Source organism: Cornus florida, unplaced genomic scaffold, assembly GCF_030987335.1.
Source record: "Cornus florida cultivar Cherokee Brave unplaced genomic scaffold, ASM3098733v1 CherokeeBrave_3.0.0_Hap2_Chr11, whole genome shotgun sequence".
In the NCBI taxonomy this organism is placed as follows: domain Eukaryota; kingdom Viridiplantae; phylum Streptophyta; class Magnoliopsida; order Cornales; family Cornaceae; genus Cornus; species Cornus florida.
The window spans coordinates 48822235-48966413 of record NW_026775581.1 but is presented as its reverse complement, the minus strand read 5'-3'; the positions used below and the strand labels follow the sequence as shown (position 1 = coordinate 48966413).

At 35.4% G+C, this 144179-nt stretch overlaps 1 protein-coding gene across 1 annotated transcript; it reads right to left on the bottom strand.

Annotated features, from left to right (window-relative positions):
- Nucleotides 1-12754: 12754 nt before the first annotated feature.
- LOC132286521 (mini zinc finger protein 1) lies at nt 12755-13550 on the bottom strand. The gene has a single exon (XM_059788874.1). It carries the CDS (start codon nt 13300-13302, stop codon nt 13039-13041), a length of 264 nt encoding a protein of 87 aa, XP_059644857.1. The 5' UTR covers nt 13303-13550; the 3' UTR covers nt 12755-13038.
- Between the last annotated feature and the right edge of the window lie 130629 nt (nt 13551-144179).

The following is a 144179-nucleotide window of genomic DNA, read 5'->3' as shown; positions in this document are numbered from 1 at the left end:
TATCAAGTTACATGTTCATTTCATACAATATACGACCATGTGATTTAAGTCCAATACAAAGGAAATAAGAGAATATAAGTTTCAATACTTATCCAGTTATTCTCAAACTGATACACGTCAAGGAATTTGTCAAGAAAATCATGAATACTAAGTTAAAGACTTAAACATACTCATAGAACTATTGAATAAATTTTAATTAATTCATTTAATTAAAATCTCTAGATTTTGAAATTCATCCAAATGATCTCAATTTAATATATGTTATATAACATGTCAAGACTTGATTTAAAAGCATGATACAAGTGAATTCCATATAATGTACGGCCATGAGTATTAAACTTTAATACTAGAAAAATAATAATTGAAAGGTTTCAAAATCTAATCAAATATTCTAGATTTAATATATGTGAAACTATTTGACATGCATATCAAAAATATCAAGTCGGAATTCAAATGGAATGAATAGTACGCATGGAATAAATTAATTAATCAATTAATTAAATATTCTCTAGATTTTAAAACACCTCCGATTACTCTCAAATTCACCTAGGGCCTAATATAATATAGTAACACACACTGATTTCAAGCTAGTTAAGGCCATATGAATTAATCTTTTACTTAAGATAAATATTAAATAAAAACTTCATTACTTGTCCAAAAGCTCTCAATTTAATATATGTCAATGATCATGTTAAGGGGTAATATTTTATCATGCCACATGTTTAAACCAAGTTATGAGCAACCGGGAAAATCAAATCTCATACAAGAAAATAATTAAATAAAATCTCTAGATTTGATATCCAAGCAAGTAAATAAGTTGTATAAGCATCACAAACATGCTATATAACAAGAAAATAAATTATAACATCCCCTACCTCAATTTGAGATGAAATCTCAAAAGCCCACTAAAATAAAAGTGCTCCGAATCCAACGATACCAAAGGGTTTTGTCGGGGACAACACGATGAACAAGAATCTAAAGGAAGCCCTATGAAAATCACAACTTCACTTCAAACCCGAACTCAAGAAATGGTCAAAAATGGGTTCTAATAAGGGTGAAAGATGCGCGTCGTCAAGACAAGAATTAAACACGAAGGCACTACTATGTTTTACACGAGGGAAGTGGCCGGAAAAGAAGAAAGAAAGGCGGTAGCCATGGCTGCCATGGAGGACCGGCCAAGAGAGGGAGGAAGATGAGAAAAATCTGACTTTTTCTCTTTAAGTCCCCTATTTATAGAAAATCTCAAAAAGTGTCCCGAAAGGGCCTCGCCAGGTATGGAAAAGTAGAATTTGAGTAGACGTGCTCAAATGACAAAACTCTATGAACAAAAAAGATTCAAAATGAGAAAATATGAATAACAGAAGAAACAGCGTTGAAAATTGAGTCACGAGCAGAGAGATATGCCCTAAACAAGTTCGGCGGCAACCGGGGTCAGAAACTCTTAAACTGGAGAAAAACGATCAGAACGGAATTCTAAGAGTATACAACTCGATGAAATGTGAAAATGAATCTCGGACAAGGATCCAGGCTCTAGACGAGATATTTTTGCAATAACTTTTGTTAATTGCACAATGGCCCTTACAAAAAGGGTTAACTATACTAATGCCCTAGAATGAAAATATCTTCCAAAAATATTTTCTTAAAAACCCTTAAAATAAAATATCTTCAAAAGATATTTATGAAAAACACCCCAAGCAAAGATAAAGATTCTAAAGAACTGTGCATCCATGCCCCTATGGACACCGGGAGCAACTAGAGTACTTTCTTACAAAAGTAAAGATACGTATTTCGTGGAAACCACTTGGAATGAAGATATGTGAAGTCAGAAACCAACTCTAAGCACGATAAGTGAGGCTATGCCAACAAAGTGGCAAACGGGAAAAAGACAACATAAGGAAAAGGACGAAATAGGGAAAATGACAAAAAGTTAATAGTGTCAGAAAAGTGAAAATATGGAAATGACTCGGTCCTTAAAGGAAGTTGTCAATCCAAACGAAAGAGTCTCGAAAACCATTTCCAAGCACTCGAGATGACACTAAGCGACGAAAAATAGAACTCAGAAAAGAAAATTAAACGGAAAAAAAATTCATCAGTAAAATTTCAGGAAAATGAAAGGGAGGAAAATGACCAGGTCATTACACTATCGGGTTTTCATCCCTCAGGATTTGTTGAAACTTGATTGTATCAAAGTACTGTGGTAGTTCTTCAACCTCTTTTCAGTATGCACACACTCTGTTCTCTCTGGAGGTGTACTCTCCTGTCACCTGTCTAGTGATGAGCTGTGAGTCACTATGAGCTTTGAGATGCTTTACTTAGAGTTCTTTAGCTAATCTGAGCCCTACCAATAGTGCCTCGTATTCTACTTCATTGTTTATGACCGAAAATTCTCGTCGGATTGATTACTGGAGTTTGGTCCCCTCGGGAGTTCTTATGTCTAACCTTGCTCCGGATCTATTTTGGCTCGAGGAACCATTGACATAAAACTCCCACCAAGGGTTTTCTGTGACTTGCTGCTCTTTTCCTAGATCAGTGTCCAAGAGAAAATCTGCAACCACTTGCCCCTTCTTCGCAGTACGTGATTCGTACCGAATGTCAAAGGAGCTTAACTCAATTGCCCATTTGGTGATCCGACCTGAAATATCTGGTTTATTGAGAATCGCTTTGATCTGGTGTGTCGTAGGGACTATTATCCGATAAGCCTCAAAGTAATGCCAAAGTTTCCTTTTGGCCTGAACTAGAGCAAGGATGATTTTTTCTGCCATTGAGTACCTGTTTTCTGCGTCGGTCATGGCCTTACTGGAGTAGAAGACTAGGTATTATTTTTTTCCCACTTCTCTTACTATAGCCAAACTGGTTGCAAACCAAGACACTGCTAGGTAGAGGTACAATGGTTCTTCGGGCTCTGGGGCAGATAAAATTGGGGGGTTTTTCATGTACTCTTTAAGTTTTGTGAGAGCTTCTCGTTGCTCCACCCCCCAGATATCTCCTTTTCTTGCTTTGACTGCATCGAAGAATGGTTTGCATTTGTCTGATAACCTGGATATAAAATGGCTGAGAGCTGCTACTCTTCCGGTGAGGATTTGGACTTCCTTCATGGTTCGGGGCTCCTTACTTTGTAGCAACTTTGCCAACTGGGTGTGACTTGCCTCTATTCCCCTCTTGTTCACTAAGTGACCGAGGAACTGGCCTGAGGATACTCCGAACGAACACTTTGCTGGATTTAACATCATTTTATGTTTTCTCATAGTATCAAATACATCTTATAGATGTTGCCGATGATCTTTCCTATCCTTGTTTTTTACAACCATATCAACTATGTAAGCTTCAACTGTTCGGCCGATTTGCTTTTTGAACATTTTATTGATCAGCCTTTGATAAGTTGCCCCTGCATTTTTTTAATCCGAAGGGTATTACTTTGTAACAGTACGTCCCGCGTTCGGTGATGAAAGAAGTCTTATCTTCATCTGAAGGGTTCATCGGGATCTGGTTGTAACCTGAATAAGCATCAAGGAAAGTTAGTTTCTTAAACCCGATTGTAACATCTACCATCTGATCAATTTTGGGAAGCGAAAAACTATTTTTCGGGCAAGCTTTGTTCAGGTTGGTGAAATCGATGCATACTCTCCATTTGCCATTCTTTTTTTGGACAACTACTACGTTCGACAACCATTGAGGGTACTGGACTTCTCTGATGAATCATGCTTCTAAAAGTTGATTGACCTCCTCATTAATGATTTTGTTCCTTTCGGAGGCAAACCTTCTCTGCTTTTACTTCACTGGATGGTGGCTAGGGTCTACGTTTAGGCTATGACAGGCAATTCGTGGGTCAATTCCTGGCATATCCCAGTGATTCTAAGTAAAGATATTGGCATTCTGTCTTAAGATTTTTGTCAACTCCTCCTTTTCTTGGGTTGACTAGGGTGTCCCTATGTAGGTTAGTTTGTGCTCGTCCCCTACGACTATCTGCACGGCCTCTAGGGGTTCCTCGGTTGGATGCTCATCTTCTGGCTTCTCTCTCTTCTTAGGAGAGGAAGAGCTCGATAATTGCTATTTCAACAATTTCTTGCCTTTATCAGTTGGATAAACTATTGTGTGGTAACATTCCTTTGCTGTCACTTAATCTCCCCAAATATCGATGACCTCTTAACCATTTGGGCTAACACACCTTATGACTTGATGTAAAGTCGATGGGACTCCTTCCATGCAATAGATCCACCCTCGGCCTATTAACAAATTATATGTTGGATGAATATCCACAATCACAAAGTTCTCTTTTAGAGATCTTTTAGCAGTAGTGACTGATAGTGTGATTATGCCTATGGGCTCCACTCTTCTTCTATCGACCCCTACCAAGGGGCTTCTGGTGGGGCGAATTTGATCTATGGCCAAATTTAGCTGATCGAAAGTCTATTTTTTATGATATTGGCACTACTGTAGGGGTCAATTAGTACTCGTCTGACCAAGAAATTGGCCACTAGTAGGCTGACTACTAATGTGTCTTCATGTGAGTGTTGTACCCATTTGAGATCTCCTTTATGAAAAGAAACCTGCGTAGGATTGGGTTTGCAATAAATAACGTTGATTTTGCCAATCCTTCACAACTTATGGGCTTGTTTAAGCTGAATCCTGTAAGAATTTTCTGGTTGCTCGTCCTTCTTCGGACGGCCATGAATTGAATTGAATACTCGAACATGATGGTTTTCTGCCAGAGTCTTTGGAGTTGTCCGGGTTCACTCGTGTTGCCTTTGTTGCCTCGGGTTAATCAGGTAGTCTGCTAACTTGCCTTTGGCTAGTAGTGCCTCCACTTGCCTTCTCAAGCTCCTGCAATCATTGGTTAAGTGGCCAAAATCACTACAGAATGCACAGTGCTTACTTTGGTCCCTCTGTTCCATTGGTTATCTAATTAGTGGTGGGATCTAAAAGATATTCCTAGCCTTAGTCTTTTGATACAGTCTGGCTAGCGTCACTTTAAGTGGAATGACCTTATTAGCCGTTCGAGATTTCTTCTCAAGGGTTCTTCGATGCTCGGGGGTTCACGCTGGACCCTTGATGTGCTTGGTCGCTCTTCTGGTCGGCTCTCCACAGTGACCAGAGTTGCTATTTACTGCCTAGTTACCTCGTTCTCTTCGAGTCTGATATAGTTTTGCACTCATGAATTCAATTCTGACACGTTAGTCAGAGTTTTCTTCACCAGATAAAAATGAAAACGTGAACCTTACACTATAGCTATCTTGAATGCTTCTATGGTTGTATCCAGATTGTAGTCTGAAATGCTAGAGGATTCCATGTTGAACCAAGTGAGGAAGGCTTACAGGCCCTCTCCTTTCATCTGCTAGATCGTGAAAAGACTGGTAATGATTTTTTTTTCTGCTTCTTGTTTCCACAATACTGGGCAAGAAATGCAATGCATAATGATTCAAAGTTTGGGTTGACTTACATGGGCGATTTTTGAACCACTCAAGGGCCACCCTAGTCAGACTGGATGGGAATATTTTGCACATGAACAGATCGTTGTGTGCCTCCAGTGTCATTTCATGAGTGTAATGGTTTAGGTGCTGGAGAAGATCTCCGGTTCCATTGAATTTGATGAATTTTGGCATTGTGAATTTCTTGGGTCTCGCCACCTATTCTATCTTATCTGTGAAATGAGTCTTCACTATTGATATAGTGAATTCCCTTACCATGTCTTCGGGTGTTTAGGTCTTTAGCCTTTTGATTCGCTAGTCCATTTCCTTTCGGAGCCTAGCGATGAAGTCATTCCTTAAAGACGGTTGATCAGCTCCTGGGATCCACACTTCCCTTCTACCTGAATCAGCATCCTAGTGGAGTTTCCTAAGATACGGGATTGACTAGTTGTATCGTTGGCATCGTCCCGTGTTCTGTTGAGCTATTGCCGTGGAACCCTCTACTGGAGAGGAGGGTTGTCGGGTCCTGGCTCCAAAGGAGGATTTTCGTTCTGAAGTTCGGACTGAGGGTCGTTTGGTGGATCGTTACGCTGAGCGTCAGAACAAAGTCTTTTATTTTCTTCATGTAGAGTGTTGATTTGCACCACGTTGGCTTCTTGAGTTTGTCTCAACGCGTTGAACTGTTCAATACTGGCTTCATTGGCTTGTCAAAGGACGTCAAGTTGTACTTGCATCTCTTCACGTATTTTCTACATGGTTTCTTGTTGTCGTGGTTGTGCAGCGTCTGATCCTATTGCTATACCAGAGCAATGTCGTATGCAAGTGGTAGAGAACGGATTTTTTTATTGAATTCCCATAGACGGTGCCAAAGTGTAAGTGCAATTTCTCACACCCGAACACTTAAAGAAATAAATCAAAGGAAATACACAAAATATAGATGGAGCAATAAACAATTTTTGAAGAAAGGAACAATTATGGGAATTCAATGATCCTTTTCATTCTCATTCATGCTCTATTTATAGGCTTTGTTCAAAGAATTACATGGAGCCGTTTTATGGCTTTATTCCCAGACATGGGTATTTGTGCTTGCCAATCGTGTGTATATTTCTTTTATTTCAAGCATTATGGACTTATGGGCCTGCCGAGATTAGGTTATTCATCGGCTCTTATGCCAAGCGAAGCTTCTTTTGTTTAATTGGGCTGAATTGACATGTGTGTTTGGTTTCTATTGTTGGGCCTCCAACTGATGGTGGGCTTCTGGGTACTTTTCTTTGGTTTAGTAATGGACTGCTTTTTGCTACCACGTGGTGTATTATGATTGGTGGGTACTTTTCCCTCCACACATGCCATTTAAGGGTAAAATTTTAAAATGTTGGTATCATGCTTGCTTTTGTGGTCCACGTCATCTTGTTTGTAAAAATACTTTGAGGATTGATTCTAGAGTACTACATTTGCACATGCGCATACTAGCATTCAATTTGTTAGGTATATGCTTAGTTGATCATTGCTTTGGTTATATCCTATTTAAGCTAGTAAGCTTTGAAGAGACATCATTCTTGACAAAATGACCTTGCATGCTAAATAACAACCCTTCTTAACCGAGTAACCGGGATTCTTACCTCATTAAGCATTGAATTCTCGCGTAAAAAAGTGAAGAGTTGTGTAATGAAAAGTGATAGTTGTTTTGATTTGTAACCTAGTTGGCTTAACCTTTTAAGTCCTTAGGGGTGTCTTAACACCTAATGCCCTAAAACTATCATGTTTGGGTGTTATTGAACCAACGCTCGTTATACAGGTCTTCTAGAGAGCTTAAGATATATTTATGTTGCATCATGCTCTCATCTTCGATCCCATTGGAAAAATAAAATAAAATAAAATAAAAGATTGAATAAAAGATTCATTTGTAGTCTTAACGATTGGTATTTGGGATATTTACTTGTTTAAGGCCGGTTTATGATCCTTACATTGATTTTGCTAAGATAACAACATATTTTGATACCGATTTACTAAAAAATGATGCAATAATTGATTTTGATTTACATGATTGGCTTACTTGATGTGTGGGGACTATATTTGCTTGCATGATGTTGAGATTTTGAGAATAACTTAGAAATGGCTGAAAATTGCATACTTGAGGTAGTCTTCTCTCGACACTTACTTGAAATGTGTTTAATGCTTCTTAAGTGAGAAAGAGCCTTTGATGTTTATGGGTATTATTTCTAAAAACCCTCACGAGACTTCACTCATCCACTAGGGGTAACCTAGGAGTTTAAAATGCTTATTGCATATGTTAAATGCAACCGTGATCCCTAGGAAAATGGCGTTATCTTTTTATTCCTTTATAGATTCTAGTTGTATAGTTGCTTCCTTTTATTTACTTCGTTGTTCATTACTAAGGGATTAGCAATATCTAAGTTTGGGGGTGTGATAAGTGCTGAAATATGCATATTTTAGCCTTTATTCTTATGATTGTTAGCACTTTAGCCCTATATTTATTCATTGCTTAGTACTTATTTGTGTTATTATCAATTTCAAGTTGTTGCACCAGAAAAGGGTTTATTCTAGTACATTAAAATCTTTTTGGAGTCAAGCAAAATACAGCGAAGGAATAAAGCTCTGGAAATAGCCAAAGTGAGAAATCACGATCGATCCTGTAAATCAATTCTGGTCAAGTCACGAACAGTTATAACTGGCATGGATCACAATCGATCCTGGTAAATATACAATTGATCGTTGGAATTCATGATCAATTGTGCATCGGGAAGAATCATTTTAGCGCTCGTTTCGAGCCCTAATTTCGAGACGCCAGGGTTTACGAGATTGCCTGACTTGAATATACGGGTCTGACTCATTTTAACCTCCAAGAGTCATCTATAAATACATAATTGAACCATTTTTATAAAGATTGGACATTGGGAATTGAAAAGCTAAGGAGAAATTCTAGATCTACTCTCTCTTTCTAGGGTTTCTACTAAGGAAGAAGAAGATGATGATGAACCCAAGCTTGGAGATGGATTGTGAGACCACCATGATGACATCTACCTTCTCTATGAGTGGCTAGTTCTTCACTTAAGGCTTGGATGAGCCCTAAGCTTGTGTAATTAAACTTTTGTCTTTCAATTTTGGGGATTATGTATTGTACTTAGTGCTTGGCCTTATGAATTCAAACTTGGTTGTACCAAGTTTATATTGATAATTCTTTCCATTGATTCTTTATATTGGTTGCATGTTGTCTTATGTGTGATTAATTGAGGGTTAATCTCTACATTGAATGCTCTTTGTAATTGTGCTCAGTGATAGCCACGCATGATTCTTATTGAATACAATTGCTAGTAGTTTGATGGATTATGCTTAGTCTTGATGGGTTGTACTGCACCTTAGAGTAATTGTAGTTAGGTAGATAATTCATACTTGATTTTGATAGTTCATGCTTATTCATTACAATTTGTAATATCTTCTTGATTATTGATGTGTATTTGTAGTCACATTTTCATTACAAAGTATTCTCCCCATTAATTGAAGGCATTTGAATTAGTTGCTTGAGTTTAGTGGTGTATTCCATACCCTAAGCGTCTCTCCTTATCACTTAACCCAAGTTTACTTTAGTTTTATTTCATTTGCATGCTCTACATAGTTAAATCACCATTAGCATAATCAACTAACAATCATCTTTTCAATTTCACACTCATTGATGTCAAGTTAAACTCCAAGCTAATAATCCCTATGGACGATCCATTCTCACTATATTAATGTATAAGTGTTTAAGTGGTTTTATAAATATAAAAGTTGATGCACATTTAACACATACAAAATATCTACATTTTTTTAGGAACACTCAAGAGAGCATCATCCATATTTGATGTTTTCGTTGAATGTGTTCCACAAAACGCATTGGCAGAGTTTGTTTCTTGATTTGATGCTTTAATCAATGTGTTCTATTTTGAAAGTACTATTTTACCATTTTCTTTTAATTAGAACGATCGGGTGCTATGCACCTCCGATCGTGATGAACCTTAGGTGTATCCCTAGATTTTTGGACATTCTAAAAATGATAGCAATGTCGGATTTACAATCCGACGGTCAGATTTTATTGGAGACCAACCGGAGAGTGGGGCAAAATGCAGTGTCTACGCATAACTATATGAATTATGAACAAATAAAAAAATGTTAACATTGTTTGTCATATACCCAATCAATCCCCTTAGCTCAATTATTGGGAAACACACAATCAATGATAGAGAAGAGTTTGAGTACAATGTAGAGAATCCCTGGAGGGATATAAGATATACAAATCTAAACTCACAACTCTAGAGTACTTGATGAAGCAAGTTATAAAAGCTCAACACTAGACCAAAATATTTGAAAGCTTAAATGATCTTCAAGAGAATGTTCAAATATACTAAAGCTTTTTTATGAATGAGCAAGGAAACTTGTATTTATAACCATTTAAGGAACCATAACCTTTTCGCCATTTAATGCACATGTGGAGGAAATCTTAATTAAAAGGGATTATTACATATAAATGGCGCTAATGACTTATATTCACCATTTGATAGAGTCAAAGTCTCATAGTTTCAATGAAATGAAAATATGAAAAAATATTATTTACCCTCACTGAGGTACCCACTTTTAGGTACATAGGTACCACTTTTTGTTCATGCATGTACCGACCACTTTTGTACCTGATGCATAAAAAAAAGTACCTATGTGCACAAAAAGTGGTACCTATGTTATAAAAGTAGTACCTCTATGCTCAAAACAAAAGTGGTACTTGATGCACAAAAAATGGTACCTCCGTGCACAAAAAGTGGTACCTGTGTGTCTAAAAGTGCTACTTTAGTGAGGCTAAATAGTTTTTTTCCACGTCCACGTCAGCATTTTGGTCAACTTCATTTTTATGAAACTTTGAGACTTTGACTTCATTAAATGGTAAAATATAGGTCATTAGCTAATTAAAAAGCAACTTTAAATTTTCGCATCAGGGTGTAGTATAACCCTAGCTGAAAGTTGGAGGACATATTTACAATAATTAATATTTGAGAGGTGTATTTTGCAGCAAGTCAAGAGTGTTTAGTTTACTCTTGCCTTAAAAAGAAAAAATGGGTGCATATATACATATCCTCTAGATGGCCATGCAGGTAAATTAATATATATGGTCCTCCTTGTGCGAATATGATGTGTACTTTCTTTGTTACAAAAAGGGAAATGCATGTGATGGCATGTTGCATGTTCTCTCTCTCCTTTCCGATTCAAGTGTGTGCCAGCTCCATTAGAATGTTCGATTGACATATACCTCCAGGCCTTTCACTTTCTCTCCAAAGTAGATGCATTTTCTGCATTACAATATCTAGCTTTGCAGGCATTCCACAAAAATCTACCATGCATGGCCAAATCTTTGGTATTTTAAGTATCCACTCCATCACAAGTGGATGCATTTTCTGCATTCCTTTGTAGTACTGCTCAATCCTGGATTTGGCTTAAACTGATTTATATGTATCATTATTGCTAGCAACTTGTGCAACTGATCAGATTGATAAAGTAGTGACTGCTAATTATATTGCAAAGTGAATGGCCAAAATGATTTGATTTTTCTGAAAATTATAGATTAAATATTATATATAGATGGCAAAACTAATGTTACTTGATTTACCTTTCCCCCTCCAAAAAAAATTACTTGATTCTTTCACTTTGAGGAACAAGAATTGAAAAATGGAATAATAATAATAATGACAACAATGATGATGTGCTAGGAACATGTAAAGTCACCACGGGGCTATTAGCCTAGGTGGTATAACTTCACTGGAGAGATGATGGTTCAAGCCCCAAAGTGGGAAGCCTCGGATCCCGTGTAGTAACAACATAGTGCTATAGCACGGCACTGGACGGTTGTAATTATTCATATGTATGGAGCGTTCACACATAAGAGTGATCACTACCGACCCTGTAATTCAACACCTATGTACATGTAGAGATATCTGGACTCATTGTATCTCAAAATTGTAAGAATCATTCAATAAAAGCTTAAATAGTAGCAAGTTCTTTGCAATGGAAAACTAGTTCCATGTAGGGTATTAAAATGAAATATCCATGCATCAATCCAATAACTATTGTTCCAAGTGTTTGCTACAATTGTAAGGCAATATTATATACTTGAAAAATTCTAGATATTCAATCCATTAGGGAGGACGAATATAAAGTACTGTTTCCACTATCAAATATTTCTAAAACTATATCTATATTCTTTCTGGTCATCTAACTTTTGCCTTGTATGTATAGATATATATATATATACATATGTCTTTATGTACGTATATACTAGTCAGTTCCACTGATGATCCCAAACAGGTGAGGTTTATTTTTCTACGACCTTAATTTATTTCCCGTTTAATTAACTTTAGTCACCTCCAGATCATGGCTAGAAAACATGATTAATATGTGGGCCTCTTATATATACTTTATAAAAATGATTCTAATAATAAAAAATTAATGTCTCTTTTGCACTAGTTAGTCCAACTGGTTTGCCAAGAAAGCTGAGCAATAGAAAATATGTCAAAAATATGTATCTCCGTGCTCTCTGTCGTGTGGTTTACTAGTATGCAGAAAGCTCCAAATAAATTAGGGCTTAAAATATTATTTGGCTTCACTGGCTTGAATGAGTGCAGCAGACCAAAACAGCTAGACAGATATGAAGTTGTGAAGTTGGATCATTTGATCTATCAGTTTGAGTCTCACTTCTATATATTAATTGCAAAGCATATATATATATAGAGCATGTTTCCTTCAATGGAAAAGACAATCCTATTAACACTTATCACCTTTAAATAAAAAAATAAAAAAAAAATCTTATTAATCAATATCAAAACAATTGGGATGTTGTATACTGCAAGTTTATACTACTACTTTTTCCATACCCTCCTTTCTATATGTTCTTTGTCTCAAGTTCAATGTTTAATCAAATGCTTAAGTTTCATATGTAATTCTTTATAAATTAGCACTCCATGACTTAGATTTGAAGGAAAAATGATTACAATTCTTGAATATTATGGGTTTTTTGCTTAGTTAATTCCTACAATCTATTATGTTTATATAATGGTCACTCATATTTGAAAAAAAAAATCCAAAATCAATACTTAGTTTAGTACTTATGTAGCCAGAAACAATTTGAGCTATATATATATAAATTTCATACACACCATATAATCCTAAACCAATTATATTAACTAAAAGCAATATGAGTTCATTTTGTTGGGTCATCTTTCAATTAAGCTTCCCAAAACCTCTTTTACAAGTACGATGCCAATTGCTCAAAATTAGAATCATATATATGGCATAAGAAAAAAACTACTAGCTAGAGAAAGAAACAAGAGGGTCAAAACAATTGATTAATTATTCTTGCATGCTTTGACCACACTCAATTTAGTTTCTTGATATATATATATCTCAACTAAAATTACAGGATTCAATTTGTCAATGTGAAAATCAATTATTTTTGTACAATTATACCAACCACAATTAAACACAAACCAAAACCAGATGGTATTGGCAAATTACCATACACACAACCCTCCTCCTCTCTCTCTATGCTTTTACACTAGACACCACCATTAGAAGAAGAAGAAGCAGAAGAAGAAGGCTAAGAAGACTCACCAACTACCTCAGTGTCCACTTCCCTTCTGTGGAAGTTCCTGTGGCAGCCACAAGCGGCACAAGTAAGCGCACCAGGCGTCCCCTCCTCTCCGCTGGCCATGAATTCCCGGCACCCATCAACGGCATACCCTCCTATGTTCGCCGCGTGGTTCTTCTGGCACTCTGCATATCTCACACTCCTCACCATGGAAGAAGTACTAGATGTTCTTCCAGATCCACCCCTTTTAACAACCACTTGACGCTTCTTCATGATGTTTCAGCTCTAAGCCTCTAACCCTAATTTCTCTATCTTTTCTTAGAATTCTTCTAGATGGGGCACCCTCTGACCAGTTTACTGATCCAAAGCACCAGAAGCTGTATATATTATATATATGTGTGTGTGTGTGTTGTGAAGAGAGCTTCAAGAAAAAGTTAGCCTTGAGTGGGTTGATGTACCTTACCCTAATCCCAACATCTATATATGTTGGTGTGTGTGTGTGTGTATATATATATATATAAAATATAATAGTGACTTACCACTAGCCTTATTCAATCATTTTCTTCATTTCCTAGCTTTGGGTTAATTTATTAATAGGGCAAATATTCTATCCAGTGCCCTACTGTCCGGTCCAACTACTCTAACCCGGTCTCCAATCACAGCATGCCACACCACATAATTGTGGCATTTCTGTCATTTTGGCCAATAAAAAATGAAGACTATATATGCTACAAGATTACCTTCATATTTTGACAAAAAAATGGATGAATAAATTAGTCCTCTTCTGGCCTCTTTGGCTTAGTCGTTGGCTTGTTTGGTCATCACTTAGGTCAGGAGTTCCAGAATTAATAGGGTATCCCCAATTGTCTTGTAAGAATGTGAAAAAGATGGGTAGGAAAAGACTGGCTCTTATCCTCACACAGACCATAGGAAAAAAGAAAAAAGAAAAAAAAGAAAAGTTAAAAGAATTAATATTGGTCACTAGAAATGATATTCCAACCGCCTTGGAAGACTTTAAAACCCAACGCTGGCTGTTTTAGCACAATTAGGGCAACAATAGTAGCTAGCTAATTTGATGGGAAAGCTTTGCTTTATGGACAACACTGACTACTGATTGTTAATGCAAAATGATATGTGGGTCCAAAAATGATATTTTAGAGACAGGTTGCTGTGGCCCTTAAAACTGTGTCAACAACCCTTGTCTAAATTACCCAAGATTCTCCAATAACTAAGAGCCCATTGGCCACACTATGTGTACAAAGAAATCAACCTGACTCATCTTCATGACACGACCACAATACATAATTTCATAAGAATTTATATATATATATATATATATATATAACAAAGTTTTTGTGGATGTCTAGTATCTGCGGAAGCACAAGAGAATAGGCGTCCGAAAAAACAATATACACAGAATGCGTAAAATCTAAAAACTAGAACACGCTTAAAACTTAATTTAGAAGAATTGAGTAACTTAAATTTTCTATATATCGACTGAAAACAAAATATCATTAATTAGTGGGACATGATGAAAATGCACAAGTGTCAAAATCACAAGCAATGGTGGACATGGAAAGTGAAATGGAAAATATATAAAATCAAAACCTCATTTTGATTCAAAGGCTGTCACTATATATATATATATCTAACAAAGTTTTTGTGGGTGTTTAGTACTTGTGGGAGCATAAGCAAGAGCCGTACGAGACCGGAATGTGAAAGAAATAAAATTTATATTATACAGAGAAACGAGAATATGTGCGAATTCTAAAAAGTAAAAATTGTGCAAAAAGTCAGAGCAATTAATTTAGAAAAATTGAGTAATTTAGGTTTAGTAGTTATATATTTTAGTAGTTATATATGAAGGACATGAAAACAAAATATCACATGTGGGACATGATGAAAATGCACAAGTGTCAAAATCACAAGCAATATATGGTGGACATGGAAAATGAAATGAAAACTTCAGTTTATAGCACTTCGTTTTTTTTCTTTTCTTTTTTTGAAAAAATAAAAAATCTCAATTCATTTAGTAATTGGATTGCGTGTAGAGTTTATTCAACTGGTTAATGAGTAATGGATGTACCAAATCGTCATCCGAAACCTCCACCAATTGAAGTGAAGACATATGAGTGGGACAAAAGCACACGATTCAATTGTCAATCGCAAAAATGTGAGACAAAGACTTGTGGTGGCTAATCAGGAACGTGTTTGATTGCCATATAATCAATATATAAGATCTACCAGAATCACCTTTAAGTAAATATGCAGCTTAATTATTTTTATTAAATCAGAATCTTAGGTACATGTCAAATTGTGAAGCATCTATACATATAAATCTACACACACTATATGTATATGTAGGTGCAATAAGTCCACTTGACTAAGGAATAACTTATAAGTGAGCTTGCATGCACCATGCAATGAGTTTGCTCTCAAGGCCTATATACACACAACAACAACAACAAAACACACACACACACACATATAAGTATTGCTGCAGGGATATTGCATGCAGTTACATGTTTAATTATCCTTTTCTGGCCCAGCAGTAACCTGTAGCTAAAGCCATTTCAAGGGGAGAAAGAATAATTAACTGTACTAGTGACAGGCTTTGAATCAAAATGGTAGACTTACTATAAAATTTTGGAGGAGCAAAAGAGCACTAGCATTCTTCCCTATAATAGTTGTGTAAGACCAACATTTGTTTCTTCCAGAAAAATTTTAAATTTTAGCTCTATACGTATTAGTTCTTAATTAATTTGTTCAGACATATAATTTTAAATTTTAGCTCTATATATACATATTAGTTCTTAATTAATTTGCTCAGACATATAATTTTACCTCATGTTTATGAATGACTTTCATGCTATTTTTTAGTAAATTATCATTTGAAATCGGGTTCTTACATATATATTTGAAATTAAACTCCAAATTTTTTTTTTTTTTTTTTAGTTAAAAGGATAAGCTTGTATATAGAAAGGGAAGAATGTACATTGTGCCCTAAATAGAGAAGAATGAAAAACTTTAGCAACAAACATCTAAATCCAACATGAGAACAACTACTACAACAACACTTCAACCATGTACACACATCAACACACATCAACAACAACATTCATCAACCATAGCGGCAAGATGGGAGCCACACCAGCAACTGCATCCTTTAGAAGTATTCAATCTGACTACCCTCCCTCCAATTCTTTTAGGATAATAGCCACGACTGTCCACAAGCTGTGGAATTACCCTACAGGAAGAGTAACTGCAGCTATGACATAGAGGAGATTTGCTTCAATTCTGAATTACTTCTAAGCTTGATTATTACAAGTTTGGCTCTAACACAGCTCTTGACTTGAGCTATAATGTGGTGTGATGAGGTTGACTACTCCTAAATGCTCCTGTATTTCTTTCCATCCAAATAAAATATATCGCTGCAGCCCATAACAATTTGTGAACCAAAAAGTTTGGTGAACTCCAATGTGATGAGCACCACTGAATCAACTCTGACCAGCAATTTGGCATAATGTAAAATCCAGCTACCTCTTGGATAAACCTCCATATGTGGGAAGTGAATTCACATTTGAAGAAGAGATGGTCAATAGATTCCCAATCCGAATTACAGAGATAACAACTGTTTGTATAGTGTTTGCGAAAAACTAGTTTAGCATCTAAAGTGTATAATCTACCCCTAACAGCTAGCCATAGGATAAGACTATGTTTTGGTATATGATGCTTGAACCACACTATTTTATGCCAAGGGAAAATTGGGGAGGGAGGGTTGAAGTAGCTTAGGGTATGCGACATTGTGAACACTTTGGTAGGGCTAGGAAACCATTCAGTGAAATCTTGATTGGATGATAGTGAAGGTAGCTGTATTGAGCCTGGTTGGACCCATTGGTCGTTAAAAATTAGGCTATCAACTAAGATGTTGTTATCTAGTTGAAGAATTTCCATACCAGTGAGTCCAAGTTGCTGCACAATTGGACCATTAGGAAGCCAGTAATCCAACCACAGACTAGTATCCTTCCCTGCCCCCACCCTATGCCTTAAGAGCCCTCTTGTCATTGACCTCAACCCAAGCAGCTTCCTCCAAAAACCTGAGCTAAGGGCAGAAGGTTTAACTATCCAAAAGCTATTTACCTTTATGAGATAGCTAAGGGACCAAGCCACCCAAAGACTATCCTTCTTTAAGCAAACCTTCCAAATCTGTTTCAGATTTATAATTCTGTTAGCCAACTCCAAATCAGGGAAACAAAAACCTACATTAGCTCTTGATCTGCAAATGGCTTGCCAAGCAACCTTAGCTCCCTTGTTCTTTAAATCCACCCAAGTCTAGAAAAAACTTCTTAGTACTTGGTTAATCTGCTCCATAACCTTGTTTGGAAGCACAAATGCCTGTGACCAATAAGCTTGAATAGAACAAAGGACAAATTTAATAAGAATAACCCTCCCACATAAGATAGAAATTTTGATGTCCAACATCCCACTCTGGCAGTAATCTTTTTCACAAGAGTTTAACAGTCCCTTGCCTTGATTGAAGTAGATGATAGAGGTAGACCTAAGTACATAACAGGAAGTGAACCAACTTCAAATTTGAGTAGAGCTAAAATGACAGCCTTTAAAGCATTGTCAACCTTTAAAAAGAACACTTTGCACTTTGCTTTATTAAGATGTAGAACACAATTATTGAAAAATTGGTTTAAAGCTTCCATCAACACCTGGACTAAGGACAAGTTAGCATAGAAGAACATCATAATGTCATCTGCAAATGTGAGATGGGTGATTAACAGCTTCTTGCATCTCCAATGGAACTTGAACATAGGATTACTCTCAATGTGGCTATTAACACATAATGTCAACACCTCTATTGCAATGACAAACAACATAGGAGATAAGGGATCACCTTGTCTAATACCTCTCTTTCCTTTGAAAAATCCAAACAGCTCCACATTGAGAGAGATGGAAAATGATGGGGTAGTTATACACTATTGAATCAAAAGCCTTCATTAAATCAATCTTGAGTGCACAATTTGAGGGATGGTTAGCCCTATGATAACCATTCAATAATTCATGAGTTAAGATGATGTTATCTGAAATATGTCTACCTTTTATAAAATCATTTTGAGTATGGATGATAAGAAGGGAAAGTACAGGTCCTAGTTTAATGGCAATAAGTTTAGATATGGTTTTATAGATAAGGTTACAACAAGATATAGGCCTTAAGTCATTTACTGATGAAGGGTTTGGGGTTTTGGGCACCAAAGCAATGTATGAACAATTAATTTCAGTCAACATTCTCTCGGAGATGAAGAAATCCCTAACAGCAGCTATGACATCTTGCCTAATAATTGGCCAAAAGTGTTTGAAAAAATATGAGTTGAATCCATCAGGTCCATGACTTTTATAGAGATGAAATGAGAGTATGTAAAATTGAATTTCTAAGTCTGTGGGAATAGCTGTGAGTGAAGGAAGAAGATGGGTAGGAACAGACTTAGAAATGACTAAGGAGAAAGAATTCATACCTGATCGAGTAGTTGCTGCTGCATTGACCAAGGATGGAGTGGAAGTGGTTGACTAATTCTCTCTATAGGTCCTGCCCTTATAGCTGATTCCCATCAGTATCTGTAATGGACTGAACCGTCCTCTTATTAGCCTTTGAGCTGAAATTCTTCATGAAGAAAGAGGCGTTTTGGTCACCCTCTTTGGGCTAATGCCCTTGAGATTTCTACTTAAAGAACATTTCTTCTGCCAAAAAGAGCTTAAAAAACTTATGTGATAGTTTTTTCTCATTGAGGTTGGTTGAATCATCAGCTGGGTTTAAGTCTAAACTCTTCTAGCAAAGGAAAAGGTCACCCCTACAAGTTGTAACCCTCTCTAAGATAGCATTAAACTCCCTTTTATTCAATAACTTAAAGAGGCTGCTTAAGAGCCCTCAACTTCTGCACCAATCTGAACATCCTTGAACCATAGACCTCCATTTGCCAAACTTGTGATACAATGGCTAGAAAACTGGGGTTAAGGGCCCAAAAGTTAAAAAGTCTGAATGGTAGGTTTCTCTTAGAAGCAATTGTGCCAAAATTAACCACCATTGGGGAGTGGTTTGAAATTTCATGGGGTAGGGATTTACATTCAGCTTGTGGAAACAAAGTTATCCAAGGTTGGTTAATAAGGACTCTATTTAGTTTTCTTGAGATGTTTGCACACCCATAACTCTCATTGGACTAAGTGTGAAAAATTCCATTGAATCTCAGATCCTCCCATCCATTATTATTCAAAAAATCCCTGAACTCTGCCATTCCAGATGTCCACCTAAGTGCTCCACCATAAGAGTCATTAATATATAATAGGACATTAAAATCACCAAGTAGTATCTAAGGTTCATTGGATGAAAATTCAGGTTCCTCTATAATGTCTTCCTATCTAATGCAGTGTTTGTAGCATACACAAAAGATGCTCTACACTTCACTTTCAGGTCCATGAGATATATAGAACAATTAACTGCTTAACTACATTCATTGGAGGATGCGATAACAATTCTAAAAGGATCCATAAAATCCATACCCTTCCCAAAACAGATGTTAGATAGTTACATCTAATTTTCCAATGAGGAACAATAAACCTGTGTATTGAGATTACATTTGCACTACAAACTTTTGTTTAAAAAATTTCTATAAAACTCAAACCAGAATCACTAATGAGAAATTTTACCTTTTCTTGCTTGAGGGTAGAGTTCAGCCCTCTTATATTCCAAGCCCCCCAAATCATTGAGATGATGACTTTAGGTTGCACATACTTCGAAACCCTTTAAGGGTAGTCAAATCTTTAGCTTTCTTTGTTGTCTTGTCAATCTTAGGGTGCTTTGAGTGGAATGGATTTCTTGGTTTAAGAATTCTCCCCACTGCAGGTGAGAATGTTGGATCATTACTGCTTGAAAATGCTTCCTCATCTAAAGATGAGGCTAACTCAACTAAGTATTCATTATCCTCCAGCAAATTTTCCGTTGGACATCAAAATAGTTCGAAATTGTTGTTGAAGCAGGGGATGTTGACCTTCTCTTATTTGCTTTTAGACTTAAAGGAGTGAGATCAATTACAAAGTTAATAGCTTTTGTATTAGCTGTTATGGCATTTGGAGGCTCATGACTATCAAAAGGGCAAAACCAAGCAATGGAAGTAATGATAGATGGTTTGTGGCATTGGAAAGGGTGGTTATATCATCCTTATGAATTTTAGGTTCTGAAGCCCTATTTAAACACACTTGAGCATTTGATGTTGATGTAACTTCCTTTTGTTAGGTACTACTAGATGAGAATGGGTCAGGTATAAGGTGACAAAAGGATCTTCCTTTGCTTCTAGTTACCATTTGCCAAGAATTTGTATCAGTGGGCATATTCTATGGCTTTTCTTTCACCCCTATGACCTGCAGTACACCTTTCTCTATTGTGGCCAAATGATGAGCAGGCATTACACCTTTGTGGAATCCATGGGTATTGGAATCTTACAGTTTCAATCCTTTCTCCTAATCTCACTTTAAAAGAGACAGGAAGTGGTGAGTCAAGGGTAATTTCAACACAAAGCTTAACAAAATCAATTTTACTCCTGTCTCTGGTATTCTAATATGCAAATAAAGGCTTCCCAAATGCGCTTGCCAAGTAACTCAGTCCCTCAGGAGACCAGTATACAAAAGAAACATTATAAGGCTTAATCCAAATTGAAATTGAAGCAGGTGAGTCATAGGAATATGGAACTTCTTACTCCCACAATCTAAGGAACACTGGTTTTCCGGCTAGAAACCATTGACCCCTGGCAAGGACCCCCTACAACTATCCATGCTATTAAATCTAAAGAAAAACATACCTTTAGAGTTGGCCACCACATACTTGAGTCTCTTGTTGTCCCACAACTTATATGCAGAGATACATACGGATTTAAATGGCATTCTTCTTTGGAATGAACCGAGAAGTCAACTTTGCCAGAACTGAACTCCTTCATTCTTTGCATCCTCAGGTAGATCCACAAGTACCGTGTCATCCTTCAAAGAGGACTCGAAATATTGAAAGTCCCAGGTTGGAGGAGGAGATTGGGCAATTGAGGACCAGCTAGCAGCTTGGTGATTCACTTCAAGACAGGTTTGATCCTTGGGATGAAGATTACCAATGTTGGCAATGGGTTCTTCATGTGAGCCCAATAAAGAATGAGGAATTGGAAGTACAGGTGCTCGATTTTGCTGTAAGGTTGGGGGTGGTTTGTGAGGGAGAGTGTGGGGTGGTTCTTGTTGGACAGTTGGAGTACTCTAGTCAGGTGTAATTGGCTTTGGATTTGGGTAGTTAGGATGGAATAAGAATGACTTAGTTGAGGGTTGACAAGACACCTTCTGGTTTCAAGCAATGTGAAAAGTTTACGATGGAAGTGGGCTAGCGTGTGGGGTTGGTAAGTGCAAGGTTATCTCCCCATGGCCTGTCTCTATCACATTCCTTCTCAATTTTGAATTTGAATCTAGCCTCTACATGTTTGATGGTAGCATGTGAACCACACCCCTAGGCTTGTGGACAAGTTTCGGATATGTGATGGCCATCGTCGTCACCGGAGAAGAAAAGGAGGGCATTAACACTTTGATCTATTCCATGGCAGATCCCAATTCATCCTCCTTGGCCTTTAGCAATGCTTTGAGCATTGTCACCTCGTTGATGAGGTCAAACTTTAAAGCATCCAATATTGCTACATCAACCGTACCCCATCTGGGAGGTAATCCACCTCTTTGATGATCTTATTATTAGGATTACACACTTTGTCAGCTTTAAGAGAGGACTTGATCTTTTCTGTTGGTGAAGTAATCAGTTTCTTGCCATTTGGCTGGATAGGATGGAACGTACTATTTGAGTGGTGTGTGCCTCTTCTTAGACATTGAGGAGGTAGTTTAAGTGGATGAAATGGTGGTTTCTTAGTGGTGGTGGCTTGCTTAGGTGCTATGTGGTGGTTTTGAAGTTGGGATTTGCTTCAAGATTGTTGCTTTGTTTCAATTTCCTTTAAAATGGTATATTTTGAAAAAATAAATAAATAATAAATAAATAAAATTCTAGCACTATATAATAATTATGACTAAGACACATTCTGAAAAGAGTAATGATTGGGAGTACGATAGTCAGGATAAATTCGATTAATTTTATGTGAGTATTGACTGATGTTATCACAATGCTATGAATATTAATAATGACGCCATGACAACATCAGTTCTTATGCACATAAATTAGTTAGAATTGCCCAACTTTTGGACTCCAAATCATTATTTTATAGGTCTACAATTTGTAGATTTAATAAGAATTTCACCAGAATTGCAATGGTTGCCTTTGCACTATTTTAGGTTGTACCCTAGGTGCTCACATTTTATCATCATAATTAATGTTTTTAGACACATTTTAGTTAATTTTGAAAATTTATTAAAATTATTGTCCTTGCATTCAACTTCCTTGCATTTAGTTGAAATTATGCCAAATTTTGAAAATAGCCTACTACATCTTCAAAAATTACAGTTTAAAAAGGGCTTTCAGATATATACTTTTTGGTATTTTTAAATTTCATCTCACTTATTAAAAATTCAATTTTATAATTCTCACAAAACCTCAAAATCATATCTCAAATGCGAATTTTGGCAGAATTGTCATTTGTCGTTGTAGTTGCATTATTTCACAATCTTAGTCAATTAATTGGGGTGTGATTTTGATCACATTCTTAGTCATTTTCAAGAATATTTAAGTTCGGGTCATGTCATTAAATCATTGTCATTAGGTCCTTATAACATAAACTTAGGACAATATTCTATCAAAATTTTCAAAAAAAACTACTTAAATAATTGAAAATTCTTGAAACCTTGATAATGATTCATAAATAATTTTGACATCCAAACGCCATTCTATTCAAATACATTAACAAACGTCTTTTTCTTCAGAAACAAAATTATGTCAGAATTACGATAGAGTCCTATGGTCATTACAACATTACTATTTCTGGACCATGTTTGACTTGATTTATTGCTTAACACCAACCTTAATCTACAATTATAGACGTATAGGTATGAGGTTAGGTCTTCCTAATACTTTTAATCTTATTTCCAAAGGGCTTCAGTATTAAAGAATCTCATAAAGTTATACATTCACTCTATCCACACATGCATTTAGCAAATTATGTGAAATAAATTAGCAACCATGCATAAGCATGGACAAATGTATTACCTTACATCTTTCCTATCTATAATAGACATTCGAATTCAGTGACCTAACACACCGCATCTTACTGCTAGGTGACAGATTAACTCCATACTCTTCACGCACACCACAACTAATTTTTTCCTATATTGTCTTCAGTCTTGATCGTTAATTCATTAACGCGAAATTAAGTTGGAAAAGAATTTAGTGAGGTTATGTTCAGCGGTATGGAATTAAAGTTTTGAAATTGAAAAAAAGTTTAGTTTAAAATTGTAGAAAATGGAACTTAAATTTTTTATAATCTCAGCAATTCTAGTTCTAATTCTAAGACGGAGCATATCTCAAGAAAAATTAAAATTAGTTAGGCAAAAGCAAATAATGATGGAACCTTGAGGGCCAAAATTAATTGAGCTTAATTTTCCATCAAGGAGTTGATAATGTTGAAGATTGAAAAAGACACGAAAACACAAATGATTGTGAATTGGGAAGGGATTATGGTAGATGATACATTTTGTTTCTCACCAACCGTACCCAACTTGTGAGGCCTACAAAGTTCTACAGTATTATATGTAATATAACCTATGCAAGATCTCATGACTTCAAATCTCCTTTTGGATTTGACAAAAAGGAAAATTTTCAGTGAGCAAACATAGAATTGATTGATTTTACTTTGCCAAGATAATGAAATAGAATTGATCAAGTCCCACTTGTGTGCTCTTTCTTTTTTTCTTTTTTAATAAAATCAAAGATAATTAATTAATAATGAGAAAAGAAAAGAAAAGATAAAAAATTTTCTTGAGAAAAACGAGCTAGCTTTCCCAATAGTAGTACTTGGAATTATTTGGTTAGTGCACCAAATCTCTTATGCCTACATATTTGTAGAACACTTTTTAAACTTTGATAATTGAGATATAGGCAACAATTTTAACAAAGTCAACATAGTCTCATTCATGCAACGTAGGCCACATAGTTATTATGTATAGAAAATATAAATAGATGTAAAGTCACAAAAATAACAATTACACGCACTGATATTATTGCATTCTAAGTTAAAAAATTATGAAACATTCTTTAATAACTTTGGTTTCAAGAGAAGCATGTATCTATTGTCAAATAAAAGTTAGGTATGTCAATCTATGACCAAAGCAACATCCTTCAATAAGTATGTCAAAAAGAATCTGTAAGCAGTTGTACATTCACAATGATACATCAATTACATATTATGTCCAAGTGGACACCAATGCAAAAAAATAAAAATAAAATAAATAAATAAATAGAAGAAGAAGGAAGAAGTAGAAGAAGAAGAAGAAGAGACTAATGCTATGTTTGGTGTGCAGAAATAGAATGTAATGCAAGTGATAATGGAATGAGAATGAAAATGAAAATAGAATGGAATGGCCATCTCATTCTATTATTTCGTTGTAAATATGAAATTTGTAAGAATAGAATGATAATCATTCTAGCATTTGGTTGGACCAATTTAAAATTTAGAATGAAATAAATTTCAAATTGAGTTATCCAAAATATCCCTCTTAGTAACAAATAAATTTAATTAAAAAAATGACATTCTTCTATAATTTTTTAAAAATAAATGGTGACAGTGGATGGTGGTGGAGGTGGAAAGTGATAGTGGTGTTGGAAGGCAGTGACGGTAGTAATAGTGGAAGGCAACGGCGGCAATGGTGGAAGGCGGCGGCGGCGGCGGCAGTGGTGGTGGAAGGCGGCAGTGGGGGTGGTGGCAGTAGTGTGGTGATGGTGATAGAAGGAGATAGTGGTAGTGGTGGTGGTGGAAGCCAATGGATGTGACTATGGTGGTGGTGGAAGGTAGTGGCGGCGATGGCAGTGGTGTGAAAGGTGGCGGCGGCAATGGTGTAAGGCGGTAACGGTGGAAGACAGTGGCGGTGGTAAAAGGCGATAGCGAGGGTGAAAGGCTGTGGCAGTGGTAGAAGGCGGTGGCGGCAATGGTGGTGGAAGGTGGAGGATGTGGTGAAAGGTGGTGGCGGTGGTGAAAGGTGATGGCAGTGGGAGTGGAATGTTGTGGCGGTGGAAGGTAGTAACGGTGGTGAAAGGTGATGACGGCAGTGGTGGAGGTTGCGGCAAAGAAAGGCGGTGTTGGCAATGAAAGGTAGTGGTGATGGTTGAAAGCGGTGGGCGGTGGTCAAATTCAGTGGCGACAGTGGTGGTAGGAGGCGGTGGTGGTGATGGTGGCCGATTGATCGGTTATCAATTAAACATCAACCTTTAGAATAGCACAAATCATTGTAAAATAGGGCTATTGGTTGGGTAAGTCGAACCACTAGGACTACTAGTTTGTGGCAACCAAGGTCTTTGAATTCACTTTTAGCTTGAAGAAAGGTGTAGAGTTTTGTTTAGTTTGTCACTTGAAATTAAAATGTGCTTAAAGCAATAATTTGCAAGAAACTTAGAAGAAAGAGATCTAAGTAGAGAAGACTAGGGAAGTGAATCCACTACCTACCCTATAAACATGCTAGTTGAGGTAAACTTAGGGGAAATAACATAAATACTTGACTATGAAATGCTACAACATAAAATTGCTACATTCCTTTAAGAAATTCATGAAATCAATGGCAAGAATAACCTATCAAAGTTACACATGCTTGAACTACCTAAACTAGTGTGTAGTCTTAGACATGTTTGCTAAGCTAGAGATTATCAAGCCTTCAATCACATGGAAAGAGCATATGAAGTCAAGAGTCAAGAATAGTCCATCAAAGGTGGTCCTAAGCTATGGAGTATCAAGATTCTCATACAACATGCTAAGAAACCCATTTCACAATCTCATATCCATTGTCACTATGAAAATGCAAGCCATACAATCATGAGAAAATAAGATCTAAGACAAGATTATACATTCATCATAATCATTTATAAGAAATTAGATTCATTACATCAAATGTAACCTCTAAATTGTGAAGTAGTCACATATATACATCATTTTCCCTAATATAAACCGAAAGCTAGAGCATGCTTATAATGTAGGGCTTCATCACCTCCCTAGAAAGGGAGTTAATTACCCATAGGAGCAATGGATGAAGGAGAAGGAGAGATTTTCGCTTTCATTTTCGTGCTTCAGGGCTCTAAGGCTCCAAACCCAAGCTTACAATCTTTCTCTCTCTAGAAACTTTACAAAAATGTGAAATATCGAAAAATACAAGCTTTCCCCCTCTTATCTAGCCAAAATTCTCCTCTAACCACTCAATCTCGAGCTCCAACTACCCTAGGAGGAAGGAGGACCACAGAAAATCACTAGGGAACCAAATGCAGCAAGAAATCAGGAGCAAGTAATCTGCTCTCTGCATGCGCCCGTTGCCCATTTTGGCCGGCGCCTACGTCTCTCTTGCGGGCGCCCGCCGTTGCTTGTCAGCTCTGCGTACCTTTAGTAAAAAGGCCATAACTCTCCCCTCCAAACTCCAAATGATGAACCGTTTGATGATTTGGAAAGCTAACTCAGAGATCTAAGTACATCATGTTTTCATAGGAGTCCAATTCTCAAGTGTGATGGGTCAAAAATGAAGAACAAAGTCGAACTTCACTGCTGCCAGGCTGCTCTGCACACCTTTCGTAAAAAGGCCATAACTCTCTGCTCCGAACTCCAAATGATCAAATATTTGATGATTTGGAAATATAACTTAGAGATCTAAGTATGTCATGCTTTCATAGAAGTGTAATTCGCAAGTTTGGTGGGCCTAAAATGAAGAACAAAGTCAAACTTCACTGCTGCCAAGCTGTAAATTTCAGCATTGCACACTTGGCGTAAAAATGACATAACTCTTTGGATACAAATCCAATTGAGGAAAACTTTATGTCTATGGAAAGCTGACTCATAGACCTTCATATTTCATGTTTTATTGAAGACCAAATTCGCACATGCAAAGGGTCAAAATTGGAGGCCAAAGTCTGATGGAATATTAACCGGCGCCTGCGTTGTTACAGCCTTGCACCAATTTGCTACTTGCAACCTGAAATGATTTGGCTCGGCCCGAAGACGCAGTAATTCTTCCTAGAACTTTTTTCATAGAGCATCATGAGTCCCGTGGATCATTAATCTTGGCCAAAATGAAGGTCCCTGGCAATGACATGCTTTGATTCTTTAAGAACTCGTCAAAGCATCTCTTTTAACTCTCTTTGGGGGAACCAACCTGAAAATAAACAAAAGCATGCAAATGAAACTAGAATATACAATATGATAAAATAATGGACTTAACTAATACAAATAAGGGCGCTTGAATATGCAATATTCGGTGCTTATCACTCCCCCAAACTTACATTATGCTAGTCCCTTAACAAAACAAAACTGAACACACAATGAAATAACAAAATGACTCTTCTTTTGTGAGAGTGACGGTTGCATTTAGCATATGCAACAAGCCTTTTAAACCCCTAGGCATCCCTAGAGGACGAGTAAAGTCTCATGAGGGTTAAATAAGAATGTTACCCACAAACATCAAACATGGTGCAAGAGGATGCACAAAGCTCATTTGCAACTTGGAACATAGAAAACATTGGAGATGGAATCATTATGAAGACTACTTTGTGTATATGAAGCATTGATAGAACAAAATGGCTAATCATCTTTCAACTCTCATGTATTAACATCATAGTCTATATAAATACTTCAATTGTCATATCTATAATAGAAATCATCTCAAGCTTCATTTAAAGTGAACCGGATTCCCAATATGCAGCTTTTACCTTCTTTTTCCAATTTAAAAAACACAAGTCTTCAAATCCTTGAATTTCTCTTTTAAATGAGGTCTCTAAGACATGATTTTATTCAAAATACAACTTCTTTTTCTTTTTCTTTTTCTTTTTCTTCTTTTCTTTTTTTTATTATTTATTTTTATATACATATTATGGTCGTGCAATGCCAAAGTCCCTTAAACTTTCTAACCAACCCATGTAGCAAGCGTTAGGCCAGCAATTCCCAAACCAAATGGCTTTAGGGTGCTAAGTGTAAGGACACTCTAAGGGCTTAATAACTCGAGTTGGCAAGGCTACGAACTCCAACGATCCATTTTTATTTATTTTTATTTTTGTGAATGACCTTGCAATGCCTAAGTCCCTTAAACTTTCTAACTAACCCATGTAGCAAGCGTTAGGCCAGCAATTCCCAAACCAGATGGCTTTAGGGTGCTAAGTGTAAGGACACTCCAATGGCTTAATGACTCGAGTTAGCAGAACTATGAACTTAAACTAGTCATTATCCTTATTCAATTTTTTTTTTTTTTTAGGATCAATGCCAAAGATATCCATTCATTAGGGTCACCAATTCAAATCAACTGAGTCAAGGTCAAGGTCAATCAGGTTGCATGCCTCACAATTGAGTTTCCGGTGTGCATCTGTGCAGTGTGAAGTCTAGAAGAGTATGAAATCCGACGAAAATCTAAATAAAGCATTTATACAAACCGATATGAATCAACATGATCATTTCAGATTTTTTTTTAATTTTCAAAACTATCATTTGCCTCTATACATAAAGTATTAAATACATGCTTCAATCTCCAACAAGTTCCAAGATCACAAGATTATTGCATCTATATTTTTTTAAAAAAATTTCAATTTTTAAACCAATCTTTTTGAATAAAATAGCAAATGCAAACATTATACAATACACAATACCCCCAAACTTGAATGACACATTGTCCTCAATGTATGAAGACAAAAATGTAGAAATAAAGAGTGTATGGAGTAAAAAGAACAATAATACCAAGTGAGTGAGGCAACTCTGGCATTAGAGCAGCATGCAATCCCATGAAGAGATGCCAAAATGATCTTCCCCCAAACTTGGACATGAAGACCTGTCAAAACACAACTAATATACACATGTAAAAGCATAGGTCTCTTAAGAAAAACTAAAACAGAATTAATAACACAAACATGAATTTTATTGAAAGATAAAAATCCACATAAAACACAAATCCGCACACAACGAAATCAGCCACAAGTTTAAAACGGATAACAAAATAATGCCAAAAGTGGCCTATTTAGAGAGATGAAATTGGCTTAGGCAATTCGTCGAACACCTGGTGTGCAAGACAAAAAGAAAGAGGGCCAAAGGTTGATTAGAAACTTGAAAACCCAAAAATTTTGGCCCTGCAATTGCAATACATAACCCCAAACAAATACTACACCTCCACATTATCAATCCCATCCTCCATTAAGTCGAAAATTGAAAGAAACAGAGAGAGTAGAAGAAGCTTACCCAAAAACGAATAACTAAAAGCTCCCCTTAACGCAAAATGGGATGATTAGGGAGATGGTTGAGGGAGAGGAAAAAGTTATGAAGAATGAGAGGAGAGGAAGAGTGGTTTGGGAAAGAGAGAGTGAGATTTGGCTGGGGCTAAGAGAGAGAGGGAGAATATTTGAAATGAGCTAAGAAGTGGGTTTTAATGAGAAACCCGAACATGGGCGGGCGCCCGTGGGAGATTTAAGTCTACTGCCTATCTTGGCGAACGCCCGCAGATGCATGGCGGGCGCTCGCAACTTGCCAAGCTTGGCCCGGGGCTTGCAGTAGACACACGGCGGGGGCCCGCGAGCCTCGGCGGGGCCCCGCAGCATTGCGAACTCCACTGCTTGTTTTGGCGGGCGCCCACCAAGCTTCTGGGCAGAACCTCCTAGAAATGATTTTTGGCCTAACGGAGGTCGGGCCAGGATTGAAAAAAATCCCAAATTTGAAATTTGAGCTCCTATTGACCCTAGACACCTTGTAAAACCTCCAGAACGGGATTCGGAGCTCAATTGCAAAAGCGATATTTTAGAGGCCTGCATTTCTCGTGATTTTTGGATTAGTCGAGAAAATTACCGAAATGACCTTGAAAAATTCCGAAAAAGGTACCGAGACCTTAAAATGACTAAAAAAGCTGAATGGGACTTTTGGAACGCAATTCGAGACAATTCTATATGAGGTCACATTTTGGCTATACTTAGCTAATTTCTGGAATATTCTTGGCTAAGACAACTTGGAAGAGGGAAGCTTGGAAGTTGAAAGAATTGCTTCCCAAGAGTGCTAAATTTAACGTTGATAGCTGGATGAACCACGAATCTCAAAGTAGGGTTTACCCTACACCAAGTCTCTCTAGAGAGTTACACTTCCCCAAATAAGAAAGTTCTTTTAAAAGCGGAGGAAAAAGAGCTTGAAGATAAAATTTGAAAAGAGGTAACGGAAAGACTGCAACCCACTCTTCTTCCTCAATGAAGAACTTTGGATTATAGGGCTGTTTTGGATTATGGACAAGAGGATCAAGTGAGATCACATCTAGCAAAGGCTTGTGAAGGATTATATTTGGCACGGGAATGTCCGGAAAAATATCCTTCACACTTTCAACATCCTCCTCACACTTATCTGGTGGTTCGGGCTCAACAGTTTAAGATAACTCAAGTAAGGGAATAGAAGGAGATGCAAGCTCCCAAGAGAGGGATACATTTGATGCTTCCCAATGAAGAGAGTGAATGGGGGAAGGAATATCAAGTAAAGAATTTATCTCCCAAATAGAATTGTCAACATCAAAATCCTCACAATTGAAATGAGCCAAGCAAGCTTTTAGAGGATCCTCCATTAAAGGAGATGTATCAAGCAAAGCATTCTTTAAAGGCTGTTTTGGATTAGGGGAGACAATCTCTTCATCATTATTTTCCTCATTTTGAACCACCATTTCTTCATTTTCACATGTGGTAACCATTTGATCATTCTCATGATGAAAATTACTAGGAGTAATTTCAATGGGAAATTCTTCTTCCTTTTCATGATTTAGAGCATTAACCATTTGTTGAATTTAGGCTATTTGGTCATCTAACTCAACTCAAGATTGGGAATGAGAATAGGTGGTGGATTGCTTGCTAACAGTGTCATCCAACATTTGTTTGTTAGAATCCATCATTTGCGTGCTGATAGACTCCATCATTTGTTTGTTGGTAGTAATAAACTCATCTAATTGAGATGGTGGAAAAAGAGAAGAGGGCTGGAAATCATGATCATTGGGTTGAAAATTGGCTTGAAAATGTTGCCCATGAGATTGTGGGGCTGAATTTCCCATGTCATGCCACAAGAAGTTTTGATGATCTCTCCAACCCGAGTCATAACCATTGAAATATGGATCATTACCCGGTTCAAAGAAATTTTCAGTTGGTTGCTCTAGATAAAAATCTGAGAATTGTCCCGGTGGAGGACAATCTCTTGAATGATGTGTATAACTAAAGCAAAATGCACAAAACTCATGTGGTGTGAAGAATTGAGTTAGAAGATAGTTACCCTCCATCTAGGACTAATTAAGCCACTTGTTTAGATACAAAAATAAATAAATAAATAAAATAAAAAATTCGCGTAAAATATATACAAATAGAGCATAGAGTGCAAATAAATTCAATTTTGAAAACTTATAAATGGTCCAAAATTTCTAGAATTTCCAGAATTTTCCTTTCAAGCAACGCAGCCCCTTGCACTTACAAATGCACTCAAATACTTCAAAACAAGTTAAAAACAGAATATATACAAAATCCTAAACTAAAAATCAAACCAAATTTAATCTTTAAATCTTAATCACAAAGCTGTTTGCATTCCCCGGCAACGGCGCCAAAAATTGATCGTTTGTCAATTATACATCAACCTTTGCAATAGCACAAATCATTGTAAAATAGGGCTATTGGTCAGGTAAGTCGAACCACTGGGACTGGTAATTTGTGGCAACCAAGGTCTTTGAATTCACTTTTAGCTTGAAGAAAGGTGTAGAGTTTTGTTTGGTTTGTCACTTGAAATTAAAATATGCTTAAAGCAATAATTTGCAAGAAACTTAGAAGAATGAGATCTAAGTAGAGAAGACTAGGGAAGTGAATCCACTACCTACCCTATAAACATGCTAGTTGAGGTAAACTTAGGGGAAATAACATAAATATGTGACCATGAAATGCTACAACATAAAATTGCTACATTCCTTCAAGAAATTCATGAAATCAATGGCAAGAATAACCTATCAAAGTTACACATGCTTGAACTACCTAAACTAGTGTGTAGTCTTAGACATGTTTGCTAAGTTAGAGATTATAAAGCCTTCAATCACATGGACAGAGCATATGAAGTCAAGAGTCAAGAATAGTCCATCAAAGGTGGTCCTAAGCTATGGAGTATCAAGATTCTCATACAACATGCCAAGAAACCCATTTCACAATCTCATTTCCATTGTCACTATGAAAATGCAAGCCATACAATCATGAGAAAATAAGATCTAAGACAAGATTATACATTCATCATAATCATTTATAAGAAATTAGATTCATTACATCAAATGTAACCTCTAGATTGTGAAGTAGTCACATAAATACATCATTTTCCCCAAAATAAACTAAAAGCTAGAGCATGCTTACAATGTAAGGCTTCATCACCTTCCTAGAAAGGGAGTTAGTTACCCATAGGAGCAATGGATGAAGGAGAAGGAGAGATTTTCCCTTTCATTTTCGCGTTTAAGTTCCAAGGCTCCAAACCCAAGCTTACAATCTTTCTCTCTCTAGAAACTTTACAAAAATGTGAGATATCGAAAAATACAAGCTTTCCCCCTCTTATCTAGCCAAAATCCTCCTCTAACCACTCAATCCCGAGCTCCAACTACCCTAAGAGGAAGGAGGACCACAGAAAATCACTAGGGAACCAACTACAGCAAGAAATTAGGAGCAGATAATCTGCTCTCTGCAGATCGGTGGGCGCCCGCGGGCGCACGAGCCCGCTGCCCATTTTGGCGGGCACCCGCGGTTGCTTGTTAGCTCTACGCACCTTTGGTAAAAAGGCCATAACTCTCTGCTCTAAACTCCAAATGACAAACCATCTGATGATTTGGAAATCTAGCTCAGAGATCTAAGTACATCATGTTTTCATGGGAGTCCAATTCTCAAGTGTGGTGGGTCGAAAATGAAGAACAAAGTCAAACTTCACTGTTGCCAGGCTACTCTGCACACCTTTGGTAAAAAGGCCATTACTCTCTGCTCCAAACTCCAAATGACAAAATGTTTAATGATTTGGAAAGCTAGATCAGAGATCTAAGTACATCATGTTTTCATGGAGTCCAATTCTTAAGTTTGTTAGCCCGAAAATGAAGAACAAAATCAAACTTCACTGCTGCCAGGCTGTAAATTTTAGAATTGCACACCTGGGGTAAAAATGACATAACTCTTTGGATACAAATCCAATGGAGGCAAAATTAATGTCTATGGAAAGCTGACTCATAGAACTTCATATTTCATGTTTTACTAAAGACCAAATTCGCACATGACAAGGGTCAAAATTGGAGGCCAAAGTCTGATGGAATATCAACCGGCGCCCGCGCTATTACAGCCTTACACCAATTTGCTACTTGCAACCTGAAATGATTTGGCTCGGCCCGAAGATGCGGTAATTCTTCCTAAAACTTTTTGCATAGAGCGTCATGAGTCCCGTGGATCATTAATCTTGGCCAAAACGAAGGTCCCTGGCAACGGCGTGCTTTGATTCTTTAAGAACTCGTCAAAGCATCTCTTTTAACTCTCTTTGGGGGAACCAACCTGATAATAAATAAAAACATGCAAATAAAGCTAGAATATGCAATATGATAAAATAATGGACTTAACTAATGCAAATTAGGGCGCTTGAATATGCAATATTCTGCGTTTATCACCGGTGGTGGTGAAAGGTGGAAGTGGTTTTGGTGAAAGGTAATGGTGGTTTTTGAACTTGGAACATGAGAGTTTTTTGGGAAGTTGATTTAAAAAAAATAAAATAAAATAAAATAAAAAATAAATAAAAATTATTTGGGAATGGAATGGTCATTCTATAGGTTTAGTTGTGGAATGGATTTTTCATTCCAATGGAATGATTATTTCCACTTTAAATTGCATATCAAACAAAGGAATGGTTGGAATGGGCATTCCATTCTATTCCATTCCATTCCTCCACACCAAACGCAGCATGAGGGTAAATTATGTAAGAAAATATATGCTTCAAATTTCATTTAAGATATAACTAATCTTATACTAATATTTTATGAGATAATTAATAATATACTAAAAAATAATTAATTAAATATTTAACTATATTTAATTAAACATGCAAATTAAAATAATAAAATAATAATAATAAATAAAAAACCTGGACCGAGGTTAGTATTGAATATTATATTCTTAAGACCATACATTACATGGTGGTGACGGATTTTGTAGCGCTTATCTCCCAGGATACAATAGTCTACATCCACTAGTAGCAGCACTAAAAACTCATAGATTCGGCGAACCACCTCTATATATCAATAAAATTAGATTAGGGTCTAAGTGGCTCAGACCACTTGAGCTATGGTTTGAACCTACTTGGGTTTGGTTCAAGTCTAGAGAGGGGGAGAGAAGAAAATGAATTGAACCAATTGCAAATGGCAGCCCAATGGGGTATTTATAGAAAAAGAAGTGTCTTTTCAGATTGGGAGTGTCTCTTTAATATTGGACACAACCATTTATACTTCATCACGGGACATAACCATTTATATGTGTCTATACATCACTCGACATGTGATGTTTCTCATTTTCTTTCATTTTTCCATCTTTTAGCATTTTTTAAAATTTCTGAATTTATTTATTTCTATGCCTCAGTTAGCGTATCATGAGGGTTCCGAGAGTGATTTTGAGTATTTATTTGAGTTTAGAACTCTTAGAAATACATTTTGGGTCATTTTTAAATTTTTGGTTCGGGAGGTCCCGTGTAGGTCCCATGTCCAGATTATTGTGTTCTAGAATTATTTTCTAGACTTATTTAAATGTTTCACCTAGTATTTGCCTTATATGTAACGGTGTATTTGGTTTTTTGCATGGCAATGGCATAGTTATGGTTTAGTGATTAAGGAGGGGCAAAATAGTCATTTTGCTTGGTTAAACTTTGACCAAGCATATAAAGGACATTATATGTCCTCATTTCTGCTAACTTTCTTTTTAGTTCTGGATTCTTCTTCCTCCTTTTTCTTCTTTCTTCTTTCTTCTTATTCTTTCATCATTTCCACCATTAAAGCGTCGTTTATAGCTTAGATTTGGGCATCTTCTTGTGAGTTTTTGGCTATGGCATAGAAAGGAAAGTTGTTCCACATGACTAGAGCTTTCAATTGATGTCAAGAATAGCCCATTCATCCACTTCCAGATTTTTGAAATCCTCCTTGAAGGTAGGATTTTGTTGAAGTTTCAAGAGGAAAATGTGTTCCTCTTGTCCTCCTCTCTTCATTAGTGTGCTTAGGCATTCAATTGGTGGACATTAGCTCTTGTTGGAGGATAGAGTTTGAACTTCTAAAGGCAAAATTGTTTAACTTGCATAGTCCTTTAAATGGGTAGTTGAATTTATATTTTTTCCCAGAATATTACATGACAATTTGATGTAATTCTTTTGGCAGTATGTTAAGTGTTATGCGCGTGAAGGACTTTACCAAATTTCTTGTTGCTATATGATAATTTGTGACATTTATGAGTTGAATAGCAATCCTAGTATGTGACTAATTTTGATTGAACATAATATTTTGAGACAAATTGATATTTTAAGTGTATATAACATGTCATGTGCCTAAGTGTTATGACATTGATGACGGGAGTGCTTTATTGTTCAATTTATTCTATTATTTGATGTTTACATACAAGCTTGTATATAGCAGCAGGGTAGTAAAGCATGCTATAAATAGTAAACTTGACATGGCATTATCATAAACATTAGGGGTATTATGAGAAGGATTTGAAAATGTGAGATGAAAAAGTTTTAAAGAAATGTTGTTGAGGAAAAGTTTTCTTAAACTCGGTAGTTGGAGGGGTACCCTTTTGCCGACGGTGCTAGCTAGTTAGTAGGGACATAGGGGGGTACCCATGAGTAATCTAGCTAACTCGAGCCCTAAATAGTAGTTAGGAGTCACCCTCTTCCAGGGACGACTAGCAGATTCTCCCTAGGGACGGCAGGGGTACCAAGTCCGGCTATTTAGTACGTTTTCATGGTGTTTGTGGATATAAAAGGATGTGTGTGCGTGGTATGCTTTACATAAGACATTACATGCATTCTATTCAATTTAAAGGATTAATGGAAGGTTATTTGTTAACTGTCAATGATGTGTAATCCTGGTATGATCCCTATTCTCTTACACTATTCATTGATGTCTCTAAACACGTATTCGTCTACTCGATTTAAGGAGATGCCATTTAGGCAATCTTTACTAAGCCGTTGTGCTCTATATTTTTCATGTCACGAGAAAGAGGTGGTGGATGACGTTTCCCAATAGGCATAGACAGGACTATAAAGAAGCTTCTTTTGTTAAACTTTCTATTGTATATCTGCTTTGTAAAGCGCCGAGCTTGCTATGTATCTTTTGTAACTCTAAGTATTCATGGATTATAACCGGATCTAATGTATTATGTAAATGTATCTTTGGTTTCCTTTATGTTATATGATTATAGTACTACCGTAAAAATATAGATGTTGTGATTGCCTGGGACAGGTTTAGGCCATACATAGGCTTGCAAATTAGCTCGGATGTGTATAGGACATTAGAAACCATTAACCTGTTTACCTTTCTACTTCTATGGCCTGTCGTAATGTACTCATCAACCTTTCCACATAATGATTCTTTGGCGCACTATAAGGCATAGTATGATGTATTAAGCTTTATCGTTCCACATTGGAAATGATAGTAAGACCCTTAGATGACCTCGGGTTCAAGTAAGGACCCGAATAACAGTTCGGACCCCGGGTTCGGGTTGTTATCAAAACTTTGGGTTAAAAACCATTAGGACAACGACTAGAGGCTTACCAAAAGTAGGATGAAAGTTTATGTGCGTGGTTATACGTGCTTATATGTTAAAGTGTTTCTTGATTTATAAAACATGATTATTTACTAATGTGACTAAGTGTTTAATTGCCTCATGCCACCATGACCTAGACCAAAAGGAGATGTTGGGGAAAGTTATAACTTCAATCCCGTAGAGCAAGTTAATGAGGAGAAAATTTTTAGGGACTTAGTTCCTCCAAAAGGTGTTCCCGCTGGAAGGGCGAATGTGGAGACACCCGTTGAAGATGGTGAAGGTGCGGTTAGGCAGACCCTAACCACATTATTGTAAGATGTTTTGCGAGCTACAGTTGCTACTGTTCCTCAACTGACACCACAACCGGTAGTTCAACAGGGAGAAACAGAGATGGAAAACGTCTCGAGCTAATTTCTAGATTTATGAAGTTGATACCTACTATGTTTGAGAGTGGTCCAGACCCTATGGTAGCGGATGATTGGTTTAATCAGGTGGAGAAACACTTGTCGACTATACGTGTGTTGAATGAGCACTTGAAGATTGTCTTAGCCACATATAACTTCTCTAAAGATGCGAAGCTTTGGTGGAAGTTGGTTACTAACCAGTATGAGGTTGAGACTATAGGTTGGTGTGATACCCTTCAATTCCAAAGCCACGGGTGATCAAATCCAAGCACAGATCTGAGGGATATCAAAGAATTAAAGTATTTAATCGAACAAAATGAAATATAAATAAATAAATGGAAAGAAATTAAATAATAAATTCTTAAATTAATAATTAAATAATACAATGAAATATCCAAAACCTCCAATATTAGTACAACTCGGGAATCCAACTAGTATACCCCTAATAAGAATCCCAACTGAAAAACTGAAAAGAAATATAATCCAAAACTAAAACATAAAGAGAATCCTACGTAGAATCGGAAGAGTGATGTGGATTGTCTCAGCTCAGCACGAACAAGCTCTATGTATGAAACTGGCGAACAACTGAAAAATAATGATGAGTCAGGCCCACGAACAAGTTCTTTCTATGATAACCCAAACAGAGACCGGAGAAACTACGTATCTATAGTTAATCTATGCAATAATTACATAGTCCATAAATACATATACACACTAAAGGAACCTCATTAGACTATAGGGTTGCCTCAACCTGAATAGTAGGCAACAAGCAAAACGCACATATAGTGGGCATGAGCACCTAGACCTACCAGGGCACACAACTACGCTATATCTAGCTACACGTTCCTGGCAATATACGCACCCTAACCACTGATCCTGAGGCTCAAGCTCATATCATGGTATATATATATATATATATATATATATATATATATATATATATAATATCCTATCCACTACAAAACTAATCCACTATGTATCATCCAACTTATTCAGTTGACCTAACACGAATATAAGTAGGACTTAACATTTTAATTAATCTGTTCACTTATACAAAAATAAGTAGGACTTAACTGATAAGTTATTCCGTCCTTAGAATGCCACCATTTCATACAGGTGCATTACAACTATACAATCCAATAGTTGATGTAACAAATAAAATAATACATCAAATAATCCAGAATAAACATAATAACAGAATATCATGCTATCACAGAATATGAATGACTTATAATTTATTTAAGCTTCCTACATCATATATCCTACACAAACTGAATCTTAAACATGTTGATATTTTATTATACAGTCAAGTAAGCATTTTCCAAATACAATTCATACTAAACATTTAAGTTCAATTGTTAAAACAAATTTAAAAGATTAAATCCATTCATTCCTTAAAGAACTCAAATAGCATACATTGTTACAATTAAGTCTGTTTAGAATTTATTTAAACTCATACCTAGTCTTTATTTACTGTTCAGGACCTTTCAAAATCAATTAAGATTAATTTCACGATGTTTACAAAAATTTCCCAGGTAAGGCTCGAGCTTTCATCCTAATAGCTCGAGCTTTCCATCCATGGCTCGAGCTTTCTGTCCATGGCTCGAGCTTTACATCAATGGCTCGAGCTTTGCATACAAGGTTCGAGTTTTTCACCTATGGCTCGAGCTTTTCTTTCAAGGCTCGAGCTTTACCTCCATGGCTCGAGCTTTGCCTCCAAGGCTCAAGCACTGCAACAACGAATCCCACACTGTTTACATGATTCAACCCAGAACTTCTACTGTGAATTCATTCTTTATTGTTTAAGGATTCTAAGGCATGTTTCTAGGTTTCATCAATAAACAGATATGAAATTACATCATTTACAACATGTAAAAATCCATAAAGAAACTAGATCAAACCCAGGAATTTATTAATTCATACAACAAGAACAATTATGAACCAAATTCATAAAACCTATGTTTAGATCAATTAAATTATAGATTTTAGTTTTAATTGTTCTTTAAACAAATTCTAAGATTATATTACAGATATATAATTCACAGATCAAAGGAGAAGTGTAGAACAAGAACTTACCTTTAGGGATTTGATAAAAACCCTAGCCTCCTTCTTCCTCTTTCTCTTCCTTCCTTCTCTCTCTCTCTCTCTCTAAAATATATTACGTGATATATTTCTAGTCCCCTTTTTCAACTCTATAGTTATATATTTATAGGCTAAATAATAACCCTACTCTTTTTCCCAATCCAAGTCATATTGATAAAGAAAACAATAAAATTAAAATACTAAAAAGGTAACTAAAATATATGTTATGTATAATCTATGTATATTCATTTTATATATAATATATAAATATACATCAGATTATTACTAAAGGACTTTCCTTATATATATATATATATATATATAGAGAGAGAGAGAGAGAGAGAGGGAGCTATCCATGGGTAATTATCCGTACCCATTAAACCCCTTATCTAAATAGTCCATGGAACCCAATTAGTTGGCCCATTACTACTAACCATAAAATAAAATAAAACAAAAGAAATATTTAATCTACAATTAATTACAAATAAACAACACATTAATTAAACCAACTAATTCAAAAGATTCAAACACATAATCAGTTAATTCAAATAACACATTTAAACAAATAAAATATGTAATTAAACAATTCAATTAAACATGTAAGCAAATAACCACATAATCAAATAACCATGTAATCAAATAATCGCATAAACAAATAAATAAATAAAATGCAACTAAAATATTTAAAAATAATACCGAGACTATCTTTTTTTAAAATTAGGGGTATTACAGTTGGGATATCAAAAAAGAGTTGTTCTGTGATAAGTACTTCCCTATGACCAAGAGATGGGAGCTACTGAGGGAATTTGATCTCCTTATTCAGGGTAACATGGCAGTGATAGAATATGAGAACAAGTTCACCTCTCTTTCTCTCTTTCACTCCTAACTTGGTGAGGGATATGGCAGACAAGACTCGAAAGTTTGTATTTGGTCTTCATTACCAGATAAGCTCAGTATTGACAACACAACATCTTAAGGTATACATAGAGGTAGTGGAGAAAGCCTGGATGGTAGAGGCAAAGACTAAGGATAGGAATCAAACTAGGGAACAATGGAAGCAAAAGAGGAATGTGGGGCCATTTTCAGAGGGCAAGCTAGGGAAGAAGCACAGGGGTGGTTCTCAGTTTCAAGGACAGTAGCCTGCACGATCCGTTCCTACTTCTCTTATGCCAGCTAGGTTAATTAGGAGTGGAGTTGTTATTTTTAGTGCTAGCAGCCAGGACATTATAAGTCCAGTTGACTTATGAAATCTTCTACAGTTTCTACGGCATTGAGAACTTGTTATAGATGTGGCCAGCAGGGTCATATGATTCCGGACTGTCCACATTAGGATGGAGGCACAAGTAGTAGTAGGGGGTCGCAGCAAAGGCCGGTACAATCGGCTACAGTTGAGTCAGGTTTTAGACTGTTATGTCTACTCAGAGTTCGCGGCCTGTTAGAAAGGGTACTCCTACTATGACTGCACAGTAATCAGGTGTTCAAAGTGGTAGTCCAAAGGCACAAACATCACAAGGTCGCATATATGCAGTTGTTCTAGCTGAGACATGTTCTGGTCTATCAGTTGTTAGAGTTATTTTTCTAGTGTTTGGTTCTTAGGCCCATGTATTGTTTGATTCTGGTGCATCCCATTCTTTCATCCAATCCTCATTTGCACTTACATCGGCTTTAGAGATCAGTCGGTGATTCATTATCTTTAAGCAGAGTTATGAGGGATTGCACTATCATTATAACTAGACAGACACTTGTGTTTGACCTTATCCTTCTTGAGATGACTAGATTCGATGTCATTCTCAAAATAGACTGGTTAACTATGTTTCGGGCTACGATTACCTGTTTTAGAGGTAGAGTCACAGTTTATATTCACGAGGGAGATTGTTTCTTTTTCAAGGGAGATGGGAGTGATTACCACACTTCGACATTTTATGGGATGCGTAGGTGAGATAATTGTTTTTACTTCTTGCCTAGTCTCTTAGCCGAAGAACATGATGTTGTGGAGAAGTCTTATCCAACAGTTGTTTGTGACTTCTTAAATGTTTTTTCAAAAAACTTGACGAAATTACCTCCTAGAAGAGAGGTTGAGTTTGCCATTGATTTGATGCCTGGTATTGTGTCGATTTCTATGGCACCGGCAGAATTAGAAGAATTGAAAAAATAACTTGATGATTTGAAGATGAAAGGTTTCATCCGACCTAGTGTTTCACTATGTGAAGCACCAGTTTTGTTTGCTAAGAAAAAAGACGGTTCTTTGAGGTTATACATTGATTATCGAAAATTAAATCATGCCACCATCAAGAGTATCTTATTTGATCGGTTGAGGAAAGCTTGTTGTTTTTCCAGGATTGACTTATGGTCGGGATATTATCAGTTGTGGGTTAGAGATGAGGATATTTCAAAGACAGCTTTCCGTACACGGTATGAACATTATGAGTTCCTTGTTATGCCTTTTGGTTTGACTAATGCACCAGCGGCATTCATAGACTTATGAACCGTGTCTTTTAGGATTAACTTAACCAGTTTGTGGTAGTGTTTGTAGATGACATTCTTGTGTATTCACGATCTCGGGAGGACCATGAGATTCATTTAGGGACTGTTTTGCAGATTTTAAGAGAACAGCAATTGTATGCCAAATACCAGAAGTGTGAGTTTTGGCTACAAGACGTGAAATTTCTAGGGCATATTATTTCAGGAGACGGTGTATCAATTGATCCTTTAAAGATCGAAGCATTTTTGAATTGGGAGCATCCCAAGAATGTGTTTGAGATACACAGTTTTCTTGGCTTTGTGGGTTGTTATCGAAGATTTGTTAAAGATTTTTCCCGCTTAGCAGCCCCTATAACTCAATTGACCCGAAAAGGAATCAAGTTTGTATGGAATAAAGCCTAGAGGTCATCCTTTTAAGAATTGAAGATGAGGTTGACTACGGCTCTAGTGTTGGTGATACCTAAGAGTATGGCTTAGGTTATGTTATCGTTTGTGATGTTTCTCGTGATGGTTCAGGATGTGTTCTAATGCAGGATTGTAGAGTAATGGCTTACGGGTCTAGATAGTTGAAGATTCACGAGCTTAACTACCTTACTCATGATTTGAAGTTGGCCGCAGTTTTTTTTGCCTTGAAATGTTAGAGACATTACTTGTATAGGGAGAAATTCAAGGTATTCTCGTATCACAAAAGTCTTAAGTACCTTTTCTCATAGAAGGGCTTGAATAAAAGGCAGAGGTGATGGGTTGAGTTCTTGGAAGACTATAATTTTGATTTGTAATATCATTCGGGCAAAGCAAATGTTGTAATTGATGTCCTAAGATAGAAATCTCGTGGGACTTTGGCTAGTTTAGCCATTTGGAAATGGAAGATGTTTGAGGATTTAGCTGAAATGGGAATACATTGTTATGATGACGATGATGGTAGTGAGTCAGCATTTCTATTTAATCTTGTGGCTCAGCCTATTCTTGTTGGCCGAGTGATTAAGTTATAGAGACAGGATCCAGATTTGGATGTCATTCACACATTGATTTCTAGTGGTGAGACAGTGAAGGATTGGACCTTACATGTAGATGGAGGTATACAGTTTAAAAGTTTAATGGTTGTTCTCATAGTTTGTTATGAGGATGTTTTATGAGAGTTCCATAGTTCCCATTTTGCAGTTCATACAGGTGGTACCAAGATATATCACAATTTGAGGCGCCAATATTGGTGGAGCGGAATGAAGAAAATGTAACAAAGTTTGTAGTTAGATAACTTACTTGTCAGCAAGTGAAGACCGAGCACCAAAGACCCGTTAGTTTGTTGCAACTATTGTCGGTAGCGCAGTGGAAATGGGGGTTTATTGCCATGGCTTTTGTGACGGGGCTTCCTAGGTCATAAAGAGGGAATGAGGCTGTAAGGGTCATTATTGATAGATTGACCAAAACAACTCACTTTTTGCCTTTTAAGATGACAAATGACGCAGAGGCACTTAGTAGGCTGTACGTGAAGGAGATAGTGAGATTGTATGAGGTTCCAGTGTCTATTGTTTTGGACAGGGATGCCAAGTTCACATCAAAGTTCTGGGAAGGACTTTATGCAATGTTTGGCTCACTATTGCATTTTAGTATGTCATTTCATTAATAGATGGATGGCAATCGGAGCATACTATCCAAATCTTGGAGGACATGCATCAGCCAATGTACTTAACTTAGGTGGTAGTTGAGAGGATCACCTACCGCTTGTTGAGTTTGCCTACAACAACATTTATCAGTCGAGCATTGAAATGGCTCCATTTAACGCTCTGTATAGTAGGCCTTGTCACTCTCCTGTTTGTGAAACTGAAGTGGGTAAGACAGCTGCCTTAAGACCCAATATTGTGTTTGAGACTACAGCGAAGATTAAGCTGATCAGATAAAGATTACTTATAGCTCAGAGCAGACAAAAGAGTTACGTGGATAGACAAAGATAACCTTTATCTTTTGAGCTGAGGACCACGTCTTTTTGAGGGTTACTCCGTGGAAGGAATTGATGAGATTCAGAAAGAGTAGCAAGTTATCACCATGATTCATAGGGCCATTTGAGATTATAGAGCTCATAAGTGATGTTGCCTATAGACTCATATTGCCACCACAGATGGACAGAGTCCATAATGCATTTCATGTGTTAATGTTATGGAAGTATAAGCCAAATCCGTCTCACGTCTTGAGTTGGGTTGATGTAAATATTGACGAGGACGTTTCATACGAGAAGGGACCAGTTCAGATCCTTGACACTCGAGAGAAAGTTTTACGAGGCAAAATGATACCCCTAGTGAAAGTTCTATGCAGACATCATGGTGTTGAGGCGGCTACTTGGGAGCGAGAATAGGAAATCTGTTTCAAATATCCAGAGTTATTTTCTTTCCTAGGTATATCTTGATTTCGGGGACAAAATCTCTTTAAGTTGGGGTGATTGTGATGTTTCTCATTTTCTTGTATTTTTCAAATTTTCTGAATTTATTTATTTTTATGCCTCGTTTTGCATGTCATGCATCAGTTAATGTGTCACGAGGGTTTCAATAGTGATTTTGAGTATTTCTTTAAGTTTAGGACTCTTAGAAATACATTTTTGGTCATTTTGACATTTTTCAAATTTTTGGTCCGGGAGGTCCCGTGTGGGTCCCACGTCCAGATTTTTGTGTTCTGAAATTATTTTCTAGACTTATTTAAAAATGTTTCACCTAGTATTTGCATTACACATAAGGGTGTTTTGGGTATTTTGCATGACGAATGCATAGTTATGGTTTAATAGTTAAGGAGGGGCAAAATAGTCATTTTAATTGGTCAAACTTTGACCAAGCATGTGTAGGACATCACATGTCCTCATTTCTACTTTCTTTTTAGTTCCAGATTCTTCTTCCTCCTTCTTCTTCTTTCTTCTTTCTTCTTCTTCTTCTATCATTTCCACCACTAAATCTTCCTTTATAGCTTAGATTTAGACATCTTCTTGTGAGTTTTTGGCTATGGCATAGAAAGGAAAATTGTTCCACATGATGAGAGCTTTCTATTGATGTCAAGAACAGCCTATTAATCCAATTTTAGATTTTTAAAATCCTCCTTGAAGGTAGAATTTTTTGAAGTTTCAAGAGGGAAACTTGTTCCTCTTGCCCTCCTCTCTTCGTTGGTGTGCTTAGGCATTCAATTAGTGGGCATTAGCTCTTGTTGGAGGTTAGAGTTTGAGCTTTTAAAAGTTATAATTGTTTAACTTGCATAGTCCTTTAAATGGGTAGTTGAATTTATGTTTTTTGCCAAAATATTACATGACAATTTGATGTAATTCTTTTGGCAGCATGTTAAGTGTTATGTACGTGAAAGACTTTGCCAAATTTCTTGTTGCTATATGATAATTTGTGACATTTACGAGTTGAATTACAATCCTAGTATATGACTAATTTTGATTCAACATGATATTTTGAGACAAATTGATATTTTAAGTGTATATAACATGCCATGTGCCTAAGTATAGTGACATCGATGACAGGAGTGCTCTATCGTTCAATTTATACTATTATTTAATGTTTACAAACAAGCTTATATATGGAAGCAAGGTTAGTAAATCATGTTTTAAACAGTAAGCTTGATATAATATTGTCATAAGCATTGGGGGTATTGTGAGAAGGATTTGAAAATGTGAAATGGAAAAGTTTTAAAGAAATGTTGTTGAGGAAAAGTTTTCTTAAACCCGGTAGTTAGAGGGGTAATCCTTTGTCGGCGGTGCTAGCTAGTTAGTAGGGACACAGGGGTACCCGTGACTATTCTAGCTAACTCGGGCCCCAAATGGTAGTTAGGAGTCACCCTTTGCCAGGGAGGACTAGTAGATTCTCCCTAGGGACTGCCGGGTTACCAAAGTCTAGCTATTTAGTACGCTTTTGTGGTGTTTGTGGATATGAGAGGATGTGTGTACATGGTATGCATTGTATAAGACATTACATACATTGCATTCATTACAAATGATTAATGGAAGGTTATTTGTTAACTATCAATGATGTTTAATCCCGGCATGATCCCTATTCTCTTACACTATTCATTAATGTGTCTAAACATGTATTTGTCTACTTAATTTTAGGAGATGCCATTTAGGCAATATCTACTTGGCCGTTGTGCTCTTTCCTCTATATTTTTTAGGTCACAAGAAAGAGGTGGTCGATGACGTTTCCACACAAGAATAGATAGGACTAAAACGAACATTCTTTTGTTAAACTTTTTGTTGTATATCTATTTTGTAAAGCGTCGAGCTTGCTATGTGTCTTTTGTGACTCTAAGTATTCACATATTATAACCGAACATAATTTATTATGTAAATATATCTTTGGTTTCCTTTATGTTATATAATTATAGTACTAGCGTTATATATGGATGTTGTGACTGTTTGGGATAGGTTTAGGCTATACATAGGCTCACAAATGAGCTCGGATGTGTACAGGATATTAGAAACCTTGAACCTGCTTACCTTTTAGCTTTTATGGCCTGTCCTAATGTACTCATCACCCTTTCCACATAATGATTCTTTGGCGCACTATAAGGTATAGTACGATGTATTAAGCTATTTTGTTCGATATTGGAAATGAAAATAAGACCCTTAGATGACCTCGGAAATAATAGTAAGACCTTTAGATAACCTCGGGTTCGACTAAGGACTAGTGTAACGGTTCAGATCTCGAGTTTGGGTTTTTACAAGACACACCCACTACAATGTGTTGCAATGGTTTATATTGAATAAGTTATGTTTGTTGGTTTTGAATTGCATCTTTTCATCCCATAACCAACTAGGGATCTCACCTATTTTGTCAACGGCATCTATTGATGACTGATAAAATAATTTTCATTCAAAATTTCGAATAATCCCCCACATGAATGAATTTGGCTGCTTAAATGCAAAAGATGATCATGCAGACACTAGAGAAAGCATAGTCAAAATGCTACTGCATCTGAATAGGTAGCTTTTGGCCTTGAACCTTCCCTTGTATATTATTATCGAATTTACGCTAACCAGTGAACGTGATGTCTTGAACTGTTCAGCCGCTGATGTAAACCAAATCAATAGCAGACGCACAGTTCCTTTCCTCACAGAGTTGGTTCTCATTGTTTTGTTCATTTTAGCCCTAAATAACTCCTGGTATTCAATGAGTGCTCCAAAAAACTTAGCCTTTATAGTTCGCATAGAAGCAGCTCCACTTCACACTCATATAAGTGACTTCTTATTAAGAGTATCCTACCATACCCCACTTAAATTTTTAAGGTATAAGAGTCATTAAAAATGTAGTTTATCCTAATCCTCATTGTAGGTAGCACTGTCTCATCATAAAAATGTGTAGAAGATTTATATCTTCCCAGTGCTTCTGTGAGCCATCGATCATACGTACACATGTATTGAGAAATAGTTATTTTTGAGCTACTAACCCGTAGGGAACTAACGAAGTGGCCACTATATGTTGGGGAGCTCATGCTCACTTGTAATGACCCGGTCATTTTCCTTCCTTTCCTTTTCTCAGATTTTCACGGATATTTTTTTTCTGTTGATCTTTTCCTTTCTGAGTTCAGTTTCTCGGCACTTAGTGTTATCTTGAGTACTCGGGAATGGTTTCTGAGACTCTTTTCGGTGGATTGACGACTTCCTTTGAGGACCGAGTCATTTTCACATTTTCACTTTTGTGACACTATTCACTTTCGTCTTTTTCTCGGTTGTCACTTTGTTGGCATAACCTCACTTTTCGTGTTCGGATTTTATTCCGGTTTTGCATGCTTCCACGATATTTAAATTCCATACTATGTGTATTTTCACTTTTGTTGAAAAGCATGCTAAGTGCTTACTTTTCTTGTAAAGGGTATAGATGCATGACTATTTTGTAATTTTCTAAACTTTAGGGGTTTTTATGTAATTACTGTAAAGTAATTATTTTTCGTCTTAGGGACCATTTTGCAATTTAATTTGGAAGATATTTTCAAAAAGGATTTTTTTGCAATTTTTAGAAAGTGTGACAAGTGTCACACTCTCATTGGTCCACTTGTTAACATATGTGTGGAAACACTTTGAGGCCTTGGATGAGGACATGTGGAGGGTGGAGATTTAACCACTTGTTAGCCTAGGATTGGTGCACTTGTTGGCTTGGATGGTTGACAAGTGTAGGCTTGAGATTTAACCTAGGATGGAGCCTTGGATTTGTGACAAGTGTAGGCTCACAATTTGATCTTGCATTAATGTGTGTGAGAGAGGTAGTGTAAGAGCACATAGTGAGTGGAGGATCTCTATCCCCTCCACTCACATTTCATCTTCATCATTTTTTCATTTCCTCCCTCTTTTGTAAAGAAAACCCTAGCCTCCATGGATGGAGCCTAAAGCCTTAAGCTTTGACCTTGATTTTTGAGAGCCTTCCATTGATTTCCAAGCTTGAACTTGGGAATACATTTTGTTCCCCTCATCTTCCTCTTCATAACCCTAGAAGGGTTTGCCATTTTGTGTTGATTTTGCCTTGGATTCTAGAGAGACATTTCTCTAGTGAGGTAGGGAATGTTATAGGGTTATATGTTTGTTGTCTTGCATGTTTTTGATGCTTATACAACTTGTATGCTTAATTTGAGAAATTATAATTAATGGTAGTTTGCTTATAACTCATTTTAGACTTGGTAAATGGCATGGCCATGAGTTGATCTTTGATATATATTAATTTGGGTTGATTTAGATGAGTTTTCAAATCTAGAAATTAAATGGATTTAATTTGGTTTAAATTCTAGTAAATTGTGTTTTGTGTGTAATCTATCTTAGACTTGATATATGGTATGACCATGACTTAGTGCTTGATATAAATTAATTTGAGATCATTTGGACAACTTTTGAAATCTAGAGATTTAATTGATTTAAATTAATTAAATTCTATTTGATGATATCTTGCTTATCTTGCACTTTTGATTTGATATATGTAAAGACCATGATATGTTGCTTAACATATATTAATTTGACGTTATTTGAAATCTAGAGAATTTAATCACCTTGTTTAATTAAATTCTATCTAATGGCTCCATGGATCTATTGATATTTTAGAAGTTGTTTCTATATTCAAATCATGGACTTGAACTTGTTATGTATTCACTTGATTGTGTTTTGAGCATTGGACAACTTTGTTGTTATATTTATATTCATGAGAACATGTTTTCTTTATATAATATATTGATGCCATGTGTAGTGAATTGCACACTTTATAATTGACATTATGTATGTCATTTTAGAATTGAAACTCTAAGGCATGGATTGTGTGGTTTCAACCTACTTGTGCATGGAAGGTGTTTTCATGCATTATATAAGTTATGTATAAGTTGTGAACTTATTTGGTTTAATTTTGGAATCTTGGAACATTGTTGAGTTGAGATGGCTAGGGTTTGGCTCTAGTATGGGGACGTGAGTCCTCTAAGTCATTGAGATAGTGCGCACTTAGGGTGGTCTTCCCTGCGGGTTAGTGCCCGGAATAACCTTTGAGGTCTCGGCAGAATTCCGAGCTTAGATGTCCAAGTCTTCCACTATTTGTTTTCGCATTCAATTCCAAGTTAACAATAATGTTTATATTGTAACTTTTGGTTTTGGTTATTGGCGATTTTGATGTTATTAAGTACATCTATGTTTATGATTTTAATGAATCATTTTGATGTTGTTAAGTACATCCATACTAAATTGATATATTTAGTTGATTTCACACTCTTAGATTTCTAGTTGATAACCTAGAGAACCTATGTCTTGATGTGTGGTATTAGATATTCTAATTATGCTAAATTGTTATATTTAGTTGATGTTGCGTTTTAGACTTCAAGTTGATTACCTTGAGAATCTATATGTTGTTGCTTTGTGTAAGCATGCTCCTATGTTGTTGCTTTGTGTAAGCATGACCCTATGTTGCTAAAATTGCATGAATGAGGTGATTGATGCTAGAAATGATCCTAGGTAGCTAGGATGCTCCTTGAGTCTCACCTTTGACATAGACGTTAGGTGGAATGAACCACAATAATTAAATCATGCAAACTTGTAAAACGTAGGTCGATGCATGCTCATTTCCTACGAGTAGCTTTATGTTACTCACCCCTACGATACTGGGGCAAATTTCGAGTGCTCGAAGTCCTTGTTCGAGCGCTCGAAGTACTGTTCACAGGTGTGTGTGTCTTGGTTCAGCACTACACCTCCGACTTCAAATCATCATAACTTCTTCGTTTTAACTCCGAATTGGTCCGTTCTTGAGTCTAAATTGATCGCGTCGAAATAATCTTTCCAATGGTACTAATTAGAGCTTCAGATTCTTCTTGTACCTCAAGTTATTCAAGTTTTAGTAAGGTAGTGTCTGTTTTTGGTTCGAACCGGGATAGGGTATTCCTTCCTTCGACTTCAGAACTTGATATCTTTGCCGTCCGGACTCCGAATCAAGTGATTCTTGAGTCTATCTTCATTAATTTTTCGTTGTCTTTCCAATGGTGTGCACGGTGGCACCCATTTCAGTGTGAAATGACCATTTTGCCCTTAGGTTCATTCTTTTCCGTTTTTGAAACGTTGCTTCCGCATTTTCTTCCTTTGGGTTTCGTGACCTCATTGAGGGTCACATTGGTGTCTTAGAGGAGTGTTGTATCCCTAGAGACCATTGTTCTATCTTTTGTTTCCGCATTTTGGATCCGTTTTGGGTCATCACAGGACACACTGGGTTGAAAAATTCAGGGTCGTCACATCACTCGTGAGAGTCAAACCCTCACATCTCAAGTAACATTTGTTCCAAGTATCTCCCCAAAAATCAACAACCATATCCATAATGTATCACATACATTTAAACTAGGAAATGCACTTTACAAGTACACTTAAGTTCCAATACTCATACACCTCATGTCCTATTTCCTCCAATGCTACTAAGACATAAATTTCAATGCAATAACTTTATTAATCATTTTGTAATACCAAGGTTAAAAGGAAAATTAAAGTATGCTAATATTTCATTAACAAAATGTACTGGCAACTTAATTATCCATCAATCCATCTTCTCAAATATTATCCAATGGTCTACACACTAATTCCACAATGTAATGAATATACATATTATATAACAATTCATGCATAAGTGGCTATATGATAGTATATGCATTCAAAGGTTGTAGTAAACTAAAGTAACCACAAAATCATAATACATAGATAATTTAAACCATTTGCAAACATTTCTCATGCTTAAGAACAATAGGCAAGTCTAGGTTATGAATTAAAGTATGCTAAAAACTCTCTTAACTCACACAATACAAGCACAACATACCCTATACTTCAATACACAAATAAAAGACAAGTTTAGAGTTATACTACACCCTCTACCTCTCTAGGGAAGCAAACCCTAGCAAATCCAAGATGAAAGCACTACAGTGACAAATCCAAGGAAAGGGTTTTGATGGCCTTTGAGTCCCTAAGTTTTTTCCCTTCTATAGCTAGCCTAAAAGGTGAGTGGAAAGTGAAGAAAATGAGGTCTAAAGTGGAGCTTCAATGGAGTTTGTGCAAGAAAGTGGGGAAGACGAAGAAGATTAGGAGAAAAGGTGTAAGTATAGATGATATATATCAAACTGTAATACCCTAATATTTTAAAGGATTTATTAATTGGAAGTAATTACTATAATTACTTTTTTTTTTTTGATTTGTTTAATTTAAGTGCTGTTATTATTTTTTTTTAATGATTCATTTTATTTAATTAAGTGTGTAAATAAATTGTGATTTGTTTTATTTAATTAAGTGTGTAGATATACTGTCTTGTTTTAATTGAATTTTTTTTTGTAATTTTATTTGTTAAATTTGTATGGTGTTTGATTTGCGAAATGCTAATGAGTGAATTGTTTATTTGATTTGTGTGCATTTAAGCTTGTGTGTATTATTTATTTAATTATTTTATGTATTTAAATTATTTGGATTGGGTTTAAGAAAAGTTGGACCAACAGATGTGGTATTGGGCTTGAAGGAAGCCTTGTTGGGTTAGTTATTAAAGGTCTATGGTTGTGAAGATATTTAATCATTATCTTTGCAAATTTATATATATATATATATATATATATATATATATATATATATATAATTATATGTATATAAATTTAATTAATTAATAATCATGTGGAGGGGTATATATGTCTATATGTATATAAATTTAATTAATTAATAATCATGTGGAGGGGTATATATGTCAATATATATATATATATATATATTGACATATAGGAATATATAATTTATTTAACTAATAATTATATATGGAAGGTAATATACATATTTATATTAAAATATATGTGTATATATATTACTTAGAAGATAAATATTATTTATTTTATATGTTAATCATAATGGGAAAAGGATTTAGTTTTGATGTGTATAAATAGACACATAAGACTTTAGGATTAGGAGTTTTTTTTCACGTTAGAAAAATAAGGGAGTCAGAGAGAGAGGAAAAAAGGGCTAACAAAGTAGAAGGCAGATCAGAGAAAGAGGAGGCGGATTTAGAAGAGACAGACGAGTTCTTCTCTACTTCTCCTCTTAGAACTCATAAACTTCTCACATTGATTATCGAAATAATAATTGTATTTTATTGAATTAAATTATTAATTGGATTAGATGAGCATGTTTATTCTTTAAAAAAAAAATTATAGATTTAAACATGTGAATATATGTATGAATTGTTCGGATAATTTAAAAATTATCTGTGAGGGTAGGTTAATTAAATTTTATTTCTGAAATTTTCTTATAGTTTGTTTTCACTTTATGTAGCATGATTAATTAAATTAAATGGACCAAAATATAATTACATATATTTATTTATGGCCAAAATTAGTAAATTAAGCTTGTGGATTTTTCCTAGAATTTTTTGGACTGATTTGATATTTTTAGAAAAAATTTTGGATTTTTAGAATTATATATATATAATTATATATGTGTAAATTAATTATATATATATATACTGTATATGTTTACGCACGGGTGGTAGCTTAGAAGGGCGATATTCCAGTGTAGTGCAGCCTATGCTAAAAGTGTGTGCATGTGAATCTGGGGCATTGAATTTTGAAATACATAATAGATTGATTCAATGCATTAGGGTGTATAATATGTTGATGGGTACGCTGATCTAGACTGTCGGATGAGGTGGATGATGGTGGATTGATTCGGTGCAGCGCACCTGCAGGGACGCGGTACAACTAACCAATAGGAGCGCGCCGCGTCAGCAAGAGAAACAGCCAGCGCGCGTGGCAGCACGTGGCCGCGCGTGTGGCAGCGCGTTTGAGCGTGTGCTCACTCTCCAGCGCGTGTGAGGGCGCGTGTGAGAGCGTGTGCGCATGGAAAGATGTATGGAAGCGCGTGCAAGGTGCTTCAGAGAGTGTAGAGGCGCGTAGTAAGGTGTTTGGTGTCTCGAAAAGTTCCGGTGAAGTCCGGAGAGGTTCTAGAATAAGTTTCGAGGTGTTTTAGTTTTTTCTAAAGGTTGTAGAGTGTTACTAAGATATGTAGTAGCCTTTAGCTTGTGTAACATAATAAATTAATGATTATTATAGAAGGGAATGAATATATATATATATTTATAATCGTATATGAGTATATATGGTTTATTTAACTTGCGATTAGGATGGAAGGAAGTAGTTATATATATATACATATGTATATGTATATATATTATGGAAGATATTATATACGTATATATTACATAATATATGTGTATATGGAGATCATTTAAGATAATTATTATTATTAGTCTTATTTGGTATATCTGGATAGGTTGGTTATTAATTATTGACATGCTTATTATATGCATAAGATGTGTATATGTGATTTAGTTTATTAGTTAAGTTTAAGGTTGGTACATGGTTGAATTGTAGGCATGGATGTGTTGCCAAAGGCTTAAATATATTGCCTTATTAGTCGTATAGATAAAATACATACGTGGAAAGCATGGATCAATTGCAAATTAAAAGTATAAATATATATACTTGAGGTGGCATGGTTGAGTTGCCAATATATAGATAAATATAATCATAATAGCTTGGTTGAATTGCTATAGCATAATTAAATTGCTATGTATGTTAGATGATTAAATTCATCTATGTGTACGGTAGGTATGAGTTGGATTTAAGTTAGATATTCTTGAATTAGAATGATCTAGTGGTTACATATTAGTGTATTACTTGGTATATATTAATAAAATATTGTTGGTGGAGACATGAATGATTTGTGAAAGTTTAAATTTCTGAACATGTAATTTAAACAATCAAAAGTATTACTGGGTTTTGGATTTTAGTGGATTATTCATTTAATTGTAATTTATGGCTCAAATGGTTAAATTACTAGTTAGGTTGGAATTAAGGTGAGTGGAGTTTATTTTATAGGAAAATTATAAATGATGGTTTTGGTCTAGGTCTGATTATTAATTAATCGTTGGTAAATGGATTTAACGATTTAACTGCACCTATTAATAGATAGGATTATTATATTGTATAAAAGTATTTATATATATTTGTAGCATTGTATATTAAAGTTTAAATTTTTTTAGGGTTTGTTTTGGTATAGATGATTTGTTTATTGGCTTTCAGAGGTTTGGTAGAGGGAACTTGCTCGTAGAGTTTAACCCGCGATTTATTTTTCAGGTTGTTAGAAGGTCAAGTCTCAAGGTTGAGGATCCGCAGCTGGAGGACTTATCCATTCTTTCTGTTTATTTAAAAGTAGGATATTATTATTGTTTTAGTTGATATTAGTATTTATTTGGTTGGAATTCTAAATTGTAACTTTTGGTTAAGGGGTCCTTGAGTTACGGGATTCCCGAGTTGTAACCATTTGGAAGTTATTAATGGATTTACTATTAATTAGATTTCTTCAACGTTTTATTTTATTCTTTATTTCATTTTGTAATCTGTGCTTGTTTAAATACTTTAATTGTTTTGATATTTCCCTAATTTTGTGCACAGACCTGATTAACCCGTGTTTCGAAATTAGGGGGTTATCACAGTTGGTATCAGAGCACTCCAGGTTCAAGTGTCCCTAGGGTGTCTTTCGTTGTGTGAATTCCGCGTTGTGTACTCTTTTATTTAGAGCTTAAGTTTAGGATTCATTGTATTCCTTTTCGGTCCGTTATAATCGTTCTAATGTCTGTCATTCTATGTAAACAGAATGGTTAATGGTAGAAGAGGACGAGACATGCAAGGTAACAGGCAGCAAAAGAGAACGGCACGTAGGCAACGATATTTCCTACGGCGTCAACAAATGGAGGAAGAGCAACAATTGCCAAGGTTTCAAGACAATGGTGGTCAGTTGCATGTGGAACAGGAGGCAGTTCTGTAGACTCAGGATCAGGTCGGGATCCAGAGTATCCTCCTCATATCAATGACCTCATTTCTCGAACTATAGAAGCAGGGGTAACAGCTGCACTTCGGAATCAGCCTCAGGTACAGCCGGCACCATTACCAGCACCAGTTGTTCAGACTGATACTTGGGAGAACGCTAGGAGTTCTTTCACAAAGTGGAGCCCACCTGAGTTCACAGGCTCCACTGATGCGAGAGCAACTCATCAGTGGAAGAAGGATATTGAGCGACATCTTCGGTTGGTTCAATGCACGGAGGTTTAGAAGCAGATACTTGCTACCTTCAAGCTAGTTGGAGATGCACTACAGTGGTGGGAGTCAGTTACCACCACAGAGGAGAGGATGACATTGACTTATGATCAGTTCAGTACTGACTTTGATGAGAAGTATTTTCCTTATGCAGTTAGGGCAGCTATGAAGACTGAGTTTCTAAATCTACAGCAGGGGAATATGACAGTGGCAAGGTATGAGCAGCAGTTCACGCGCTTATCTCTTTTTGCTCCTGAGGAGGTGGATACAGAGGAGAAAAAAACGTACCAGTTTTGTTAAGGGATTTATGTGATCTATTAAGTGATCTATTATAGGTAGTCCAGCCTACACTACTTATGCTCAAGTGGTGGACGCTGCTTTGCAGCTTTATCAGCTGAATGAGGAATTCAAACAGACTAGAGGTGAGAAGCGGGGTGGCAGAGATTCTGCTAATCAGCCAGCTGAGAAAGTGAATGATACTGGGAATCCACAAAATGACAAGGGCAGATTCCAGGGCCAACAGCCTTGGAAGAAGCATAAGGGTAATTCAGAAGTTCAAAAAGAGGAAGTTCCCACTCAGCAGAATGGAGCACCTCAGACTAGACAAGGACAGCTACAGGGTAATCACCAGGAGGGGCAGTCAAATATATTTAGAGGTCATTGCTATAAGTGTGGAGATTATGGGCATTCGGCCAAACGGTGTCCTGGGTTGGCTCAGAAACAACATGGGCAACAGGGACAGTGGCAACCATTACCTACTCTATAGATTTCATGGGTGCAGGCTCAGACATTTCCAGCCTTACCAGCACCACCGCCACCGCAGGGACAGCCTATCCAGCAATTGCATCTGGGCATGGTGTACAATGCCACACCTTGTAATGCGTGGGCACCTCAGAAGAATTGAGGGTATGTTTCTATTTGAGATATACAAAGACATGATTTATTAGATACAACTGCATTATGTTCATTCGTATCTGGATTGTTTTGATTTAGGATGGTGATATATATAATGATATATATATATAAAGTTTGGGGCACATTACTATCAATATTTGCATATTGTTTATCTAAGATTGTAAACGTTTCGGATAGAATAAAATGAAAATTTGGGATAAATAACCAGAGTTTCTTTTCATGGATTCGTGAATTCCGAGGACGGAATTCCTTTTGTTAGGGGGGAAGAATGTAATACCCCAATATTTTAAAGGATTTATTAATTGGAAGTAATTACTATTATTATTATTATTTTTTTGATTTGTTTAATTTAAGTGTTGTTATTTTTATTTATTTATTTTTTTAATGATTCGTTTTATTTAATTAAGTGTGTAGATAAATTATGGTTTGTTTTATTTAATTAAGTGTGTAGATATACTGTCTTGTTTTAATTGAATTATATTTTTGTAATTTTATTTGTTAAATTTGTATGGTGTTTGGTTTGCGAAATGCTAATGAGAGAATTGTTTATTTGGTTTGTGTGCGTTTAAACTTATGTGTATTATTTATTTAATTATTTTATGTATTTAAATTATTTAGATTGGGTTTAAGAAAAGTTGGACCAATGGATATGGTTTTGGGCTTGAAGGAAGCCTCGTTGGGTTAGTTATTAAAGACCTATGGTTGTGAAGATATTTAATCATTATCTTTTCAAATTTATATATATATATATAATTATATGTATATAAATTTAATTAATTAATTATCATGTGCAGGGGTATATATGTCAATATATATATATATATATATATTGGTATATAGGAATATATAATTTATTTAACTAATGATTATATATGGAAGGTAATATACATATTTATATTAAAATATATGTGTATATATATTATTTAGAAGATAAATATTATTTATTTTATATGTTAATCATAATGAGAAAAGGATTTAGTTTTGATGTGTATAAATAGACACATAAGACTTTAGGATTAGGAGTTTTTTTTCACGTTAGAAAAATAAGGGAGTCAGAGAAAGAGGAAAAAAGGGCTAACAAAGTGGAAGGCAGATCAGAGAAAGAGGAGGCCGGATTTAGAAGAGACAGGCGAGTTCTTCTCTACTTCTCCTCTTATAACTCATAAACTTATCACCTTGATTATCGAAATAATAATTGTATTTTATTGAATTAAATTATTAATCGGATTAGATGAGCATGTTCGGATTAAATGAGCATGTTTATTCTTTAAAAAAAAAAATATTATAGATTTAAACATGTGAATAAATGTATGAATTGTTCGGATAATTTAAATATTGTATGTGAGGGTAGGTTAATTAAATTTTATTTCTGAAATTTTATTATAGTTTGTTTTAACTTTATATCGCATGATTAATTAAATTAAATGGACCAAAATATAATTACATATATTTATTTATGGCCAAAATTAATAAATTAAGCTTGTGGATTTTTCCTAGAATTTTCTGGACTGATTTGATATTTTTAGAAAAAAATTCGGATTTTTAGAATTATATATATATAATTATATATGTGTAAATTAATTATATATATATATATATATATACGGTATATTTTTACGCACTGGTGGTAGCTTAGAAGGGCGATATTCCAGTGTGGTGCAGCCTATGCTAAAAGTGTGTGCATGTGAATCTGGGGCATTGAATTTTGAAATACATAATAGATTGATTCAGTGCATTAGGGTGTATAATATGTTGATGGGTACGCTGATCTAGACCGTCGAATGAGGTGGATGATGGTGGATTGATTCGGTGCAGCGCACCTACAGGGACGCGGTACAACTAACCAATAGGAGCGCGCCGCGTCAACAAGAGAAACAGCCAACGCGCGTGGCAGCACGTGGCCGCACGTGTGGCAACGCGTTTGAGCGTGTGCTCACTCTCCAGCACGTGTGAGGGCGCGTGTGAGCGCGTGTGCGCGTGGAAAGATGTATGGAAGCACGTGCAAGGTGCTTCGGAGAGTGTAGAGGCGCGTAGTAAGGTGTTTGGTGTCTCGAAAAGTTCCGGTGAAGTCCGGAGAGGTTCTAGAATAAGTTTCGAGGTGTTTTAGTTTTTTCTAAAGGTTGTAGAGTGTTACTAAGATATGTAGTAGCCTTTAGCTTGTGTAACATAATAAATTAATGATTATTATAGAAGGGAATGAATATATATATATATATATATATATGTATATTTATAATCGTATATGAGTATATATGGTTTATTTAACTTGCGATTAGGATGGAAGGAAGTAGTTATATATATATATATGTATATGTATATGTATATATATATATATGTATATGTATATATATTATGGAAGATAATATATATGTATATATTACATAATATATGTGTATATGGATATCATTTAAGATAATTATTATTATTAGTCTTATTTGGTATATCTGGATAGGTTGGTTATTAATTATTGACATGTTTATTATATGCATAAGATGTGTATATGTGATTTAGCTTATTAGTTAAGTTTAAGGTTGGTACATGGTTGAATTGTCGGCATGGATGAGTTGCCAAAGGCTTAAATATATTGCCTTATTAGTCATATCGATAAAATACATACGTGGAAAGTATGAATGAATTGCTAATTAAAAGTATAAATATATATACTTGAGGTGGCATGGTTGAGTTGCCAATATATAGATAAATATATTCATAATAGCATGGTTGAATTGCTATAGCATAATTAAATTGCATGTATGTTAGATGATTAAATTCATCTATGTGTACGGTAGGTATGAGTTGGATTTAAGTTAGATATTCTTGAATTAGAATGATCTAGTGGTTACATATTAGTGTATTACTTGGTATATATTAATAAAATATTGTTGGTGGAGACATGAATGATTTGTGAAAGTTTAAATTTCTGAACATGTAATTTAAACAATCAAAAGTATTACTGGGTTTTGGATTTTAGTGGATTATTCATTTAATTGTAATTTATGGCTCAAATGGTTAAATTACTAGTTAGGTTGGAATTAAGGTGAGTGGAGTTTATTTTATAGGAAAATTATAAATGATGGTTTTGGTCTAGGTCTGATTATTAATTAATCGTTGGTAAATGGATTTAACGATTTAACTGCACCTATTAATAGATAGGATTATTATATTGTATAAAAGTATTTATATATATTTGTAGCATTGTATATTAAAGTTTAAATTTTTTTAGGGTTTGTTTTGGTATAGATGATTTGTTTATTGGCTTTAAGAGGTTTGGTAGAGGGAACTTGCTCGTAGAGTTTAACCCGCGATTTATTTTTCAGGTTGTTAGAAGGTCAAGTCTCAAGGTTGAGGATCCGCAGCTGGAGGACTTATCCAATCTTTCTGTTTATTTAAAAGTAGGATATTATTATTGTTTCAGTTGATATTAGTATTTATTTGGTTGGAATTCTAAATTGTAACTTTTGGTTAAGGGGTCCTTGAGTTATGGATTCTCGAGTTGTAACCATTTGGAAGTTATTAATGGATTTACTATTAATTAGATTTCTTCAGCATTTTATTTTATTCTTTATTTCATTTTTTAATCTGTGCTTGTTTAAATACTTTAATTGTTTTGATATTTCCCTAATTTTGTGCGCGGACCTGATCAACCCGTGTTCCGAAATTAAGGAGTATCACACAAACACACCAACCCTAGCACTACCTTTATATTAGACCAAGAGAAAGAGGGGATGAATTGGTCTAAGTCAATTTCTTCTCAAACCTTGAGCTTATATATGGTCTACTTAAAAGATATCAACACTTTTATCAACCAAAACTCTAGCAGGTACAAAAGATATACAAGGAAAGCCCTCTGAATAGGGAAAAGCTTTTATTTTTGGACTCAGTCAATAAAAACCTCCACTAGTTGTATACAAGTAGTTGCACACTCAGCTGTCTCACACTCTTAACTCACCTTGGTACAAGTTGAAACACTAGTTTTCACAGCCTTTACACGCACACACTAGCACCACTAAGTGCACTCTGCACTCCCCCAGCCCACAACACCCTTGTTTGTACCTCAAGAGCTCTCACAACTCACCAAATACATGAAAAATGTATACATCAACATAATACAATGGTTGTTACAAAATATGAGATTCAGAGCACAGCTCAAAGTACAAAGAAAAAGAAACCCTAGCTCACAAAATTCTGTAAATAGTATAATATTACTATCAATCTTCACTACTGTTTTAAAAGTATCTCACACTAGGTTCCCATAGCCTTATCTCAATATAATATGCTTGTTCAAAGCAATGATAGTCAATGTATAACAAGCAAAATACATATCACAGCTCAAATAGGCTTCAAACAAAATTCTGAGGGTAGTTAGGTCATTTCACAATGGAACTTCACCACATACCCTTTCTTTGATTTCATAGCCTTAATACCTCAATATACGCTTGCTCAAATGGTAGATACAATGAACACAACAAGGTATAATAATTCCAGCACACAATAGGCTTAAAATCCAAGATACACTTGCACATATGTAAACTTATAATGCAAATTCAAAACAGACTTAGCTTTTATAGACACAACCATATAATAACAGTATACACTTGCTTAAAAAATAATTTCAAAGAGTACAACAAGTCATAATGAATTCAGCATAAAATAAGACTGATTTCTGCAACAAAATGTTTTGGCTTAGTCATATAAATCGAGTTCTGTATAAACCGCTACTTAGCCCAACTAATGACATACACAACTCAAAATCATCAATTTACACTTGCATAGAGGGATATTCAAGTGATATAAGTAAGGTAAACCAATGTAAGCCCAAAATAGTGATCAAGAACACAAAGCAGGTTACATTCAGCAAAAAACCAAAATAACTCTGATTCTAAGGGTAAAAATGGGATTTCGAATTAACTCATACCTGATCAAAGTTCTCACAATCTTGAACCAGCATTATACACATGCTCAGAGGTGAAATAAGCAAGAATAACATGATATGTACATCTCAGACTTCAAATTTCAGCATAATGAACTATAAACCCTAGATAAAGAGGTTATGAGGCCTCAATATGAAAAGGTCAAATCTCAAGGAAATTATTCAACTTGTACAACTCCAAATCAACAAAATATTCACGCTCTAATGATATACAAGATATTCATAGCATAAATTCAACAAGTTATTCTTAGATCAGTTCACTTGCACCAGAAAACTTACATAGAACTAAGGTTTGAGACTTGTAAATGTAATACAGCTAGGATATGAATGAAACTTTAGTTTCTACAAATAAGTTATACTTGCCTCAACCTTTACTTAGCACCAGAAGTGAATCAAACCAGATTTGATCTCTCAAACCAAAATTTAACACCAGAAAATAGCTCTATTAAGCCTTCTTCTTGGTTGACAAAGATGTACACTCTCACATATGATTTTAAAGTTAAATAATAACTACCTTGGTGTAATGAAGTCTTAGAAAATACTCCTATAATTTGAATTTCATCATTGTAGCTCACAAATGTTATCAATGCTTACAAGGGTGGCTCACATTAGAGGTGCACAAATTTGTTGCTGTGTAACAGCATATTAATATTCAAACCTTAATTATTGAGGTAGCCCAATTGATGGATACGATTTTATGAGATCCTCCAATCATAGTAGAGAAAAGAAATCTGACATTATAAGGAAAGAAAAGACTATTTTGCCCCTTGCCAAAACATCATTCTTATCATGTAGTGCTCAATGAAATTTCAGCTCACAAATAGTATCAGAAAAATATCTTTATAAGCTTAAGCCCCAAGAATATATATAAAACTAACCTCTCCTTCTCTCTCGAGGACTACATAATATGTGTTAGCATGTTGTAAGTACACACAGCATTACTATACTGCCCTTGCAATAACCATGTGATAAATAGACCAATAGATACTGTTACAATATGTATATATATATGTATATATAATTCAACTAGAATTTAGGATTTGTGTAGCAATGCAGCACCTCAAACAAGTGAAGTAAGGTCACACACATATGTATAAAGACTATATTGACCTTGCAAGTGACTAAGACCAAAATACAAAGCCTGAACCATAACTAAACCATAATTTGCCTCTGAAATGAATCTCAAACACAATGTAGCTTTCAAAATTCCTTTAAAATGATCTGAAGTCTATTAGAAATTACACTACACTCTTTAATCATATTAGAACTGTTTAGTGTATTTAAGAATAAAAGAACACATAGGAGGTAAGTGTGTAGAGTGCCAATGCAACCTATAAATCCATTGAAGCACTGAAATGAACCTATAATTAAATCTTTGACATTAAAAAGGCAAACCAAAATGAACTAGGACCAACACTCTCTCACACACAACCCTCTACACCCTCTACTTGTCATCATCCTTGCCTTCCATAAGCCTCTAATCCCACTTCAACAGACGCCCAATCAAAACAAGACACTTATACCAACTTTCCTTATTTGCAATAAAGTACCTCCAAGAAATATCTCCAAAAGATAAGTGCATTATTGCCCCAAATAAAAATATTATCTCCAAAAAGTAATCGCACAAGGAACCCCCAAAAATGAAAATGTCTCCAAAACATAATTGCACATATACCCCCAATTAATACATATCAAAATGTATACAAGTGCAATGCAATTCCATCATGTCATGAGGGCAAAATACACAAGGATGAATGAATGTAGTGGCAAGAACTATTCCCGAACATTTAACTCAGTCTTGGGACCACATGACCCGAAGACAAAATGGAATGAGAAAAAAACTAAAATAAATACCAAAAAAGGAAAAAGATGACACGATCATCACAAAATATCTTGGACCACTAACCTAATTCCTTAGTCTCTAAATCACTACAACTACTGACTATTGCAATCTTACTCAGGCAAAAGTGCAGCTCAGATCTTCTTTAGAAATCTAAGATGACTAACAACAAGATTGCCGATACACCACTTAAGTACAACATGTTGAGATGAAAGATCTTGGATCACTAACCTAATTCCTTGGTCTTGAGATTACTACAACTACTGACGGTTGTTATTTCACTTAGGTAAAGTACAGCTTAGATCTTCTTTAGAAATCTAGGATGACTAACAGACAACAAGATTACTTATACACCACTTAAGTCAAGCATAAGACTCACTCCACATGTTGGCAAATCTCTTTGCAATGGCACCGTTTATCAATAGTTGGTTGGTAGTCTATTATACCTTACTATCACCTGTTTAAACATATCTTCTATTGTCCATATAGTTAGTCAGTACATTGTTGCCCCGAGATCCACTCATTTTATAATAGTTCTTTGTATCCTTTATTATCTCAAGGGCATTATGCTTCATGGACTTCATTTCTCTTTCTAGTCACTACTTGTTTAATGTGCTTATATCGATGCAAATTGGGTAGGAGACCCCGCATATGATCATTTCACTACATGATTTTGCTTATTTCTTGGTGATTCATCATCTCGTGGCATAGAAAAATATATACTATAGTTGCTGAGACAAAAATCTTGGTTACTCAGTGAAAAAGGTTTCTTATTAGAATGCAAGGTCATTTTGTCAAGAATGAAAGCTTTCAAAACTTACTAGCTCAAATAGGATCTAACCTAAAGAATGATCAATTAAGCATATTGACGAGGCCGTTCCTATACGTCAAAATAATGTAGTGAATGTGCGGTTCATGAAAAGCCTTTTAGGTCAAATTTAAATTTATAAAAACCACTACCACCACTACTACTAACGTAGTAAGAGTGAGTAAGGATCGTCCTAAGGGATTATACGTGTTGGAATTTAACTTTGACTTTAATGTATCACAAGATTGCAAAGAGATTTGATGGATGATTAAACTATTTCAATTAAAGAAAATGCAATTAAAATAAAACTAAGTTGAGTTAGGGATTTAAGAGATATGAAGAGAGCTCTTAGGGTATTGGAATCACCACTAAGCTTACGTATTTAACCATTTGCTTTCCATTAATGGGGAGTACATTGTTGTGAAACAAATGCGACTACCAATTGCAATATTCAGTATGGACCATCAAATTAATGTATGAATTGTCTACCTAACCAACAAATAAACTAAGTGTAGAACAACCCATCAAATCTAACCATGACCCATCAAACTAGTCACAATTGTAGCACGCATCAATCTAGAGAATCATGGAATTTGCAATAATAAGCCATGGAATATCAAATCAAGTATAGATTGTCTACCTACCTACAAGCATGAATTAAATTGTAGAACAACCCATCAAGCATAAGAATAATCCATCAAATTAATTGATAATCCCATTCAATGAAAACCCATGCTTAGCCATCACTAGATCCTTAATTAATTACACATAGACATGCAACCAGCATAGAGAAACTAGTGTAGAGATCAATTCCCAAATAATCACATATAAGACAACATGTAATCATAAAGAGAATCAATAGAACGAATTAATCCTTACGAATCATGTAAGAAATAATTCCTAATTTAATCACACATAGACATGTAAATAACTAGAGAATTAATAAGAAGAATTAAACCATAGAAATCATAGAAATATACCAAGATTCATTTAATTTACAAGGATAGAACACTAATCACAACAATATATATGAATCCCCAAAAATAGAAATACAAGGGTTTAGATTACACAAGACTTAGGGCTCATCCAAGCCCTAAGTGTAGATCTAGCCAATCATGGAAGAGGTGGATGTGGTCATGAAAACCTCAAGGGCAAGCTCCAAACATGGCTCCATCTTTTTCTTCCTCTTCTTCTTTGAAGCTCTAGAGAGAGAGAGAGAGTGGATCTAGAGATGGGTCCTTGAGATGTGCCTCCACTTCCCTCTTTTCTTCTAACCCTAATCTCTAACTTTTCTAAAGAGAAATAAAATTACAATGTAAAAGTAAAATGATAAAAAGCTCATTTACAAAATGGGTCACTTCCCTTTAAATAAAAAGTCCTTTTCTTAGTCATTAAGTCAGAAATATAGCCCCAAAAATATCTAATCCCGCAACTATGTGGTAGGTGGAAATTAGCGCGCTCGGGAATTAGACAGCTCACTGCCAGCACATTTTTGATCGATCAGACTTTTCTTCGATCGATCAGAGTTTGTTCGATCGATCCAACTTTTGATCGATCTGGGTTCGATCGATCCAACTTTGATCGATCTCACTTTTCTCAGATCTATCAGGCTTTTCTCAGATCTATCCAACTTGGCAATTTTTCAGCATCAGCCTCATTTTGCTCCAAATCAGCCTCCTTTTGCTCCAAATTCTCACAAAGACTTAGTTTAACTCCAAAAAGGCCTTAAGAAGCCATTTTTAGCTCGTTTTAACATTATTGACCTAAAAAGGGAAATAATACGAAATTAGTCTAAAACGGAAAAATAAGATAGATAAAGGTCCTAAAATACTCAAGCTTAAGGGGTTTAAAAGCGCAAATCCAGCGCTCATCACACCCCCAAACTTAAATATTGCTAGTCCCTGGCAATGAACTATAAAGTAAAGGAATGAAATGAACAACTATACAACTATGAACTAGAAAGCAATAAATGGATAACGCCACTTTCGTAGGGAACACGATTGCATTTAGCATATGCAACAAGCCTTTTAAACCCCTAGGTTACCCCTAGTGGACGAGTGGAGTCTCATGAGAGTTTCCAGAAATTATACCCACAAACATTAAGCACATTCTTTCAAAAGAGGCACCAATATTGCAAACAAGCATTGGGAGAAAACTACCTCAAGTATGCAATTTTTCAACCATTTCTAAATAATCTCCCAAAATCTCAACATCAAGCAAGCAAGTATGGTCCTCCACACATCAAGAAAATGATCATGCAAATCAAAACAACTCTAGAATCCTCTTGAGTGGACCGGCATCAAATATGTTGCTATCTTAGCCAACTAAAGAAATGATTACATCCTTACCCTCAAACTAGCATATAAATCTAGTATCGATCATCAAGACAAATAGTGGACCTTTTATTAAAGTTTTATTGTTCTAAGTGCACTAATTCTTTTCACTCTTTTTTTTTTTTTTTTTTACTAATCCTAAGGATCAAAGATGGAAACATGGTGCAATGTGTTGATCTATTAAGCTTTCTAGCGATCCATAAGATCGAGCGTAAGGTCAATGACTCCCAAACCGGACGGCTTTAGGGCACTAGGTGCTCAAACAACCCTGAGAACTTACAAGCTCAAATCAACTAGGCTACAAATCAAAACAACCTTCATCTAATCATTTCCCACTTTTCACCTTTTTAGGAGAAGTCCTCACTTTTTATTTGCTTTTGCAATAACATTTTTTTTCTTTTTTTTTTTTTCTTTTTTTTTTTTTTTAACAAGTTCAATTATTACCCTAGAGTTTGGGCCCTCCACCTTTCAGCGCGAGAAGTTCAGTGCTTAATGAGCCTAGAATCCTAGCTACTCAATGAAAAGGGTTTGTTATCCACTTTTGTCAAAATAAAAGCTTTCAATGCACTACTAGCCCAATTGGGATATAACCAATTCAATAATCAACAAAGCATGTACCCCACAAATGAATGTTAGTGTGCGCCTGTGCTATTGTAGAATCCTAAAGTGAATCTCAAAACAATCACAAAATCAGGATGATGTGGACCACAAGTGTAAGCACGATGTCAATCTTTCGAAAAATTTACTCCTAAATAGCATCCACAAGGCATATAAGGAGTATTGGACTCTCAAGTCAAGCAATTTTTAAATTTTAACTAATATAGTCCTCAAAGATCAAAATCATAGCTAACATCAATCTCAAATCTCAATCATGCATTTAAAGTCTCAAACTTATGTAGAATGCAACAAAGTCACCTTACCCCCAAACTTAAACCGCACATTGTCCTCAATGTGCAATGAGAACAATGGAAAAGATGAAAAAAGTATACCGTGATGGCGAAAACATGAAGCCCGGCAATGATCCAGTATGAAAAGGGTCTCCCCCAAACTTGGAATAAACAACCTATTTGAATAACCACACTAGCAAACTCACATCAAATATCAAATGGGATAATAATAATCAAAATGTGCATTCTAAGGCAATATAACACAAGATGAAAGAGACATGTGAGATCAAGCCCAAGATAAATCATAAAGTATGCATGACTACACAAAAGGGCACAATGGTGATTTTTTTTTTATATATTTTTCATTTAATGAAAGCAAGTATATACAAAATGCAAGAAAATCAAAGAATAAAATGCATGAACAAAATGCAAAAAGAAAAATAAGGTAAGCAAAATGTAATGAAAGAATATGTACAATGCAAGAAATAAAAAACAAAAGGTAAGAAATGATGCAAGAACAAAATAATAAAAAAATAAAAATAAAACTTTTTTATTTATTTATTTATATATGAAAGTATGTACAATGAAACAAAATGCAAGAAAAATAAGGAAATAAGAATGAACATGAACATATATGATACAAGAGATAAAAGACACAATGTATCACATGGGTGCTAAGTTTAACGTCTCTAGCAAGACGGAATCTACTTTGAAAAATTGTTTTTATTTTATTTTATTTGTTTATTTATTTATTTTTTGTAGACAAAACAAATATGTACACAAACAAAAACAAAAATAAAAATATAAGTAAATAAAAATATAAGAAATAAAAATGTAAGGAAATAAAGAATGCAAAGAAATAATAGTTTTTTTTTTCAAAAAAGAAAATAAAAAATAAAATAAAATAAAAATTAAAAAGTCAAAAAGTCAAAGGGGCAAAACTGTGATCGATCCTCGATCATACCATGATCGATCTCTATGCTCGCACGATGGGACAGAGGCATGAAATTTGCAGAGCTTCGAAATTTTTTCTAAGTATGGAATCTCGATTGATCATGAAGGCTCCTGGATCGATCGAATTGACTTAGATCGATCGAACATAAAGTTCGAACGATACACAGAGACCTGAAATATGCAGAGAATTTTCTAATGATGGAATAGAGAGATGGGAATATGTAGAGATGATGTTCGATCGATCGAAGGTGTTCTTGTGATCGATCAAACTGGCACCAAATGCCTTATTTTGAGATGAAAGTGCAGAAAATCCTATGTTAATCCCTAAATAATGGTAACAAGAATGGAAATTGAAAAATATAAATGGAAGAATGTACACAAGAACGAAAAAATAAAAAAAAAAATGAGGGAGGAATAGAGTTTTAAACTCTACGAATACTAGTGTTTAACGTCTCTAGCAAGATGTTGGTTCGACTCACTAGTCGAACGTATCAAAAACCGGATATGAGACATCCTAATTGACCCTCTTTTCCATTTTCTCATTTAATGCATCACTTACAACAATAAAATCATCCTCTAAAAGAATGACTTGAAAAGAAATGAAAGAGATGATATTATTTCTTTCATCCACGGTCTTGAAAACAAAATTAATCATGGTTGGCCTTGCCTCTTTGTTGTGTTCTTGAAACACATTCAAAGGATCATTCACTTTGATAATTGGTGAGGCATTGTCTTTCAAAGACTTATTTAGAATATTAAGAGACTTCTTTTCATCATTTTCCTCTTCCTTAAAAATAACCATCTCCTCACCTTCCAAGTTAGCTAAGGAGTCCATTAGAGAGTTCACTTCATTTTTGGAGCTTTCAAGGTCAAAACCTCAATTTTTATACATTTCAAAAAGGCATGTCTCAAGAGGGTCATTGGAGATAATAGAAGAAAGGCCCTCTTCAACAAGTTCATCCTCCTCCTCTCTTACCTCTATAGTGGTCAACATCTCCTCACTTTCTAAAGTAGCAATGGTGGAGATAAAATCATAATCAAAACAAGGAAAGTCCTCATTAATCATATTATGCTCTATTGGATTAGCCACCAACTCACTTGCCACTTCCTCTTCTATACAAGATAGAGTGCTAGGCATTAACTCACTTGTTTCATCCTCCTCTTCACTCTCATCATCCTCATCTATATACATTAAAGTTCTTGCCATTTTTTTATTTGCCTCTTCTTCCTCCTCTTGACAAGAAAGAGTACTTGCAATTTGCTCAACTTGAGCTTCAAGCTTGGCTAAAGTTTGAGAATGTGAATTAATAAGTGGAGTTTGTGAAATATGCACATCAAGTAAAGCTAACACTTTTTCTTCAAATCCGGGTGAGTACCTAGAAGGTGGTGGATTTAGTTCATTATAAAATGGTTGGGGAGGGTAATAGTCATAAAAAGGATCAAAAGAGTGATTAAGTCTATAATTAAATGATGCATGTTGAAATGAATTGGACTCAACCTCATAAGGATCAAAATATAGTAGAGGGATATAAGGTGAGGGGAAGTAATTTTCCCCCAAACTTGGATTAAACAATGGCTCCATCCACATTCAAAATCCAAATGCAACAAATAATGGCCTCCACATGGGCCAATGCTTAGACAAAGATTTAAGCAATAAAATGAGCCTTAACAAGGGCTATCACAAGCATGCAAGGAAGTGAAACAATTAAAATACAAGAGTTCCAAGAATTGCTCACAAAGGTCTTTAAGCAACTTCAAATTCCAATGCTAGCTTCAAACTCCAATGATTGCTCTAAGATCCAATGTTTGCCTTCCTTGTAGTCAAGTACCTAATTGATAAATAATAATGAGAACAAGAGAAAAGAATATACAATAGAAAATAAAATATAAATAGAAGCAATCAAATGAACACTATTGTCTAGTATAATTCCAACAAAACCGTTAATCCCCGGCAACGGCGCCAAAATTTGACTAGGCCATTCCTATACGTCAAAATAATGTAGTGAATGTGCGGTTCAAAAAAAGCCTTTTAGGTCAAATTTAAATTTATAAAAACCACTACCACCACTACTACTAACGTAGCAAGAGTGAGTAGGGATCGTCCCAAGAGATTATACGTGTTGGAATTTAACTTTGACTCTGATGTATCACAAGATTGCAAAGAGATTTGATGAGATGATTAAACTACTTCAATTAAAGAAAATGCAATTAAAATAAAACTAAGTTGAGTTAGGGATTTAAGAGATATAAAAAGAGGTCTTAGGGTATTAGAATCACCACTAAGCTCATGTAATTAACCACTTGCTTTCCATTAATGGGGAGTACATTGTTGTGAACAAAATGCGACTACCAATTGCAATATTAAGCATGGATCATCAAATTAATGTATGAATTGTCTACCTAACCAACAAATAAACTAAGTATAGAACAACCCATCAAATCTAAGCATGACCCATCAAACTAGTCACAATTGTAGCACACATCAATCTAGAAAATCATGAAATTTGCAATAATAAGCCATGGAATATCAAATCAAATATAGATTGTCTACCTACCTACAAGCACGAATTAAATTGTAGAATAACCCATCAAACATAAGAATAATCCATCAAATTAATTGACAAACCCATTCAATGAAAGCTCATGCTTAGCCATCACTAGATCCTTAATTAATTACACATAGACATGCAACCAACATAGAGAAACTAGTGTAGAGATTAATTCCCAAATAATCACACATAAGACAACATGTAATCATAAAGAGAATCAACAAAAAAAATTAATCCATATGAATCATGTAAGAAATAATTCCTAATTTAATCACACATAGACATGCAAATAAACTAGAGAATTAATAGGAAGAATTAAACCATAGAAATCATAGAAATATACCAAGATTTATTAAATTCACAAGGCTAGAACACTAATCACAACAATATATATAAATCCCCAAAAATAGAAATATAAGGATTTAGATTACACAAGACTTGGGGCTCATCTAAGCCCTAAGTGTAGATCTAGCCAATTATGGAGGTGGTGGATGTGATCATGAAATCCTCAAGGGCAAGCTCCAAACATGGCTCCATCTTCTTCTTCCTCTTCTTCTTTGAAACTCTATAGAGAGAGAGTGTGTGTGGATCTAGAGATGGGTCCTTGAGATGTGCCTCCACTTCCCTCTTTACTTCTAACCCTAATCTCTAACTTTTCTAGAGAGAAATAAAATTACAATGTAAAAGTAAAATGATAAAAAGCTCATTTACAAAATGGGTTACTTCCCTTTAAATAGAAGGTCCTTTTCTTAGTCATTAAGTCAGATATATAGCCCCAAAAATATCTAATCCCGCAACTATGTGGTACGTAGAAATCGGCGCACTCGGGAATTAGACAGCTCACTGCGAGTACATTTTCGATCGATTAGACTTTTCTTCGATCGATCAGAGTTTGTTCGATCGATCTAACTTTTGATCAATCTGGGTTCGATTGATCCAACTCTAATTGATCAGACTTTTCTCAGATCTATCCAACTTGGTAGTTTTTCAGCATCAGCCTCCTTTTGCTCCAAATCAGCCTCCTTTTGCTCCAAAATCTCACAAAGACTTAGTTTGACTCCAAAAAGGCCTTAAGAAGCCATTTTTAGCTCGTTTTAACATTATTGAACTAAAAAGGGAAATAACATGAAATTAGTCTTAAATGGGAAAATAAGATAGATAAAGGTCGTAGAATACTTGAGCTTAAGGGTTTTAAAAGCGCACTTTTCAGCGCTCATCACATATACCACATAATTTGAATGCTAGTGTGTGCCTATGCAAATGTAGTACTCTAGAATAAAATCTCAAGGCATTATCAGAAACAAGAAGATGTGGACCATAAAAGCAAGCATGAAACCAATTTTTTGAAAAATTTGCTCCTAAATGGCATTCAAAGGCATATAAGGGGTATTGGACTCTCAAGACTTGAAATTTGCAATTCAATGGAACATAGGCCTCAAAAGATCAAAATCATAGCTAAAATGGATCTCATTTCTCAATCATGCAATGAAGTCTCAAAACTTAAGTAAAATGCAACAAAGCCATCTTACCCCCAAATTTAAACCGCATATTGACCTCAATGTGCAATAAGTGTTAGCCACTAATTAACTCTAGAGAGGGGGTGAATAAAGTCAATTCCCAATTTTTGCAATTTATAAAAAGTTATTTCCAACTAACTATTATGCAAAAATCAATTGAGATATTCAAGCAACATATATCACAAGTGACAAGTACATAAAATAGATAAAGATAAGAAATTACAAACAATGACTCGGCGATTTAGCGAGGTTCGAAAACTCCTACTCCTCGACTTAAGGTTCCCCTTGAGACTTCTCAAATTCACTAGAGCTTCTCCTTAATGGTGGAGAGCAAACCTTCAATTTGAAGCAATACCTTGCTTCTCTTCCTTGTTATGAGAACACCCTTCTTCTAGGCTTTCTTTTTGGGTCACACCAACCCTTTACAATAACTTGTAATAGAAATGAACTGTACAATGAATCTCTCAAAGATAGTAGTACAAAGTTTTTGCTCACAACTATAGTAAAGATGAAAATATATATGAAGTTCAGAATCACTACAGTGGAATGAAATGTAAAAGAAGAAATGAAAGCTCAACGAATGCTTCTTTAATGATCTTCAAGGATTGTAGAATGCTCTCTTAAATGGTGTATTTACTTCTGTAGACCAACCATCTATATATAAAGAAATATTATGCTCAATATAGCTGTTAGAGGTGGTTGAGGATCAGTAAATGAAAAAGTTTCCGTTGCAGTTCCCCAGAAGGAGCGGGCTCTTGTAAACAAAAGGAGGCGGCTCCCTAGTCTTGAGAGCCGGCTCTCTAGTGCATGGAGCCAGCTCCTAGCGTCTGAGAACCTACTCTCTATTTTGGGAGCCTGCTCTTTGGTTGGAAGATTGAATTTTTCGTTAAAAAAGGCTACTGGAATGTTGAGAGCATGCTCTGTCTTTCATAGAGCCTGCTCCATTATTGTATGAGACTTAAAATAAATTTATTTAAGCCCTATCTACACTTCATATGATGTGTGGCTTATATGTGAATGTGTTCATAAACTTTATGAGCTAATTTTATGTTCTTTGAAAAATGAAATGAGAATGGCTATGCATGAACTATAATTTTGAGCTTCAAAATATATTCAAATGAACTTTGATATTAAATCTTAAGCTCTCACCATCCTATCTACCATTTTCTTCATTCTTTGACCATGATCATTTAGGCTTGATGAAGACTTGTTTTCTTTCTTTGAAATGATTGAATAATCTTTGAAGTCCGAGTTTTTCTATGATTTCTTACAACTTTGAGGTTTCCTTGAATCCATTGCTTGAGTGCTTGGAATACTTGGAATGGATCTTTTAGCTCATCATTGAGGATTGAATAGTGATCAACTATACATTACTAGATGAAAATATTAGTACTTAAACATCATTAATGGTTTGTAATCATCAAAACATAAGATTGACCTTTAGATAAAATCTTTAGGACAACAATAAGAACAATGGAAAAAATAAAAAGAATATACCATGGTGGCAAAAGCCTATGAAGCCCAGCAATGGAATGATTCAATTTGAAAGAAGATACCCCCAAACATGGAATTAAAAACCTATCTGAAATAACCACACTAGCAAAACTCTCATCAATATCAAAATAAGATAAAGATAAGCAAACAATACACTCTAAGGTAATAAAGAACAAAATGAAAGAGATATATGAGAATAAGCTTACAATTTCAAAAAAAATAATTAAGAATAAATCATGTATGCACAATTAAATAAAATACAAGAAGAATAAAATGCAAGTAAAATGAAGAAAAAAACATGCAAGTAAAGAATGCAAGGAAAATTTATTTATTTATTTTTTTTAGAATAGTGCAGGCACGATCGATCGCAACTGAGGTTGCAATTGATTAACAGAGACTGATTCTAAGGGTATTTTTTGGTGCAGGAACGATCGATCGCAACCCTGTTGCAATCAATTAACAGAGACCTGATTTTTGGGCCTCTGAAACTTTTTCTAAGGCACAGACATGCGATCGATCGCGGCTTCAGGTGCAATCGATCGCCAAAGGCATTATTTTTAGACCAAAAACTTTGTTGCGTAGGCACAATCAATTGTGCATAGACCTGCGATTGATAAACAGAGGGCTATTTTCAAGCCAAATTTTCTTACGTACAGGTGCGATCGATCGATCAATCAATCACAGTTTACTGCAAAGGCTTTAAGAAACTAAAATTTAGCAATGGAGCGCAAATGGACATATTTAGGCTACGCAAGAAGGAAAAATAAAAAGAAAGGGGGAAGAAATAGAGTTAGAAAACTCTACGAAACTAGGTTTAACATCTCTAGCAAAATCGGGGCTACTTGTAACGACCCAAAATATACCAAAAGAATAATAATAAAATAGCTAAAATTTCGGCATGACCTATGCAGAAAAGTCCCTCTACAACCTGTTGAAATAAATAAATAAATAAAAATGATGCAATGGCCTCACTGAGCCTTAAAGATAACCAATCATATCCCAACGCACAATACAGATATTATATCACATTTCTAAAATGACTATATACATACAAAAAATTCTCGTTCCTCCATCTCATCTAAACAAGGAACACACTTAAGTTACATTAAGTTACAGTCCGTAAAACGTAGCTAGAATTTAAAAGTCCATAGCTTTCAACATTGTACCAATTAAACTAAAGTTTCTCAAAATAGTTAAGATTACATTTACAAAATATTAGAGTTCTAATACAAAAGATAACAAAATAAAATAGGTCTCCATGCTTGTCTAAAATTATGGTGGATCGTCGTCCGCCACCTCTTTTTCGTATCCTGGAAAATGTTAAAGATAATGGGGTAAGCATAAGCTCAGTAGGAAGTGTCTAAGACACTCTTCTTATATCCCCGTGAATCCATACAATAAATAGATAAAAGTGAACGGGATGATGCCATAGGGAAATGCACTTTCTCAACACAATAACAAGTATGTAAGAAATATCAACCAATCACAAGTTTACCATAATGTCATGAAGTGCAATGTTATGCAAATGTCACTCCCCAGTTTTCAAAATATTTCCATTTCAACTTTCAAACCGTTAATGTAATCCGACCCAAGGCACCTCCAAGACGTCACGAATGGAGGGTTGACTAACTATCCACGACCACAAGGCACCTCCAAGGCATCGCATCCGGCCTAGTTAGCTCAACCATACTCCCTTCTAGACTATACTAACAATGCGGACCGCTAAGCGCCTCCTAGGCGTCCGATTTTCGCAAATTCCTTTGAAAAAAATTTATTTTTCCCAAGAACAAATTCATTTGTTTTAAAATATTTTTCCCCCTTTTTCTTTCCCAATGGATGCATGAATGCTTCATGCTTCATTTCATCAATTCAACCATAAAGTTCCCACATACTTTTTCAAATAAATTAATAAATTACCAAAAATACACAACTCATATTCTCATTCCACATTTTGCTAGCAATTTAAATATACAATTCACATATTTATTTCCCTAATTATAACATAAATTTTCATAGCAATTGATATTATGAAACAAACCAACACTAAGCATGCTTCTTTACAAATTGAAAATCATCATACTAATTAGCCCAATTAACATATAACATACATTTATCACCATAAATATAAGCAACCCTAACAAACATAATCACAAAAATTAAAATTAAGCATGCTTCAAGTCACATTAAAGGTGAAAATCCATAAGAAATCTAAGAAATAGTGGATTAGAGCACCCCTACCTCAAATGAGAGAAAAAGCCCCAATTTGAGTCCAAGAACCCTAGAATTTCGAAATCCCTAGAGTGCACCAAATGATGAATTGCTTACACTCACACGTAGATCTCGCCGTGCTCTCCGTTTTGCCGCAAACGGCTCCCAAAAACTCCAAGAGATGAGAGATTAATTGAAACTTGAATTTTGTAGAAGAAAAAAAGAAAAAGAGAAATGAAGCTACTGGAAGAGAGAGAGATGCGTAAAACTAATGAGTTCTGTAAAAACTCATAAGACATTTGTAATGACTTATGTTTGTGGTGGGTCCCAACCCAAATAAAATTTTTTTTTATTAACTTAACTTTACATATATATATATATATATAAACAAATTACAAACATTACACTACTTCCTAGCCCGGATCAAACACTTTGATTACCATTCCCTTCATAATGGGTTACACATTTCCTTAAATCTCACTTAACAAATTACTTCCTTGGGGATTGGTTGGATTTGAAGCAACGACGACTGATGGATCTCTATCAACACCTAAGGAAGCACATTTAAGTTTATTTGATGATTCAAGCCCAAGTTCATTAATAGAGTCAAGAGAAGAATTAGCACTTGAGATCAAAGGAGAAGATAATTTTTGTGGAGGAATAAGGTGGGAATCGTCGACCACTTCCTCAATGACATTCACACAAAATTGCTCATTTTTATTCGAAGAATTTGGAGTAGGATTGAAGATGTTTAACTTGACTTTTATGTGCCCAAAAGAGATTTTCATCACCCCCGTCCTATAATTAATGTTTCTATTGGCGGTAGCCAAAAAGGGACGGCCAAGAATGATGGGTATGTGACTCTTAGGGTTGCGGACCGGTTCCGTATCAATGACCACAAAATCTACCAAAAAGTAGAATTTGTCCACTTTGATGAGAACATCTTCAATGATCCCACACGATTTCTTAATGGATTTATCGGCAAGTTGTAAGATAATTGACGTGGGTTTTAACTCCCTAAACCTAATTGGAGATACACCGAGTAAGGAAGAAGATTGACACTTGATCCTAAGTCCAAAAGAGCATTATGAATTACATGCTCACCAATGATGCATGAAATTGTAGAAGAATCAAGATCTTTAAACTTGGGAGGGGTGTTATGTTGAATGATAGAGCTACTTGCTCGGTCAGAAGTATTTTCTTTGGTGCTTGGCTTTTAGGCTGCCTCTTTTGGGTGCACAAGTCTTTCAAGAACTTGGTACATGCCGAAATTTGATGGATTACGTCAAGAAGATGAAGATTGATTTTAACTTGCTTGAACACTTCCATCATCTCATGGATCTAACCTTCTTGTTTCCCAAATGGAGAAGAGTTTTTAAGGAATGGAGTTTTGGGCTCATAAGGCTTCTCTACTTGGGGGAAAGATGATGATAATGATGATGATTTATCCTTAATATTGTTGACAAATTTGGAGTTGCAAAATTGCAATTGAAGTTGGCTCAAAATATGTAATCGCTTACATCATCAATTGCATATGTCATTGCTTACATCAGCAGTTGCATATGTCATCGCTTACATCAGCAGTTGCATATGTCATCACTTACATCAGGCTTTGCTTACATCATTGCTTATATCATCAGGGAGATTTGTTGGCTATAAATAGCCCTTGTATTTTATTGTTTCAAATCATTCGAAAATCATCCAAGAGCATTCAAGTGAGGATCGATTCGGATCAAGAAGAGAGAGTTTGAGTGAGCAAAGAGAGTTTGGAGAAAATAGTATTTATTTTCTCATTTGTGAGCATTTTTGTAATTCTTTGGGTTTTCATATTAGTACATTGATCTTGAGCTCCCATGGACGTAGGCACATTGGTGAACCATGTAAATCTTTGTCTTTCTTTTGTGTGTGTGTTTTCTCCCATTATTATTTTGTGAGTGCATTCTTCTTATGTGTGTGATCACAACCACCATTATTTATTTGTTGGGCCCACGCTTCCGCACAACAAATTGGTATCAAAGCACCACGGTCCGGTTTTTTTGGGTGATCGTGATCGTTGAAAAAGAAGATGGCAACCGCAAAATTTGATACTGAAAAATTTGATGGGCGCAACAACTTCAGCATGTGGCAATGCGAAGTTATGGATGTTCTGACTTAACAAGATTTTGACAATACTCTGGGGAAGGAGAAACCAGAAGAAATGAAGGAAGAAGATTGGAAAAAAATCAATCGTAAAGCTTATAGTCAAATTCAGCTTTATCTCGGAAAGGATCAGAAATATCCTTTCATGCATGAAGTTTCAGCAAACAAGCTTTGGACGCAACTGAAGGAGAAGTATATGACAAAGAGCATTGAAAATCGGCTCTATTTGAAGAAGAAGGTATTCCGATTTGATTATAAACAAGGTATGTCTATGTCCAAGCATCTGGATAATTTTAACAAAATTCTTACTGATTTGCAAAATTTGGATGTTAAAATTGATGATGAAGATAAAGCATTATTATTGTTGAACTCTCCGCCTGATTCGTATGAACATTTGATTACTACACTACTATATGGAAAAAAAGAAATTAAATATATTGATGTCTCTAATACCCTTATGAATAATGAGCTTCGCAAAAAGGATAAGGAGGTTAATAGAGACTCAACAGCTGAAGCTCTAGCAGTACGTGGTTGAACAGATTAGAAAAAGTCAGGTAGCCGTCGAAGATCTCAATCCAGATAAAGAAGAACATCAACTTCGGGCAGGAAAAATCTTACCAAAGATGAATGTGCCTTTTGTCATAATAAAGGGCATTGGAAGAAGGATTGTCCTAAATTAGAAAACAGGGATGACAAGAAGATTGCCGCCAACATTATTAGTAGTGACAATGGAGCTGCAGAGTTTGCTTTGACTGTATCAATTAGATCCAATTCTCATGATGCATGGATCTTGGATACGGGGTTGTTCTTATCACATGTGTCCCAACCGGGACCGGTTCTCCAGTTTCCAGGAGCTGGACGGTGGAGCTGTTTTCATGGGCAATGATTATGCCTGTCAAGCAAGGGGGATAAGAAAGATCCGTTTGAAGTTACATAATGGAACAGTCAGAGTTCTCGAAGATGTCCGGTATGTACCGGATTTGAAGAAAAATCTCATCTCACTTGGATCATTGGCAGCAAAAGGTTATGAGATCACGCTGAAAGACGATGGTTTAAAGGTGACCTATGGAGCTCTAGTTGTGATGAAGAGTACGAAGAAGAGTAACTTGTATTTTCTCCTTGGAAATACAATTACAGGCACAACAGCTATTGCAGACAGCTCAGACGTAGATGCATCAGATGCTACCAGAATGTGGCATATACACTTGGGACATGCAGGTGAGAAGGCTTTGCAGGGATTAGTGAAGCAGGGTTTATTGAAAGGTGCCAAGACCTGCAAGCTTGGATTTTGTGAACATTGTGTTCTGAGCAAGCAGACAAGAGTCAAGTTTGGCACAACAGTACACCACACGAAAGGAATACTTGACTATGTTCACATAGATGTTTGGGACCTACAAGAGTTGCATCTTTGGGAAGTAAGCATTGGTTTGTCTCATTTGTTGATGACTTCTCTAGACGAGTATGGGTGTACACCATGAAACATAAAGATGAAGTCTTAAAAGTGATCTTGAAATAGAAGAAGATGATAGAGACCCAGACTGGCAAAAAAATCAAAAGACTCAGATCCGATAATGACGGTGAATACACATCGGACCCATTCTTGCAAGTATGCCAGGACGAGGGTATTGTTCGACACTTTATAGTCAGAGACATGCCACAACAGAATAGGGTGGCAGAACGCTTGAATCAAAACTTGTTAGAAAAGGTTAGATATATATTGTCCAATGCTGGATTGGGCAAAGCGTTTTGGGCTGAGGCTGTGACATACGCATGCCATCTCATTAATAGGTTGCCTGCAGCTGCGAATGAGGGCAAAACACCCATGGAGGTATGGTCTGGGAAACTTGCTATAGATTATGATTTTCTGTGAATATTTGGTTGTACTGTCTACTTTCATGTTAATGAGAGTAAATTGGATCCTAGAGCCAAGAAAGTTATATTTTTGGGCTATAGTGAAGGCGTAAAGGGGTATAGACTTTGGTGTCCTAAGTTAAAGAAAATCATTAATAGCAGGGATGTTACATTCGATGAGTCTTCTATGCTAAAAAGTTCTTCTACAAAGAACATGACTAAAGAAGTTTCGCAGCAGGTGGAGCTTAAAGCTCCAATTGTTCCAGCTAGACCTATTCGTAACTCAGATGATGAGGAAACAAATACATATGAGGAGGAGGCTCCTACCCAAGAGTCTTCACAGCAACCATATTCTATTGTAGTTTGTAAATCAAAAAGAGAAATAAAGAAACCTACACGGTTTTACTGATATGGTGGCATACGTACTACCCATAGTTGATGATGACATTCCGTCCACCTATAGAGAAGCTGTCAGAAGTTCAGAGAGTGTAGATTGGAAGAAAGCAATGGATGAGGAGATGCAGTCTCTTCATACGAATCAGACTTAGGAGTTGGTCCAACTTCCAAAGGAAAAGAAGGCTATAAGGTGCAAGTGGGTATACACCAAGAAGGAAGGCTCTTCGGGGCAAGACAGTGTGAGATTCAAAGCTAGATTGGTGGCAAAAGGCTGTGCACAAAAGGAAAGGATTGATTATAATGAGGTATTTTCACCTGTTGTAAAACACTCTTCCATTCAGATTTTACTAGCTTTGGTTGTACAGTTTGACCTCGAGTTAGCTCAACTCGACGTCAAAACTGCCTTTTTACACGGAGATTTGGAGGAGGAGATCTATATATCTTATCCAGACGGATTCAAGGTTGCTGGTAAGGAAAATTGGGTTCGCAAACTGAAGAAGTCGTTGTATGGGTTAAAACAAAGTCCAAGGCAGTGGTACAAACGATTTGATCAGTTCATGAAAGGGCAACAGTACACAAAAAGCCATTTTGATCACTGTGTGTATTTTGGTAAGCTTCGTGATGGATTATTTGTATATTTGCTCTTATATTTTGATGATATGTTGATTGCATCTAAGAACAAAGTTGAAATTGATAAGTTGAAGATTCAATTGAGTACTGAGTTCTAAATGAAGGATCTTGGTGAAGCTAAGAAGATACTTAGAATGGAGATTAGCAGAGATAGAATGAAGGGCACTGTTTGTTTGTCTCAGAAGCAATATTTGAAGAAGATGCTTCATCGATTTGGTGTTGACTTGAATACTAAACCTGTAAATACCCCTTTGGCCGCTCATTTCAAGATTAGTGCTTCATTATCTCCACGCACAGATGAAGAGCGTGCACAAATGGCTCATATTCCGTATGCAAGTGCAGTTGGAAGTTTAATGTATGCAATTGTGTGTACGAGACCCGACATTTCACAGGCCGTTAGTATGGTGAGCAGGTATATGCATGATCCAGGAAAAGGTCATTGGCAGGCAGTGAAATGGATTCTACGGTACATCCATGGTACTGTGGATATTGGTTTGAAATTTGAGCGAGATGATAGACTTGGTCAGCATTTGGTTAGATATGTGGATTCGAACTACGCTGGTGATTTGGATAAACGTCAGTCAACTACAGGTTATGTGTTCACACTTGCTAAAGGACCGGTGAATTGGAGCTTAATATTACAGCTTATAATTGCTTTGTCTACAACAAAAGCAGAGTACATGGCAGTAACTGTGATACCCCTCGGATCCAAGACACGAGTTGATCAGGCCCAGGCCCAAACCCGAGGGAAATATCAACCAATTAATATGTAATTGAACACGGAATACAAGATAAAATAAAAAATAATAATAATAAGATGAAAGAATGCTAATTGAAATCCTCAAAATATAATTATTGAAATCTATTAAATCCAAACTCCAAAACTCCATAAGTTACAACTCGGGAATCCATTCAGTGGACCCCTTATTAAAATCCCAAAAGAAACTAAAACATCTGAAATAAAAGTCAAAGGTAAACATAGCCAAGATTCCTACGTAGTCGGAGGAATGAATGTCTGTATCTGCTCTGCATGTCCAAGCTCTAACCCTGGAACTGACGAACACCTGAAAAATAAGAGAATGGGTCAGGCCCACATGCAAGTCCTATTCTACTACGATCCAAACAATAATCCGATACGCAGATACATCCTAGGAAGACTTAACAATATCTAGAGTTGTCCATATGTATATATAGTACACACTATAGGACGCTCACTAGTCCAGTAGGTTTATCTCAGCCTGAGTAGAGATACCATGCAAATCGCACAATAATGTGGTCATGTGTACCTAGACCTACCAGGGAACAATACCTATGTCCAGTTATCCATCCTAGGCGATATACGCGCCCTAACCATGGTCCTGAGATTCAAACTCATACCATGGCATCATATAATATATATATAAAATCCTTATACTCCTAATATAAAATATCAACCATCTGTATTGTGGTTTGATGTATATATAACCAATCCATCCTAAAACCACCACAAGTCATTCAATCATTTTATTGATATGACACAAATATGAGATGGACTTAACCTTTTTGGTTAATCCATCATTAAATCCAGATTAGGTAGAATACAGTGTTTGAACCAGTCCATACCCAGTATGCCACCGTCCCATACCGGTGCATACAATCCTCCATCTAACACAGTTAACAAAAATAGCACCACATACACTTATTAACTATACTCTAGAATTAACATACAAACAATCTAATCTGTGTATGATTTAATTATACATTCAATATAAGATATAGAAATCCTATTCCAGTCCTTCAAATTTACAAAGAAAAACTACGCATATAACTCATCCAAAACAATACAATAACTGATGAAACAAGTGTTTGTAATGTTGATCTATTGATTTTGAGTATATGAGAATATCATCATGTGAAGGATTACAGGAACATCTAGGGTTTTCAATCTCTACTTCAGAGGAAGAAGAAGACTGTAATTCCATGACAACATCTCCGTAATCACTTGATGATTCTGGTTCAGAAGAACTAGTATTAAGTAATAATTTACTTAATTGAAGTCTCAGTTCCTCTTCTATGTGAAGACTACTGAGCTTCTCCTTCGTTCTGCACTTGTTTGCATAGTGGCCAATACGCCCACATTTGAAACATTTAGCCTCAGCCTTGGGCTTTCCTTTACCCTTTGCTTTAGGAGTATATCTCCTTTTAGGCTTAGTATACTGTCTAGAATTATCCTTTTCCTTTGAATAATTCTTTCTTTTGGAATACTTCCTTTTATAAGGTTTTTCAACCTTATTTCTTTTCCTGGGTTTAGGATAAGATAAGGGAGTCTGGTAGGCAAATTGATCACAAAATTCGCCTACTTCCTTTCGACCAGTTAATCTTTGGGATTTTAACTGGGATTGTAACTTCAGATCATTACAGAGAGCTAGACCTTCTTGGATTACAATATTAACTAATCCACCATAGGTATAGAAAAGATCACAGCATATTGTAACCTATCTAAAAGATCTTTGATGCTGGGAATTGGGTATCGGATCCAACTTAAAGTAAGATTAAGTGGTCGATAATCAATAACCAATCGAGGAATTCCTCGTTCCTTTTCAGCATTTTTATTGACATAAAAAGCTCTGCAACTCCAGGGGGAGTAGCTAGTAGTGACAAGCTTCTTAGCCATTAAAGAGCTGATTTCAGTCTTACATAATTCCAAGTAGTCAGCCTTCATGTGGCTGGGACTAGCTTTAGAATGAATCATGCTATCGGTAAACCCCTTCATATAGGGTAAAGAAACAATATGCTTCTTTCTGGCCCAAAAAGCATTAGGAATCTCACTACAGATTTCCTTGAGAAAGTGTTGCCGTAGTGACTCAATTTTCTGTTGCTCTTTGGGTTGTACCAATCTTTGACTAATTGCTAAGGAGGATACCTCCTGTTGCAAATAATTCAGTTGCTTTTCCTTAAAGATAATGTTATCTTTAAGGGCATTGATATGCTTATTTACTGGTGGGGTCAAGAACTGAAAAGTTATTGACTGACCATGTAAAGTAGAGCATATTCCATGAGAATCAATTTTCTCAATTGGCATAATCAAAGCTAAAAAGGGAGTGCCCAAAATAACCTGTTGTGCCAAATTTCGGATGAGTAAGAAAGTAGATGGGAGACAAATACCTTCTTTACAAATGAAAACATGATTAAGTTTATACTTAATCTGCATCTTACCTCCACTTGCACTGGTAAGACCTTGAGTGGTTTTCTCAAAATATTGAGTAGGAACCAAACCTTCCTGGATGCAGTTCATGTCTGCACCACTATCAACTAAGGCAATTGCATTAGTGATTGTGTACTCCTGATTAATTACCAAATTGATAGATATATACCATTTTTGGTAAGTAACTTGATTCAGGAGTTGAAGATAATTAGTACCTTCCTGTTGAGGAACTTCATCATTAGATGATGAAGAAGGGATTGCAGATTTTGCTTTTAAAAGAGTAATCTCTAAATCCATCGTAGTCTGACGAGACTTCAACTGACGAATTTCTTCTTTTAAAAGATTAATCTCCATTTTAAGATCAGGGAGATTAGCAGGACGAGAATTTTGTCCTTGGTGTTCTAATCTGCGTAGAACTTCTTTCATACTGTAATGATTCTCTGCTCGCAGAAAATCTGGATTCTCCATTTCCTCACTAGATCTTGCCAGAGCAGAACCTATTTCAAAGACTTTCATCTTGATTTGAGGATCCTGGATATGATCTATAAGATCCAATAAGGATTGTTGAGTCGAAGTTAAAACATTTAAGCTTAACCCGTTCATCTCAACAATTGCCTTATAATAATCATCATGTGAAGGATTACAGGAACATCTAGGGTTTTCAATCTCTGCTTCAGAGGAAGAAGAAGACTGTAATTCCATGACAACATCTCCGTAATCACTTGATGATTCTGGTTCAGAAGAACTAGTATTAAGTAATAATTTACTTAATTGAAGTCTCAGTTCCTCTTCTATGTGAAGACTACTGAGCTTCTCCTTCGTTCTGCACTTGTTTGCATAGTGGCCAATACGCCCACATTTGAAACATTTAGCCTCAGCCTTGGGCTTTCCTTTACCCTTTGCTTTAGGAGTATATCTCCTTTTAGGCTTAGTATACTGTCTAGAATTATCCTTTTCCTTTGAATAATTCTTTCTTTTGGAATACTTCCTTTTATAAGGTTTTTCAACCTTATTTCTTTTCCTGGGTTTAGGATAAGATAAGGGAGTCTGGTAGGCAAATTGATCACAAAATTCGCCTACTTCCTTTCGACCAGTTAATCTTTGGGATTTTAACTGGGATTGTAACTTCAGATCATTACAGAGAGCTAGACCTTCTTGGATTACAATATTAACTAATCCACCATAGGTATAGTTTCTGTAAGGGATAGAGATACCATTATTCATATCTCTAAGCTTTTTCCTGATTCTTTCAGCAAAAAAGGTTGGTAAACCATCTACAAATTTGGCTTTCCAATGCTCATGATTTGCATCATTGAGCTGGAGAACCTTTGCCAAGAATACATCTTTAAGCGTACTTAGTTTTTTCCCAAAATAAATAATATTTGCTTATGAAATAGTTGAAACTTGAATAACAGTTTAGAATCATGCTAGAAACCAAATTGCTTTATGGAAACAATAAGCAATACCAAAGTATAATTCAACCTTCCACATACAGTGTATTATTGTAGGTTATCTTATGCTTCAATATTAATACTAACATGCTTCCCAATCCTTTTATATCTCTGGGACAGTTACACAGACCATCCACATCCCCTGAACCAACCTAGAAACCTTCTTACAAGCCAAACTGAAGTCAGAACGTGGAAAATCACAAAAAAAAACAAAGGAGGAGCCACCTCTCCCCTTGGTGGAGCCACCTCTACCACAAGTAGAGCCAACTCTACCCCTTGTAGAGGCGGCTCCACCCTTGTGGTGAGCCGGCTCTGCTCCCCTGTAAGCCGTTTGCGCGAGAACTGCTCATCTTCTTCGCCTCCGGCGAAGTTCAGAGCCTCTGTACAGTTTTCATAACTTATTCTAGAGTCCAATTGATGTTCCATAATTAATTATAAGCATGCATCACATCCCATATACATGAAAGATTTGCAGGTTTAAAAATCAATGCAAACAGATTTACAAATAAGAACAACTTCCAACCAACGAAAGATTTATGCAACGACTTAAAAGTTGATACAAACATAATTACAAGATGAATTATGATATTTATTTAATCCATTTTGACGTTGGTTTAATCCCTGGAGTCATCCTAAACATGCACAGATTACGAAGTAAAGGGAAAGAGAAGAACAAGACTTGCCTTTGAGTTTCAGATTTGAAACTCTAACCCACTGTCTCCGATGCTTCTGTCCACGACCAAGACTCCTGTTCCACACCTCTAGTTCTCTTGGTTCTACCCAGAAGCACTCCACTCCTTTCTCCTTAAACCTCTCTATAAACCTCTCAAGTTTTCCTCTCTACTTCTCTGTTTCCCTCTGTCTCACTGTATACGTGAATATGGTTTTAGTTGTAACCCTAAACATACGTATAATACAATATATATAGGCACCATGTAAAACCCTAAGTCTAATTCTATACCAATCCTAAGTCGGCTACAACGTGGACGTACAAAAAAGAAACAATCCTAATTTAAACCAATTAGCTTATTTAATTAATTAACACTTACAATACTTCAAAGAAAAATAATTAAATAAAACTAGTTATCAATTAAGTCAATTAAAAACAGATTAAGCCTATTTAATTTAAAACAATTTACAATAAAAGAATTCTGAATTTCACGAATTCCGAGGACGGAATTCCTTTTGTTAGAGGGGAAGAATGTAATACCTCAAATTCTCAAAAGGATATAATTGAAATTTATTTATTTATTTTATGTGCATTTTAATTGATTATTTGATTTGTGTGCATTTAAATATGATTATCTGGCTATGTGTTTAATGGTTTTATTTGCTTAATTGGTAATTGTGTCTATTTAAATTAATTGTAATTGTTTTTAATTTAATTATTGGTTAATTTAATTATTTGATTAGTAATGACTTAATTGACATGTATTTTTGGTAGCTTATATAATTTATGTGTGTTGTATTTATAGTTTAGGTTTAGGGTTTATGTACGGATTTGAAGGATTTAAATGATATTAATTTATTATTTAAAGTTTGAGGATTTTTATTTTAGATTTCTTTTAGCGTATTATTAATTTATTCTTAATTCAGTTTTTATTCCTGCTTGTTTACATATTAATTGTTTGGTATCCCGTTGATCTGTGCTCGGACTTGATCACCTGTAGCTCTAGAATCGAGGGGTATCACAGTTGGTATCAAAGCACTCTAGGTTCTAGTGTCCTTAGGAGTGTCTTTCGTTAGAAGTCTTCCGCGTTGCGTCTCTTAAACAAACTTAGAGCTATATTAGGATTCGTAGTACTCTTTTACGGTTTGTTAGGAGGAACAGCTAATGTCAATTATATTCCATAATTATGGAATGGTTGACACTAGAAGAAGGATGGGGTCCGCGGTGACAGCGAATCAGACCCGACGAGGTAGAGGAGTACGTTATCGAGTTCTTTATCAGAAGCAGAACTTGGAATCAAAGGTTTAGCTCTGGTTGGCACTACTTTTAGAAGTATAAGCCAAGGAAGAATGTAGGAGTGTGTTTTAGGTCACCGTATAAAGGGACTAACACGATTTCAATTGTTCTCCTAATGGAAACAACCGAGGAATAGGAGTCCGAAGAAGATTCTAGTGGAGGAGTTTTCAACATACCCAAGAAAGAGGGTATTAAATTTTGATAATCAGGGATCGCGTATTGATCACTCGTGTTCACTAACAGAAAAATGACTGATGTTGGTGGAGTTGGTAGGGATCGACCTACATATGGTTAACCTTCCGTATTACCTTTAAACGAGGTAGAGAAAGAGAACTCTTCAGGAGTTTAAGATCAGATGGAGTTCTTATCAGAACGCAGCAAAGATTAGATAGCACGTTTCGAGGAGTAGGGGGATTAGGTTGTGATGATCTAAGTTGCTTTATACATCAACTTAGATCGTCACTACTTTGCATTAAGTTTCGTCTGGTGGAAGTTATTGGGAGGATGATAATCTTATCAACCGATTTGGTAATTGAACCTTCGGTGATTAATGCGAAATTAGTTGAGTTTTAGCATGTGTGAACATAACCCTTGCTATTACTAAGGAAATTGGAAAGGTCAACTTAGAGTGTTGGAGCTGACCTTGGTTAGCAAGATGGAAAATTGATACTTGGATGTCATTGGAGGTTTTAGCCACTTCCTATGTCAAAATGGGAGTAGGACTCGGAAGGAGTGGATGGTTGGTCGAAATTACCAGTATTGGTTGGAATTTTAATTCTCTATAAATCAAGTATGGTGGATAGAACAAGTTCGCTGGTGGATATTACTTCTAGTAGTATTTACTTGGGAGTTTCTTATCAGTTCTACATTGCACTGATAATGGAGTCATAACATGTGGTTACTCATTATAGTAGATAAAATGTGCTATGTCACAGGTATTTTCTGAAGATGTTGGAGCAACAACAATGCTTCGTATTTCTAGACGGGAACTTTGATTATAATATTATCGTTGATCATGGAGGATATGTTTCGGATATTTCTCTTAAGTGTGAATGGGAAATTGAAAGTGTTACTACGCTTTTCGGTTATTATCTGTGCTAGTATTGGCACAAGGAGGTTAGTGTGACCACGTTTGGGGTTTTGGATGCTACGGAGTGCAGCTCTCTCATTTGTTGGTCTGAAATGGAAGCAAGGTTATATAATAAGACCTTGACTTTATTTAAAGGATACATCGAAGAGAAATACTCTCCTTTATAAAGGACTGCGCGCGGTTTGGAAGTGCTAGTCGGATTTTGTAAATAGTTGAACTCGTGCAGTAGAGTTTTATCAGGAAATGGTTGGTTGGAATGTCTTCCGTGTCGGAAGTAATGTGCTGTTTGGAGGAAGGTCAGTTTTAAATATTAAATTGACTTTTCATGGTTTTTGTTTCTCAGTTTAGGCCGTAGCCTATAGTTTAGCGTTACCGATTTGTTAGGCGCTGTATGCCTAAGAATTTTGTGCGTATATTCTATGGCACTTGGAGGATTATGGATTGGTATCCTGGTATAGATATTGGGTAAGGATAATTTGTTGTGCAAGACAACCTATGTGTAGTTTATGGAGTTTTCTTAACTAATGGAACCATAAATTTCTTAAAGGATTGGGAATTCAGTGGAGCCCATAAACAGAGGCAAAGTCCACAACCGGAAAGGAATTTAAAATAAAAGAATTCTGAACCCGTGAATTCCGAGGACGGAATTCCTTTTGTTAGGGGGGAAGAATGTAATACCCCAAATTCTCAAAAGGATATAATTGGAATTTATTTATTTATTTTATGTGCATTTTAATTGATTAATTGATTAATTGATTTGTGTGCATTTAAATATGATTATCTATCTATGTGTTTAATGGTTTTATTTGCTTAATTGGTAATTGTGTATGTCTAAATTAATTGTAATTGTTTTTAATTTAATTATTGGTTAATTTAATTATTTGATTAGTAGTGACTTAATTGACGTGTATTTTTGGTAACTTATATAATTTATGTGTGTTGTATTTATAGTTTAGGTTTAGGGTTTATGTACGGATTTGAAGGATTTAAATGATATTAGTTTATTATTTAAAGTTTGAGGATTTTTATTTTAGATTTCTTTCAGCGTATTATAAATTTATTCTTAATTCAGTTTTTATTCCTGCTTATTTACATATTAATTATTTGGTATCCCTTGGATCTGTGCTCGGATTTGATCACCCGTGGTTCTAGAATCGAGGGGTATCACAGTGACAGAGGCCATTAAGGAAGCCATATGGCTACATGGGTTGATTGAGGACTTGGGGATTATTCAGGAGCATGTTGATGTCTACTGCGATAGTCAAAGTGCTATCTATTTGGCAAAGAACCAGGTTCATCATTCACGTACAAAACACATCGATGTCCGTTTCTAATAAGCGTTGAAAAGTGCGCATTTAAACCCCTTAAGCTTAGGTATTTTAGGACCTTTATCTATCTTACTTTCCCATTTTAGACTAATTTCATGTTATTGTCCTTTTTAGGTGCTTATCCCCAAAATAAGCTAATTCAACCAAATAAGAGCTTAAAAGAAGCTAACTAAAGCTAGATGGAAGAAAAGAGCAAAGTGGAAGCAGAATAAAGCAAAGTGTGCAAATCATCATGTTCGATCGATCTAAAGAATTCTTCAATCGATCAAAAGTTTATCGATCTAGACTCTCCAAGATGGATCCAAGCTCTTTTGTCCTTATCCAAAGATCCCACAAAGTTCGATCGATCCAACAATTCTCAGATCGATCGAAAAGATTCCATCTTATCCTGTTGTACCACCTTACCTACCACTTTTGTCTTCTTCCCAAAAATATCTCAAATCTATCCTTATCCAAAAAGGCGCCACCATGGGAGGATCGATCTAACCAAAGTTTGATAGATCTCAGCCAAGTTCGATCGATCTCAGCATAGGTTTGATCGATCGAACCCTCTCAAGTGCGAATTAAATCAATTTCCAGCTCATTAAAAGTTGTCTCATTGTGCAATCACTGGAGGAGCCCTTGTGTACGAGCCTAGACCATTGGGTGTGACATTTGAGCTACATATATAAGAATTATGAGCCACTTTTACACATAGTTTTTGATATGCTTTTAGGAGTTGATAGATACAATTTTTTAGTATTCTTAGAGAGGAAGAAAAGAGAAGAGGAGGCTAGAGACATATTCTTGAGAGGTTTTCCATCTTCCTCAAGAAGAAGAGCACTTCTACCATGGAGATAGCTCTTGAGGGTTGGAAGACACCATTCATGAGTGGCTAGACATCCTCTTGGGGCTAGAGTTAGCCCTAAGCATGCTTTCTTTACCTTAATTTATGTATTTTTGAGGGGATTTGTGTTGTTATACATATTTTGACATATTTATATAGATAGATCTTATTTATTCGATGATTTGTGTGGTTTAATTCTTCCAATTGATCATTGCATTCTATCCATATATCTATGTATGCTAAAATAGATGTTCATGTATTTATCTTTATCTCTTGTATTGTTGATGCATGTCTATGTGTGTTGATGCTATAGATCTAAAGATTGTCAAGATATAATGCTTAATAGAATGCTCTTGTGGTTTATTTGATGGTTCATACTCATTTCTTGATGGATTGTGCATCTTCCTTAGTTTAATTAGTTTAATTTTCATGTCATTAGCTTAGATGTAGTGTAGTTACCTTAGTTGTTAAATGGGAGGACAATCCATGCTTGTTGTTTGATGTTCCATACTTATGACTACAAGTAGTATATTTCTCTAATTATGTGATGTGTTTGGATTGTGAACTTAAAGAAGGATTAATGACTTAGTTTGATGTATTGTGCTATTCATTGTGTTGTTTAGACAATATATACTTAATTGGTCATTCATGCTTGTTAAAACAACCACACACACCCACTATAGTTGCAACATATGTTTTCCCCCTCATTAATTATGAATTGAGTGTATAGAAAGATGATGCTTAGTGGTGATCTCTAAGTCCGAAGAGCTCTCTCTCTTGTTTTCTCAATCCTTTAATTACTTGTTTTATATTGAGCTTGCTTAATCTTAATTGTAGTTTAACCAACCAAACAATCTACCTTTGATCACTCGACCTACTAACCCTAAGCATTGTTTCCATTACTAGTAGCCCTCCAATCCCTTGGGACGATCCCTACTCACTCTTGCTACATTAGTAGTAGTGGTGGTAGTGGTTTTTATAAATTTAAACTTGACCCAAAAGGCTTTTCTTGAACCGTGCATTCACTACATTATTTTGGCGTATAGGAACGGCCACCGTCAGTTTCCATTTTGTTCGTGAAATTTTGGATGAAGGCGATATTCTCTTTCAGAAGATTGGGACTACAGATAATCCAATAGATATGCTAACGAATGTTGTAACGAAGGTCAAGTTTGAGCATTGCTTAGACTTGATTAACGTCCGGCGAGTATGAGCCCAACATGTCATCGCTTACATCATCAGTTGCATATGTCATCGCTTACATCAGTAGTTGCATATGTCATCGCTTATATCACTAGTTGTATATGTCATCACTTACATTAGGCTTTGCTTACATCATTGCTTACATCATCAGGGAGATTTGTTGGCTATAAATAGCCCTTGTATCTCATTGTTTCAAATCATTCAAAAATCATCCAAGAGCATTCAAGTGAGGATCGATTCGGATCAAGAAGAGAGAGTTTGAGTGAGCAAAGAGAGTTTCGAGAAAATAGTATTTATTTTCTCATTTGTGAGCCTTTTGTAACCCTTTGGGTTTTGATATTAGTACATTGATCTTGAGCTCCCATGGACGTAGGCACATTGCCGAACCATGTAAATCTCTGTCTTTCTTTTATGTGTGTGTTTTCTTCTATTATTATTTTGTGAGTGCATTCTTCTTGTGTGCGTGATCACAACCACCATTATTTATTTGTTGGGCCCACGCTTTCGCACAACAAATGTGACCTCTTGTTCCTAGTGAAGTAGGAATAGACTTAGGAATGGGGGGTGGGCCACCACTTGGTTGCATAAGATCACTATCTTCACTAGGCAATTCAACCTTGGTATCTGTGACGACCCTAGATTTTTTAACCCAGTGCGTCCTATGATGACCCAAATCGGATCCAAGATGCGGAAGCAAAAGAAGCAAAATGGCCTCAAAAGATGTACGTCATCCCTAGGCACCACGATGACTCCCTATGAAGTCACGAAATTCAAATGAATAAAGTGCGAAAGCAAGACAAAGACAAGTTCTTAGAGATGTACGTCATCCCTAGGGCAAAAGAAAGGACTCTCAAAGAGTTTCGAGACTCAATGGAAACAAAATGTTGAGAAGGGCATCAAAACCCTACAAGAGAAGAGCCAGGGGTAAAATGGTCATTTTACCCCAAGAGCAAGGAATTTAACTTTCAATAAGTCAAATTAGATCTAAAAAATCCTAAAACATCGTTTGGTAACTTCACATGAAGTACCAAGGCCAAAGAAAGTGAAATCCCAGATGAACCCTATCCCGGTTCAAAGCAAATCCGACACCCTCTCACTAAAACAGGGATATCTTGAGCTAGGAGAAATTTCTGAAACTAAAACTGGTACCATTGGAAATAAAATGAAAAATTAATGAAGTTAGAATCAAGAATCACCTGATTCGGAGTCCGGACAGAAAAGATATCAAGTTCTGAAGTCGAAGGCCTATCCCGGTTCGAACCAAATTCTGACACTACCTTACTAAAACTTGAATATCTTGAGCTAAAAGAGAAATATGAAGCTCTAATTGGTACCATTGGAAAGCTCGTTTCGACGTGGTCAATTTAGACTCAAGAACGGACCAATTCGAAGTTAAAACGAGTGAGATATGGCCCGTTGAAAAAAAATTGTCTGGAGCAGGAACAGTGTTCACGGGCACCAGCCAAAGACCCGCGGGGGCCCGCCAAACATAGAAGATTCTCACGGGCACCCGCCAGAACACTGCGGGGGCCCGCCAAGTGAGGCAGAGGGGTGGTCTGGAACCTCAAAAATTGCAGGAACAGTGCTTTTAGCAGCAAGATGAACTTGTGACGAAGTTTTCGAGGTCTAGATGACATTTTTCAGAAAAACACAAAAAAAAAAAACTCCCCCTAAAATCACATTTTCTATGTGATGGAGTTGAGAACGGAATTTATTTCCCAAAGGAAATCCCTAAAATGCCCTTAGATCAGTTTAAGCTCAAAACGGCGAAAATGCAACTTTGCACCAAGCATACATTTGACCCCAAATGCACTTCTAAGCTGAAACGAATATGCACACACATGTAATAAGTGATTTTGAGCGTGCGAGAATGGTCCGCGGCTCCCGAAAATAGCCGAGTCAAAATTCGACCCCCCCCCCCCCCAACGGCCAAAAAGGCGAAAATGAACTTAAAATGGAAATTTTGAAATCCAAAATCAACAAATGACTTCAAATGACCGTTTAGCCCTTAAGCACACTTCATACATGACTAATGAGATCCTACGAAAGAATCAAAATGGAATTTCCTCACCCAATGCAAACATGGTGAAACAAAAACTCAATAATCTTCAATATTTTCATAATATTCCATGAAGTCAAATATTACATAGTATACGAATTACATGTCATTGGCCTTCGGCCTCATCTCATACATGCCAACTACGTTGTAAAGAGTGTACTCGTGTATACATTACATATATGGAATCAAATATATACATTTTGACATAAAAGACTATAAGTGGCATTCCAAGCCAACCTTTACAAGAGTCAAAAACCTTTAAGTCTAGAATCATCCAAGCATAATGAGGGTCTCGAACCTTGATTCCTGTACCTGAAAAATGTTCCCACTACATGGGTGAGTAACATAAAGCTACTCGTAGGAAATGAACATGCATCGAGCTAGCATTTTACAATTATATCACCTTAAGGTGAAACATGTTAAAGGGGCTCATGCCACCTAACGTCTATGTCAAGATGAGACTCAGGAAGCATCCTAAGCTACCTTAAAACATTTCTAACATAATCACATTGTTCATGCAATTCAAACAACATGGAAACATGTTATACAAAGCAATAAGATATAGATTCTCAAAGTCTTCAACTTGAAATCCAAGATATGAAAACAAGAGTGGGTCATGCCACCTAACGTCTATGTTTAAAGTGAATCTATAGGATCATTCCTAAACTACATTTGAACATCAAAACACAAATTATGATATCGATGCAACTTAACCAACATTGGAACTTCCAATACAACGCTTAAAGCATAATTTCTCAAAGTTAACACCTTGCAACTTAAAATGGGAAATCAAACAAAGAACAACAAGTTACGATATCATCTAGTTATCAACTTGAAATGAAATATGAAATCAAACAAGGTGGATACTCGGATGTCACGCTGGATCAGAACGACAACATAGTTACTTTAGGGTTACTAGCCCATGGGTAACCTCCCTATGTGCGCACTAGACTATATAGAAGGACAATCCCCCGTACTAGAACCAAGTCCTAGCCGTAGCCAAACAACGACACCCCCAAGTTTCCAAAATCAACAAGTTGTGCAACAACGTATATATCAACATGTATATACAAGATAACCAACTATCAACTATGCACAACCAAATTTGTAAACACATACAATACATGCTCTAAGTCCACCACTATTATGGCATGGAAGATGTCAAAAATAAAGTGTGCAACTCATTACACAAGACAATAATATATTCCATAAAGAAAACATGATCTTATGAATACAAATATAACAATAATGTTACTCAATGCTCCAAACATAACCAAGTGAATATACAACAAGTCTAAGTCCATAATCCTAATATAGAAGCAACTTCTAAAACATGCTTGAATCCATGGAACAATAAGATATAGTTTAATTAAATGAAAATAATTAAACTCTCTAGATTTCAATTCATTTCCAAATGGCCTCAAAATAATATATGTTAAAAGACATATCATGGTCATTACATATATCAAATCAAAAGTGCAAAATAAGCAAGATACCATCATGTAGAATTTAATTAATCCTAAATTAATTAAATCTCTAATTTTCAAAAGTCACTCAAATGATCCCAAATAAATATATAACAAGCACTAAGTCATAGTCATACCATATATCAAGTCCAAAATGGGATACAAGCAATACACAATTTACTAGAATTTAAATCAATTTAAATTCATTAAACCTCTAGATTTGAAAACCTATTCAAATCATTCCAAATTAACATACAACAAAGATCAAGTCATGGCCATGCCATATACCAAGTCAAAAGTGAGTTATAAGCAAACTACCATTAATCATAATTTCTCAAATTAATACAACACAAGCATATAATTCATATAAGTATCAAAAACATGCAAGATAACAAACATATAACCCTATAACATCTCCTACCTCACTAGAGAAGTGTCTCTCTAGAATCCAAGGCAAATCAACACAAAATGGTAAACCCTTCAAGGGTTATGAAGAGGAGGATGAGGGGAACAAAAAGTGTTCCTGGTCTAAGGTGAGTGGAAGGCCATCAAAAATCAAGGTCAAGGCCAAGGGTTTCAAGCTCCATCCATGGAAGCTAGGGTTTGTGATGAGAAAGAAATGACATAAGGTGAAAAATGGGTGAGTGAAGGAAATAGAAATCCTCCACTCACTATGTGTTCCTACACCATGGTCAACACACACAACTATGGTCAATTGCACAAAAACCCCACCTTAAAACCATAATCCCAAAGTGTCCCAAAAGTAATTTGCAAGACTTGATCCCAAGCCTACACTTGTCACTCATCCAAGGCTCCATCCTGGGCTTAATCTCAAGCCTACACTTGTCAACCGTCCAAGCCAACAAGTGCACCAATCCTAAGCCAACAAGTGCTTGAATCTCCACCCTCCACATGTCATCATCCAAGGCATCAAAGTGTTTCCACACAAATGTCAACAAGTGAACCAATGAGAGTGTGACACTTGTCACACTTTTTGAAAATTGTAAAAAGGTCCTTTTCCAAAATATCTTCCAAATTAAATTGCAAAATGGTCCCTAAGACGAAAAATAATTACTTTACAGTAATTACACAAAACCCCAAAAGTTTAGAAAATTACAAAAAGGTTATGTACTTATACCCTTTACAAGAAAAGTAAACACTTAGCATGATTTTCTACAAAAGTGAAAATACACATAGCATGGAATTTAAATATCGTGGATGCATGCAAAACCGGAATCAAATCCGAACACGAAAAGTAGGGTTATGCCAACAAAGTGACAACCGAGAAAAAGACGAAAGGTGAATAGTACCAAAAAATGAAAATGAGGAAATGACTCGGTCCTCACAAGAAAGTTATCAATCCAAAGGAAAGAGTCTTGGAAACCATTCCCGAGCACTCGAGACGACACCAAGAGATGAAAAACCGAACTCAGAATAGGAAAAACAACGGAAAAAAAAATATATATATCCGTAAAATCTGAGAAAAGGAAAGGAAGGAAAATGACCGGGTCGTTACAGTATCCACCTTTGTACCACTTCTCAAGGTGGTTATGGCATTCACTTGCTCATGAGTGGTGAATCCCGATGGAGGATTTGTTCCTACCATGTAATGCGCTTTTGGGTTTAGCTCGGGTTGACTAGGCAACTTTCCCTTCTCCCTTGCATTTATTGAATTTACAATTTGCCCAATTTGAGTTTCAAGCTTTGCAATGGATTAGGAATAAGAGTGAAACAATTGAGTATTTGCTTCAAGATTATCCAAGGCCACCAAAATCTTGTCCTCAAAGGCGGAATTCCTATGAGGTGCTTCAGGTGGATGAGAGTAAGATTGAGAATTGGAAGAATGATTCACATTGTGAGGAGGATATAATGGAGGATGGTACACTTGAGAATTTGCATTTTGGAGGTGAGGGGGCACATACTTTCCTTGGGGACTTTGACCATGAGAAGGGTTTGTACCCATTCCTGAAAAGTTTGGATGATCCTTCCACCTCGGATTATATTGATTGGAATAGGGATTATTCCCCGGATGAGTGAAAACGGCATTGACTTGCTCTTAAGACTCACTTGGAAAAACATGTCCAAGAGGACAATTGGAAGTATTGTAAGTATAGCTAGAGCAAGTTTTGTACATCTCATTTTGATGATGATGGGAAGAAGATGATTGATTTGCCGGGTTTTGACTAAAAATGAGTTGATCAAACCTTTGAGTAAAAGTTTTTACCTCGGCGGCAATCTCAATGGAACTATCTATTTAACATAGATTTGAGTTTTTCTTCCCTCCCCCAATTAAATTATGACCTCCCCTAGAAGATGAAGATCGATGCATTGAATTTTCACTCATTTTCTTCAAAAAGACTCCAAATGTCATCCTAATGCTTTTCCAAATTTGTGCCTCCACATGAAGCATCGACCATACTTTTGTAAGTATCGAATAAACATTCATTTAAGCATTAGTTGCCACTTAGGAAGGTCATGATGTGGACACTTCCGTAGCAAGTCAATCAAACACTCATATGCTTCTTGCAAAGGCTCTCCATCACCTTGAGAGAATTCACGAATGAAAGTTCGTATAGCATTGGTCCCACTTACGGGGTAATATTTTTTTATGAATTCTTGTTGCATTTGAGCCTAAGAAGTGATTGTATTTGCCCCCAAGTTGTTGATCCAATATTTTGCCTCATCCCGAAGAGAAAACAGGAAAAGCTTCATTTTAAGAACTTCTTCTGAAACATCCATGATTTTCACGGTTGTACAAACTTCTAAGAACTCATCCAAGTGTTTATATGGTTCTTCATGACTCAACCCATTAAAAGGGGGACACATTTGGATAGTTTCGGGCTTAATTTCATAATGATGAGTCCTACAGTGTGGCAACTGGTAACAAGTCAGTGTGTTATATGCATTTGGAATGTAATGATCTCAAAGGACCATTGGAGTATTTTGAGGTGGGTGTACTACATGAGCACCGGGAGGGATTTGCACATAAGAAGGTTGTTGCACACCATTGGGTGGTGGAACCACATTTGGTCTTGGCATTCCTAGAATTGTTTGCACCATATTGGGTTGTTGAACTCCTAAAGGTGGTGGCACCAAGTGAGGATCCACAAAACCTTAAAGATTTTGTTCTTCCATTGAATTTATGGGGTGGTCACAAATAGGAAGATTTCTCTTGAACTACCTCTTAATCACCGAAGGGAAAATTCGAGTTCTTAGTCTAGAGGGATGAGAGGAGTATTAAGAGACCTTCTATCATGTATACACAGCAAAAAGCCATAACAACCACTTCACAACAAATTACAACATCCATATACGATTTCCCGTTCTCCTTAATATATCAATGCATTAAAGAAATGACCTCGACAAGGGCCCATGCTTTGAACATTAAAGTAAATGGCCTCGATAAAAACCTATACTTAGACAAGAATTTAACAATGTGATAGCCTCGACAAGGGCTATCTCGCAAGCATATAGAAATGAACAATTATAGTACAAGATTTCAAGAAACGCTTACAATGGTCCCAAGTAACAACGTCGTGATCCAAAGCTTGCTTTCCTTGTAGTCAAGTACCTAATTGACATAGAAGAAAAAAGTGAGAAAAAGAGTAAGAAAATTGCAATAAAAGGGGACTAATGCCTAATTTGATTCCAACTAAATCGTTAATCCCCGGCAACGGTGCCAAAAACTTGATGCTAACTTTGAGTGTGTACAAAAAATGTATTTTATATTTGCAATATCAAATGGGCATCAACTTTTACATTTATAAAAGCCACTTAACACATATACATTAAGTATAGTGAGAAGGGATCGTCCTCAGGGAATAAACACGCAATTGGAATCTAATTTGACTTAGTGAATCAGAAGATTGAAAGGAAGCATTTGAACTGGTAGGACGAAGTAGTTCCGGTAGGGACTAGGCAGATCACTTTTAGACTTGAATTCTTGAGAAAAAAAAAATTCTTCAAGATATTTAAATCTCTCAATGATCAATGCAAAAAATAAAAAATAAAAAAAAATACAACCTAATAATCAAAACCTTTTTGATTTTTAAGAGTTGTTCAATTTTTTTCTTTTTTTAAAAAAACAATGAAAAAAAAAAAAAAAAAAAAGACAAGAACAAATCTTTGAGCCTTTAAACATCATCTTTCAAGTCCACACATGATCAAAATTTTCAGGAAATTTTCAAAGATATCTATAAACGCAAATATTCGACTCCATAGAATCTTCAATGTGATTCAAATCTCAAAAAATAATCACAACATGAAATTTAACTTACAAATATTACAGAAATATTTAGAAATTAATTTAACAAGTTCATGTGTCTTTGTAAAATCCAATCTCATCAATTTTCTATCAATTTTCAACAAATCATTGTCGAAATCATATGGATCGAAAAACATTAAGATTGTTTTTTAGTAATTTTTCTAAACAAGGTGACTTTCACTCTAATGAGCAGACAATTATCACATGTCAACTTGTCTCTACCTTTCTTTTTACTCAATTAGCTCCTCTACAAATTCTAATGGGAGCTTTCGACCCAAACTCAATAGGTAGCCTTTTCCTCAACAAAGAATTCAGTAAAAAAAAAAATTAATTTTCTTTTCTTTTCTTGCTGAATAAATTTTTTTTTTTTTAGACAACAACCTTTATAACTTTTATGATCAATATACCCTAGTCAACAATTCAATAATTTTCAATCAAATTTCTTAAAGATGGACTAGTGCACAAAAATTATAAACTTAACAGATTCAAATCTAAAAATCTCCTAATTAATGCAAATTATCTTTCATTGTATAGATTACAATCCAAGAATCTATTTTTATCGAATTATTATGTGTCTCAATTTGTATTCAAAGATAGATCATAAATTCATTGAAAGAATTTTCACACATATGTATCATGAAGATTATGATAAAAAAACTCATCACCTAAACCAAACCCTAACAAGTGATCCAATGGCAACAAAATGTTCATTTAAGCACAAACCACGATAACTAATTATCCCAGGACTTAGTTTGAAGGTAAAGTCCTTTTGGAGACAAGTTCCACGGTCTCAACCGATAAACAATTAATCAAATCAGCCTTTTTGATCCACAGAGTTTACACTCTCACTTTCAAAAACTCTCTATCATATTTTACCTCTTTCTTAGGCAAATTTTTAGCTTTAGAATTCTTAGGTGACAAAAAAAAAAAAATTTCTTCTTAGAATGCAACTTTTTCTTAGCATGAATATCATGAGAATGAATTTTAGAAAAATCTTTCTTATTCCTATGTGAATTCCTTTTAGCATGAAAATTTCTAAGTTTATCCCAATTTTGCTTTCTAGCATAAAACCTATTTTGTGCAAGGGAATTATAACTATGAAAATCAGAAAAAGAATTATCCCTTTTCTTTTTATAACAATAGTGTTGACTATGTCCAGTTCACCAAAATAAGAACAATAAAGCACGTTGGACACATTCTTAGCATCCATAAGCTTAATAAAAAGTTTAGGCTTAACAATCGGCACATTCAAGTTTATGGGTTTAACAAAAACAGTTTGACCCTCTCTATTAGATGAAGTCTCATTAAAACCTAATCCAGTTTTATCACTTATATGTTTACCAATACTAATCATCTTATCAAGATTAATCTGCCCAGAAGTAAAAGCAATTAATTTCGCTTGAGATTAAACAATTCAAGTTCAAGAAAATTAAATTTGGCAATAAAAGATTCTCTAGAAGAATTAGCTTGACTTACATTGCTCTCAAGGAATTTCACCTTGTCATGAAGATTTTGAATTTCAGATTTGTTCTCCTCAACAATTTCTGTTTTTGCTCGTCCTCCTTTTCCAAGGCATCTTTCTCCTTTTTCAAAGCATCATTCATGCATGCTTTCTACTTCTCTCAACTTCTTAGATTGCTCCTTGAGATCATTTCTTAATAACTCAAATTGGTTAAGTTTTCCTACACAAAAAGAAGAATTATTAGCAATATCACCATCAACATGAGCAATAAAAGCAATAGAAACATCTTTATTATTTTTCTTATCTTTCAATTTAGAAGAATCTCATTTATTACAATTTTTATAATTGCTATTTTTAAGGAACCTTCTAAAATTTTTAGACATGAGGGCTATTTCATCATTACAATTTAACCCATCACATTCAAAATCCAATTAACCCTTATTCATAGGATTTTTCATCATAATTTTTTGAAAAACAAAATTAATTTTATTTTTCCAAAAAACACTTTCACAAGGATCAACTCAATGTGTAGAGATTGATCTGATACTAATTTGTGAGTTGTACGCAGTGGAATATTTAGAAAGTTTTGTATTTTTAGATACAGTTCTGTGTATTTCTTGTCTTTACTAATTTTAGCAATTAATAATTAATCACATGCAAGATAAAATAAAGCAAAGTAATAGAGTTAGAGATGACACCAGGATTTTTAGCGAAGAAATCCAAATCGGTAAAATAGACCAATTGTTTGTGTGGGAAAAATCTCGTGGACTGTGCAATCCAAAGTAAACTAATTCACTATATTTGAAACAAATTACACCGAACTTTGACTCAGGCTCACACCCTATCATTCTACCAAACACTAATCGCTAACAATCATCTGACTTTGCTACGTCATGTCCAATAGCACTTGACGTCAAGCTTATTCTTCATCTCTGTAGAAGGGTTGTAGGTAGATCAAATAACACACTTCGAATGCTTCAACCCTTTTTAAAGTGTGTTCACTTTTACTTCTGTTCTTCAATATCTGAATTCGATGTAAAAGTAGATCTGTTTTTCTCTGATCGTTGTAGATGCAAGACTTTGATAACGATCAGGATGTGAACAACACTCTAAACTTACTCTTGTGTTTATGTGTATGTTCGTTTAAGACTGACAAAGAAATCAACTTGGATTTTCTGCAAAAATAATCTTCCTAAAGCTTTTATGAATAATAAAGTTGTAACGCAAAAGCCGTACTAAGCCTAGGTGTATATCAGGGTTTATATAGAATTTTCAAAGACATAATCCTTCAGAAAATAAAGGAAAATTCATGCACAAGACTTTTGGTAATATTCTAAACCAACTAGGAAGTTTAAAACAGAACAAGATGAAGTTACCTTAAATTGAACAGCAGTGGTACCGGTAACCAATATGTGGAATCGGTTCCCAATAGACAGATTGGTGTTCTTCGAATCTCTTGTTCTTGAACCGGTTCCCAAATGTTGGTACCGGTTCCCGCTTGACAGAATTCAATTATAACTTGAAAAACTCTGTTTTTGGTAACTTGAAAAACATACCATGTAGGTATTGTGTCCTAAGTGGGAAACGACTTCCTAAAAGTGTTGTTCTTTCCTTTCTCAACAATCTCAGTATTTCATTTTCGAACAACTTTTCAATTCCGTAGTTGATGTCGATCTTGATATGGTAATTTGAAATTAGAACTCGATCAGGACTTATTTTGACATCGAAAATTGCCAATTACAAAATATATATCTCACATTTTTGTTCCAATATTCTTAAGATGGACAAATCCTTGCCATATGTAAATGAAGCAAAGTTCTTCAATATGCCCTATAACTGCTCACAACACAAGGTTCTGCTTCTTCCATCTCTAGAATTCACTAATGGCGAAGCTAGGAATGTAATTTAAACAACATAAGAAGGAATTTTTTTATTCTTAAAAAATTTTACTAAATTTTGAATATGAGGTTGGGCCAATGAGTTAGAAATAACGGGTTTTTTTTATTTTAGAAGTTTTTCTTCATGTCCTTTTGTGAATTCTTCAGGATTTTAATAGGAAACTTTTATAATTTATAAAAAATAAAATTAGCAGAAAATTCCAGTGGAACCCAATGTGGCTCGGCCATTGGAATTCGTAGGAAAAAAGACGTCATAATGAGAATATGACGTCTTTTTTTTTTTTTTTTTTTTTTTTTTTTTTACAATTATCATTATGCATATTTTATAATCCAAATATATTATTTATTGCATATCACATTACTATATCCCTTATAATAATAATAATAATATTATTATTATTATTGAATCGTAGTAAAGAACTTTCAAAATACTCGTGTTGAAACTTGAACCATTTATTATTGGGCCTAAGTACCAAGGGTTTTGTGATCCAGTAGTATCTTCTCTACTTCTCAAAATGGATTGTGAAAGTTCCAATCATTAAAAGAATAAATTAAGTGTGTGTGAGTGATGTGTGTGCATTCCTTGTCATATTAAATATTTAGTATACATAACATAATATGTTTAAATTATTCAATGTTTTAACCTTTGCCATTTGCTCTTTGAATTTTCGAGAATTCAAGTGCATGTAGCATACATTTTACTTTTCCTCTTAAGAATTTATATATATATATATATATATATATATATATATAGACAAGCACATCTCTATGTAGCTAGGAAGCATGGATACGGGTGCAGATACGATACGAAAAATCTCATAAAAATAAGATTATGATGCGGCGGGATACAGCAAAAAAATGAAAAATAGGAATAATTTTTTATTAAAACAATTCAAAAATACATTTTTTTACCAATTTCGTGTAATATTATGAATCTAAATGTAATCATTAATATAATATAGAAATTCATTTTGAAACACAAAAAACAAGTATCCCTAGTCACCACTTAATAAATTTTGAACTTTTCTTAACATTTATATGATGTTATTAGTGTTGAAAAAGTTATATTTTAATGTTTAAAACTTGTTTAAAATGTATTATAAAGTATTTGAGGAGTATCAGTTTATCAAACACGCAGTCAAAGTATATGAAAAGTATCGGATACATGTTAGAAATTAAAAAATATATTTTAAAATTATGAATACTTTTAAGAAATATTGAATACGTGTCCATGAGTATATGAAAAGTATCCGTATTAAACATGTATCCAATACAGGTCTTGAACATTAAAATGTAATTTTTCCAACACTAATAACATAATCTAAATGTAATTATTAACATAACATAGAAATTCATTTCACAAGTATCCCTAGTCATCACTTAATAAATTTTGAACTTTTCTTAACTACTATCTTATGTTATTAGTGTTGGAAAAGTTACATTTTAATGTCCAAGACTTGTTAAAAATGTGTTTTGAAGTATCTAAGAAGTATCAAACACGCAATCAAAGTATCTTAGAAGTATTAGATAAGTGTTCGAAATTAAAAAATATATTTTAAAATTGTAGATACTTTTAAAAAGTATCGGATACGTATCCGCGAATATATGTAGAGGATATCCAACTCATATCTGATACAAGTATGTCGCTCTCGTAGAAATATCCGTACTTTCTAGATGTTTAGAGATTGAGGTAGGAGTTTCAATGAAAAAGCTCAAAACGTTCCATTTTCTATTTCATGTTTTATCAAAGGGTTGAATACAATTCCTTTAACCGAATACTCTTGATTAGTTATTTTTTGCGAAGATACAAAGAAGTGGGGATCCATTTCCATAAAAAGTATTTTGTTTTATAGAGAGAACCTTAGTGACTGGGGACGGGAATTTAATAGAACATGCAGGGAAAAGCCATCTCTTTTGAACAAAAATTGGGCCCATACTTTTAAGATAAAACAGTCTAAACACAGAGGGAAATGTAGACAGATAGCATCTTTCCTTATTGTATGATTTAGGTGGTGGGAAGGCCCACCCAAATATCCATCAATCAATTTATGGCTTTCACTCAACCTTCGTCCTTTAGCTCTATGTTTCAGACAATTTGAGATTCTTTTGATGGGCTGAACCTTTGGGCTATGGCCCCATTTGAAGAGACCCTCAACACTTTTCCTCCACATTAAGAGGACCACACACCGCACAAATTATCCCGTCTTGTCCTGTCCCGTTTATATTAGGATCGATTTGAGAGAGTTTAAATGTGTTTGGAACAATTTTGAGAGGAAGATAAAACTTTGCCGACTTCAAGATTGGGATAGGTCAGGAAGGACTACCCCGCCGCGTCCCCGCCCCTTTTATGTATTGAAGTTAAGTAATACCCCTACATTTTAACACTTATACTACAATACCTTCTAACTTATTTATTTCGAAAGGACTTCACTCTTCTTATTCTTGACTAATGTGCACCAGCGGATCCAGGGGTGGGCTCAAGCCCATCCCAAAATTACTTTTTTACTATACCTAACTATTAGCCCACCCAAAAAAATATTAGCTTATTCATTGATAATTCTTGAATTCGCCCTTACAAATATGCCACCTCTTTCTCTCTCTCTCTCTCTCTCTCCATATCCAACACCAACAGCAATGGATACTACATTTAACAAGGAAACTAGAGACCTCCGATAGCTTGATTTGCACTCTCCGAGAGAAAACTTTTCGATTTAAATTTAAGCTTATATATCCAAATCAAGATCTGAGTAAGATTTGATACTTAATTTTGTTCTCTCTCTAACCAACAAATGGCTCTAGGAACGGAGCAATATGAGGCTTAGGGGAACGGAGCAATGTGAGGCATAGGTTTGAGCAAGATTTTTTTTTTTTTTTTCTTTTTCTCTTCTTCCTTTTTAATTTTTTTTATCCACCCAATTTTGTCCTCTAGGACTTGAACCATCGACCTTCGAGTTAAGAAGATAGAGGACATACCATACAGACATAATGGTTTACAATGTCATGAGGGCAAAACTGTACTTTGACTTTCAGAATACCCAAAAAAAAAAATTTTAATTCGAAAAATGTTGTATGAGTTTGTAGAACCTATCTGTTTTTCTTCGTTGGTCTCAAATAATCCAGTCAAGGCCCAGTTCATGTAAGGCTGTGAACCGGGTTCAGTCCTGGTCCAATTACTAATGCAGTTGAAGTGGATCCTACTAACCTAATTAGATTCTGTGACAACTGTGGCAAGCCCAAAAAAGATTAAGCTTCTGTCCCAAAAACTAATAAAGAAATAACATGCATATAAATATGAATGGGTTTCACACAGACCATGATTATATAGTGCTATAAAACTAGTGTACCTCTTTCTTCCTTTTTTCCATTTTTTTTTTTCTTTTTTTGTTAAGTAATATATGAAGTGAATATAAAGAAAAAGTACCAATTATTTGACATATGTGTAGAGGGTATCCTCAGATAAAGAACAATTAGAGATTCATAAGAACTTTATATAGGGGCAATTTACTGAGGGGGGAATAAAAAAATCACTTTCCAAAAAAAAAAAGGTTTATGACCTTTCAAATTTTTTATTTTTTATTTTTTTTATAATAGATTTCATTTCCAGGCTTCTCCCAGAGTTTTATTACAATTTTTTGGGTTTGTTCAAAACTGGTATAGGGCTATCCAGGTTTTGATAAACCAAAATACATATAGGCCTGTCTCTTTCCTTTCAATTTTGGGCCATGTTTTACGTGCACTTTTTCAGGTTTCTCACAATGGGGTTCTTCACTGCTTGCAATCATGGATTTGCATGTAGCGAGGCCCTAGTCTCTATTGATTTGGAACTCAATGAAAATGTAGGCCAATATGTTGCATTGTTGCCCACACCAAAGGGTTAGCTTTTGAGGTAGACTAGTGGTTCAAAGATTTTTTTTCTCCTCGCAAACTAAGGGGAAGGGGGGTCGGGATCGAATACAGGTACAATATGCTCTACCAACTAGACCACTAAGTAATGCCCAACACCAAAGAGTTAAGCCAATCCTCATTGCTAACTCTTTGTGGGACGACAATGCTAAAGTGGGCTCTCCAATCAGGCATGGGCAGTGGAGTTTTCACCACTTTTTTCAGGCTATGGTTCCAACTATTTGTAACTCTGAACATCCTCAGATGCACACTGATATCCCTGATAAAAACTTATTTGGACAATCTCTCCCTTGGGCTGTTTTAATTTGGACAATATGTTGCATTGTTGCCCACACCAAAGGGTTAGCTTTTGAGGTAGACTAGTGGTTCAAAGATTTTTTTTCTCCTCGCAAACTAAGGGGAAGGAGGGTCGGGATCGAATACAAGTACAATATGCTCTACCAACTAGACCACTAAGTAATGCCCAACACCAAAGAGTTAAGCCAATCCTCATTGCTAACTCTTTGTGGGACGAGAATGCTAAAGTGGGCTCTCCAATCAGGCATGGGCAGTGGAGTTTTCACCACTTTTTTCAGGCTATGGTTCCAACTATTTGTAACTCTGAACATCCTCAGATGCACACTGATATCCCTGATAAAAGCTTATTTGGACAATCTCTCCCTTGGGCTGTTTTAATTTGAAACATACCTACCATGCTCTTCTTCCCACTGCTTCTCTTTTCAATTAGACTCACATTATTTGGTTCACCAACCATATCCCTAGACACGCTTTTTTCACCTGGTTGGCTTTGAACAAAAAACTCGATACTAGCGAGACAGCCCTAGTATCTCAGGTGTTAATGTTTCAAATCTATGCTCCCTATGTTTGATCAAGACTGAATCCCATTTTGAGAGTTTTTTTTTAAACAAACACATATCAATCACACACAATAAGAATACATAATTTTTCTTGATTTATCCAAAATTAAAGTTACGTCCAGGAGTTGTAGGGATTTCAGATAAAAACGGTACATAATTTTTCTTGATTTATCCAAAATTAAAGTTACATCCAGGAGTTGTAGGGATTTCAGATAAAAACGGTACACCCCCAATAAGCTCTGGGTGTATATATTACATTTACCCTAGCCAAAAAGCATGCTCCTCCAAAGACGACAATGAAGCTCATTGATGACTGCATTAGAAATTACCTCCTCTATGTGAAATTCCGTGATTACAAAGACTCCAGGTCAATTGACTGGTGTCTCCCAAGCTCTGTGAATTTTTTTTATTTTTGTAGATTAACTTGTGGTGTCCGAGCCCTTATTAATCCTTAAGTGCTCAAGAAGGACGCCTCTCCACTCTGAAAAGGGTAAGTTGCGGATCCCAAGCTCTGTGATTGCTAATCAATCTCAAGAGAATTTCCTTGACTGTGCTCTTCTGTTTTGTGCCTTAGCCTGCTTTCCTATGTTTCTTTTTTTTCAACTGTAGCAACTGTAGCGACGGTTATCTTTGTATTGTTCCTTTCTTTGAATAAATTTTTTTGGCTTACCTAAAAAACACAAATAATAATTATCCACTGGACCACTGCCTTCTGAAAGGGCTTTCTTTTTTTCATTTTTCTTGTCTTTCTCGTCATTTATATCGGGGTAGCCAAAATTAATATTCATTTGGAGGGCAAAACTAGCTATTAATATGAAATTAATTAATTTGTTAACTATAGTATATAAAATAATTGTAATACTTTTCTTTACAATATAATATGTATATTCTTAAGCACTCCTTTTCTTCCTCTCGAATTCATATAGACAAGTAATATATATTTATACATGCATATGTTGTAGCAAACTCTGCGATTTAAAGATTGGTACCCTGGCAAACAGAAACAAGCAGCACAAATCAAACCATACAATCTTTAGCTGCTAGAAGATGAATCTCAGAAGGAATATGGGCAAGAGCAACATCCTTAGGCAAATAACTTCGGGAAAACGCTGCAAGAGCATCGGCTGTCACGTCCCAAAATTCGAATACAAATACAGGGTGTGAACTAAAAATCATTCTACAGTACATTACTCAAATTAACATGAAATTATATAAAATCCTCAAAATAAAAATCTTTCTACAAAAGAAAAAAAAATTAATAAATAAATAAAACCTCTGAATTGCTCTGATCCTCAATGCCAACTCTACAACCACCAAGTACCTGAAATGTTAAATGGGGTAAGCTCATAAGCTCAGCAAGATCACTGCTCAACAACTAATAATCTTATCTCACCACGGTAAATAGAGGTACACTAGATAATATATCTACTTGATTAACTAAATAATTGAATCTAAATAAATAAGTCTCACTTTCACTGCTTATTTAAAGGGATCAAATTCCAACTCTAGTAAAAGAACATATTAAACCTCATATGTAAAAATGACATGCAACCACATAGACAGGTTATCGAACGAATCCAACCTCTCATATAAGGTAAGGAACATATCCAACTTATTCAACACATTATGTGGAGAATTGAACCAATAATACATGTGATAATTCATAACAGGTAGGAACACATCTTATATATCCTTATACGGAACGATCACCTAATGAGACAATTACTTACCATGTGAGACAAGCTCATCTTCAATCTGTAAAACAACTATATCCCATTACACATGCACTAATTCTATACACATAGTATGATCACTCTCCTAGAATTCATTTACATATACACGCGTATCCAAAACAATTACAATATAATTCTAATCTAGTAGAATTTTATAAGATTCTAACAATATGGGTTACACAGTCCTCCAACAACCCCTTCCTTACAAAGAAATTGATACTCCAAATAGTGAGAAAATGTAAAAACTCCAAATACACAAAATCACATCCGAATAATAACTCGAATGAAACTCTAATAATTAAAGAATCTACATGTATATCGACATAAATAGTTGAATAATCCACCAATAATTAAAGAAATGATGATCTAGACAAAATAAAGTAAGATTAAACTTGCCTGTTCGATTACAACTCAACCACCATTTCCAATTTTGCTCTGTACAAATTCTGATAAGTCTCCTTGATGGATAAACATTCAAGTTAACAATTAATCATTTTATGACCTCCTGTTCTAGACTAAATCTCGCTTGATAAACTTTTGGTTAGAGGAAATAGGTAACGTACCTTAATAGTAGCCTCATAACGTTTCATTATCGTCAATATCCTAATCCACTCTTAAAAATGCAATTTCGAAATCAATATAATAATTGAATCCCAAACACGTCAAACACACGCTCTAATAATAACTGAAAAGCAACCACGTCTATAATACTTCTATACGGACCTAACAACAGGATAAATTTAAAGTTCCACTATCCTAATCATATTATACAGATGGACACTTTTAACCACTAAACCACGTACATATATAAATATATAAATATATATATATATATACAGTCCTGTTCAGTTGCTCCCTGATGTGTAGGGAGCAACATACACAACTTTTATTTCAGTCGTTGGATTTCATCCAATAACTGAAATTGAAAACAAATATACTAATTGTTTCTATTTTTTTAAAACTCCAAAACCACTCAATTTGAGTGTTTTATATAAAATTAAACACCTTATAATAATGAGGTATTAAGAATGAAAAAATTAAACAAATAATTCCAACAATATTGTGGAGTCCTTTTATTTAGGGGGGGAAAAAAAAAAATTCTCTTCATACAAATTTTTTTACAGAAAACTTACATTTTTTGTTTCTTTTCTAGCTCTTTTCTCTATATTCGTGTCCTGGTGAAAAATTTTCTCTACAAACAGTGCAAGCTTTTTTTCTCTCTCCTTTCAATTTCGTGGGTTTTTATTTTTTATTTTTTAATATGGAAGGACTTAGTAATTATGAATAAAGAGAAAAGAGCTAGAAAAAAAAAATGTAAGTTTTCTGTTAAAAATTTTGTACGAAGAGAATTTTTTTTTTTTTTCTTTTCCATAATAGAAGGACTCCACTACTCTCACTCTTCTATATCCAAACGATGTTAGTGGAATTATTTGTTTAATTTTTTCATTACTAATACCTTATTATAAAGTGTTTAATTTTATATACAACACTCAAATTGAGTGGTTTTGGAGTTTTAAAAAACTAAAAACAACTAGTATAGTTGTTTTCAATTTCAGTCACTGAATGAAATCCAACGACTAAAATAAAAGTCACATATATTGCTCCCTACACACCAGGGAGTAACTGAACGGGACTGTATATATATGTGTGTGTGTGTGTGTGTGTGACTATACATACAAAAATTTGGGATGTTACATTGGCCACCTCATTGCCATGCCTAGGAACATGGCGAAGACAAGATGAGGCAAAAGACCGAAGCGCCAGCTAAATATCAAATGAAATGGCTTGAATATCAACATGCCCTGGATCAATGTCAGACACAGCCTTAACCAAAGCCAAAGAATCTGATTCAAACCAAACCACAGCAAAAGGGACAGATAACGCCCAAAAAACTATTTTACGTAGATAGATAGCCTCAGCTGAAGTCGCACTTGAAGTAGGGAATTGACAAAGGAGGACTGGAGTTTAATTTGATTCAATGCCTTCGAAAGGGTCACGTATTATTTTTGTTTACAAACTTACTATTAATAGGTAACCAAAAATAAGAATTTTGAAATATTATATATATAAATATGAGGGCCAAGGACCACGTCTAATTTACCTTTACAATCGTACCATTAGTAACTATTACAGCCCCGTTTACTAACACTTTCACTTTCTTATTTTTACTTTCTCTAAAATCATAATTTTCATTTCTAGAATTGAAATAGAAAGTAAAATGATGTTTAATAACAAGATTTTATTTTTAATATTCTAAAAGCAAAAAACAGAAAGTAAGTTTAATAATTTTAATTTTATTTTTCCTGCTTTCTTTCTCTTTCTAGATTTTTAATTTTTTTTTTATCTGGGTTTGATTATGATGAGTGCAGATTTTAGCATAATGATAAATCAGAACATCAGAAAAATTGGTGTGAACCAACCAATTGGCAGATTCATTACTCTGGTTGATTCCTCTGCTTTGATTGTGCCTCTTTTGTTTGCAATCAAAGACACAATGGTTTTGAACCTTGTAACTCTTTCCCATAAAGCTCTACCCTTGTTCAGGAATTTGGGATTCTCTCGCACACGCTCTTCACATTTTGCTAACTAGACCAAAATCCCCACAAATCCACTTCAGATAAGTGGTTTTAGGAGTTCTTCAACCAATTAAGACTAAATCCAAGGAAATATGTGAACAAAGGGAAGATAAAGACAAATTGCTACTGGAGAGGAAAAATAAACAGAAGGAAAAAAAAGAAAGGCCACCTTAGCTTCTGAGATTGGCGCTTGCTCTTGTCCAAATTCGGGTTGTTTTTAGCTTTTTTATCTTTGATTACCTATTCTTCTTGGGTTGAACAACAGTGAACTTCACGAATTCGTCGGGAAAGGACGTGAAAACACAGCTTCTCGCCGATGATGGAGAGTCAACTTTGCCTTTTCCGATTTGCCTTTATGTGACTGGTTCAAGTTGATTTGGGTATATTATTGACAGGTGTGAGAGAGGAGAGAGATGGTTGTAGCAGTGGCTATGGTGGGGAAGAGGTGGGTAGAGGTGATGGTGGTGGCAGTGGCTCTGGCCATGGTGGAAGGAGGCAGCGTGGAGGCGATTGGTGATACTAATTTTTGAGGTTTTTTTTCTTTGATAAATAATACTATAGTAGAGAAAGTAATTCTTGCAAACAGTGTAAAAAGAAGAGAAAGTAATGTAATACCCCTAATTTTAAAAGGATAGTCCTGGTATTTAATTAATTATTTTATTTGTATTTTTGATTTGATTATTTGTTTATTAATTTATTTTGCCTGTTTATTTGAATTGTTTTATTTAATTATATTTTTATTTGTTCTTTAATTGAATTAATTGTATTTTTATTTTTCTGTAATTGAATTAATTGTATTATTAGTTTTCTTTCATTAATGTAATTGTTTTAATTATATAAATGCGGTAAATGGATTACTATTAGGGTTTTGGTTTTTTGGCATTGTGTGTTAGCCGACTTATAGTTGGTTTAGATTAGAATTAGGGTTGTAGTGAAGCCTATACATACAAGATTATACGTCGGTATAGGGTTACAAACAAACCCTATTCATGTACTAAAAGGCAGAGAGAAACAGAGAGAAGGACTTTAGAGAAACAGGTAGTGAAGTTGAGAGATAAACAGAGAGGTTTAAGGAGGACGGGACGGAGTGCTTTTGGGTTGAACCAAGAGCAACGGAGGAGTGGAACAACAGTTTAAAAGGTGGTCAGAAAACTCAGAGACGGTGGTTTAGAGTTTCAAAACTGAAACTCAAGGCAAGTCTCTATTCTAACTCTTTCCCTTAAACCTGTGTTCCGTGCATGCCTAGGTAGACTTCAGGGATTTAATTAATGCTAAATTATATCTTTGAGGCATGTTTAAACTGTAATTGGCTTTGTTGGAATAAACTAGTTTGATAATTCTTAAAGTTTTCAAACTGAATCTTTCTGTTCTTGATTGTAAGCTTTCTGTAATTTATGTTGTTAATGCATAATGATGTCTTGTAAATAATCTGGGACATTGAATGAACACTAGAACAAGTATTTAAAATTATTACAGAGGACTGAGTACAGCTGGAGACGAAGAAGACGAAGCAGAATCGCATAACGGCTCTCGGAAGTGAGAGAGCAAGCTCCCTCACTGATGGAGCCAGCTCCAAGGAGTGTGGAGCCGGCTCCCAACATGTAAGAGAAGGCTCCCAACATCTAGGAGCAGGCTCTCAATTTTAAAGAGCCTGCTCTCGCCCTAAATTATACAGTTTTGGTATTTAGGGGCTGTTTGGACTGTACAGGGTTTCTTTGTTTCTTTTAAACTGTTTTAAATGGTGTATGGGACTGTTATAGACCTATAATAGTATGGGAAAACATTAATTCATAATTGGATTAGGGAATGGAGCAAGATGGATTTAGGGAAAAACCTGTAGACTGCACACTGTGGTGGTTAATTAAATTACTTGCTAGGATTTGGAGCTTCTATTATATATATAATTTTATACTGTTTAATTGTATTTAAACAGAGTTATAAGTATAGTAAATTCTTGAAATCATCTATGCTTGGTTTGGGATAAATTGATATATATGTTCGGTTAATTGTATCAATTTGTGGATTATATAGAGGATTTAAATGCTATGACTCATTTTAGCAATTTAAATAGTTAAAATGTGATTTTTAGGTTCTGTAATGAATGCTTAATGTCATGATATATGTATTAAACTATATTTACGCATATCCTGGCTAATTAACAATTATTTTATTTGGAGGATTAAATGCACCGGCATGGGACGGTGGTGATGAGCGCTAAAAAGTGCGTATTTAAACCCCTTAAGCTTAGGCATTCTAGTGCTTTTATCTATCTTACTTTACCGTTTTAGATTGATTTCGTATTATTTCCATTTTCAGGCACTTATCCCGAAAATAAGCTAACTCAGCCAAATAAGAGCAGAAATGAAGCAATTCTGGGATGAATCAAAGAAATGAGCCAAATGGAAGTAAAGGGAAGAAAAAGGTGGAAATCAATATCTTCGATCGATCTCAGATCAAAGTTCGATCGATCCAACATGATCGATCTCAGCACTTCAAGATGGATCAGAGCCATGATGACATTTTCAGAGATCTCAAAAGTTCGATCGATCCAACATCATTTTTCGATCGATCGAACTACCTTGTCCTTATCCAAATGATTGATCTTATCTAATTGTACCACCCTACCAACCACTTTTGTCCTTCTCCCAAAAATATCTTCGATTTGTTTTTATCCAAAAAGCGCTGCCATTGAGGATCGATCCAACTTCAGTTCGATAGATTTCAGCCATGTTCGATCAATCCAAGTCCAAGGTTCGATCGATCAAACTTCCTCCAGTGTGAAAAAGTTAAATTTCCAGCTCACAAAAAGTTGTCCTTTATCCAATCATTGGGGAATATTTGCTGTACAACCCCAGCTTATTTTAGGTGTCATTTGACCTACCTATATAAGGATAAGGATTACTTTTTACATCATATCACATCATATCATATCATACCTTGTAGAACTCTTGGAGAGAAAGCTTAGAGGAGGAGGAGGTTAGAGACACCATTAGAGACTTTTCATCAACCAAGGAGCAAATCTCTACCATGGAGTTAGCCCTTGAAAGTTGGAGAAGCACTACCATGAGTGGCTAGACATCCTCTTGGGGCTAGAGTTAGCCCCAAGCATGCTTTCTACATCTTGATTTTGTGTATTATTGAGGGATTAGTATTGTAATATATGTTTTGGCACTTTTATATATATAGATCTTGTTTATTCAATGATTTATGTGGTTTAATGCTTCCAATTGATTATTTCATTCTATCCATATGTCTATGTATGCTAGAATAATTGTTCATGTGTTTGTCTCTATTTCTTATGTTATTGATGCATGTCTATGTGTATTAATGCCATAGATCTAGAGATTGTCAAAACATTGTACTTAATGGAATGCTCTTGTAATTTTCTTGATGGTTCATGCTCATTTCTTGATGGATTGTGCCTCTCCCTTAGCTTAATTAGTTTAATTTCATGTCATTAGCTTAATGGTAGTGTACTGGTAGCATAGTTGTTAGATGGGAGGACAATCCAAGCTTGTTGTTTGATGTTCCATACTTTTGAATGCAAGTAGCATATGTCTCTAACCTTGTGGTATATTTGGTTTGTGAGCTTAATGAAATAATTATTGACTTGCTAGATATATTGTACTTTTCACATGCTATTTAGACAATATATACTTAATTGTTAAATATATTGTGTTTTTCACATGTTGGTTAGACAATATATACTTAATTGGTCACCCTTGCTAATTGAATCAACCAACCACACACACACATCAATATTGCAACACACATTTCCCTCATTAGTCACTTGTTAAGGGTGTAGAAAAGTATTGTTTGGTGGTGACCTCTAAACCCCAAGATCTCTCTCTTACTTACTCTTTATTGCATTCAATTATTTAGTCTAATTTGCTTTCTAGTTTAATCAACCTACCAACTATTTGTTTGATCACTCGACCTACTAATCCTAATAGTGATTCCACAACCAAATTTGACTCCAATCCCTTGGGACGATCCCTACTCACCCTAACTATATTTTTAGTGAAGGTAATAGTTTTTATAAATGTAAAACTTGGCCCTTGCCTTAATGCACACTCTCTAAGCTTATGGTGTAGGACGGTGAATCACCATTAGTTTTTTGCGCCGTTGCCGGGGATTAGGCAACGTCGTATTTGAGGAATCAATTAGGAATTAGTACTCTTTTGATCGTGTCTTTACTTTGTTTTTATTTTTCTTTTGATTACTTATTGTGTTTGTTCATCTTTGACAAGGAGCATTGAGCTAGGAAGCAAGTAAAGAAGCATTCAAGCAAAGGAGCTAAGCAAGAAAGGAAAAATGCTAAAAATTTTTAAAAAAATTGCTAAGTTAAGCTATAAATTTGGAGTTGAAGTGTTAAAGGACCTTTGTGAGACTTTCTTTACTCAATCCCTTAGTTAAATCGTCGGCCCGCGTGGAGGCTTGTTTTTAATTTCTTAGATAAATCGTGAGCCCACGTGGAGGCATTTTAATTATTCTTTGCATTGCTATCAAAGCATGGGAGTATGGGATCATTGTATGAGGAGGAAGTTTGTTGATTGTTGATTTGTTGCGAAGGAGGAGTGCTTGCTTGTTTTGTTGTGATTTATGTGTTGCTTGTAGTTTTGTATAGACCTTGTCATATCATATATTCTAGGCATTCACATGGAAAATCTAGAGGGTAATCGTGGCTACTTAGACCCACATTTCACGCAAAACCTACCTCTTAATCAACATGGCCCCGGAGTTCAAGCTCCAATTCCTCCAATTGTCCTTCGTGATCATTATAATCTTCATGCATACCTTGCACCTACTTGCATTGTGTTGTTTAATTTTGAGGCTAATCAATATGAAATTAAGCCCGAGACCATTCAAATGTGTCCACTCTTTTATGGCTTAGATGAAGAGGAACCATATAGGCATCTTAATGAATTTCTTGAACTATGTTCCACCGTAAGGTACATGCAATACTTTAGGGGTAAATTCAATAACATCTTGGGCACATATGCAAAATGAGTTTCTAAAAAAAATTTACCCCGTAAGTTTGACCAATGTAATGTGTGCTTCAATTAGAGAATTTTCTCAAAGGGAAGGAGAGTTGTTGCATGAGGCTTGGGAGAAATTGAATGACTTGCTAAGAAAGTGTTCACATCATGGTATTCCAAAATGGCAAGTTGTCCAATACTTCTATGAAAGCCTATCCGACATGCAAAAGGATATAGTTGATACCTCATGTGGAGGTTTGTATTTTGGAAAACATAAAGATGACATTTGGCACCTTTTTGAAAAAATGAGTGAAAACTCTTTGCATAAATATTACACTTCTCGGCTTGATCATGGTTTTAATAAAAAGGAGAAAAGTGTAACAGTGTGTCAAATTGAAAGTTCAAGGGAAATTGTAGCCGAGGTTAAAACTCTTTCTCAAAAACTTGATCAATTCTTGTTGAATCAAAAATCGGCAATCAATTCATCTCCTTTTCATCATACAACTCATCTTTGTGAGCTTTACATGACATGTTCAAGTGTTTTGCATACTACTTTCGATTGTCCCCATGGACATGCTGTTAATGAACACTTTGAACAAGCCCTTATTCAAATGCATATGTTCCGTTGTGGAATGAAAGCTCAAGCCCTTATCAAGCTAAAAATTTTCAAAGAAAATACATTCCACCTCATAAAAGAAATGGAGGTTCTCGAGGGTTTATTTCTTCTTCTTTCCATCATCAAAGAATGAATGACCTCTCACATCCTCAAATGTATGATTCCCAAGTTGGCTTTCATTATCCTCAAGCACTTTCTAGTAATTCTACATTTGAAGATAAGGTTTTGATGGCCTTGGGTAGCTTAGAGAAGGATACCAACTTGTTGCATTCCCACTCTCAATCTATATCAAAGCTTGAATCCCAAATTGGGACCATAGTTAAGATATTGAATGAAAGAGAAATTAAGAAATTACCTAGTCAACCCGAGAGGAATCCAAAAGCCCAATTTTGTATGGAAGCAAACCCTACATCGGGGTGTTCTTCCCAAGCTCAAGTGCAAGCCATCACCACCTTGAGAAGTGGTAAGCAAGTGGACAATAGGGTTGAACTACCAAAGGAAGATAGTGAATCGGTGCAACCTAAAGTTGTCACCCATCCAATTCCCAATTCCACTCCTACTTCCTTGAATGAAAATGTTCCTAATCGGAATTCTCAATCTTCTCCATCATCCTCCCAATTCCACTCCTATTCCCTTATGCTTTAAAAGAAACTTCGCCTTATAGGTGGCAAGAAGGGAAAATACATGACATGATGGAAGTTTTTAAGCAAGTCAACATCAATCTTCCTCTTTTGGATGCCATTAAGAAAATTCCACCTTATACAAAATTCTTAAAAGATCTTTACACACAAAAGAGGAAGAGCAAGGGACCAAGCCCTAAAAAAGTGTTCCTCATGGAGCAAGTGAGCTCCATTCTTCAACAAAACACTCCACTTAAGTTCAAAGATCTCGGTGCTATGACTATTTCTTGTGTAATTTGAACCCATGAAACTTGTAGAGCTCTTCTTGACTTAGGTGCAAGTGTTAATTTGATTCCTTACTCCGTATATATCCAATTAGGGTTGAATGAGTTGAAGCCAACCTCGGTGGTGCTTCAAATAGTCGATAGATCTGTCAAAACACCTAGGGGCATGGTTGAGGACATCCTTGTTAAAGAGGATAAATTCTACTTTCCAGTTGATTTTGTAGTTCTTGATACTGAACCGATTGCTAATCCCACCAACCACATCCCAATCATCTTGGGAAGACCATTCCTTGCCACCGCAAATGTAACAATTAATTGTAGATACGGGATTATGGACCTTTCTTTTGGCAATATGATGGTCAAACTTAATGTTTTCCATGCAAGTCGACATCCCATAGATGAAAATGAGTGTTGCCTTGTTGATGTGTTAGATGAGGTTGTTGAGAAATTAATTCCAAAGATGGTAATGAAACAACCAATTGAGGATAGCCTTTCATCTCTTTTATCCGATGATCCTCTTGCTTCTTGTCTTCTTGAAATGTATGGAAATTGTGGATTTGATGATGAAAAATTAATGAATGAAGTAAGCAATCTCATGGAATCTGTTGCAAGCTTAGATTTTCCATCTTGGAAAACTCCAATAGAACCTCTTCCTCCACTCTCTAGCACTCCACCGGTCTCATCTTTAGTTTCTCCACCAACTCTTGAGCTTAAAACTCTACCTTCTAATCTCAAGTATGCATTCTTAGGACCAAAAGAGACTCTTCCAGTTATCATTTCTTCAAGTCTTGAAAAAAACCAAGAAGATGTTCTCTTAAGTGTGCTTAAAGAAAATAAGGAAGCCATAGGATGGAATGTGGCAGATCTTAAGGGAATTGACCCTTCTATTTGTATTCATCGCATACTTATGGAAGATGATACAAAACCCTTTAGGGATGCCCAAAGGAAACTTAATCCAAACATGAATGAGGTAGTTAAGAAGGAAGTTGTCAAACTTTTAGACGCCGGAATCATTTACCCAATCTCTGATTGTAAATGGGTGAGTCCAACTCAAGTAGTTCCCAAAAAATCGGGGATTACGGTGGTTGAGAATGCAAAGGGTGAGGAAATCTCTAAGCGTACTGCCAATTCATGGCGTGTATACATTGATTACCACAAATTGAATGCCGCCACTAGAAAGAATCACTTCCCCTTGCCATTCATTGATCAAATTCTAAAGAGATTGGCCGGGCAACAATATTATTGCTTCCTTGATGGCTATTCGGGGTACAATCAAGTAGCCCTCGACCCATTAGACCAAGAGAAAACCACCTTTACATGTTCATTCGGCACATTTGCTTATAGACGGATGACTTTTCATTTGTGCAATGCACCCGCCACATTCCAAAGGTGTATAATGTCAATTTTCTCGGATATGGTAGAAGAGTATCTAAAGGTTTTCATGGATGATTTTTCTGTTTTTGGGTTTTCATTTAATGCATGCCTCAGAAATTTAGATCTAGTGCTTAAGAGATATCGTGAAACCAACCTTGTACTTAGCTGGGAAAAGAGCCATTTCATGGTTCAAGAGGGTATTGTTTTGGGTCACGTTATTTCAAGGAGAGGAATAGAGGTAGATAAAGTGAAGGTTGAGCTTATTTCTGAATTGCCTCCACCTACAACGGTGAGAGAAGTTCGCTCCTTTTTAGGTCATGCTGGCTTTTATCGCCGTTTTATCAAAGACTTTAGCAAAATTGCTCGACCTTTGTGCAATCTTCTTGCCAAGGAAACTCCTTTTGTCTTTGACCAAGCATGCTTAGACGCTTTTCATAAATTGCGTGAATTATTATCATCTGCTTCTATCATGCAACCTCCCAATTGGTCATTGCCATTTGAAATCATGTGTGATGCTTCTGATTATGCCATGGGAGCAGTTTTGGGACAAATAATGGGTAAGCTTCCTTGTGCCATCTACTATGCAAGTAAAACTTTCTCGGGAGCTCAATTGAATTACTCCACTACCGAGAAAGAATTACTTACCGTAGTGTATGCTCTTGATAAATTTCGTACCTATCTCTTAGGGTCCAAGGTTGTTATTTATTTTGATAATGCCGCCTTGAGACATCTATTGACAAAAAGGGAAACAAAACCTGGGTTAATTAGATGGATTTTGCTTCTTCAGGAATTCGATTTTAAAATCAAGGACAAGAAAGGCACCGAAAATGTTATTGCCGATCATCTTTCTAGGTTATCGATAGAGCCTTTCCTTAGTCCACCAAGTTGTGACTCTTTTCCGGATGAACAACTCTTTCAAATTTTCATTGGAAAAATGCCTTGGTTTGCCGACATTGTGAATTATTTGGCAATAGGCAAGCTACCAACTTCTGGGTCGAAGAACAAAAAGAATCGTTTCTTTGCCAACATCTGGAATTACTATTGGGAAGACCCTATCTTGTACCGATATTGTCCGGATCAAATTGTGAGGAAATGAATTCTGGAGACTGAAATTCCAAGTGTCCTAGTGTTTTGTCAAACTCTTGCATGTGGTGGGCATTTTAGTGTAAAGAAGACCGCCTTAAAGGTTCTTCAAAGTGGGCTCTTTTGGCCCACTATTCATAGAGATGCCTACAATTTTTGCAAATCATGTGAGAGATGTCAAAAGATGGGGACAATGTCTAGAAGAGATATGATGCCTTTGACCAATATACTTGTTGTTGAGATCTTTGATATATGGGGCATTAATTTTATGGGTCCATTTCCTATGTCCTATGGTTTTTAATACATTCTTCTTGCCGTTGATTATGTTTCCAAGTGGGTGGAAGCATGTGTTACCAAAACAAATGACCACTCCGTGGTCATTCAATTCATTAAATCCAATATCTTTGCTCGTTTTGGTATGCCAAGGGCTATAATAAGTGATGGAGGAAAACATTTTTGCAATCAATTCTTGAAGCACTTATTTCTTAAGTACTCCATCACTCATAAGGTAGCCACTCCCTACCATCCTCAAACAAGTGGGCAAGTTGAAGTGTCTAACCGGGAAATTAAGCATATTCTTGAGAAAATAGTTAACACCACCCGGAAGGATTGGTCAAGGAAGCTAAATGATGTTTTATGGGCTTATCGGACGGCATATAAGACTCCTGTTGGCATGTCTCCTTATAGGCTTGTACATGGAAAGTATTGCCATCTTCCGGTTGAGTTAGAACATAAAGCCTTGTGGGCGGTTAAAAAGCTCAATCTTGACCTTGATAAAGCCAGAGATAATAGGCTACTTCAATTGAGTGAGTTAGAAAAATTGAGACACAATGCTTATGATAATGCCAAACTCTATAAAGAAAGAACCAAAACCTTTCATGATAAGCATATTGTGAAAATGTCTTTGGAACCCAGTCAAAAAACTTGGCTTTTCAACTCTAGACTGAAACTCTTTCCTGGGAAATTGAGAACCAAATGGGAAGGTCCTTATGAAATCATCTCTGTTGTACCTCATGGGGCGGTTGAAATCAAAAATTTGAAGAAGGGAAACATTTTTAAGGTTAATGGACAGAGGTTGAAACCTTACATAGAGGGTCAAGTCTTTCAAAGACATTTGGAAGCTACACATCTAGTTGACCCGGTGTATGAAAACATAGAAAATTGCATTAACAAGAGACCAAAAGCTTCTTTTGAACTTAATCCAACAAGTTCTTCAAAGAACCATTTGTTAGGTGGAGTTCAAAGCATCTATCACCCTAATAAGGAGGGGATGCATTACAAAATCTTTGATCCGAACTAAAAGAGCCCAACGTCTTGCTAGAGACGTTACAGACTAGCTGTAATGACCCGATCATTTTTCTTCCTTTTCTTTTTCTCAGATTTTTACGGATATTTTTTTTTCCGTTGTCTTTTCCTTTTTGTGTTCGGTTTTTCATCACTTGATGTCGTCTCGACTGCTCTGGAATAATTTTCGAGACTCTTTTCCTTGGATTGACAACCTCTTTTGGGGATTGTATCATTTCCATATTTTATTTTTCCGAACACTATTCATATTTTGTCTTTTTCTCGTTTATCCTTTTTCCTGGCACAACCTCACTTTTTGTGCTCGGATTTGATTCCAGTTTTGCATGCATTCATGATATTGGATTTCCATGATAGTGGTATTTTTACTTTTCTAGAAAAGCACGTTAATTGCTTACTTCTTTCATAAAGGGACATTAATGTATACTTTAATGTAATTATCCTTAACTTGTGGGGTTTTAGTGTAATTAAATAAAGTAATTATTTTTCATCTTGGGGACCATTTTGTAATTAAACTTGGAAGATATTTTCAAAAAGGACATTTTTACAATTTTTGAAAAGTGTGACAAGTGTCACACTCTCATTGGTCCACTTGTTGACATTTGTGTGGAAACACTTTGATGCATTGGATGATGACATTTGGAGGGTGAGGATTCACCCACTTGTTGGCCTAGGATTGGTGCACTTGTTGGCTTGGATGATTGACAAGTATAGGTGTGGGATAAAGCCTAGGAAGGAGCCATGGATTGGTGACAAGTGTAGGACCACATTTTAGTCTTGCAAATATCTTTGGGCCACTTTGGGATTATGGTTTTAAAGGAGCGTTTTTGTGCAATTGACCATAGATGTGTGTGTTGACCATGGTGTAAGATCATATAGTGAGTGGAGGATTTCTATTTCCTCCACTCACACTTCATTCATTATTTTCATTTCCTTTCTCACCAAAACCCTAGCCTCCATGGATAGAGCTTGAAGCCTTAAGCCTTGACCTTGATTTTTGAGGGTTTTCCACTCACCTTAGATCATTAACCTTGGGAGACAAAAGTTTCCTCTCATCTTCCTCTTCATAACCCTTGAAGGGTTTGCCATTTTATGTTGATTTGCCTTGGATTCAAGAGGAACAATCCTCTTATGAGATAGGGGATGTTTTAGGGTTATATTTTGTTTCTTGCATGCTATTGATGCTTATATGAGTTGTATGCATGTCTTTTACTAATTTGAGAAATTATGATTTATCATAGCTTGCATGTAACTCATTTTAAACTTGTTAAATGGCATGGCCATGAGTTGATCTTTGATATATATTGACTTGGGATGATTTAGATGAGTTTTCAAATCTTGAGATTTAATGGATTTAATTTGATTTAAATTCTAGTAAATTATATTTTACTTGTATTCCATTTTAGACTAGAGATATGGTATGACCATGATTTGGTGCTTCTTATATATTAATTTAGGATCATTTGAACAACTTTTGAAATCTAGAGATTTAATTAAAATTGAATTAATTAAAATCTACATGATGATGTCTTCCTTACTTTGCTCTTTTGATTTGATATATGTATTGAGCATGCTATGTTGTTTAACATAGATTAATTTGAGGTTGTTTGGGATAGATTTGAAATCTAGAGACTTTCCATGATTAGGTTAAAAATCTCTTAAAATGTAGTATTCTAATTACCTTGTGAGCATGCTACTAATTTGAAGTATATTTAGTACTTGTGGCCTCTTAAAATGGTATTTAGACTTAACATGATATAGAATATCATTGATTAGTAAAGCTTATTTAAATGTATCTTGTGTAGGTATATAGCTTAACATTACAATTGTTTACCTTGGAAACTAGTTACTAAATTGAAGCTTATTTAGTACTTGTGGCTTAGGATGGTAATGTGACTCAATTATTGTAAAATATTCTTGCTTTGTATATAAATTGAATATTGAGGACTTGACATGTCATATGCTATTTAGACTTGAATTCTAGGACATGGTTTGTGTGGAATCAACCTTATTTGTGCATGCAATGTGGTAACTTGCATTTGATTTTGTATAAGTTTTGAACTTATTGGTTTTGGAAAACTTGTGAGAACATATATTATGTGATGGTTAGGGTTTGGCTCTAGTACGGAGACAAGTGTCGTCTAAGTCATAAGTGCGCACTAGGTAGTACCTTGTGGGTCGTAATTACCCGAAAATACTTGCTTAGTCTAGCGACCGCATGTCCTAGTCTTTCCACTATTTGTTGTTTTTGCATTTAATTTCAAGTTGTTAATCATGGATTACTTGTAGCTTGATAATTGATGCTTGTTTGGGACAATTGAATACTATTTAGTATACTTGAACTTGTATACTTGCTCCGTGAATTTGACTTTCATTTAGTATACTTGTGACATGTATACTTGTCTTATGTGCATTTTGTTGAGCTTAATATACTTATGTTCGTATACTTGATTTATGAGATTTTCATATAAAATGTATACTTGGGTAATATGCTTAGACATTGTGTGACTTGTCTTAACATGGTTAGTATACTTGGAAATGTATGCTTGTATATCGTGTATCATGTTTTAATATGGTTTAGTGTACTTGAGCATGTATACTTGGATGCCGTTGTTCGCTTTAACTTGCATGGGTAACTTTAGGATGCTCCCCGAGTCTCACTTGATATAGACGTTAGGTGGCATGAGCCCCTTTAACATGTTTCACCATAAGGTGATATAATTGTAAAATGCTAGGTCGATGCATGCTCATTTCCTACGAGTAGCTTTATGTTACTCACCCCTACGATACTGGAGCATATTTCAGGTACAGGATACAAGATTGAAGATTGCAATTGCTTGGGTGATTTGCTGAGTTGAGCTTCTTTAGAAGCATTCGTGTTCACATGCAAGTGTTAGCATGTTCATGATTTATCTATGAAATGTAATTTTTCTAACTTGGAGGTTTAACATGTCAAATGTTGTAAATGTATTGTAATGAGGCCATAGGCCATTGTAGCACATCTATTTTATCATATTACATACACTTCCATGCTCACTTCGGCAAACAATACCTTCCTTGATGAAACAAAAACTCTAAGTAGCATTTTTAGGGAGTTTTACCCTATTATGTTCCAGGGGCATTTCGGGTATTTCATAATGTTTTTTTTTCATTTTTCCTTAAGGGTCACATACAAAACTCAATTTTTAGGGGGGTTTCTTCTTTGTGTTTTTCCAGAAAACATCATCTTGGCCCTCAAAAATCAATATTTTTTCACAAAATCCTTGCTGCCAGGTTTTGCAAATTTTTAGTACAAATGTAGTTGGTACTATTCATCGACTTTTTTTTGAAAATCGTCACGACCGATCCAAAACTTCCGGAGGTCTTATGGGTGCATTTTAAGACTGTATTTTTAATTTAGGCAATTTAAAAACCTCCCGAAACCCTATTTCCAAAACTTGGGCAGTAGCTCGGTTTAGTTTTTTTCCTCTTGACCTGATTTTCTTGGGAGCAATTTGGGCATTTTACAATGCATTTTTTTTTGTTTCCGTCCTTATTCGGGGTAGGAATCTTGATTTTAGGGGGGTTTTCTTCTTTGAGTTTTTCCAAAAAAGTCCATTTAGATGCCCGTTTAGATTCCGTGTCATTTTCAGTTGCAGTAGTGGTGGGTTGTCCTCGTCGGGCCGCCACGACATTATTTTTGTTTTTGACCTTTCTCCCCCGTCCGGACTCCAAATTGAGTAAACTTTTGTTTGAACTTGACTAATTTGTCATTGTCTTTCCAGTGGTGTGCTCGATAGTACCTGAATCCACTTTTTGCAAAATGACCATTTTGCCTCTAGGTTCTTTTTGTCCGTTTTTGAAATGACACTTCTGCATTTGTTTCCTTTAGGTTCCGTGACCTCATTGAGGGTCACATTGGTGTCTTAGAGACGTATTGTATCTCTAAAGACCGTTGTTTCACCTTTCGCTTCCGCATTTCGGATCCATTATTAGGTCATCTTTTGGTCATCACCGACGCACCAGGTATACAAAACTTAGGCCGTCACACTAGCAAAACATTTCGTAGGGTGTCAAAACCCTATTCCTCCCTCATTTCGATCTTAAATTTCATTTCTTACAAAGTCTAGATACTTATTTTTGGTTCATACACATGGCTAGGGACTGTGATTACGATTGTATGAACTTTTATGTTGTGTTTGAGCATTCTGCATAAGTTCGATCGATCTCAAACGAGAGTTCGATCGATCGAACTTCCATTTGCTTCCAACACTTAGAAAAATTTTGAGCCTGCATCAACCTGCATATTTTAGCTCTCTGTCTCATCAATCGAAAACATTTCAAAATCGATCTAAAGTTCTTCGATCGATCCAACTTCAAAGTTCGATCGATCTTGAGTTCCAACACTTAACCAAATTTTTGAACCAAAAACCAGCATATTTTTGCTCTCTGTCTGATCGATCGAACATTTTGTTCAAATCGATCTCTGTTCTTTAATTCTCTATTTTGACCTTTGTTTGACTTTATTTGACTTTTTAATTTTTCAAAAATCCAAAAATATTTTCTATTTTTCAATTTTAATTTTTAATTTTAGTTTTTAATTTTTCAAAAATTTAAAAATTCCAAAAATACTTTGAAGAGAGATCATCACAGTTCGATCGATCTGAAATCTCAGTTCGATCGATCAAACTGGACAGGAAAAGTTTTTTAAAAAATAGAACCTAAGGGTCTCACGATCGATTTATTAGATCGATCCACCCTTTTTTCCAAACCCTCAGTCCTTCATTCCCGTCACCACTGTGTACCCATCTTCATCATCATCTCCGGTGAATCTCCGGCGAGATCTAGTAAGCTTCGACTCTCTCTCTCTTCTCACTCCTCTCGGATCTGAGTTTACATCACCCCATTCGCATCTCATCTTCTCTCCTCGATTTTGGGTAAGATCCAAACCCCATCTTTGACTTCAAGCTTCAAGTTGTTAAATACATGTTTTAAATGTTGAATCCATGATATATTGTTGATGAAATCCACCATTGATGAAGCTTGAAGCACTGTGTTTATATGCTTTGTATATTTTTTATTTTTGAATTGATTTTGGGAGTATGGGCTTTGTAAAGTGAATAGGATTGATTGTATGTTGTGGTGATGGGCCCACGACGCTGTTCGTGAAAGCCCCGTGCCATCCACGTCACATATCTATGACCTTTCGATTTTCATCTTCGTACAGTTCAATCGATCGAACTTATTTCTCAGACCGATCTTGAGAGATCGATCGAACTCAGTTTTTCAGTTTCTCAGATCGATCGAAGTTTTGAGATCGATCTCAAACCTTTTTATGATCGATTGAACTTCACAAATCTCATACATACACTTCATTCATCATGTATTATGTTCATGCTATCTCATATATGCCCAATGCCTGTGATATTCCACATTGGATGCATTTCATACTTATATTGTTTAGCATGTTTCATATCCTGTCACTTGTATAGATTCATATCATATATGTTTTGTCTATCTTATTTGACATGCATGTTTCTATTTTGTGCTTTCAATTCTTTATTCTAGCATTAACTCCCATTGTAAGTTTCACTTTCCTTTTTGTAGGACATGATTAAATAAAAGTATGTTCGGACACATGAGCTTGCAGAGCCCTCCCAAGCTCAGACTGCCCATTCTTCTGCTCCACCTGTATCTGAGGCTCTTGATCAAATAGCTAGCCTTGAAGTACAAATGCAGGTTTTGGAGGATACCCTGCTTGCCATTAGAGCTGACATTGCTTCCTTCCATGTAGAGATCATTGCTGCACTTGCTAACTTATTCAGGGAAATCCGCGGAGATCACCCTACTAGTCCTGCATCCTCTGCCTGAGACTCCCTGTCTCCCTATCTTTTTATGCTCTATATCTATGTTGCTAGTCTGCTACATTATTATATTTGCAGCTGGTCTGTCGTCTTTGATCTTTTGATATACTCTATACTTTATTTTCTTTATATATGTTTTTGTTATGGATGTCATCTATTATGATCTCATATCTATCTGTTTGACTCCATCAGGTGCATCACAATGACTCCAGTGAGAGAGAATGCTACACAATTTTCAGGACCACCCTTATACCTCTCTCACTGTTTTATTTCATTTACACTTGCATGTCCACTGTGCACTGATTATCCCTTTTGTTATCTGATGAATTTATCCAAGTGCCAAATTTCAGGACCACAGTTAATCCCAAGTTTAGGGGGGCCATGCCACCCACTTTGGATACTTCAGTCCCAGCCATTCTTTGCCTTAATTGCACCGGTATACTCTTTCCTTTTGTTCTCTTTGCACATTGAGGACATTGTGCCGTTTAAGTTTGGGGGTAATGGTGTACTTTACAGTGTTAGCTTTAAACTTCAAAATTTTGAGCATGACTTGTGTATTTGAGAGATTTTCTATGGTTGGTCCATATCTAGCTATAATTTTGATCTTTTGAGAACTGTATTGCTTAAAATTTAAAAATTGCTTGACTTGAGAGTCCAATACTCCTTGTATGCCGTATGGATGCCATTTAGGAGTAAATTTTTTGAAAGATTGATATCTTGCTTGCACTTGTGGTCCACATCATCTTGATTTTGTGATTGTTTTGAGATTCACTTTAAAATTCTACACTAGGATTCTACACTAGCATTCATTTGTGGGGTACATGTTTTGTTGATTATTCAATTGGTTATATCCCAATTGGACTAGTAGTGCATTGAAAGCTTTCATTCTTGATAAAAGTGGATAACAACCCCTTTTCACTAAGTAGCCGGGATTCTAGCCTCATCAAGCACTGAACTTCTCGCGCCAGTGGAGGGCCCAAACTCTAGGTTAATAATTGAATACAAAAAAAAAAAAAAAAAGTTGCAAAAGCAATAAAAAAAAGTGAGAACTTCTCCCAAAAGGTGAGAAGTAGGAAATGATTAGATGGAGGTTGTCTTGATATGTAGCCTAATTGATTTGAGCTTGTAAGTCCGTAGGGGTGTTTAAACGCCTAATGTCCTAAAGCCGTCTGGTTTGGGAGTCATTGACTTAACGCTCGACCTTATGAATCGCTAGAAAGCTTAATAGATCAACACACTGCACCATGCTTCCATCTTTGATCCTAATAAATAAATAAATAATCGAGTGAAAAGAATAAGCGCACCTAGAATAATAAAGCTTTAATAAAAAGGTCAACTTTTTGTCTTGATGATCGGTACTAGATTTGTGTGCTAGTTTGAGGGTAAGGATGTGATTAATTCTTTAGTTGGCTTAGATAGCAACATATTTGATGCCGGTCCACTCAAAAGGATTCTAGAGTTGTTTTGATTTGCATAATCATTTTCTTGATGTGTGGAGGACCATCCTTGCTTGCTTGATGTTGAGATTTTGGGAGATTGCTTAGAAATGTTTGAAAAACTGCATACTTGAGGTAATTTTCTCCCAATGCTTGTTTGCAATATTGGTGTCTCTTTAGAAAGAATGAGCTTAATGTTTGGGGGTATTATTTCTGGAAACCCTCACGAGACTTCACTCGTCCACTAGAGGTAACCTAGGGGTTTAAAAGGCTTGTTGCATATGCTAAGTGCAATCGTGTTCCCTACGAAAGTGGCGTTATCCATTTATTGTTTTCTAGTTCATAGTTGTTTAGTTATTCATTTCATTCCTTTACTTTCTAGTTCATTGCTAGGGACTAGCAATATTTAAGTTTGAGGGTGTGATGAGTGCTAAAAAGTGTGTATTTGAACCCCTTAAGCTTAAGCATTCTAGTACCTTTATCTATCTTACTTTACCATTTTAGATTAATTTCGTATTATTTTCATTTTCAGGCACTTATCCCGAAAATAAGCTAACTCAGCCAAATAAGAGCAGAAATGAAGCAATTCTGGGATGAATCAAAGAAAGGAGCCAAGTGGAAGCAAAATGAAGAAAAATGTGGAAATCAACATCTTCGATCGATCTCAGATCAAAGTTCGATCGATTCAACATGATCGATCTCAGCACTTCAAGATGGATTAAAGCCGTAATGACATTTTCAGAGATCTCAAAAGTCCAATCGTTCCAACATCATTCTTCGATCGATCGAACTACCTTGTCCTTATCTATATGATTGATCTTATCTAGTTGTACCACCTTACCAACCACTTTTGTCCTTTTCCTAAAAATATCTTCAAAATATCTCAGATTTGTTTTTATCCAAAAAGCGCCGCCATTGAGGATCGATCCAACTCCAGTTCGATAGATCTCAGCCACGTTCGATCGATCGAACTTCCTCCAGTGCGAAAAAGTTAAATTTCCAGCTCACAAAAAGTTGTCCTTTATCCAATCAATGGGGAATATTTGTTGTACGACCCCAGCTTATTTTGGGTGTCATTTGACCTACCTATATAAGGATAAGGATTACTTTTTACATCATATCACATCATATCATATCATACCTTGTAGAACTCTTGGAGAAGAAGTTTAGAGGAGGAGAAGGCTAGAGACACCATTGGAGACTCTTCATCAACCAAGGAGCAAATCTCTACCATGGAGTTAGCCCTTAAGGGTTGGAGAAGCACTACCATGAGTGGCTAGACATCCTCTTGGGGCTAGAGTTAGCCCCAAACATGTTTTCTACATTTTGATTTTGTGTATTATTGAGGGATTAGTATTGTAATATATGTTTTGGCACTTTTATATATATAGATCTTGTTTATTCAATGATTTATATGGTTTAATACTTTCAATTGATCATTTCATTCTATCCATATGTGTATGTATGCTAGAATAGATGTTCATGTGTTTGTCTCTATTTCTTGTGTTATTGATGCATGTCTATGAGTATTAATGCCATAGATCTAGAGATTGTCAAAACATTGTGCTTAATGGAATGCTCTTGTAATTTTTTTGATGGTTCATGCTCATTTCTTGATGGATTGTGCCTCTCCCTTAGCTTAATTAGTTTAATTTCATGCCATTAGCTTAATTATAGTGTAGTGGTAACATAGTTGTTAGATGGGAGGACAATCCAAGCTTGTTGTTTGATGTTCCATACTTTTGAATGCAAGTAGCATATGTCTCTAACCTTGTGGTGTATTTGGTTTGTGAGCTTAATGAAAGGATTATTGACTTGCTAGATATATTATGCTTTTCACATGCTATTTAAACAGTATATATTTAATTGTTAGATATATTGTGTTTTTCACATGTTGCTTAGACAATATATACTTAATTGGTCACCCTTGCTAATTGAATCAACCAAACACACACACACATCAATATTGCAACACACATTTCTCACATCAGTCACTTGTTAAGGGTGTAGAAAAGTATTGTTTGGTGGTGACCTCTAAACCCCAAGATCTCTCTCTTACTTACTCTTTATTGCATTCAATTATTTAGTTTAATTTACTCTCTAGTTTAATCAACCTACCAACTATTTATTTGATCACTCAACCTACTAACCCTAATAGTGATTCCACAACCAAATTCGACTCCAATCCCTTGGTACGATCCCTACTTACCCTAACTATATTTTTAGTGAAGGTAGTAATGGCTTTATAAATGTAAAACTTGGCCCTCGCCTTAATGCACACTCTCTAAGCTTATGGTGTAGGACAGCGAATCACCATCAGGTGGCATACTAGGGATGGATTAGTTAAAATACTAAGTCCTACCTATTTTGGAATAAGTTGGATTAACTATAAAAAGTTAAGTCTTACTTATATGAATATTTATGCACCGGTATGGGACGGTGGCATATTAGGGATGGCTTAGTTCAAAACACTGAGACCTACCTATATTGGGGATGGATTAGTTCAAACACTAAGTCCTACCTATTCTGAAATAAGATGGATTAACTTCAAAAGTTAAGTCCTACTTATATCTATATGTCAGGTCAATAAACCTTTTGAATGACACACCTTGAACAGACTTTATATATTTATGTTATGATGCCATGATATGTGCTTGAGTCTCAGGACCATGGTTAGGGTGCGTATATTGCATATGATGGATAACTGGACATAGGTGTTGTTCCCTGTAGGTCTAGGTACACATGACCACATTATGTGCGATTTGCATGGTATCTCTACTCAAGCTGAGAGAGACCTATTGGATTAGTGAGCGTCCTATAGTGTATACTTATACATATATGGACTATTCTAATTATTGTTGAGCTATCTAGGATGTATCTGCATATCGGGTTTCTGTATGGATCGTAATAGGATAGGACTTGCATATAGGCCTGACCCGCAATCTATTTTTCAGGTGTTCGTCAGTTCTAGGGTTAGAGCTTGGACGTGCAGAGGATGGATTCCTCCGATTACGTAGGATCACTTTCCATATTTAGCTTTGGACTTGTTTCAGTTGTTTCTTTACAGTTTGGGATTTTATTAGGGGTCCATATGATGGATTCCCGAGTTGTACAGATATTGAAGATTTTGAATAAGTTGGATTTTAATTATATAATTTTTTTGAGGACTTTTAATTTAGAATTCTTTCAGCGTATTATTATTTTATTCTTATCTTAAATTTGTATTATGTACTTATTTACATATTAATTGTTTGGTATTCCTCGGACCTGTGCTCGGACTTGATCACCTGTGGCTTTAGAATCGAGGAGTATCACAAGTAACAAATCCTCACTTTCTCTTTCCTTCATTAAATTTGAAAGTACTTTCTAAAAGGTGAAAAGTAAAATTATATTAATAAACATAATTTTTACTTTTACTTCACAATTTTAGGAATTGATAGTAAAAATCAGAAAGTAAAAGTGTTACTAAACAGGTCCACTAAATTATCAAAAATAAGAGAGAAGAAGGGGATGGTTATAGTTAGCATTCGATGTCTTCAAGTACTTTATAGTCCCCGATTTTAAAGCACCAAGTAATTGTTTTTTAAGGTAAAATGCAAATAATTCCTCTAAACTATTGTCCATTCGCAAATAGCCTCCCTAAACTACAAATTGCCCTCCTGAACTATTGATTTGTTGCAATTGAAGACAAACCTATCACAAAAGCCTATTTTATCCTTTCTCATTACATTTGTCATTTCTTACTAAACTGTTTTTATTATTTTTTCTCTTATCTAGATAAAAATTATACAATTTATCTTAATTTTATTATTAGTATCAGTTTATCAAAAAAATAAAAAAATAAAAAAATATATTTGTAACTACTATTTCATAAAATCATTAACTTATTATTAAAACTTTTACTATTTATAATAAAAATTATTATACTTTAGGTCATATAATTCGGGAACGCGAGCACAGGAGCGGCAAATCTAAAATTAGCTGAGAGCGAGAGTGCCATGAAAGCGTCTCTACATTTATTTTTTTGTAATTATTTCACTTAGTACATTACATCAAATTGGGCTCAAAGGTGCCTAGAAGTCTAACCAAAGCCCATCTCTCATCTCTCATACAAAGCCAATATATTTCAGTTCATAACTAAACCCAGCCCAAAGTTCTAATCTAGCCCAACCCAATTATGTTTAAGCTTTCTAAAAAAAAAAGTCCCTAAGCCCACATCTACTTACTTGGCCCATAGTACGTTTTCTTAAGCATAACCCTAATCCCTCTTTTCCTCATTTCACTATATACGTCTCATTCAAGCAAAGCAGAGGTAGCGGCATTGGAGAGTATAAATTTTTTGAAAGAGAAAAGGGTCATTCACAAGAGAAGTAAACTATTAATTTTACAAGTTTTATTAGCCAGCGGAGTAAACTATTAATGCACCAAGCACTTTCGGGTGAGACTTTGTTGATGGTTGAAAGGCAGCCAATGAAGCTGCCATGTGAACAAGAGTCCGATGATCGATGAAGAAATTGTAGATATATAAGTCAACCTCAAGTGTGATGATACAGAGGCAAAGTGTGATACCCCCAAACTTTTGACTGCGGGTTGGCAGGCGCAAGCCTGAAAACCCGAGGTTACTAGAAACAATAAGGCAATAAACAAACACAGAATATAAAAGGATAAATAAGAATAAATAAAATGCTGAAATGAAAACTAAATTGATAATAAAATCCTCAAAATAACTTTCATTAAATAATAATCTCCTTTGATAATAATAATCCTCCTAGAAATACAATTTGGTAATCTATACTATGTGGACCCTTAAAAAATCCTAAACTGAACAAGTAACAGTAATAACTGTCTACATCTGAATACTGAAACATAAACTAAAATTCAATGTAGATAACTCGAAGAATGATGATGACTGGTCTCTGCTCTGCACGAACAAATCTATACTTGGTACTGACATAGATCTGAAAAATAAAATAGTGGGTCAAACCCACAAATAAGTTCTTTCTACTACATCTCACAGAGACCTAAGGAACAAATACATCCTAGCCAACTCATGCAATAATTACATAGTCCGTATACCGGATAGTAGGCAACATGCAAAACGCACACATGGTGGGCAGGAGTACCATAATCTACCAAGGCATACAACAATTCACTATATCCAGCTATGCATCCCAAGGCAATATACGCTCCCTAACCACCGATCCTGAGAACTCAAACTCATATCGTAGCACATATCCATATATATATAAATCCATATCATATCCAAAAGATAAAATAAACTATCCGCCACATTCTTTCAATGGCATGTCATCCACATGGTTCAATGGCCTAATATGAAGAGATGAGACTAAACTTATAAGCCAGCTCATCCAAAATATGCCCTCATATTCTGACAATGGTGGCATTAATCTGGAACCATATCCTGACAATGATTTCCATACAATCCAATAAATGATGCAAGTATATATGTACATCAAATAGTCTAGAAATAAAAAATGACGATAATCATACAGATATCCATTGTATTTAATTAAGCAATATAAACAACAATTCTAAATAGCATGTAATTAGTTTACTAAACAAGTAATTAACTTGCATCTTAATTAAATTGCATAACCTCTCCTAGTCCACATTAATTTAGTATAGTTAATACCCTAATCCTCAATTGTAATAACACGATGGTTATTACCATTTACAACACAAGTAACAATATAAATCTCAGCAAGCTATACTTTTATGATTAATAATCCGATTAATATCGTGAATTCTAATTACAACTCCCATCAACCATGAACCCACTATGCAAATAATTTATTTGGTCGAGCCTGAGGGTCCAGGGGGGCGGTGAATTACCACTAAAACGCTTAATTAAAAATGTCTCGCTCCGAATACTAACTTATAATTTATATTAGTCAATTCGAGTCCTTATAATTACATATTCTAACATATTATCTTATACTAGGCATTCTGGAATTTTTATCATGTCCATTTTAGTCAATTAAATCAACTAATATGAGCTAAACAACTTTGAAACGCCCCAAGAATAAATTAAATACCAAATAACATCATCCAGCCAGCTTCCCAACAAGGGAGCCGCCTCCCTTGAAAAGGGAGCCGATTTTCAACCTAAGAGTTGCGAAAAAAAACAACAGGGAGCCAGCTCTCGGCCCGTTACCTTCTTCTTCTCCATCTCCAGTAACCTTTAATTGCTCCGTTTCCTCCGTTTAGGGTCCTAAAAGTTTGTACTAAGTCCCAAATGATCCTAATTAATTATTTAAGAAGATTAAACATGTTTAGATTCAGCTTAGACAACAATCCATGCGTCATAATTCAAGATCAAAACAAAACATCAAAACATATATATGAAAATGTTGCTTTCTGATTTTAATCCGAATTAGCATGCATACAGGTTCATTAATCTTGTTTAAACATCCTAAAGCTATCCTAGATATGTATTGGATACTAGATCAAAGAATAGGAGTAGAACATAAAACTTACCTTTAAGATTTCGGGTTAAAAACCTTGAAACTCCTTCTTCTCCGACCAAATCCTTAACGTCGGCAGCCTCTAGTTGCCATTGTTCCTCTCTGCTAGTCTAGTCTACACACACGAACGACCTCCTTCCTTTTCCTCCTTGGGTTCGGCCTTGCTTTCTTGGCATAGCCTAACAATCTTTTTCTTTTCTCTTTTTGCATGTTCTCTGCCTCTCTTTCTTTATACACATAATTGGAGCCCCTTCACAGACATCTAATACATATATAAATATATATAGACCATCTACAATACCCTAATTCTAATCCTACTATAATTCAAGTAACTTAGGAAAAATAAAATAAAATAATTTATAGTAATAATCATAATAGTCATAATAATAATATTAGATATATATCTAAATACACACACTAATATATATATATATAACTAACTCCTCCATTTACTAATAATAATATTATGTATATACCATATTTATGTGTGTGCATATATATATACACAGCAATATATATATATATAACAATTACTCCTACGTATTATAATTAATAATAATAACAACAATACTTACCATAATAATAGTAATACATGTGTATACATATATATATATACACACACACATTAATATATATATATATAACAGATCCATCCATTAATAATAATAATAATATCTATATATATATATACACACATACACACACACACAAATATATATATATATAACCAATATTCATAGGTCATAATCCCTATCCATTTAAGCTTCTTATCCAAGTAGTCCATAAGACCCATTTGGTTGGTCCATTACTACTATCCAAATTCCTTCCTTTAAATAAAAATAAAAATAAAAAACAGACAATTAAACATTTAGTTAACACATAATTACAAACAACTACACAATTAATCATATAGATCACAACACCCCAATAAAACACACATTACACATCAAACAATTAAATCATTTAAGCACCTAAACACACAAACACAAAAACACATAGCCACATAAACACATAGTCACATAATCAATTAAAATGAAATTAAAATAATTAAATAAATCCTTTAAAAATCCTCTGAAAATTAAGGGTATTATAACACAAAAGGAAGCGAAACCTAGCCTCCGATCGGTGGCTCTGCAGGTGCATTCACGCTGATACTCATGGATTTTGGGTTAAATATTGAATTCGCGAATTTAAAAACTAAGTTCGCGAATTCAAAAAACTGAGTTCGCGAATTATGCACAATTTCACTCCCAATTCGGTGATCCGCGTGTGGAGCTTGGGAGCGTGAGCCTCACATGCGAATCGTGTGACTAAGATTATATATATTTTGAAAAAAAAAAAGGTCTTAAATGGAAGTCGTATATATTCCCATAGAAATACTTCATAGCATCTGGGCAAAATTCCCTTACAAATTTGCACAAAGGAGTCTATTTCTGCTTGGTTATATAATCCATGAATTTCATTCCCTATTCCCTTTTCAATGCCCTGAGATCAACCTTCTTCTATCCTCGAACAAACCTCCATCGAATAGTAGTCTCAAACTCATCATATATAACTTTTGGCCATGAAATGTCTATAGAGTGAACTTAATATGCCAATCTATATTTAACATTGGGCCTAGTTTGATCCCTCTTTGGCGCCATCGCTAATGTAATAACTGACGAGGCTGCTTGTGAATGCCAAAATAATGTAGTGAATGTGCAGTTCAAGAAAAGCCTTTTGGGTCAAGTTTAAATTTATAAAAACCACTACTATTAACGTAGCAAGAGTGAGTAGGGATCGTCCAAAGGGATTATACGTGTTGGAATTTAACTTCGACTCTAGTAGATCACAAGATTGCAAAGGAGAGATTAATTGTTTGAATTAAACTAAAATTCAATTAATTAAAATGTAAGAAAAGTAAACTAATTAGAGATAGGGATTTAAGAGATATGAAGAGAGGTCTTAGGGTGTTGGAATCACCACTAAGCTCATGTAATTAACCACTTGGTTTCCATTAATGGGGAATGCATTGTTGTGAACAAAATGCGACTACCAATTGCAATATTCAGCATGGATCATCTAATTTATGTATGAATTGTCTACCTAAACTAAGTGTAGCACAACCCATCAATTTTAAGCATGACTCATCTAAGTAGCAACAATTGTAGCACACATCAATCTAGAGAATCATGGAATTTGCAATATTAAGCATGGACCATCTAATTTATGTATGAATTGTCTACCTAAACTAAATGTAGCACAACCCATCAATTTTAAGCATGACCCATCTAAGTAGCAACAATTGTAGCACACATCAATCTAGAGAATCATGGAATTTGCAATAATAAGCCATGGAATATCTAAGCAAGCATAGATTGTCGACCTACCTACAAGCATGAATTAAATTGTAGAACAACCTATCAAGTATAAGTATAAACCATCAAATTAATTGACAAACACATTCAAAGAAAACCCATGCTTAGCCATCACCAAATCCATAATTAATCACACATAGATATGCAACCAATATAGATAATCTAATGTAGAGATTAATTCCCAAATAATCACAAATATAATAACATGTAATCAAATAGAGAATCAATAAAAAGAATTAATCCATATGAATCATGTAAGAAATAATTCCCAATTTAATCACACATAGACATGTAAATAAACTAGAGAATTAATAGGAAGAATTAAACCATAGAAATCATAGAAATATACCAAGATTCATGAAATTCACAAGGCTAGAGCACTAATCACAACAATATATATATAAATCCACAAAAATAGAAATACAAGCATTTAGATTACACAAGACTTAGGGCTCATCCAAGCCCTAAGTGTAGATCTAGCCAATCATGGAGGAGGTGGATGTGGTCATGGAATCAAGCTCCAAATATGGCTCCATCTTCTTCTTCATCTTCTTCTTTGAAGCTCTAGAGATGGAGAGAGAGTGGATCTAGAGATGGGTCTTGAGATGTGCCTCCACTTCCCTCTTTTCTTCTAACCCTAATCTCTAACTTTGCTAGAGAGAGAAATAAAAAATACAATGTAAAAAATAAAAAGATAAAAAGCTTATTTACAAAATGGGTCACTTCCCTTTATATAGAAGATCCTTTTCTTAATCATTAAGTCAGGAATATAGGCCCAAAAATATCTAATCCCATACTATGTGATAGGTGGACTTTTGGGCGCGCACGGAATAAGATAGCTCGCTGCCAGCAAAAGTTCGATCGATCCAACTTTGATTTTTGACCGATCCAACTTTTTCAGAAAGTTAGATCGATCCAACTTTAATTTTCGATCGATCCAACTTTTCTCAGAAAGTTGGATGGATCCAACTTGGCAGATTTTCAGCATTAGCCTCTTTTTGCTCCAAATTATCCTCTTTTTGCTCCGGATCATCACTAAGACTTAGTTTGACTCCAAAAAGGCCTTAAGAAACCATTTTTAGCCCATTTTAACATTATTGATCTGAAATAGACAAAAACACAAATAAGTACTAAAATGGGAAAATAAGATAGATAAAGGTCCTAGAGCACTCAAGCTTAAGGGGTTTAAAAGTGTACTTTTCAGCGCTCATCAATGACCCGGTCATATTTCTTCCTTTCTTTTTCCTTAGATTTTCACGGACATTTTTTTTTCCGTTGATCTTTTCTTTCTGAGTTCGGTTTATCGTCACATAGTGTCATCTCAAGTGCTCTGGAATGGTTTTCGAGACTCTCTTTTTTGGATTGACAACTACCCCTGAGGATCGCGTCAATTCCACATTTTTATTTTTCGACACTATTCCCTATTCCGACTTTTTCTCGTTTATCGTTTTTCTTTGCATGACCTCACTTTTTGTGCTCGGATTTTATTCCGGCTTTGCATACATTCATGATATTTGAATTCCATGACATTGGTATTTTTAATTTTGTAGAAAAACATGCTAGTTGCTTACTTGTTTCATAAAGAGCGTGGATGCATACTTTATTGTAATTATTCTTAATTTATGGGGTTTTTGTGTAATTACATAAAGTAATTATTTTTCGTCTTAAAGACCATTTTGCAATTTAATTTGGAAGATATTTTCAAAAAGGACCTTTTTACAATTTTTGAAAAATGTGACAAATGTCACATTCTCATGGAACCACTTGTTGGCATTTGGGATGAGTGACTTGGATGCATCATCTTGTGACATTTGGAGGGTGGAGATACACCCACTTGTTGGCCTAGGATTGGTGCACTTGTTGGCTTAGATGGTTGACAATTATAAGCTTAGGATTAAGCCTAGGAAGGAGCCTTAGATTTGTGACAAATGTAGACTCACAATTTAGTCTTGCATTAGTGTATGTGTGAGAGGTAGTGTAAGATCACATAGTGAGTGAAGGATTTCTATTTCCTCCACTCACACTTAATCTCATTTGTAACATTGTCTTCTTCACTACAAACCCTAGCCACCATTAGAGAAGCTTGATGCTTAGGCTTTGACCTTGATTTTTGAAGGCCTTCCATTCACCTTAGACTATAAACCTTGGGAGACAAAAGTTTCCTCTTGCTCTCCTCTTCAAAACCCTTGTTTTGTTTTCCATTTTTGAGCTTGGTTACTTAGGATTATAGAGATTCAATTCTTTATTGAGGTAGGGGGTGTTATATTTATTTTTTCCAAGTGTTTTACTTGCTTTTGTATGAAATATAAGTTGTATGCATGTCTTTTATTAATTTGAGAAATTAATGATGTATCTTAGCTTGCATATAACTCATTTTAGACTTGATATATGGCATGGTCATGACTTGATCTTTGTTATATATTAAATTGGAATGATTTGAATGAGTTTTTAAATCTAGAGATTAAATGAAATTAATTTGATTTAAATTCTAGTTAATTGTGTTTTGCTTGTATTCCATTTTAGACTTGATATATGGTATGATCATGACTTAGTGCTTGATATATATTAATTTGAGATCATTTGAACAACTTTTGAAATCTAGAGATTTAATTGATTTAAATTAATTAAATTCTATTTGATGATATCTTGCTCATTTTGTACTTTTGATTTGATATATGTAATGACCATAATATGTTGTTTAACACATATTAAAATGAAGACATTTGGAATAAATTTGAACTCTAGAGAATTTAATTGTTTTGTTTAATTAAATTCTATCTAATGGCTCCATGGATCTATTTGTGTTTTAGAAGTTGTTTCTATATTCAAATCATGGACTTGGACTTATTGTGAATTCACTTGATTGTATTTTGAGTATTGGATAACATTGTTGTTATATTTATATTCATGAGAACATGTTTTCTTTATGGAATATATTGTTGCCTTGTGTAATGAATTACACACTTTGTAATTGATATTATATATGCCATTTTAGAATTTAAACTCTAAGGTATGAATTGTGTGGTTTTAACCTACTTGTGCATGGAAGGTGATTTCATGTATTATATAAATTATGTATAATTTATGAACTTATTTGGTTTATTTTAGAGTCTTGGAACATTGTTGTTGCAAGTGATATGGCTAGAGTTTGGCTTTAGTGCGGGAGGTATGAGTTCTCCCCATTTATAGTGCGCACTAAGGTGGTCTTCCCAGCGAGTTAATGCCCGGAATAACCATTTAGTTCTCGACGGAAATCCGAGATTTGATGTCCAAGTCTTCCACTATTTGATTTCACATTCAATTCCAAGTTGACAATCATGTTTAATTGTGACTTGTGGTTTTGGTTATGGGCGACTTTGATGTTGTTAAGTACATCTATACTTTATGATTTTAATGAATCATTGTGAAATTTTGATGTTGTTAAGTACATCTATGCATTATGATTTTGAATGAATCATAGTATGCTTATAATGTTGTTAAGTACATTTACGTTTTATGAGTTTTGATGAATCATTGTAAACTTGATGTTGTTAAGTACATTATGCTAAATGTTCAAATGTAGCTTAGGAATTATCCTATAGATTCGTTTGGAACATAGATGTTAGGTGGCATAACACACTTTTGTCATTTTCGTATTTTAGATTTTAAGTTGATAACTTTGAGAATCTATATCTTATTGCTTTATATAGCATACCCTTATGTTATTTGAGATTTCGTGCATGATGTGATTTATGTTAGAAATGTTCTAAGGTAGCTTAGGACGCTCCCTGAGTCTAACCTTTGACATAGACGTTAGGTGGTATGACCATTTTATATTATTTCCAAGTTAATGTAAAAATCTATAAGAAATTGAGTCGATGCATGCTCATCCCCTACGAGTAAACTTGTTTACTCACCCCAAAGTTACTGGGGGTTTTGATCAAGTACAGGATTCAAGATTTGAATATTGCACTTGCCTTGGGTGGTTTGGAGATTTGAAACATTTTGTATAATGGCGTGTAAGTGTTTAGCATGCTTCACTTTTGAAGTTAGACTTTTGCATACCATGGATGTATGGTATTTTTGAGGCTAATGTAGCTACCTTGATGTGTAATGATACCCAAGTACTTACTTTTGATATTAGAAGAATGTATGTATGGAGGCCAAGGGCTAAGCATGTTTATATTAGTACTTGTAACCATTTGGTACCAACTTTTGATTCAAAAATGTATTTTTAACTACCTTGGAGGTTTGGCATGTGAAAATCTTGTAAAAGACATGTATGAGGCCATAGGCTATTACTTTGTATTCATTTATCCATTTAAAAGTTGTTGACATGCTCACATACTCAAATCTCATTGAAAATCAACTTTAAACTTTCATTTTTGAACCAAATCATCTTGGGATTCAAAGTATGGATTGAACCTTTATCCACTTGGCATATAGCAGGTCTTACGGCAGGTTTTCGAGGTGTTTCGATCGACTGACACTCAATTTCGGTCGAACGATGGCTTTTGGTAATCTTATTGCACAGTAAAATGCACATTCCAGTAGCAATTTTCAGCTTTCAGAGCCATTTCGGTCGACCGATGGTTCAATTCGGTCTACCGAACCAAACTCACTTTAAAATCAAGTTTACAGCAAGTCTCTATGAGTTTTGGTCGACCAAAACTCTATTTTGGTTGACCGAAATAGCTTGTTTGCATGCAGTTTCTTTGTTGCGTTTCAGCACTTAAGTTCTAATTTCAAACGGTCATATCTCCTTCATTTCTAATCCAAATGGGGTGATTCTTGAGCCTAAATTCATGGATTTTGAGTCGGCTTTCCAATGATACAAATTCTATTCTCAGATTCAAAACACAGTAGGAGTTATTCAATTTTTAGTGAAGTAGTGTCGGGATTTGGTTCGAACCGGGAAAGGGCGCTTTGTGGGATTCTTGTCCAAAGTTCTTAGAACCTCTTGGAATGTTGTGAAATGATTAATGTAGGTTGTGTGGACCCATTTTACTTGCTTGGAGTCAAATTTATCCTCGTGATTGTGAATTGACCATTTTGCCCTTTATTGACGAATTTTGCCCGTTTTAACTCTTGTTCGCTCTTTTGCTCTCTTTAAGTTCCATGACCTCATGGAAGGTCACATTGGTGTCCTAGGGGTGACTTCTATCTCTAGAGACCTTGATTTACCTTTTGCTTCTACATTTCGGATCCGTTACTCGGTCAACATTCGGGTCATCGCTGACGTATCGGGTTGAAAAACTTAGGTAACAACAGCTAAACCGGCTTCAAACAAGCTCAAAAAGCGACCAAACGTTTATTGAGGCAAAAACATAAACACTTTGTGTGCACGGTGAGCAAACATACCTTCAATTGCCACTCTACTTGAATTGAATCCCCAAACACAACACAATAATTCAAAATTTGCAAAAGGCTATCAAAAAATTCAAGATAAATCCAATACGAATTGTCCAAACTAACTAATTTCAGCACCAACACCAAATATACCAAAACAATATCCCAAAC

Bases quoted from the DNA above. Each gene is read 5' to 3' on its own strand.
- LOC132286521 (XM_059788874.1), bottom strand. From the start codon at position 13,302: ATGAAGAAGCGTCAAGTGGTTGTTAAAAGGGGTGGATCTGGAAGAACA.